The 144,179-nt window shown below is 40.7% G+C and overlaps 1 protein-coding gene across 3 annotated transcripts; it reads right to left on the bottom strand.

Annotated features, from left to right (window-relative positions):
- Positions 1-56,208: 56,208 nt before the first annotated feature.
- LOC126354247 (uncharacterized) lies at positions 56,209-140,429 on the bottom strand. 3 transcript variants are annotated; one of them, XM_050003753.1, is made up of 9 exons: positions 139,967-140,429; positions 116,444-120,108; positions 115,063-116,354; positions 97,305-97,583; positions 96,509-96,994; positions 84,879-85,036; positions 81,865-81,930; positions 59,850-59,889; positions 56,209-56,851 (listed from the first exon to the last, which is right to left on the bottom strand). In XM_050003753.1, the coding sequence occupies exons 1-6, from the start codon at positions 140,310-140,312 to the stop codon at positions 84,931-84,933; spliced, it is 6,174 nt and encodes a 2,057-aa protein (XP_049859710.1). In that variant the 5' UTR covers positions 140,313-140,429; the 3' UTR covers positions 56,209-56,851; positions 59,850-59,889; positions 81,865-81,930; positions 84,879-84,930. The 3 variants fall into 3 exon arrangements, with proteins under 3 accessions (XP_049859710.1, XP_049859711.1, XP_049859712.1); XM_050003754.1 differs by having other exon boundaries at positions 81,865-81,914; XM_050003755.1 differs by lacking the exon at positions 81,865-81,930.
- Between the last annotated feature and the right edge of the window lie 3,750 nt (positions 140,430-144,179).

Raw genomic sequence — 144,179 nt, 5'->3', positions numbered from 1 at the left:
GTGGGCAGAGAGAGTAGCCAGCAGTGGTGGATGTGGGGAGAGAGAGTAGCTAGCAATGCTGGATGTGGGGACACAGAGTAGCCAGCAGTGGTTGATGTGGGGACAAAGAGTAGCTAGCAGTGGTAGATGTAGGGACAGAGAGTAGCCAGCAGTGATGGACGTGGGGAGAGAGAGTAACCATCAGTGGTGGATGTGGGGAGATAGAGTTGACAGCAGTGGTGGATGTGGACAGGGAGAGTTGCCAGCAGTGGTGGATGTGGGGACAGACAGTAGCCAACAGTGGTGGATGTGGGGAGAGAGAGTAGCTAGCAGTGCTGGATGTGGGGACACAGAGTAGCCAGTAGTGGTTGATGTGGGCAGAAAGAGTAGCTAGCAGTGGTGGACGTGGGGAAAGAGAGTAGCCAGCAGTGGTGGATGTGGGGAAAGAGAGTAGCCATCAGTGGTGGATGTGGGGAGAGAGAGTAGCCAGCAGTGGTGGATGCAGGGAGAGGGAGTAACCATCAGTGGTGGATGTGGGGAGATAGAGTTGCCAGCAGTGGTGGATGTGGGCAATTTGAGTAGACAGCAGTGGTGGATGTGGGGACAGAGAGTAGCCAGCAGTGGTGTATGTGGAGAGAGAGAGTAACCATCAGTGGTGGATGTCAGCAGAGAGAGTAGCCAGCAGTGGTGGATGTGGGGAGAGAGTGTAGCCAGCAGTGGTGGATGTGGGGAGAGCGAGTAGCTAGCAGTGCTGGATGAGGGGACAGAGAGTAGCCAGCAGTGGTTGATGTGGGGAGAAAGAGTAGCCATCAGTGGTGGATGTTGGGACAGAGAGTAGCCAGCAGTGGTGGATGTGGGGAGAGAGAGTAACCATCAGTGGTGGATGTGGGGAGAGAGAGTAGCCAGCAGTGCTGGATGTGGGGACAGAGAGTAGCCAGCAGTGGTGGATGTGGGGAGAGGGAGTAGCTAGCAGTGGTGGATGTGGGGACAGAGAGTAGCCAGCAGTGGTGGATGTGATGAGAGAGAATAGCTAGAAGTGGTGGATGTGGGCAGAGTGAGTAGCCAGCAGTGGTGGATGTGGTGAGAGAGAGTAGCTAGCACTGGTGGATGTGGACAATTTGAGTGGACAGCAGTGGTAGATGTGGGGACAGAGAGTAGCCAGCAGTGGTGGGTGTGGTGAGAGAGAGTAGCCAGCAGTGGTGGATGTGGGGACAGAGAGTAGCCAGCAGTGGTGGATGTGGGGACAGACAGTAGCCAGCAGTGGTGGATGTGGTGAGAGAGAGTAGCTAGCAGTGGTGGATGTGTTGACATAGAGTAGCCAGCAGTGGTGGATGTGTGGAGAGAGAGTAGCTAGCAGTGGTGGATGTGGGGATAGAGAATAGCTAGCAATGGTGGATGTGGGGAGAGGGATTAGCTAGCAGCGGTGGATGTGGGGACAGAGAGTAGCCAGCAGTGGTGGATGTGGGGACAGAGAGTAGCCAGCAGTGGATCATGTGGGGAGAAAGAGTAGCTAGCAGTGGTGGATGTGGGCTCAGAGATTAGCCAGCAGTGGTGGTTGTGGGGAGAGAGAGTAACCATCAGTGGTGGATGTGGGCAGAGAGAGTAGCCAGCAGTGGTGGATGTGGGGAGAGAGAGTAGCCATTAGTGTTGGATGTATGGAGAGAGAGTAGCTAGCAGTGCTGGGTGTGGGGACAGACAGTAGCCAGCAGTATTTGCTGTGGGGAGAAAGAGTAGCTAGCAGTGGTGGATGTGTTGACATAGAGTAGCCAGCAGTGGTGGATGTGTGGAGAGAGAGTAGCTAGCAGTGGTGGATGTGGGGATAGAGAATAGCTAGCAATGGTGTATGTGGGGAGAGGGAGTAACCATCAGTGGTGGATGTGTGGAGATAGAGTTGCCAGCAGTGGTGGATGTGGGCAATTTGAGTAGTCAGCAGTGGTGGATGTGGGGACAGAGAGTAGCCAGCAGTGGTGAATGTGGAGAGAGAGAGTAACCATCAGTGGTGGATGTCAGCAGAGAGAGTAGCCAGCAGTGGTGGATGTGGGGAGAGAGTGTAGCCAGCAGTGGTGGATGTGGGGAGAGAGAGTAGCTAGCAGTGCTGGATGAGGGGACAGAGAGTAGCCAGCAGTGGTTGATGTAGGGAGATAGAGTAGCTAGCAGTGGTGGGTGTGGGGACAGAGAGTAGCCAGCAGTGGTGGATGTGGGGAGAGAGAGTAACCATCAGTGGTGGATGTGGGGAGAGAGAGTAGCTAGCAGTGCTGGATGTGGGGACAGAGAGTAGCCAGCAGTGGTGGATGTGGGGAGAGGGAGTAGCTAGCAGCGGTGATTGTGGGGACAGAGAGTAGCCAGCAGTGGTGGATGTGATGAGAGAGAATAGCTAGCAGTGGTGAATGTGGGCAGAGTGAGTAGCCAGCAGTGGTGGATGTGGTGAGAGAGAGTAGCTAGCACTGGTGGATGTGGGCCTTTTGAGTGGACAGCAGTGGTGGATGTGGGGACAGAGAGTAGCCAGCAGTGGTGGATGTGGTGAGAGAGAGTAGCCAGCAGTTGTGGATGTGGGGATAGAGAGTAACCAGCAGTGGTGGATGTGGTTAGAGAGAGTAGCTAGCAGTGGTGGATGTGGGGAGAGAGAGTAGCCAGCAGTGGTGGATGTGTTGACATAGAGTAGCCAGCAGTGGTGGATGTGGGGAGAGAGAGTAACCATCAGTGATGGATGTGGGCAGAGAGAGTAGCCAGAAGTGGTGGATGTAGGGAGAGAGAGTAGCTAGCAGTGCTGTATATGGGGACACAGAGTAGCCAGCAGTGGTTGATGTGGGGAGAAAGAGTAGCTAGCAGTGGTGAATGTCTGGAGATAGAGTTGACAGCAGTGGTGGATGTGGACAGAGAGAGTAGCCAGCAGTGGTGGATGTGGGGACAGACAGTAGCCAGCAGTGGTGGATGTGGTGAGAGAGAGTAGCTAGCAGTGGTGGATGTGTTGACATAGAGTAGCCAGCAGTGGTGGATGTGGGGAGAGAGAGTAGCTAGCAGTGGTGGATGTGGGGATAGAGAATAGCTAGCAATTGTGGATGTGGGGAGAGGGAGTAGCTAGCAGCGGTGGATGTGGGGACAGAGAGTAGCCAGCAGTGGTGGATGTGGTGAGAGAGAGTAGCCAGCAGTTGTGGATGTGGGGACAGAGAGTAACCAGCAGTGGTGGATGTGGTTAGAGAGAGTAGCTAGCAGTGGTGGATGTGGGGAGAGAGAGTAGCCAGCAGTGGTGGATGTGTTGACATAGAGTAGCCAGCAGTGGTGGATGTGGGGAGAGAGAGTAACCATCAGTGATGGATGTGGGCAGAGAGAGTAGCCAGAAGTGGTGGATGTAGGGAGAGAGAGTAGCTAGCAGTGCTGTATATGGGGACACAGAGTAGCCAGCAGTTGTTCATGTGGGGAGAAAGAGTAGCTAGCAGTGGTGGATATGGGGACAGAGAGTAGCCAGCAGTGGTGGATGTGGGGAGAGAGTAACCATCAGTGGTGGATGTGGGCAGAGAGAGTAGCCAGCAGTGGTGGATGTGGTGAAAGAGAGTAGCCATCAGTGGTGGATGTGGGGAGAGAGAGTAGCTAGCAGTGCTGGGTGTGGGGACAGACGGTAGCCAGCAGTATTTGATGTGGGGAGAAAGAGTAGCTAGCAGTGGTGGATGTGGGGACAGAGAGTAGACAGCAGTGGTGGATGTGGTTAGAGGGAGTAACCATCAGTGGTGGATGTGGGGAGATAGAGTTGCCAGCAGTGGTGGATGGGGGCAATTTGAGTAGACAGCAGTGGTGGATGTGGGGACAGAGAGTAGCCAGCAGTGGTGGATGTGGAGAGAGAGAGTAACCATCAGTGGTGGATGTCAGCAGAGAGAGTAGCCAGCAGTGGTGGATGTGGGGAGAGACTGTAGCCAGCAGTGGTGGATGTGGGGAGACAGAGTAGCTAGCAGTGCTGGATGAGGGGACAGAGAGTAGCCAGCAGTGGTTGATGTGGGGAGAAAGAGTAGCTAGCAGTGGTGGATGTGGGGACAGAGAGTAGCCAGCAGTGGTGGATGTGGGGAGAGAGAGTAACCATCAGTGGTGGATGTGGGGAGATAGAGTTGCCAGCAGTGGTGGATGTGGGCAATTTGAGTAGACAGCAGTGGTGGATGTGGGGAGAGAGAGTAGCTAGCAGTGCTGGATGTGGGGACAGAGAGTAGCCAGCAGTGGTGGATGTGGGGAGAGGGAGTAGCTAGCAGCGGTGGGTGTGGGGACAGAGAGTAGCCAGCAGTGGTGGATGTGATGAGAGAGAATAGCTAGCAGTGGTGGATATGGGCAGAGTGAGTAGCCAGCAGTGGTGGATGTGGGGATAGAGAATAGCTAGCAATGGTGGATGTGGGGAGAGGGAGTAGCTAGCAGTGGTGGATGTGGGGACAGAGAGTAGCCAGCAGTGGTGGATGTGGGGACAGTGAGTAGCCAGCAGTGGTTCATGTGGGGAGAAAGAATAGCAAGCAGTGGTGGATGTGGGGACAGAGAGTAGCCAGCAGTGGTGGATGTGGGGAGAGAGAGTAACCATCAGTGGTGGATGTGGGCAGAGAGAGTAGCCAGCAGTGGTGGATGTGGGGAGAGAGAGTAGCCATCAGTGGTGGATGTGGGGAGAGAGAGTAGCTAGCAGTGCTGGGTGTGGGGACACAGAGTAGCCAGCAGTATTTGATGTGGGGAGAAAGAGTAGCTAGCAGTGGTGGATGTGGGGACAGAGAGTAGCCAGCAGTGGTGGATGTGGGGAGAGGGAGTAACCATCAGTGGTGGATGTGGGGAGATAGAGTTGCCAGCAGTGGTGGATGTGGGCAATTTGAGTAGACAGCAGTGGTGGATGTGGGGACAGAGAGTAGCCAGCAGTGGTGGATGTGGAGAGAGAGAGTAACCATCAGTGGTGGATGTCAGCAGAGAGAGTAGCCAGCAGTGGTGGATGTGGGGAGAGAGTGTAGCCAGCAGTGGTGGATGTGGGGAGAGAGAGTAGCTAGCAGTGCTGGATGAGGGGACAGAGAGTAGCCAGCAGTGGTTGATGTGGGGAGAAAGAGTAGCTAGCAGTGGTGGATGTGGGGACAGAGAGTAGGCAGCAGTGGTAGATGTGGGGAGAGAGAGTAACCATCAGTGCTGGATGTGGGGAGAGAGAGTAGCTAGCAGTGCTGGATGTGGGGACAGAGAGTAGCCAGCAGTGGTGGATGTGGGGAGAGGGTGTAGCTAGCAGCGGTGGATGTGGGGACAGAGAGTAGCCAGCAGTGGTGGATGTGATGAGAGAGAATAGCTAGCAGTGGTGGATGTGGGGAGAGTGAGTAGCCAGCAGTGGTGGATGTGGTGAGAGAGAGTAGCTAGCACTGGTGGATGTGGGCAATTTGAGTGGACAGCAGTGGTGGATGTTGTGAGAGAGAGTAGCCAGCAGTTGTGGATGTGGGGACAGAGAGTAGCCAGCAGTGGTGGATGTGGTTAGAGAGAGTAGCTAGCAGTGGTGGATGTGGGGAGAGAGAGTAGCCAGCAGTGGTGGATGTGGGGAGAGAGAGTAGCTAGCAGTGGTTGATGTGTTGACATAGAGTAGCCAGCAGTGGTGGATGTGGGGAGAGAGAGTAACCATCAGTGGTGGATGTGTGCAGAGAGAGTAGCCAGCAGTGGTGGATGTAGGGAGAGAGAGTAGCTAGCAGTGCTGGATGTGGGGACACAGAGTAGCCAGCAGTGGTTGATGTGGGGAGAAAGAGTAGCTAGCAGTGGTGGATGTGGGGAGATAGAGTTGACAGCAGTTGTGGATGTGGACAGAGAGAGTAGCCAGCAGTGGTGGATGTGTTGACATAGAGTAGCCAGCAGTGGTGGATGTGGTTAGAGAGAGTAGCCAGCAGTGGTGGATGTGGGGAGAGAGAGTAGCTAGCAGTGGTGGATGTGTTGACATAGAGTAGCCAGCAGTGGTGGATGTGTGGAGAGAGAGTAGCTAGCAGTGGTGAATGTGGGGATAGAGAATAGCTAGCAATGGTGGATGTGGGGAGAGGGAGTAGCTAGCAGCGGTGGATGTGGGGACAGTGAGTAGCCAGCAGTGGTGGATGTGGGGACAGAGAGTAGCCAGCAGTGGTTCATGTGGGGAGAAAGAGTAGCTTGCAGTGGTGGATGTGGGGACAGAGAGTAGCCAGCAGTGGTGGATGTGGGGAGAGAGAGTAACCATCAGTGGTGGATGTGGGCAGAGAGAGTAGCCAGCAGTGGTGGATGTGGGGAGAGAGAGTAGCCAGCAGTAGTGGATGTGGGGAGAGAGAGTAGCTAGCAGTGCTGGGTGTGGGGACACACAGTAGCCAGCAGTATCTGATGTGGGGAGAAAGAGTAGCTAGCAGTGGTGCATGTGGGGACAGAGAGTAGCCAGCAGTAGTGGATGTGGGGAGAGGGAGTAACCATCAGTGGTGGATGTGGGGAGATAGAGTTGCCAGCAGTGGTGGGTGGGGGCAATTTGAGTAGACAGCAGTGGTGGATGTGGGGACAAAGAGTAGCCAGCAGTGGTGGATGTGGAGAGAGAGAATAACCATCAGTGGTGGATGTCAGCAGAGAGAGTAGCCAGCAGTGGTGGATGTGGGGAGAGAGTGTAGCCAGCAGTGGTGGATGTGGGGAGAGAGAGTAGCTAGCAGTGCTGGATGAGGGGACAGAGAGTAGCCAGCAGTGGTTGATGTGGGGAGAAAGAGTAGCTAGCAGTGGTGGATGTGGGGACAGAGAGTAGCCAGCAGTGGTGGATGTGGGGAGAGAGAGTAACCATCAGTGGTGGATGTGGGGAGATAGAGTTGCCAGCAGTGGTGGATGTGGGCAATTTGAGTAGACAGCAGTGGTGGATGTGGGGAGAGAGAGTAGCTAGCAGTGCTGGATGTGGGGACAGAGAGTAGCCAGCTGTGGTGGATGTGGGGAGAGGGAGTAGCTAGCAGCGGTGGATGTGGGGACAGAGAGTAGCCAGCAGTGGTGGATGTGATGAGAGAGAATAGCTAGCAGTGGTGGATGTGGGCAGAGTGAGTAGCCAGCAGTGGTGGATGTGGGCAGAGTGAGTAGCCAGCAGTGGTGGATGAGGGGAGAGAGAGTAGCTAGCAGTGCTGGATGTGGGGACAGAGAGTAGCTAGCAGTGGTGGATGTGGGGGGAGGGAGTAACTAGCAGGGGTGGATGTGGGACAGAGAGTAGCCAGCAGTGGTGGATGTGATGAGAGAGAATAGCTAGCAGTGGTGGATGTGGGCAGGGTGAGTAGCCAGCAGTGGTGGATGAGGGGAGAGAGAGTAGCTAGCAGTGCTGGATGTAGGGACAGAGAGTAGCTAGCAGTGGTGGATGTGGGGAGAGGGAGTAACTAGCAGGGGTGGATGTGGGGATAGAGAGTAGCCAGCAGTGGTGGATGTGGTGAGAGATTGTAGTTAGCAGTGGTGGATGTGTTGACAGAGAGTAGCCAGCAGTGGTGGATGTGGGGAGAGGGAGTAGCTAGCAGTGGTGGATGTGGGGACAGAGAATAGCTAGCAGTGGTGGATGTGGGGAGAGGGAGTAGCTAGCAGCAGTGGATGTGGGAACAGAGAGTAGCCAGCAGTGGTGGATGTGGGGACAGAGGGTAGCCAGCAGTGGTTCATGTGGGGAGAAAGTGTAGCTAGCAGTGGTGGATGTGGGGACAGAGAGTAGCCAGCAGTGGTGGATATGGGGAGAGAGAGTATCCATCAGTGGTAGATGTGGGCAGAGAGAGTAGCCAGCAGTGGAGGATGTGGGGAGAGAGAGTAGCCAGCAGTGGTGGATGTGGGGAGAGAGAGTAGCTAGCAGTGCTGGATGTGGGGACTGAGAGTAGCCAGCAGTGGTTAATGTGGGGAGAAAGAGTAGCCAGCAGTGGTGGATGTGGGGAGAGAGAGTAGCTAGCAGTGCTGGATGTGGGGAGAGAGAGTAGCTAGCAGTGGTGGATGTGGGGAGAGGGAGTAGCTAGTAGTGGTGGATGTGTTGACAGAGAGTAGCCAGCAGTGGTGGATGTGGGGAGAGGTAGTAGCTAGCAGTGGTGGATGTGTTGACAGAGAGTAGCCAGCAGTGGTGGATGTGGGGACAGAGAGTGCCAGCAGTGGTGGATGTGGGGACAGAGAGTGCCAGCAGTGGTGGATGTGGGGAGAGAGATGGCGGAGTTTTGAGAGTGGACGAACTGGGCGTGTGTCCATCAGAAAAACGAAACTTGTAAGACTGGATGCCATGACTTTTGAACACTATTAAGGTAAGGAACGACTTTTGAACAGTATTGAGGTAAATACCTCGTTTGTTCTCTATCAAAACATTTCATTTGCCCATCAGTAGTTAGTGCCTTCAGTAGTTAGAATCTTTTATTTAGCTGGCAGTATTAGCGGTCGCTGTATTGCAGTAGTTCGAGTAACGAAGATTTTTGTGAGGCAAGTGATTCATGAAAGGTATAGGTTGTTGTTTGTCAGGGCCATTCTTTTGTAGGGATTATGGAAAGCCAGATTGCGTTGCGCTAAAAATATTGTGTGTCAGTTTAGTGATGACCAGAATAAGTAAAGAGAGAACTGTCTGAGTACGTTGAGTTTTGCTCAGATGATTCAAAATCAAATAACGCAGAGGTTCACCAGCACAGTCATTCTTAATTTTTCAAAGGGGACGTTTCAATGTGACTACAAAAAACAAGAAGCGTCCGTGGTAAAAGTGGTCTGTTTTACTTACCTGGAGAGAGCATAACAGAGCAGGAACAGGATCATTAAGAAGAAGTGGGGAGAGGGGGTAAACCATATGGCAGTGGTGTACTCTATGACTAAAGAAGTTATAGTGAAACTAAAATGATAATAGTTACTAAACCCAGAGACTAGGAAGACACTGTCACGTTTAGGTACCTACCAGTAGAAGCATCTCCATTCAGTAGCTGCGCACACCTGCTAGTGCACCATCTGAAAATTTAAGTGATACAATTCGACGTCCAAGTAAACGAAAAGTGAAACAGTTGTTTTATAGTTTCACACGGAAAGTTCTTCCTATTTTTATTTATGTCATTGATTTCCTGTAGATACTGAGCAGGCCTCACACAGTTTAAACGTTTCTACCAGGTACGTGAAACGGACAGTTGCGAATCACAAAAAATAACATCAAATGTCATGTTTTATGCTAGTCCTTACACAAGTAAGTATTTCACATCCTTGGTAATAATGGCAGTAACCGTTCACTCACAGCCATCTAAGCGAAATATTAATAACCTCCCAACAACATGCAGCGGCAGTACTTCTACATATACTCAGGGGCAGTGGCAAGGGGCAAGGGCTATGGCGACTGTAGCCCCCCTCCCCCCTCTCAGTATTACACTGGATAAAACGACTTCAGAAATCAGCGAATATATTACTTCGATAGATTCAATGTTTCCTTTATAATTATGTAGCAATAGAGGTTGCAATGCATTTCAAATACATTTTAACACAAGAATAAGAGCGGCAAATAGCTTACTATCTAAAACAAATAAATATCATTTAACTTAAAATGGGCGTCGTATTATCTATTAACATACATTGGATGTATATAAGAGAAAGGAGAGGTGGAACTATGAAAATAAAAGACCTGAAACAACAGCACCTGAAGGTTTAAATAATGTGACAAGCAGTTTTTCTCAAATGTATGTTTTACTTCAAAGGTTTGGGACTATTTCTGTCATCATAAGCACTCCTGAACGAAGCTTCTCTGCTTTGTGACGAATCAAGACTTATTTGCGTTACAAAATGGGGTAGGTGAGACTCAATGGATTGGCACTTGCATATATCCACAAAGAAAAAGGTGTGGACATTGAAAATGTCATTGACATATTTAGTAAAAAGAAACAGAAACGAATAAGCATGACAAATTGGGCAGAAGACGGAAATATCCAGTGAATATTGTTAGAGAATTTTTTTATATGCATGACAAGTTCAAGTTTTTACATTCATGTCATCTCTGTATCCAGAAAATTAATGAAAACTTATATGTTGTAAGTTGAGCTTTTTATGGTTTACGTAATTTATAAAATCTCCCACGTTAAAATCAGTTTTTTTTTTAACCTGAACTCCAAAACAGTTACCATAAACCACTTCAGGCAACACCAAACTTTACCAAATTGTCGGTGGACGACCCCAATCTACATCCCCCACCCCCCTTACACCCCCTCCACTACTTGAACGACTTCTATAATCGGCGCTCCATACACTCAAGGAGCTTTATTCGGATTCGAGCACACACTACTCACAACCTGCGGAGGAGTTCACACAGTATTGCTTATCCAACATTGTTGTTGTGGTGGTCTTCAGTCCAGAGACTCGTTTGATGCGGCTCTCCATGCTACTTCATCTCCAAGTACCTACTGCAACCTACATCATTCTGAATCTGCTCAGTGTATTCATTTCTTGGTCTTCCTCTACGATTTTTACCCTCCACGCTGCCCTCCAATGCTAAATTGGTGAGCCCTTGATGCCTCAGAACGTGTCCCACCAACGGATCCCTTCTAGTCAAAGTGTGCCACAAATACCTCTTCCCCTCAATTCTGTTCAGTGCATACTCATTAGTTACGTGATCTACCCATCTAACCTTCAGCATTATTCTGTAGCACTTAATTTAGAAAGCTTCTATTCTCTTCTTATCTAAACTATATATCGTCCATGTTTCACTTCCATACATGACTACACTCCACACAAATTTCTCTTCTTCAGAAACGCTTTCCTTGCCATTGCCAATCTATTTTATATCCTCTCTACTTCGGCCATCGTCAGTCATTTTACTACCCAAATAGCAAAACTCATCTACTACTTTAAGTGTCTCATTTCCTAATGTAATTCCCTCAGCATCACCCGACTTAATTCGACTACATTCCATTATCCTCGTTATGCTTTTGTTGATGTTCACCTTATACCCTCCTTTCAAGACTCTATCCATTCCGTTCAACTGCTCTTCCAGGTCCTTTGCTGTCTCTGACAGAATTACAATGTCATCAGCAAACCTCAGAATTTTTATTTCTTCTCCATGGATTTTAATTCCTACTCAAAATTTTTCTTTTGTTTCCTTTACTGCTTGCTCAGTATCGGGGATAGGCTACAACCCTGACCCACTCCCTTACCAACCACTGCTTCCCTTTCATGCCCATCGACTCTTATAGCTGCTATCTGGTTTCTGTACAAATTGTAAATAGCTTATCATACCCTGTATTTAACACCTACCACTTTCAGAATCTGAAAGAGAGTATTCCAGTCAACATTGTCAAAAGCTTTCTCTAAGTCTACAAATGCTAGAAACATAGGTTTGCCTGACCTTAATCTATCTTCTAAGATAATTCGTAGGGTCAGTATTGCCTCACGTGTTCCGTCATTTCTACCGAATCCGACCTTCCCCAAGGTCGGCTTCTACCAGTTTTTCTATTAGTCTGTGAAGAGCTCGTGTCAGTATTTTGCAGCGGCTCCAGACTGTAGTGCCTAGAACCGCTCGGCCACTCCAGGCGGCCTTTCTTTGGGATTGGAATTATTATATTTTTCTTGAAGTCTGAGGGTATTTCACCTGTCTCATACATCTTGCATATCAGATGGTAGAGTTTTGTCAGGACTTTCTCCTCCAAGGCTATCAGTAGTTTCAATGGAATGTTCTCTACTCCCAGTGCCTTGTTTCGGCTTATGTATTTCAGTGCTCTGTCAAATTCTTCACTCAGTATCTTATCTCCCATTTTACCTTCATCTGCGTCCGCTTCCATTTCCACAATATTGCCCCCAAGTACATCGCCATTGTATAGACCCTCTATATACTCCTTTCCCTTCTTTGCTTAGAACTGGGTTTCCATCTAAGCTCTTGATATTCATGCAAGTAGTTCTCTTTTCCCCTAAGGTCTCTTTAATTTTCCCGTACGCAGTATCTATCTTACCCCTAGTGATATATACCACTACATCCTTACATTTATCCTCTAGGCATCCCTGCTTAGCCATTTTGCACTTCGTGTCGATCTCATTTTTGAGACGTTTGTATTTCTTTTTGCCCGCTTCATTTGCTGCGTTTTTGTATTTTCTCCTTTAATCAGTTAAATTAAATATCTCTTTCGTTACCGAAGGATTTCTGCTAGCCCTCGTCATTTATCCTACTTGATCCTCTGCTGCCTTCACTATTTCATCTCTCAACGCTACCAAGTCTTCTTTTACTGTATTTCTTTTTTCTGTTGCTGTCAGTCGTTCCCTAATGCTCTCTCTGAAACTCTCTGCATCTCCTTCAGTTCCCATCTTTTTGCAGTTTCTTCAGTTTTAATCTAGTAGTAGTGGTGGTAGTAGTAGCGTTATTCATCCGTAGATCTCTTTTTACAAGGATACAGAACATGTCTAAGCATTTACAAGTTTAGACCAATTTAAAGTAAGCTATTTCGTATACACATATATTTACAGACTTCTAGTTAGAGACAATCATGAGTGAGATGTTGAGCTCAGAAAGTGGAGGAGGTGTTAGTATTGTGCTATGCGTAGCTTGGGGGTAATTATTTCTAGAAACGAAAATAGAAGGAAACAACATAAAGTGAAGGTGTTATGTGGAATGTTGGATGTTTTATAATCATTATTATTATTATTTACTTGTATAACATTTTTTATCATACCCCTACTTGTTTTATCTAAGTAATCCTTCAGTGTATAAAATGTATTGCATAACAGGTGCTTTTAGCTGCCTTTTTTAATAAGTGTATTTTTGCAATTTCTTTCATCTCTTTTGGTAATTTATTGTACAGTTTTAATCCTTCGTAAAAAATGCTGTTTTGAGTTTTATGTTTATTTTTCTTGCTAAATGTAAGTTGAGTCTATCTCTTGTTGCATGGTCATGGACAGAGCTGTTTGTGCAGTAATTAGCAATGTTATTTTTGATGTGTACAACTGACTGGTAAATGTATTCACATGGAGCAGTTAAAATCCCCAGTGTCTTGAACAGAAGTTTACAATGAGCTCGACTTGTGTTTTTGGTTATTATGCATATGGCTCTTTTCCGGAGTTTGAAAACTGTTTTCATATTTTGTGCGTTTGTTACCAAAAAAAGAATCATAGCTAAGAACTGAGTGTACATATGAATAATATGTAACTAAAAGACACTGCATGTTACACAGTGATGATAGGGCATAACATGCTGATGACATTCTGTTTGCAAGTACCTTTGTGTGTTCACACCACTTCAGCTGAAAATCAATATTCATTCCTAGAAATTCTGCATTTGTTACACAGTCTACAGAGGTGCCATCTACATTTAATTTAACATTGTCATTTTTCCTCTTCAGAGTGAAATTCATTGCATTAGTTTTATTTGTGTTCAATGTTACTTTATTTTCCTTGAGAATTTCATCTGCTTTCTCGGCAAGGAGTTCTTTTGTTTTCTTAGTGACTATAATATTGCTGTCATCAGCGAAGAGGATTTTTGCATCATGAGTAACACTACCGCGAAAGCCATCGATGTATATCAGGAATCGTACATATTGTGGTCAGAGGGCACGTCTGCCCCTGGATGTGTCTTACAAGTTAAAACCTAGGTTCCTATATCTCTGTCTTACCATCATATAATCTATCTGAAACTTCTAGTGTCTCCAGGCCTCTCCCACATATACAACCTTCTTTCGTGATTCTTAAACCAAGTGTTCGCTTTGATTAAGTTAAGGTCTGTGCAAAATTCTACCAGCGGCTTCCTCTTTCGTTCCTTACCCCCATTCCTATTCACCTACTAATTTCCCTTCTCTTCCTTTTTCTACTATCGAATTCCAGTCCCCCATGACTTTCAAATATTATTCATTTGTGTGACCATAGTGTCTGTAGTTGCTTTATAATTCATGAGGGTGTTTTTGATCCGTCGTTGCAACTACAAAGGTGCGTGATTTTTTCACCAGACGCGTTTCGCTTTATTGAGGTAAAGCACCATCAGCAGCCTATAATTACCAACCTATTCTTAACGAACTGTTTTTCGGTCTAAAAAGCAAATCAAAATGTAAATAAACTTAATTACAGACCACTGATGATGCTTTACCTCAATAAAGCGAAACGCGTCTGGTGAAAAAATCACGCATTCTTGTAGTTGTAACGACGGATCAAAATATTAAATTTTCGTCTCCCTTCACTATCTGGATAATTTCTTTTATCCCATCATACAGTTTTTCAATATCTTCGTCACCTGCGGAACTAGTTGGCATATAAACTTGTGCTACTGTGGTAGGCGTGGGCATAGTGTCTACCTTGGCTACAATAATGCGTTCACTATGCTGTTTGTAGTAGCTGACTTGTTCTCCTATTTTTTATTCTTTATTAAACCTAATATTGCATTTCCCGTATTTGATTTTGTATTTATAACTCTGTATTCACCTGACCAGAAGGCTTGTTCCTCCTGCCACCGAACTTCACTAACTCCCACAATATATACCTTTAACTTATACATTTCCATTTTAAAATTTTCTGACCTATCTGCCTGATTAAGGGATCTGTCATTCCACGCTCCGATCCGTAGGATGCGAGTGTTCTTTCTCCTGATAACGACGTCCTCTTGAGTAGTCCCCGCCCGGAGATCCGAATGGGGGACTATTTTACCTGCGGAATATTTTACCCAAGAGGACGCCATCATCATTTAACCATACAGTAAAGTTGCACGCTCTTGGGAAAAATTACGGCTGTAGTTTACCCTTGCTTTCAACCGTTCGCAGTACCAGTACAGCAAGGCCGATTTGGTTAGTGTTACAAGGCCAGGTCAGTCAATCAGGCCGTTTTGGTTAGTGTTACAAGGCCAGATCAGTCAATCATACAGACTGTTGTCCCTGCAACTACTGAAAAGGCTGCTGCCCATCTTCAGGAACCACCCGTTTGTCTGGCCTCTCGACAGATACTCCTCCATTGTTGTTGCACCTACGGTATGGCTATCTGTATTGCTGAGGCACGCAAGCCTCCCCACCAACGGCAAGGTCCATGGTTCAGGGGGTGGGGAAGGGAGGGGGCTATTAAGTTATAGTCTGAAAATTCCCGTAGGTTAAAATGTTCATTCCTGTCAGTTGAAACTGTGTTCAAGTTCCGTTTATCGAATACTGGGTATGAGCAGTAGCTTTAAAATGTGCAGAATCAAATTATGTCTACGCTGTGGAGTTCGCTGGGTACAAGTAAAGCGTCTGTATTGAATGACGATATTTACTTACTGAAAATTACGTAGTTCTTAATAAGCGAAGGTTGTCACATGATATGGGTGTCATTGGATGAAGAAACTGCACATTAACAATACTATGTGACCATATCCTGAAACGTTATAGTACTTTGGTAATAAGCTGTTCCGAAAGGTTGGGCTAGTTGGGCTAGTTATATGGTAAAACTAATTAAGCCTGGGAAAAAATCTACATTACTGAAGTCAGAGGAAATTATTCTTTGTAGTGATTGAGGGTCTTTCCTTTACATTTTACGAATTAGCCCACAATGTTTTTATGTACAGTTGGCTGTCCGAAATTTTATAAGTACAATAACTTTTGAACTATTGCATTTCTGGTGAAATTATTGCAATAGTCAGATTGGCACGACCTAAATAACAACTTTTTGAAGTTGGTTTCAGTTATGAAAAGCTTATAAATTGTATAAAATGTGTTCACTATTGTAATATTAACATTAATATTTGAATAAGAATATTAGCAAAAAAAATATGCTTTAACTTATATACTAGGAGTGTAGATAAAGCAGGAAAGTGAGGGTCAATCCTGCTTTGTCACAACATGGTGCACGAAAATCACCAAAAAGAATATTAACATCATTCTCCCAGTTTTTTTGCAGGGCTTCCATGATTTCTTCTTCCCTTGGGTTCCATTCCCATTATAGTTTTCACCACTTGTTTTCATGCATTCTTTTGAGGCGTCTGTACGACAGTAGACATTTTGTTCCGGATTTTTTAGTTAAAGTTCTTTTCATATTTCTCTGATCCCAGAATTCTTTATATTTTCTTGAGATGCTACTACATTTCAAAGGCAAGGAATATTTCTTTGTCTCTTCTGTGCGTCTCCCACCCTTATGTCTCGTACTGCTGTTTTTCTTATTTTGGCACTTCATAATACTAAGTCTGTTTGCAATAAGATAATGGAGACAAAAGACAGAAAACAAAATACGTGGGCGAAAATGAAGGGAATCAGGAGAAAACAGACTGAATATGAAGATAATCGGAAGAAAACAGCCTAAAAGGGGCAAAGTCCAGTGTAACAGGATGGACCTGACGCAGTCAAAGAAACAGGGTAGCGGACCACCAATGGTACAGATAACAAAGGCAAATATTGAAGATCGTATAAGAATTGGGGAGATAATAAGAAAAAGGATAAACAGATTCTGATAAGAGAAGAAACCAGTTCTTAAATCTGAACTGCTGCAGAGGCCACAGAGAGAAGAAGATATGCATAGGTGATCGTATCCCCTGCATGACGAACTTATTCCTTTACATAATCAATATTTCGCTCTACAATGAAACCTGTGTAGTAACGAAACTTCATGAAAGTTTAAATACGTATACCGGAACTGGATTCGAACCCACACACTTATCTGTCGAAGGAAATGCTGTTTCCCAAGGAGTTACCCAAATACGTCACACTTCTCCGCTCGAAGCTTCAGTTTCTCTTTTCTTCCCACTTCCCAAACTTCACAACGCCTCTGCCGGCATCCTGGTCCAGTATTCTGTATGAATAATGGCACTAATAACGTCGTTGCCTACCTTTGGCGCTTCTGCTATCACTGTAAGAAACATCCACCGATTTTGATCTACCGCAGGTTCTGGAGAGACGCGTTCGGAGGACAGTGAAAAAGTGGCTGAGAGAAGAACGGTATGGCTTCAGCAGACGATCTCATATTAGCAGTGAGGCAGCTGCAGTAGCAATGCCGCGAGCATGGGAGAGAACTCCTGATCGTTGTCATGGATTTAGATAGAGCATACGACACTAAATACATAAATATTGCTTGAGGGCAAAAGGAAATGTAAGTTGTGTGAGTGGGAAGAGAGAGAAAGAAATTTGAAGGAACAGGTGAATTAGATGATGCAGCACAAATGAGGGAGGCGTCTCATTCCTTTGGCAGTTGTAGATGAAGTTGCTGTAGCCGACTGTCCACCACAAGCCCCAAATTTTGCAGCCAGTGCTCGAGCTGTGTCTGGGAATTCTCCCTCCCCTCGTAAACACTTCAAAGATTTTAGACACATTTTACATTGCTGTCCCCACAAGATTCACAACTCGCGCCAAATGAATTCCGAAGATAGGCTGCAACGCTGTGTTTTAGCTGTTTTAGCTGTTTTTTTTTTTTTTTTTTTTTTTTTTTTTTTTTTTTGACACACATGAGAATGGGTGACATGTCGCCGGCCAATACCCTTTGGATTGACAAAGCACATTTTGCTCTGCACGGTAACAAGAATGCACAGATCTGTCGCATATGGGATTCTACTCCATCACAAGTGTACAGGAACATCCGCTGCACTCACTTTATGTTGTTGTGTTGTATGTTTTCACAAGTTCCTTCATTCTTGGTCCATTTTTGTTTAAAGATACGACACTTTGCGGGACTGTTAGATGTGCAGTGACATCTGCACATCATAACGACTTCCCTGCGCAACAGATGATTCCAGCTTTGCAAGAACACTGCTGTGTGCAAACCACTATTTTGATTCAAGATGCAGCGACACCAAATGTCGCTTGCCGGGCGAAAGATATGCCTCAAGAAACTTTCGCTAACGACCGCACCATCTCCAGACAGTTTCAAGATGTATGACCTTCCAGATCCCCCTCCCTAAGTCCATGTGACATCTGGTTGTTAGGACTATGAGGGATGCATCCAGACTCTTCCTGGAGGACAACATATAACGACATATCGCTCTGATTACATCAGATATGCTGTGAGCAACTGTCGACCAGGAGGTGTTATGGACGCAGCATGTTGCCGAGTCGAGAGATGACACTGAATACATGTTGGAATTTGTGACCATACCCTAATAAAAGTGCCAGAACCACTGTTTTCATGTGTTTGATCGTTCCTCCCCTTTGCCTACAACCCCACAAATTTCTGCCTGCTTACCACATAATATTTTCCCCTGGAGGCAGAAAGAGTAACTATTATTTTTTAGCATATCCTGGGAGTGCACCAATTAATGAAGATACTTACGAAGTTGCAGCGTCCTTCAGCGTATACAGCCCGGAACACAGTCAATTTAATTATAGCCCTCAGTATATCCATAGACATTATAAACCAGCTGATAAACCGACTGTTGGACAGACATTTATTTATAGCTGTGCCCTAGACTTAATATGCGTGGAATTTATTTCTAACTTATAAATTTTCTTTGTATACATGTTTTGTAGTAGAATGATTGGGGACTCGAACGAAGAGCCTGTTTACTTCGCTAACGTGGGAGGGAGCCATGTTGAGCAAAAACCAACTGGCACTGAGACCCCATACCCACAATACGCAGCATCTGGTCTTATGCTTTGTTTATGGTCATGGCATAACATTATCTGACCGGGAGTTGTATACGTTTAAAGTGAAATGGGAATTTGTTAGGAATAAGAGGAATTAGGGGTATAAAAACTAGCTCCCCTGCGCCACTTCCGGCCAACATTTCGGCTTGTATGAAGTTACGTCGTAGAGAAATAACTTTAAGCCTCTGTGAATGAAGGGTTCTGAGGAGTGAGGTCATGCGTGACGCACTCATCAGTGTTCCACCGTGGCTGCCTTTGGGAAGGACTTTCCAAGGAGCAAGTTAAAGTCTGATGTTATTGAGCTGCAGTAGTCTAAGTCTTGCTTGCTGGATTTTTGAGGCTGTGTAGTCCTCAGCCCTTTTGCCATTCTGGTGTGTTCGAAAGACACATAGATTTTATAGGCAGTTTTATTCATAAAGAAAACGAAATAAAAATGTAATAAGTAGGCGACCTAATCACAAAGCGAACTCAATAAATTCGTCTTTCCTAGCAAAAAATATAAGTAACACCTATCAAAAGAGTGGGAAGCAATGTCGTTAGATTTTTAATAGACAAAACAAAATCCATATTTCCTAGCCAACCCACTCTTAGTTCGTATTTTTAAAGATAAGACTGCAGAGTTTAAGCCGGCCAGGGTGGCCGAGCGGTTCTAGGCGCTACAGTCTGGAACCGCGCGACCGCTACGGTCGCAGGTTCGAATCGTGCCTCGGGCATGGGTGTTTGTGATGTCCTTAGGTTAGTTATGTTTAAGTAGTTCTAAGTTCTAGGGAACTGATGACCTCAGAAGTTAAGTCCCATAGTGGTCAGAGTCATTTGAACCATTTTTTGCAGAGTTTAATTCTGTGACCGACATAAATACATCTGTCACTGAGTTAGAAAACACTAACAACGCCATCTCTTGATTCTTTGGTTTACTACAAAACTCACAGCGCTGTCTGTTGGTTCTTTGGTGTGCTATGCTGTGGTGAATAAACGTTCGAACTACGAGTACAAGGCTGAGCAGACAATTGTTGGTAAAATTTTAAATTACTCTATCTTTTTTTTTCGTCTTCCAATTCTGATAAGATAAAGCCTAGGCTTTGATACAAGCTACGCTCAAATGAGCTGTGGAAACCCTATTAGAATTCGTTTCATTTGATGATTTTAAGGAATCCGCCTCGATAGCGAATAAAAACCGGATGTTGACCTAGGTTTCGTCGCGGATAACCACGCCTTCTTCGAAACGCATTAAAACTACAAACGATGGTCCAACATTAATACAGAACTCCCAAAAGTGCAAAAGACTCGCATGAAATGTAAAATAAACGGTACGTGTGTACCACGTCAATAGCTGTACTTAGGTCAAACGTGAGAAGCGTGCTTCCTCATCCCAGCCAACGTTCGGTGGGCCGCGGGTTCTCAGGTAAACTTGTAGATTTAGTGTGTTCCGAAGAAGGCGTGGTTATCCGCGCCGAAACCTGGGTCAACATCCGGTTTTTATTCGCTATCGAGGAGGATTCTTTATAATCATTAAATTATTCACGACTGCTGACGCGCTGCAATGTTGAAAGTTCTCACATTCGTTTAATACTTTTGGACCTTAGCGTGTTCAAACGTAAACACAGACATATAAAGCGGTTTTAGATAAATCTTTAAATTGCTACATCTATTGTTTCCATGTTACGATTTTGATGAAATAAAGCCTACACGATGCCACAAGCTTCGCTCAAGTTACCTGCGGAAACCTCACGAAAATTCATCTAGTAGTTCTGGAGAAGCGTTTTCAAACAGACAGAGATGACAGGGGTTGGATTGTTTGGGGAAAGAGACCAGACAGCGAGGTCATCGGTCTCATCGGATTAGGGAAGGACGGGGAAGAAGTCGGCCGTGCCCTTTCAAAGGAACCATCCCGGCATTTGCCTGGAGCGATTTAAGGAAATCACGGAGAACGTCAATCAGGATGGCCGGACGAAGGATTGAGCAGTCGTCCTCACGAATGCGAGTCCAGTGTGCTAACCACTGCACCACTTCTCTTGGTCAGACATGACAGTTTTAGAGATTTATTGTTAGTGTACATTAAAGTCCCTCACTGTGTTTTGCTTTCGGTTTGTCAACGCTAATCTCAGGAACTACTGTAGAGATTTTCATACAGTTTTCACAAATAGATGGACTTATTCACGAGAAAGGTTTGTATATGTAATTTATTACCCCTCCGGCAGACATGTTGTCCGGCCATAAAGCTGGGGTAGGTCGTTAAGTCCTTACTAAGTCCGACAAGCCCCAGTAGATGAATCTTCTTCAGTTTACTTGTTAGTGTGTTCAATTCTGGAAATGCGTAACCATACGCCTGCACATGCACACATTTTTGGCGCATTTGGCCATTTGGAATCTGTTCATTTGCTGAACTTTTTAGACGAACTATGTATATTTGCCAGCAAAGATTTACTGAGTACCGCATCTGTAAAATGATTAGCCGAATAGTCGATTTAGATTCACGCCTGGTAACCTTCTTGTTCACTTTGATGGAGAGCTGTTGAAGAACCAACCGAGGTAGCTTTGATTTGATTTGACTTCTTTATTAATCCGTGGACAATTTACATTGTATGGATTTCGTCATTGAATAATAGACAATTTAACAGTTTAAATTTGTTTCTTACACAATAGTTGACAGTGAAATTTTCTTATAATCTAATTTACATTTTTCAGTCTTATATAATTACTATTTCTTCATATAGATTAACACAGAACTTTCGGATTTTAAGTAACCTTTTTTAATTCAAGTATTCCATTACTGTATAGTAACTTTTACTTTGTAATTGTTTTTTTTTTTTTGGAGGAGGAGGAGGAGGAGGAAATTGTCTCTATGTCTTTTATGTTTTGCGGTAATTTATTATATAATTTGATGGCATCGTACAGTAGACTCTGTTTCGTTGTTTCGTTTTAACTTTATTTTTTCTATCCAGATGCAAATTATTGCAGTTCCTAGTTTCGTAATCATGTACAGAACCATTGTCAACATAGTGTCCAATATTTTTTAAAATGTACATAACATTCTGAAAAATATATTTACATGGGACAGTTAAGATTTCCAGCATTTTAAAAAGTTGAAGGCAGTGAGCCATGCTGCCACTCTTGTCATTATACTGCTCTTTTCTGCAATTTGAATATAGCTTCGATATTTTTCCTGTTCACTCCCCAGAATATTATCCCATAACTAATAACAGAATGGATATACGCAAAGTATACTGATCTAATACATGAAATATCGCATGCTGAAGTAAGAACTCTCGGGACATAGCATGTTGTAGAGATTCTGTTACGAAGTATTTTTACATGGTCTTCCCACTTCAACTGACTATCAACTGGCATGCCAAGAAATTTTGTGCTTTCTACCCATTGTATGGTTTCATTACCTAACTTCAGGTTATTATAATATGGTTTTTTGTTTATATAAAACTTCGTAGCACTTGTTTTCGTAATATTTAGCGTGACTTTGTTGTTAGCTGCCTACGCATATACTTTTTACTGTTTCTTCAGCTTTCTCTCTTAGATCTACATGTGATGTGTCACTGATTTACACATTATAGTCATCTGCAAACAATATTCTATACCCATGCATTATATTTTGTGGGAAATCATTAATATAAATTAGAAATAGTACTGGACCTAGGACACTACCCTGTGGTACACCTATATTTATATGTTTGGGGTCAGAAATAAGTTTTTCAATACAGTTGGAGTTACATGATAAATGTGTTATTTCAGTCATCTGTATTCAATTTACTCGCTGTGACTGGAACTATTTTTTTACAATCCCCCTTATTCCCAGTTCATCTAGCTTAACCAAGAGTGTTTTGTGATCCACTGTGTTAAAAGCTTTGGTTGGATCGAGAAATATACCAGTTGTATAGTTTCCTTTATCGAGTGCTTCTAGGGTATATTTAGTGAGATATGCTGTTAATGCTTCTGTGCCTTTCCCTGTTCGGTGGTAACACACTGAACTCACATTCGTTAGGACGGCAGTTCAAATCTTCATCCAGTCATCCGAATTCAGCTTTTCCGTGTTTTCCTTAAATAGCTCAAGGCAAGTACTGGGACAGAACCTCTGAAAAGGACCCAGCTAATGTGCTTCCTCAGTCTGAACCAGGGCTCCGTCTCTGGGGACATCGACGATGACTTGACGTTGAGGTATAAGCTTCCTTCCTATTGTCCTTCTGTTGCCAGCGGCCCTAGCACAACTTCTTCGCAACTAGTCGCCGTAGTGACATGTTCCGGTAAGCAGTTCCCATGTTAATTAATTACAGTTATACTATTACAGCAGCAAATTAACACTTGACAGGCTGTGTGGTTCAAATGTGTCACTAGTCTTCGCCAGATGAGCATAGTTTTCCCAAGAAGATTCATTGATTTTCAATTTGCATGAAAATGCTGTGAGACTAAGTCAAAGTGGCCATCTGGATGCACCTTTAATAACTTTACTTATGTCTGCACCACACCTTTTATTTTTCATCAACCTTACGCGTTTCGACTTTCCATCATGTTCAGAGGCATTGGTATGTCAGTCATATAAAAACATTAGATACGTTTATTAAATTGTCGTGTGACTAGGGCCTCCCGTCGAGTAGGCCGTTCGATGGGTGCAAGTCTTTCGATTTGACGCCACTTTGGCGACTTGCGCGTCGATGGGGATGAAATGATAATAATTAGGACAACACAACACCCAATCCCTGAGCGGAGAAAATCTCCGACCCTGCCGGGAATCGAATCCGGTCCTTTAGGATTGATATTCTGCCGCGATGACCACTCAGCTACCAGGGGCGGACATTAGATACATTATAATCGTCCACATTCTCAAGCACGACCCAAGTGCAAACTCACAAAGCAATGCTTCTGAAAATGACGGAAAGTCAAAACGAGTAAGGTTGACGGAAATAAAAAGTGTGGCGAAGAAATAAGTAAAGTTATTAAAATTATTCATTTCCTGAGGTTCTGTGAGACTGAAGCGGAATGGAAGGCACCCCAACTATAATGAGTCACTTCAAAAGGGTATTTTATAATGAACACAACTTTTGAAATGCTCACCATTTCTCTTTAGTCAGTTGCAACCACTGGACGTGGTACGAATATGAACTGTTCTATTTGTGGTTAGTAACGGATTTCTTCACGACGGGAAAGCGTATTATAATAGTGACAACTTATCACAAATGTGGTGAATGTCGTGCAGAGACTGCAGAGTTACTTGCTGTGGTTGTCCCAGTTTCCGATTATGTTGCCTTGCTGGTGTGTGTCATGGTTGTTGAACCAACGTCATTCCTTTGCTCCGCTATATGCTTGAAGTTCATTTCTTTCGAAATATGCAACTGTAAAGTTTCTATCTCATTCTTAAGCCTATGAATTTCCTCCGTTATCGAACCGTATCGTTTGCCGTCGTCGTTCATTGCTTTTGCAGTTAATGTTCGACGTAGCTAACGAAAGGTTTAAAGTTCCTTCATTGGAAGTCACCAACTATGTAAGCAACTTGCCTACAACAAACAATTGCATAGCCGTCCGGTATAATGTGTTAACGAAAATATGTATGTATTCGCAAAAACTCACCATGAGAAGAAACTAAAAATACAACAGAGAAGTAACAAAAACTAGGAGACTCAGTCTTACGGCAAAGATAAAAAAACAACACATGACCAGAAAAAAAAACTCTTGCGCACTTTTCATATCACTTTGCACCAGACATGAAAAATATCACTGCCACAAATCTTTGGTTTCCTCTGTTTACGTCATATATTCTTGGCCCTTGTCAAGTTCAGTAAATTGGATTGAAATGAAATGATCGTGTAGCATTGCTGGCCAGGAAGCCCCATAAATGGGATTAACTTTAGTTTAATTAACTTTCCGTAAAGCAACTCTGAAAAAAATCACCTTTTCTCTCGTTATCTTTCTTTATCGCGTTCTTTCTCTTTACTAAAAGAATGAAAACTTTCTTTAGTACTTTCTCTGTACTACAAATGACGTACGCAGAACACAGTTTTAATTTTCACATAATTAAAGAATTTTATGTTTATTTTGGAAATCTCAATGGTCACAGTTTATAGTGCTTGGTTCAAGTGAAGTTTATAAGCGATTCCCCTTCTAATCGGAAAACAAACTTTAAAAAAAAGCCATGTCTCACAGCCACTTTGTATTCTACTTTAAATTCAGACCTCTTCAGGCGTTGACAATCGCGTACGCACTACACCTTGAAGTTACTAAATCAATTATAGCACTTGAATCGTAAAATATAATCACCTTTCGTCCCTTCTTTAAATGGTTCTTGATTGGACCTTTTTCTGTCTTGACTCTATCAAAAATTAGGAAGCTAGGCTGTTTCCAAACACAATCGCAATATATATGGTATAGTATATTAACGTACAATGACGGAAAGTTGCGCCGTCCTGACCTCAGAACTACAAGTCTCACCTCAGTAGGTGGTCATGGGGTTCTCAAGTGTTGTTCAAATACCTTAGAACACGCAATAATAATAATCCTAATTGGCCGATACTCGTATTCCTCTACATCCACTATTATATAAGCTGTGCCACCCTCTATGGTGCACGCGATCAATACTCCAAACTATCCAATATAGTGGATATTAAGGGATGAGTTCTCCAACATTCACCAAAGACAAGGAAGCTCCACAGCATCTAATAGCCAGTACGACCAACTATTCTTCAAAATTCATCAACAAATCTACCATATAATCGCGTACGGTATTTCTGTGTTCATTATTCACAGTGCGTAGCGTTATACGGACGCCCACCTAGCTATCTTCCGAATCTAAATTATCGTGCTCTTGTACAGCAATCATGTTGAGCTGCCATGCAGATACCAACACTTCTCAGCCCTAATCCAATCGAACAAACTCCCGACCTCAAGACTGGCTGCCGAATATTGAGCAAATTAATTTCAATTAGCTTTATCATTACTGATGATGAACGAGAATTCAGAATCAAACTATGACACATCAGTGTTCTGTTATACACCACTACGACCGACCGTTACCCGTCTGCGTCTTAACAGCGATTACCCACTCTTGCTTCCTCGAGGATCGAACTAAGAACCATTTCTCGAACAATCTTAGAACTGTGATTACCCCTTGTACATGTTAAGTTCATTCTTAGTGGCCTTCGGTAACGTTTCTGGTGGCCAGCTGCAATAGTAGTGGCGTCGCTGACTCGGGCTGCTGCCCACTCGCTCTGGTGATGGAGCATCTCTGACTGCGACATGGTTTTCGTCAGCTTTACCTCTCGGTCATTAGATACTATAACATGTCAAAGGAATACACATTAAAACAAAGCTTTTACGAGGTTTACAGATCCATTTTCTTGCCGAGTCTAAGTTGAATCGGCTCTATTACGTAATGTTAAACGAAAAATTCTAACAAAATTTTTTGGCGCATTACGCCCTCACCAGATGCATCCTCTGCTCCTATAACAGCTCGAGATATTACCTTATTTCCACTAGCAACCCCCTTCCCCATTCCTCGTTACCTACCCCCTACGTTCCACTCTCCCTCCCTCCCTCTCTCTCTCTCTCTCTCTCTCTCTCTCTCTCTTTCTCTCTGCCTCACTCTCATACACATACACCCTCGGATGTTGCCAAGGAAAGGACGAATCATGTCTTAATTCTACTGTGCAAATGCCTGCTCAGGTTTAATAAAGTGCTTATGAGATCCAGAATGTTCGACTATTAAACTAGATATGAGATTGCTTGATAACCCTGATTCAAAGATGATATTAAAAGGCTTCATGAACCAGAAGATGCACCAGGAATGAAATTAAATTTCCACGTAGCGTTTCTCTCTCTTTATATTCCGTCCGGGAGGAAGTCTGTTAAAATAGATAGCTGTGAAATTTAAATTAGTTGTAACGTTAGCAGCGGTACGTCACTACACATTTTTGGTCCTAAATTATCCAGTTATGGTCACACAGTTAATTGTTTCAGTCTACAAACGGAAAACGTTTTGATATCATAGACAAAAAACGTATTTATTCAGTCACTCAGATGTGTTTTTCAATACAGTTCACTTCTGAAATAGTGAATTTATAGCATATTTCTCTAAATCCTTTATATTTCAAATTAAAATGTTTGATTAAAGAAGAGATACTCATTAGTACATCCATTGCCTCTGACTCTTTAATGCCTTGTTTTCTTACCTTCTCCAGGATGTCTAGCTGCTTGCCTATTACCACAAGTTACTTACTACCAAAAGTTGTTGAAGTGAGTACATACATAAATATTGCTTACAGAACGCAGTGAACACGTTTCGACATTATTTTAAATATATACTAGCTCTCGAACAATCTTAGAACGGTGATTACCCCTTGTACATGTTAAGTTCATTCTTAGTGGCCTTCGGTAACGTTTCTGGTGGCCAGCTGCAATAGTTGTGGCGTCGCTGACTCGCGCTGCTGCCCACTCGCTCTGGTGATGGAGCATCTCTGACTGTGACCTGGTGTTCGTCAGCTTTTTCTCTCGCTCATTAGATACTATAACATGTCAAAGGAATACACACTGAAACAAAGCTTTTACAGAATTTACACATCCATCTTCTTGTCGAGACTAAGTTGAGTCACCCACAAATGCATATGTCACATAGTCACATATGTTTCACACATAACCATGCACACACACACACGCATACACACACACACACACACACACACACACACACACACACACACACACACACACACACACACACACACAGGCTGAGCATTAATAAAACCGTCCTGACGGGAAATGAGGGGAAAAAATAACCTATGAACTTATGTCTGGAAATGGACAGTGTATGTGCAAAGACAACAAATCGTACCGGAACACAGTACAGAGCTGCACGTCACAACAGGTGTTCAAAGTGGGCTCCATGGGATACAGTGCATGCGTTTACATACCGCATCACTGACTGCCACACTATTCCCCATGTTCCGGCCTCTCTGGACCTCCAAATCTGAAGTATGCACAGTCTGTCGCCACCCTGAACATTCGTCTTTCTGAAAGCACCCACGATCACACAAATGCGCAGTAAGGGCTCGAAATGTTGTGTGATGTAGTTGTTGTCAGTGAGGGTATTTGTTTTGTTCCAGTCGTGCTGCCTCTCGGCCGTTTCCATCCGCTTGGCCGTACACAAACATTTCTTTATTTATTTATTTATCGTATGATGATACAGAGCTTGGATCAAATACGTAATTTTAAGAATATACAGTGTAAGAAATGACAAGCAAAATAGATGTACAAAATCTAATGTTCAAAGTATTATGCTAGATTATATACACATTATACAAGTTCTTAGATTTCTAAGTCCAATCTGTTGATCCAGTTGAGCCTGTAATGGTTCTGTATTTACGTGACCATTACGGCACTCAACCCAAGATCTCGATACCAGTAATACTGTACTAGTTTTCTGCGAAGTAACAGACGTCTTTTTGTGACAATATTCACATTTGGTTTTATTAATGTACAGGTATTCCGATGTATCGATATATTACAGTGATATGGTTCTTGTGTGTATTCATTTCTGTGAGATTGTCATAATCTTTGACTTACTTGTAACCGTTTTGGCGCGAATGCGCACAGAGCAGTCTGTGTTCCACTTTGGCAGAAGTTAAGTTGTTATTTCGCTTTGTAAAACAACAGTCAAGTCTTGTGTTTGGTTAAAGTGTAAATTAAATGTATGAAGATTGATACAAAACTGTTTTCTTGATGATGTGGCAATTAAGAAGAAGTATATGTGAATTTACAAGAAGTTTAATAAAAATATGGATCATGAGCATCAAGTCAAAAATTATTTCTACCATACCATTGTTCAGATCTGGCATTGTTTGATCATTAAGAATTTCCTGAAAAACGCATTTGTTAGGTCTTCAAATATTGCTAAAATACAGATCTGGACCTTCCAGCAATCAAAGTGGAATCGCCCCAGAATCAACAAGATGAGCCATAACAACTTCGACGAAATCTACATGGGAAACCATTCAAGATAAGTGCCAAATTAATGACTTTTTTTTTCAGTGATCTCATTATTTCCATTCTGACGATACCATCCACAGTCAATAACTTTGTTGTTGCCCAATAAAGCGAACATATGCTGCGTTAGCAACATTATTAATCTGATTTCTAACCTACTTTGCAAGTGATGGTATTGTTAGAAGCCCTTCAGGTGACGCATGGTGGATGTCATTTATTAATCCCCCAAATGCTCGTTTCGGGCGTTCACCAACAATGAAATTAATTGTTTGCAGGGCAGCACCAACAATGAAATTAATTGTTTGCAGGGCAGCTCCACAGTCACAATCTGGAGATGTTGCCCAACCCCATCTGCGCTTTAGATATCCACAGTTCCCTTGTCCTGTTCGGTTGCGGTTGATAGTTCTCCACTGGCGTCTGGGGAGCGTGAAACCTGGAACTCGCATGGAAGGCTTTTCAACCAGATGACCGTTGAACACTGACGATTCTTCCCGCTGACTTCTCCATAATTCGTTGATGTTAAAGTCGGAGGCTTCAAGATATCATGCAGTTCGCCAAGGTGGTTTTCTTGACTTCAGGCGCTGATGTTCTGCTATTAATATATCGCTGTGTATGGGTAGCTGGGCGTTCTTCTGCATGTTTCTGCAGGTCTTCAGGAGAGCATCTGATCTTCGTAGAGCTGGAGGTTGGATTTTACTTAAAACTGGTAGCCATGCAGTTTGAGTGCTACGTATGCAGGCTGCGATAAGTCGCATTGTCTGGTTGAGTTGCGCATCTGTCTTGCTACAGTGAGCACTGTTCATCCAAGTTGAACAACAGTATTCAGCGAAAGAGTACGATAGTGCCAAAGCAGTTGATCTCAGGGTTTGAGCATTGCAACCCCAGGAGGTACCAGCAAGCTTCTGAGTGATATTATTACGGGTCTTCACTTTCGCGGCCACACAAACGTTATCTAGGCTTGTTTACAACATGAATTCCGGACCATTCTGCTGCTTACAGTACACTGCCTGCAACAGACAAGGAACACATGGCTTGTGGTCAGAGGAACTTTCACTCGTCAGTGTCATCCACTGTGGTAATGATTCGTTTCTAGACACATGTTCATAGAACCTTTTTCCCAATTTCATTCAGGAATCCGCCCCTGCAATTTGTCGGTTTTATTAATGTTCACATGTATACAGGGTGTTTGAGGAAGAAAGGTCAATATTTTACACAATGGTAGTATAAGTAATTCTGAACAAATAATGTTATACGAACGTAGGTCCGCAAATGCTTCGTTAAGGAGGTATGGGTATTGAAGGGAACTTTAATTCTGCAAAATTCATGTGCACAACGTGAACATATACACAATACAACTGGACCGTAACGTGATTTTCTTGAAAACAATGTTACAGAGAAGTACAGTTGCACATTTTGACATAATGTTTATTTGCTATGCATTTAGTACGTAATGCATTACAACATTCATGTTACACGTATTCAATCTTTTACAAACGGCTTTAACTCTTATCGTTAAGATGTTCACAGAACCGGTTCGAATATCCCACCATGAATGTCAATGCACTTTTGTGCTCTAGCGATAACATCTTGTGTTGCTTGTTCAATTGCCTGTGGTTAGTTCCTGATCAATTCAGCACCGTCCATAATGCGACGAAGCACTTCATCTCGTGTATTTACCTTCACTTCGTGCACCTCTGATTTCATCCAAACCCATAAACAGAAATCTAAATATGCAAGGTCAGGTGATCTTGGAGGCCAGTTAATAGCACCGCCACGGCCAATCAAGCGATTAGGATAGGTGCGGTTGAGATGGTCCCTCACGCGTAAGGTAACATGTGGAGGGGCACCGTCACGTTGAAAGTACATTCCAGTTCGCTTGACTAAAGGAACGTCTTCCAGTAGTTCCACGAATGAATTTTCCAAAAAATTCAGGTACTCCCGTCAATCGCTGATTAATAATAAATGGACCTATCAAAAGGTTACCGATCATGCCGCACCAAACATTTATGGCAAAACGAACTTGGAAATTGCTATGCAATGAAGCGTGTGTATTTTCCGGTGACCATCGATGATTATCGCGTGTGTTGTTTATTCCATGTCGTGAAAACTGGGCTTCATCAGTAAATAGTACGTATGGAAACAATTAACTATTCTCAATTACCCAGTGACAGAATTGAAGTCGTTGGGTATTTTCGCCAACGCGGAGATTTTGCACACCCTCTATGTGAAATAGATACAGGTATTCCGCATGTAATGTTTCCCATACACGTGTCTGTGAGACATTCATACGCAGGGGTATTCTTCGTATGCTCGTACCGGGACTTCGGTCAACACTTGCGATAATTTCTTCCTGTTCTGGCCAAGTTTGTTGACGTGCACGCTCGGACGAAAAATGTCTACTTGGAAGAAAGCCTGTTGCACGTAAAGTGATAAACTCTTTGGTAAACATCCTGCGATCAGATAATCGTCTAGTCGGAAAGCGTCTGAGGTAGAACCACCGTCGCAGAAGCCATAAACGTACACCATATCTGCGTATTCCTCATTACTGGCATTGCTAGCAGCGCTTGCACGAACACAGTTAAGGCCATACACTACACAGTTAGCCGTTCCTTCGCCGGTACACTACACAATGCGGCTTACATCGTCCAACCGCGCAAACAACAGGGGATTATACTACGTACGTCACATGACCATAATACGTGGTAGGTTGCATAGCGTTAACATGGCATATACCCGTGCATTGTTCGCAACAACAACAACAATAATAATAATCACGTTACGGTCCAGTTGTATTGCTATACGTTCACGTTGTGCACATCAGTTTTGCAGAATTAAAGTTCCCTTCAATACCTGTAACTCCCTAACGAAGCATTTGCGGACCTCTACATCTACATCTACGTGATTACTCGGCTATTCACAATAAAGTGCCTGGCAGAGGGTTCAATGAACCACCTTCATGCTGTCTCTCTACCGTTCCACTCTCGAACAGCACACGCTAAAAACCGGCATTTAAAATTTTCCGTGCGAGCCCTGATTTCTCTTATTTTATCGAGATGATCATCATCTCCCTATGTAGGTGGGTGCCAACAGAATTTTTTCGCAATCGGAGGAGAAAATTGGTGATTGAAATTTCAGGAGAACATCCCGTCGCAACGACAAACGCCTTTGTTTTAATGATTGCCATTCCAATTCACGTATCATGTCTGTGACACTATCCTCCCTATTTCGCGATAATACAAAACGATCTGCCCTTCTTTGTACTTTTTCGATGTCATCCGTCAGTCCTACCTTATGCGGATCCCACACCGTACAGCTGTACTCCAGAATAGGGCGGACAAGCGTAGTGTAAGCAGTCTCTTTGGTAGACCTGTTGCACTTTGTAAGTATTCTGCCAATGCATCGCAGTCTTTGGTTTGCTCTACCCACAATATTATCTATGTGATCGTTCCAATTTAGGTTATTTTTAATTGTAATCCCTAAGTATTTAGTTGAATTTACAGCCCTCAGATTTGTGTGACTTATCGAGTAAATCGTAGCTGATTTCTTTTAGTACTCATGTGAATAACTTCGCACTTTTCTTTGTTCAGGGTCAATTGTCACTTTTCGCACCATACAGATATCTCATCTAAATCATTTTGCAAGTCGTTTTGATCATCTTATTACTTTACAAGACGGTAAATGACAGCATCATCTGCAAACAATCTAAGACGGCTACTGAGATTGCCTCCTATGCCGTTAATATATAGATCAGGAACAATAGAGGGCCTATAACACTTCCTTGGGGAACGCCGGATGTTACTTCTGTTTTATTCGATGACTTTCCGTCTCTTACTACGAACTGTGACCTTTCTGACAGGAAATCACGAATCCAGTCGCACAACTGAGGCGATAGTCCGTAGGCACGCAGTTTGGTTAGAAGACGCTTGTGAGGAACGGTGTCGAAAGCCTTCTGAAAATCTAAAAATATGGAATCAATTTGACATCCCCTGACGATAGCACTTATTACTTTATGAGTATAAAGAGCTAGTTGTGTTTCACGAGAACGATATTTTCTGAATCCGTGCTGACTATATGTCAATAAATGGTTTTCTTCGAGGTACTTCATAATGCTCGAATACAGTATATCTTCTAAAACCCTACTGCAAATCGACGTTAGTGATATAGGCCTATAATTCAGCGGATTACTCCTACTTTCCTTTTTGGGTATTGGTGTGACTTGAGCAATTTTCCAGTCTTTAGGTACTTATCTTTCTGTGAGCGAGTGGTTGTATATAATTGCTAAATATGGAGCTATTTTATCAGCACACTCTGGGAGGAATCTGACTGGTATACAATCTGGACCGGAGGCCATGCCTTTATTAAGTGATTATGTTCCTATAACATTTTTTTTTCAGGATTACTTATACTATCGCTCTTTAAAATATTGACCTTTCCTCTCCAAACGCCCTGTATACATATGACATGTCCTTGTAAGTAAGGTTCATGTCGATCTTCAGATTCACCACCTCGCACTGTTGCAGCATGTTCCCATGTAGCCTTCTTGTTAATAATCAGTTTCCTTTTCTTCACAATGGTTTTCATTATATTCCTTTCATTCGAATCTGAAGACTGCAGTTGTACTCATAGGGGTGAGTGGCGGTAGTGACTGGACGGAGGGCCCTGTGGAGACACAGCTGACAATAAAGAAGCCTTCATTCAGTCTTTGTACACGCTTCATTGTGGTTCGATGAGGCAAAACACATCTCACTGTGTTGACGTTGGCCGTCACTGACATGCGGACTGCGGCTTCTGCGCTGGTGAGATGATGTTGCTGACAGCAGACCCATAGATTGAAAGGTGCCTTCTGTTTAGTTACGCATCGTTACCTTTTTGTATCTCTCTTCCTCTGTTTCCTTCTATCTATGCTAGAGCGTGCCGGACGTGTGTGTGGCCAAGTCGCCTCATTGACACTTGCTTGTCCACTTGATACACTGCTCAGAAAGATTGAATTTAAGGGGTCGGCCCGACGTTTAGTTAAATGATCTAATGATTATTATATTAATATTGCGCAACGGATAACGCAGGGGAGGGCTCGAACAACCAAGTGGGCAAGTCAGTAAAGGCCACAGTGTATCATGATCTATAAGGACACCACTTTGTTGGTAACATTGCTCTCTACACAGGACTGGGGTTTGTAATGATCATTAAATTCATGACATTGCTCTCGACACAGAACTGGGGTTTGTAATGACCACTAAATCCATGACATCAAGTTTGTAGAACATTTATTGTCTAGATCCCAGAAATTTTACAAACTTAATATGACATTTATTATCTATTTTCCCCAAAACTTTACAAATTTAATAATGGCAGCAAGCAAAGTCAAGTCAAATATCTTCTAGTTTTGTCTCGCACTCAAGGTGCTTAAACTAACAGGCATCTCGTTTCTACTTAAGCACTGGGAAAGAGGATGGGACTACGTTGCTGCCCTTGTGGTCTGTCTGCTGGGACAGTGATCGAAATTCACACCCAAGATTACTACTAGGACTGAATAACAAAAATTCTCTTTGGCGGAAAAATGGGGGAACAAAGGAGACACAAACATCTCCCATATTCACAAAAGAAAGCAAATTCTTAAAAAATAAAACACCCTGTGAAATACGGCACACGCAAATAATCAATTAACAGTACACATAAACATCCTCACCTTAACTAATTTCCAAGAACGAACTGGTTGCTCGCTGGTAGTGCAATTCGGCACCACGTGGGTGGTTGATACTAACAGCTAATTTCTTTGTACTCACTCCTCTGTTCGTTCTTGCTTTCCATACTATACAATCATTCACAAGCTCAACCCATTCTTTATCAAAGTAGTTAGGACTTGCTGATTGCAAATGGAGGTTAAAAAGGAACCGTGAACAAAATTTATGAGATGGCCTAGAAAAATTTTATGTCACACGCTTTGATCCTTACGTATGTCACACACGCATCTCCTACCAGGTTTCACACGGAATCGTCATCCAAATTACTCATCAGCCGTTACGACCACGTGTTAACTAGGCGGGGTGAGGTCCCAGGTTATTTTAACATTGCAAAAGAAATGCTGCTTCTAAAAGCGAAACTATACAATTTTTTAGAGCTATTGCTGCCCTCATGTGTTGAAGGCACCAAGTGATTGCAGCACTACAAAAGTATAACGCTTGCCCACATGCTCGCCTCTGAAAAAGAAACCCTAGCTGAAAACTTTAATTGTAAAGGCAAACTTTCTAAAAAAAAATGAATGAATGGCCATAACGACACGCTAACTATTTCAGTCCTGGAAAAGAGCGTATTAGTAACAGTGTAAAACATAATACCTCATCCCACGATGAAATTGGCGGCAAAGATGGAGATCGCCCTCGATTCCGTCCGCTCAGTTCAATCGCTACCCCAAGAGTGACCATCATGGCGGCCCTCAACGGCCGTTCCCTTACATGGAGGGGAGGGGGACCTGTTACCAACCCCGGACCACCCCCTGGCAAACAGGTGCATCATCGCTGTCTTTACTCCAGGCTTAGGTTGGCACTAACTGACCTACAGGCCTCTGCCTAGGCACTACCAGCAGACGAACTCTTAATACAAACCCCAAAATTAATCAGGGCAATGTAGTAGGATTAGGGAAAGGGAGTGCATTTATATAATTGTGAATTGAATTGAATTAACAGATAGTCCACCTCTTCACTCGAGATATCAGACTGTTTAAACTAAAAAAAATGTTGAAAGTATATTCAATATAATGCAACAAAAAAACTAATTGTAATGAGATGGAACAAACTGTTCCCTCTCAAGGTGGCGGTGGGCTCTGTAGGCGACAGCCGTGGCGGGCTACTTCTCCATCGGTGATGGTGCCTTGTATGGCTCTCGGCTCGACATGCAATCACTGCATTTGACACTGCACTCCGGTACGAGTTGGACGGTGGATAACGCAGTGGCACTGAGTCCAGGGAGAACTCACTGCTTGCGGCAGCAGGTGCAGTGGCAGGTTGGTAGTGGTGTGGCACCAAGTCCCATAAGGAACATAGTGCTGACGCCAGGGCAGCCTGGTCTCGAACCCATGGCTGTAGCTGGCGATGCCTTGTCGTCTCACTGTCCGGTGTGGCCTGGTGTCATGGCGGTACTGCTCGAGTCTGGAGACGAGAATGCTGCTGCCTCAAAATTCAGACACATTTATATCTCTCCGAGGTGTATTTGATTCACTAAAACTTGGCACCTAGTCACATCGCCCATAACAAGAGACTTATCCTGGTGTGGTGACATCGACCCATCTGCTGTGGTTATTACAGTTGCACAGTGATGTTACCTGATCAGTGTGGCTAACACATCTTATGATCCCCATGATATATCGTTGAATGTTTCACACTCTGACACTTGCTGATGGCCCAGCATTGAAATCTGCAGAAATTTGCGGAACGGTTGCACTTCTGTCGCGTTGAACGATTCTCTCCAGTCGTATTTGGTCCCATTCTTGCAGGATCTTTTTCCGGCTGCAGCGATGTCGGAGGTTTTATATTTTACCGGATACCTGATATTCATCGTACAGTCATGAAATGGTCGTATGTCAATACCAGTTTCTTTGGCGGTTCAGTGTCAATGTCCTGTGCTCTTTGCAAGAGCTCAGTTAGTAGCTGCGCACCCAAGTCTACATGTACCTGAAGCGCTTCCGTTGGAAATGCTGCAGTGGGTATCACAATCCGTTTTCCAGATAAAAATCAAATAAAAACAATCTGATGGTGTTGCTTTTTAGCACTTTATCCCGACCGCTGTTTTGCTCCAATTACAGAATCCTTTGTAAAACTTTTCGTTTTCCTTATGTCTAACCCAGTTATGTTTTCCCCTGCTTGTCTCCCTCTGTTATTGCCACTTTCCCCGTTGATGACGACTGCATTACGGTCACTGGATGTTAGGTACTGGAGCTCTTGCCACCTATTAATCTTAGCTGCTTCCATGCGGTTTGCTAAAGTGACATTCATGTTAGTGCCTACATCTGCTCAACCCTCGAATGTACTCGGCTGGCCTTTCTAGATTTAAACCCATGGGTTGTATTGCGTCCTCTAGTACCTTACCTCGTTCGTCAGTTTGCCTACAGAGCCACAGAGAGGATATTGCATTCTCATCTGTTCCCACAAGGAGACATGCACCTCGTCCATAGAGAGTTTCCGCACTGACTTTATCTACGTAAGATAGCATGGGATGAATACCACATGTATATACTTTCTATAATGCACTTTGGCTGCGCGTCGTTCGCTCGGTCTGTGACCATGTTCAGGTTACTCAGCTGTGACACCTTAATCACAGTGAATTTCCTACTTGTAGTGACAATGACAGACATTGCCTCAACGTAGCCAGTAATTGTTAACATATCCGCAGTTTATGTCAACACTCAGCTCGTCAATTAGTTTCTCATACTGCAATAATAGCCAGTTTACTTCAGGTAGCATTTATCTGTAGTACCTTTATCCTTTTATGTGTTTCAAGTGTGAACACAGCACTTCACAGCTGGCTGAGAAAAGGAACGCGTCCATGTGCTTCTACAAAATACACCTACGAATGCCAACTGTCGGATGGTTCACTTATTCTCGTAAACGTTTGCCGAAGATGGTCACATGACGGCAAATTATTTACTGTGAAAAGAATCAAGTCGTTTCCGGCGAGATCGTGTACCAGCACTCTCACCTGAAGATGGCGGCCAGGTGGACCGCTAAAATATTGTGTCAAGATGACGTTATGATCCGGCTGCATACCCGAGAAGAATATTATTGACTCGGAGATGCGGCTGAAGTAACCGTATTGTGACAGTTCGTTGTGTCACTGTGGTGCCAACTGCCGCCCAAATTGCTACTGCAGACGCAGTACAAGTCTTTCTGCGATATCACGGATGGAACATCCAGCTTAAACGACCTCGTTCAAACTGGGTGAGGTGTTGATAATAGCGTCTCCGTCGCCTTAAAAGCTTTCTTAACAGACAATAACTCGCTACGTTCAATCTCAAAGTTAACTACGCTCACGACCATTACAATTTGTATTAAAAGCAAACCCGATTTGCATCATCACGGTGGCGCTACCAAGTCCCACTCTTAAGTGATTGGCGCGAAATTTGAATAGATGTCATCTTTCAGATGGACAAACACGCCTACCAACATTCGTTTATGTCGCAAAATTTCTTCTTGGTGTTGCGATCTTTTTCCATTAGTGTACATACGAGGGCTATCCACAAGTACATTACGTTTTTGAATTAAAAATAAATAAAGTATTGGATTTTTTTATTTTTTACAGATGAAAGCCACACTTAAATACTACTTTTCTACATAGTTGCCATTTAAGTTAATGCACTTATCGTAGCGATGGACGAGCTTGGAAATTCCTTCGTCGTAAAATTCGGCCGCCTGCGCCTTCAACCACGTGGTTACCTCTTTTGGGACAGAAAAGGTGTGATTTTTGTGGATTTCCTGGAAAGAGGCACTACAATAAACTCTCAAAGGTATTGCCAAACTCTGCACAACCTCAGAAGAGCAATACAAAACAAGCGCAGGGGAAAGTTGGGCTCAAAGATCTTGCTGATTCACGACAACGCCCGGGCCCACACGGCAAATGCCACTCGTGAAGTTCTCGAATCTTTTAAGAGGGAGTTGTTTCCTCATCCTCCGTACAGTCCCGACCTGGCGCCGAGCGACCTCCACTTATTCTCAGCAATGAAGAAGTGGTTGGTTATGCAGCTTTTTGATGACGACGCACAGCTTCAAGAAGAGGTAACCACGTGGTTGAAGGCGCAGGCGGCCGAATTTTACGACGAAGAAATTTCCAAGCTCGTCCATCGTTACGATAAGTGCCTTAATTTAAATGGCAACTATGTAGAAAAGTAGTATTTAAGTGGGGCTTTCATCTGTATATAATAAAAAATTCCAATACTTTATTTATTTTTAATCCGAAAACGTAATGTACTTGTGGATAGCCCTCATACATGAAATAACTTTTATAAATATATAGCTAAAACAGATAGATTACTTGACCTTTCTGGGGAGTCAAGGTTGGCCATGGCAGAGTAAATGCAATCAGTGTTCTCCTGGCTGACGTAGTTTACGTAGGCATTTTGAAATAAATAAGACTTCGGTCTTCTTATATTCATAATCAACACATGACGGTAATGCGGAACTGCTAGAGAGGGAGTCGGTTTCCAAAATTAGTAGGACCCTAAGGCCATCTGTTCACTCATGAGTTGGGCCGGAAATATTATGCAACTTTCAGACAAGTTATAATGTAAGTGTTGAAGATCCTCACGAGAACCTAGGTGCTTAACTACAGGTAGTCAGCAAATAAATGTCAGATTTGATGAAAGTGCAGAGATATCGAGAGTTCTCTTCTTCGGTGGTCTTACAGGTCTCCATACAACTGCTGCGGGAGTGGATACCCGCTTTTTCTAAACACCTAACCAAGACAGCGTAATGTGCCGGAGAATTATCGTAAAACCGATGTGTAGAGGCATTACTGCTTTGACTAAATTCTCCGCACGCTTACTAGTCTTGAGTATCCCAGTATCATTTAGCTGAGTTCCGTACATTTATCTGGGTGAGCTTCTCAGGACAGTGAAGCGAATATTTTCATCGTGTGCAGATGTAACAAGAAACATCCGAAACCCAACCTGCTGCAAATTATTGTAGGCGTGTAGCGTTTAAATAATGTTTTCTCAGTTAACAATGGTTTTATCACGTATGCGAGGCTGTATCTTTGTATAGTTTCGTCCCTTCAGCAATTGAGGGAACTTTCCGTTCCCGTAAAACGTGCTCGTTGAAGGTAGAGTTAATGTCGTTGCGACGCTAGGAAGTGTAAGTGTGGCTTTTATGTCATGATCTGCTACCATCTCATTTTGTGTGATCCCAGGATGTCCCTTATGCACGAAGCAATTGCATGTGTTTTACATGTTTACGTTCGTACTACGTCCGTTGCATCGTGGAGAATTTTTGAGTTCCTTTTCTAATGTTCTACTAATTCTAAGACTCATGGAGAATCAGTGTTGATAAGATTGTGATTAGGTAGTTTAGCTACATACCTAAGGGCTTTTCTATTTGCAAGGACTTCCTCAGTAAATATCATGCTTCTAACGAGAACTTGAAGATACTACCCAATTGTGTATCCGACAGAAAAAAAAACAATGCCCTGAAAAACTTCCGCACACACTTCGTTGAAATTTTATTACTGAATGCGTTATTTGTTCACTAATTAAAATTCTGCTGTCCGTATGACACTATCCACTGATGCTCTGTTCGAGTTGCACAGCTGTCCATGACCTGCCTCTGCCGGACTTATTCTTTCTGTATCGGCTGCAATCTGCCAGTACCACAGAACAGACAGACTCTCTGTTCTGTGCCAGTACTGAGCTTTCGGCAGCAGTGTGTGCATCTACAGCCACAGTTCACCTCCGTTGTTCAAATGAAAGGCATTTAATGACGGAATGCGCAATTCATTTAGTTCAGGCTAACCCAGCACTTTAGGACACTAGTCATGCAGGTTACATGAGAAAAAGTTTAAGGAAGAAATATGGAAGAAAACAGAAGAGATATTGCATTATACATTTTGTGTCAGTTATTGCAAGTAGAACTTCAATCCACTCATCGACACACCAAAATCAGATGGCACTTTTAATTCCAGATATGACAAGCAGAAACTCAACGATAATCGCAATGGAAGATCAGGACATTGCAACGACAATTGCAAATGGTGACAAAGACAATGGCATCACAGGAATACAGTGTAACGGAATAGTGGACGAACCAGAGCAGCTGTTGCCACAGAATAAGAAAAAGGGGATCGTCAGTAACATGACACTGGAGAACATAAAAGCTAAGAACAGAGCTAAGAAAAACACACGCTTTACGTGCAAATGCCCTTAAACAAGAAAACTATACTTTCACCATTTTCCATGTTGTTTATCTTTCAAACAAACACACGTGAAAAGCCTGCCAGTTGTCAACGAAGAAAAAAGTGTTCCTGTTCGTATCTGAAACAGAAGAGGGAATAAGAGATGATTCAAAATGAATACACGCGTTTTAAGGCTTGGTACCATTTATTAAATTCATCTTATAATTATAAATAACATATCAATGAAAGAGCAACTCAAACAGATTTGTTGTATACCAGTGCGCAAAGGGAAGAGTATGGAACGACCAAGAATGAATGAGTAACATCTTGGACGAGTGAGAGTCTATCACGCGTAGTCCCAAAAAATCAGTTCGTCCTTGTCGTTCGCAGTTGTTACAAGCTCTACAGCCAACATACTACGGTTATGTGCCAGCTACGCATACGAAATTTTGCTGCATGAGATGAAGATATTCTGGATGGTGTCGTCTTCAGTGATGAATCGACATGTCACCTATATAGAAATGTGAACACACGTAATGTATGTTCCTGGAGGTAAGCAAATCCCCATAAGATGGTATAGTTCCAAAGAGACTCCTCTCGACTTTTTCGGTGAAGCAGCTGTACCTGGTGTACCTCAGCAGCAAAATGGTGCGCCGTCTCACTGGCATAACTTAGCACGGACTGGTTAAACGACGTTGTACCCGACCGCTGGAATGGCCGCACGGCGCTGGATGTGATCTTCATGTTCACACACGATCTGACCCCATGCGATTTTTGCCTTTTGGGGGTTCATAAAGGATGATGTGTTTATATCTCCGCTGCCAGGTGATCTATCTGACTTCAGAAACAGCACTGTTGCAACAATTACTATAGACATACTGATCAAGGTTAGGTAAAACTCGCCTGTCGATTCGATGTAGCCGTGCGGGGTTAGCCGAGCGGTCTCAGGCGCTGCAGTCATGGACTGTGCGGCTAGTGCAGCGGATGTTCGAGTCCTCTCTCTGGCATGGGTGTATGTATTTGTCCTTAGGATAATTTAGGTTAAGTAGTATGTAAGCTTAGGGACTGATGACCTTATCAGTTAAGTCCCATAAGATTTCACACACATTTGAACATGTTGACTCCATGTATGACGATAGAGCTCACTTTGAACACTTTTAAGAAAAACTGTTATAGTTGCTCTTTCATTTGATGTATTATTTATAATTGTAAGTTAAATGTAATAAATGCTACAAGGCCTTAAACCCGTATATTCATTATGAAACACCCTGTATTACGTAAATTAATGGTACCACATCAGTCATCAACATCGTCACCCTCATCCTCTTAATTGTAGCCCATTAAGAACAGATTCGACACTGCTTATGTGAATAATCCCTCTGCATCTACTCCACCTGCATGTATTTCCGAATGTTACTAACATGAATTTGTAAGACAGCGTCACATTCATGATTAAATTAGATGCGTACAGTTTCTTTGATTTCTTGAATTTATTGCAACTGCTTCACTTAATTATAATAAATACAGACATAAAAAAATGCTATTTTAATCACACACCTCAAACATATGGCTAATTTTCCTTTAGTAAGTATGGGCTCTCGCAAGTTACTTTGTTTTCCTTTATCAGCGAAGTCTTCCTCTTATCGGCGTGTGAATCTCTGACACGTCAGTTTAGTCGAAGGCTTTACTTGAATACTTGCTTGTTACTCGACAGAGATCTTTCATTACTCTTATATGCACATTTGAGTTCTGAATGAGACTCTAAATTTAACTGCATCGAGAGGTTTGCAGTGGACGCTGCAGGAGGTGCTAAGCTATAAGAGCGCTCTGTAGCGCAGCAGAATTGCAGGGGATAGGCAAATAATGTGAACACCTTTACTTACTTGGGAACTGTTTATTAATAAGGGATTCGACCCCCATTTAGCCGTAATACAGCTGCGATTCTTCTTCGACTACTGGCATATAAAGAGTGTCTCGAGTGGAATGTTATGCCCCTCTTCAATCAAATCCCCCTCTAACTCCTGTAGTGGCGAGGGTGGCGGATATCTGCTCCGGAGTGTGAATGGGTGCATTATCATCATGAAATATGGCATCATCGTTGGGGAACAACATTTGAATCATGAGGTGTGCACCTGAGGACGTAAAATGTTCACATAATCATTGGCTGTAATGATGGGACCAGCAGAATACCACGATACGGCTGCCCACACCATCACACTTCCACTTCCATGCTTAACCGTTGGAATCAAGCGATCAGGACTGTATGTAGGGTTCTTTCGGCGTTCTCCAGACGTAAACCCGGCCCGATGTTGGAAATAACGAAAACGTTGACTCGTCAGACCATACGTGTTTCCACTTATCAGCCGTCCAGGATTTATGTTCCTGACACCACGTTTTACGCTTCTTTGCGTTGGTTATCGTCACTAATAGTTTTGGTATAGCAGCTCGTCCATGAATATTCGCTTCATGGAGTTCTCGGCGTACAGTGTTGATAGATACGGGGTTTCGAAGATGGCTATTGACCTCAGCAGTCACTTGAGCCGTCGTTGTGTTGTGTTGTTTTGACACAATTTGTGTAATCGTTCGACGATCTCTATCATTTATTATTGATTTGCGCTCACTTTAACGTTTACGCGATGATGTCTTTCCATGTTTTGTATAGACTGTCATGATGCTGAAACAGTTGCTCTTGAAGCATTCAACGAGTTGGCTATCTTGGTTACTGATGCTCCAGCTAATCTGGCCCCCACTATATGCCCTCTTTGAAACTCTGTTAGGTCTTTCACTGCATGTCGACCTCGGCCTCTGAATGCAAATACTATATGTGCACTACTCGTAAACAACCTGCACTGGTGCCTAGTCCGTACTGAACACGCACAGTCCAGCGCGACGCGTGCCTTACCTGCGTTGTTGACCGTCAACTGTTCACACTGTTTAGCCTATCCCCTGTATCTCTGCAGGGAACCCGGAACACGCACTCTCCTCTGACAGTGTGCCACTCTTGTTGCGCAGTGGCCTTAGCGTTGGACGACGTGTCTAACTCACCTTCTGACGTCGCTGGGTACAGTCAAGCACCTGGTAACTTCAGTGAGTGAGAAAGCTCATGGAGCAGCACAGACAAACGAATACAACACCTGTTCTCAGAGACAGGAAACGAACTGACATGATTTACGTGCGTACTACTTGTCCTGCACTACTACAGTTCCGCCTCCGTAGCCGAAATCACTGACGCACGCCTGTGCAGTGGCGCTCGATTCTCAAGTAAGCCTGTTCGAATCCTGATGTTGGAGCAAATTTTCACTGCCGTATCTGGGCAGCAACAGGAGGAAAAGAAGTGACGGTTAAGTTTCTGACCGCCAGACCCAGTACGAACATCCTGCAATAAATTCCAGACCCCTTGGCAGTGTCTCGCGGAATGAGGGCATATGACACTGTTGACGATGGCCCGTCCTTCAGATGGGGGCTTCAAATTCGATGGCCCCATCGCTGCTATTCGAGAGCATTGGGTTGTGTGCCAGCATTGTTTTTCATTCCTTCCCTCTCTCACCACCATACAACAGAAACAAAACACCACACTATTCAAACACCCGCTGCTTTCACCTACGGTCAACATAAACACTTAAAGGCGCGACTTGCGTACACCACTTGGAAAGAGCCCACTGTGCGCGAAGAAGGAAAACCCTCTCCGGTTAGACGGCTTAAGCTACCCCTAGAGGTCTCGCAACCAGCAATGTTTTTTATGGTGCGTCTGTCACGAATGAATGCCAAGGGTGTACCATTATTCCCAAACATCATGTGAGCATCGGTTACAATTTTATACATTTGTTTACATACTTTCTGAAATGCGCTCTGTGAGTTTCCCCTTTAAGTACCGGTACTGTTGTACGCTAAAGAGCCAAAGAAACTGGTACACCTGCCTAATAATGTGTAGGGTCCCCGCGAGCACGCAGAAATGCAGCAAGACGACGTTGCATGGACTCGACTAATGTCTGAAGTAGTGCTGGAAGGAAGTGACAGTTCTAAGTCTAGGGGATTGATGACCTCAGATGTTAAGTCCCATAGTGCTCAGAGCCATTTGAACCATATTTGAATGAATGTATGCAATGAATTTTGTTTTTTGATGAACGGGAAACTCCAAAATATTTTTCTCATACCTTTTCATAGGTGTTCAGTATGCCCCCTTGAGATGTATGGCATACGTCGATGCGGTATTCAAATTGTTCCCACACTGCAGCGGGCATGTCTTGAGTTATAGCTTCCACAGCTGCTGATCTACATCTACACACAGACATACTCCGCAATCCACAATACCGTGCATGGCGGAGGGTACCTCGTGCCACAATTAGCATCGTCTCTCCCTGTTCCACTTCCAAACAGAACGAGGGAAAAATGACTGCCTATATGCCTCTGTACGAGCCCTAATCTCTCTTATCTTTGTGGTATTTTCGCGAAATATAAGTTGGCTGCAGTAAAAGTGTACTGCAGTCAGCCTCAAATGCTGGTTCTCTAAATTTCCTCAGTAGTGATTCACGAAAAGAACGCCGCCTTTCTTCTAGGGACTCCCACCCGAGTTCCTGAAGCATTTCCGTAACACTCGTGTGATGATCAAACCTACCAGTAACAAATCTAGCAGCCAGCCTCTGAATTGCTTCTATGTCCTCCCTCAATCCGACCTGATAGGGATCCCAGACGCTCCAGCAGTACTCAAGAATAGGTCGCATTAGTGTTTTATAAGCGGTCTCCTTTATAGATGAACCACATCTTCTCAAAATTCTACCAATGAACTGAAGACGACTGTCCGCCTTCCCCACAACTGCAATTACATAATTGTCCCACTTCATATGACTCGGCAATGTTACGCCCAAATATTTAATCGACCTGACTGTGTCAAGCTCTACACTACTAATGGAGTATTAAAACATTACGGGATTCTTTTTCCTATTCCATCTGCATTAATTTACAGTTACCTATATTTAGAGTTAGCTGCCATTCTTTACACCAGTCACAAATCCTGTCCAAGTCATCTTGTATCCTCCTACAGTCACTCAACGACGACACCTTCCCGTACACCACAGCATCATCAGCAAACAGCCGCACATTGCTATCCACCATATCCAACAGATCATTTATGTAGATAGAAAACAACAGTGGACCTACCACACTCCCCTGGGGCACTCCAGATGATACCCTCACCTTCAATAAACACTCACCATCGAGTACAACGTACTGGGTTCTATTACTTATGCGAGGTCTCAGTTCATTCATTTTTGTCGGTAATGGAGGAATGTAAACAGAGGCCGAAATGCGCGCGTTATTAGCTCACGCAGGCTGGCATGAGGGGGGAAGAACTATACTGACGTGAGGTCTGGAACATGACAAGGAATGAGAATTCAGAAAGCGGACGTAATTAGTTTGATACTTCACTTTAATCCATTAATTACGAAAATCGCTCTTGACGGTACTTGATTCACAATATTATCTGTTCAGAACACATTCTTAAAGTAATTATAGTAACTGAATATGGCGCCTTGCTAGGTCGTAGCAAATGACGTAGCTGAAGGCTATGCTAAACTGTCGTCTCTGCAATTGAGAGCGTCTGTAGACAGTGAACCATCGCTAGCAAAGTCGGCTCTACAACTGAGGCGAGTGCTAGGGAGTCTCTCTAGACTAGACCTGCCGTGTGGCGGTGCTCGGTCTGCAATCACTGATAGTGGCGACACGCGGATCCGACGTATACTAACGGACCGCGGCCGATTTAAGGCTACCACCTAGCAAGTGTGGTGTCTGGCGGTGACACCACAGAAATAATCACATACGGTCAGGTCCGGCGACCTTGCAGGGCTAAATCATATAGGGCTAAATCATTTGGTCAAGTGCGACCGATCCATCCATCGTCCAGTAATCCTTTGATTTAAAAACTCCGGTACATCCTCATCCTATTGCTAAATGACGTTCGAATCAGTCTCCAACTGTGGGAAAATAAAGTTCTCAAGCACATCGAGACATGTCTTCTTGTAACAGTGTTATCGGCAAATAAAAATGGACCATATACCTTTTCCCTTGAAACTGCACGAAACACATTACATATTGGAGAATCCCTCTCTATATAACTTCATGTTGTTGTTCTGTACCCCATATTCTCACATTATGACGGATCGCTTTTCCTTTTAAATGGAATTTTGCCTCGCCACTAAACACTAAGCGTGGAAGAAAATGTCAACCTCCATCTTGCCAAGAACGCAATTACAGAACTCCACACATTGTTGTTTGTCACATTCACGAAGAGCTTTCAGTAGCTGAATTTCGTATGGTTTCATGTGTAAACGTCGACGGAACACACGCCAGACAAACTTCGGGAGCATTCTGAGTTGTCGAGCTGCACGGTGAACGGATTCTGCGTACTAGTGAAACTATGCCCAGCGGAAACCATGTAAAACTCGAAAGTTTGTACTTTCCAACAGTATGTCGTTCAAATACATGTTTCAAACAACATAACCGTTATATTTTTAAGTTGGATTAATTTTTGTGCTGCACCCTGTATAATACTGTGCAATCATGTTGGACCATTATGAATAAAGTGCCAAATACGAGGAATAGATTACTAAGATTTTTAATTGATGTATACTGAGTGCCAGCTCTACCCTGTAACCCAACAGTTAGGCCCCAGCGTAGCATTTAAAACTTAATTATCAGCGAGAGGGTGGGCTGAATTTGGTGCAGACTCATAAAATTCCAACAAATCTCGTTCTTTACACATTTCTTTACACATCATGTTACCAATACTACTGCCGCGACACAGGCGCACCAAACCCATTCCACAATGTTCTTCGTCAGCAATTGAACTGGTACACACACAGGCACGCAAGTGCGCGCCCTGAGAGCGTTCTTACCCTTCCTCTTTTCCTCCCTCGAAGTAGTAGATTTTTGTCCACAATGTCAATGGTTTATAGCAATTTTGTCTCATCTGTTTATTCATACACCTAACAACTTAATACTGCTAGTTTTCTACAGTCTATTAAAGCGCTATTGTATGATTATATTCTGGGACTTTTTCAGGAGATTTATGGAGAGCTGAAGTATTTGGATGATGATCTATGTTACTCATGGATAGGTCCATAGCAGACACCCTTGCATCCAAGAAAGGTTCATAGTTCCATAACACTGTGCTATTTAAAATTGTGACTGACATTGCTGAACAGTAACGTAAATATTCATAGTATAAACCACTCTTATATTTTTATTGTAGTCTTTATAGAAGTAGTTGGAATACAATATATGTACGCATTTTTCAGGACAATTTTAGAGACATGTGTAAGTACTTTTTAACAGGAAAGTTAACATTATTCATGTTGATGTGTGTGCCTTTATAACTATCTCTTGGGCTTTACAAGAAAAACTACAATCTCTGACAAACTTGCCTCAACACTGTGCTGGAGTACACAAACTTCTAATTTTGATACTCTTAGTTACTGACTGTTCTGCAGCTCCTCTTTTGCACAATTAAAACTTGTAAATTGTTACATTACCCATAAAAACAGCGCAAGACAGTATTACAATTAGGATCTATATTTTACGGGATGGGGACTGTCACTCACACAGGTTTCCAAAAAAGCAAAAGCTAGTCTTTGATACTTTCGAATGGTTTTTTTATTGGTACTGTGTGCAATAATGAGTTAGCTGAAAATGAGTAATAATCCCTCTGATGGTTTTTAATTAGGCGCTCATACAAGTCTCCAATTATATTGCTAAGATAATTGCACTTGCTGATTATGCAGAATTAAGACAAATATTAGCTACAGTTTTGAAATTTCACTAAACTCCGAAAATCTTCTCTGTTCATGGTGTCATCACTAAAAATTTTCACGCAGATGCGGTTCCTACTTAATACAGCTGTATCCAAATGCTGTTACATCTATAGTAGAGTTGACAAAAGATCATCAGTGGCAGCACTGTTGTCAGCTTTCTACTTTGAAAACAGAAGTAGTCGATAGTTCTGACACCAATGAGGCATAAGCTTAAGACATGTGCAAAACTGCATTACGTGATTAGCTGAGAGGCTTGCACCAAGCCCACTGCCACTGTTGGGGATCTTTCACCAACTCTGCTGCAAATGCTTTTTCATGTGCTTGTTTCCATGGGTGTTCCCTGGATCTGAGCTAGAGGAGGGAGAGGGAGGAGGCAATGGCTCTGCTTCATCAAAGGTGGAGCAAGCAAAGCACAGTTTCTTACAAAATAAAATTCGAAACTAAAACTGTCTCCTGGGCAGGGACTCAAACCAGGAACCTTGCAATTTGCAGACAATGTTATTTACAATTCAGCTTTTTAACTGAAAACCTTTTATTTTGTTGAAATGTGAAGCAAAGATGAACCACTCTCAATTCACACATCCCTAACATTGATGCAAATATTAACCACTATCAATCAATACATCCTTCACATTACTTACATTCAGCAAGGAATGTTTTTTACAATATCAACCAACCTTAACTTTTTCTTGGAGAACATTCTCTGTGCTGTTTGAATTGGTTTTAGGTATACATCAGGGAAATTAAATGCCAGAATTGTGACAAGTGTCACAGGATATTGCATAAAAGTGAACATGTGATATTTATTTAATGATATGAATGATTTGTTCAAACTTGTCAATGTCAGATTTATATTACTGTTCAAATCTATTGTAGGCGAAAGTGATTTGTCCAAATTTTTGTTCACTAAACTGTATAAATAATAAAATTAGAATGTGACAACCAACACACATTTTCTTTGCCTTCATTTACAAAGTCCAACATTACACCGAACAATGCCTTTTTCTCTTGGTCGTCTTACATGTAGTCTCAAAACATTTTGCATCTTCATAATTTTACAAGATTTCTGCAACTGTCTTATTCCATCAGGTGATTGTGTTACTGGCTTCAATGTGAATTTGGCCATTTTCAGTTCTCCACCTGTCTCAAGAAATACTGAGTAATTTTACACTGATGATCCACATCTGGCTTCTAAAACATGATGCCATCCAATTGGTAAAAGCACTGTCTGCGCAAAAGTAATGACGTTCTGGCTTTGTATTTTGGCCCCCACACAATTTTTATCAACTGCCAGAAAGTTTCAAAACTGCAGGGTGAAATATCCATTCCGTAAGCTCAAAACTACTGTAAATGATACAAGAGGCCATCATATCATATCTCAAAGAGGAAGCCCCAACATTTGCCTCTGGATATGAACATGTATAAGAACTGTGGCCAAAGTTTGAAAGAATTGTTACCATGCTCTGAATACATATGTGTGTAGTAGTATAGTTCATTATAAGAGGGACCCTCATAGTATACAATCACAGTAAATAAACTTCCAAAGAAACAGTGCCTGCTGCATAATGGGCATGAAATAAAGCATAGTGTAGAGTGAGACAGAATGAAACATTCGTGACTGTCAATAGGCGAATGCATGAAATCCTTCAATTTCCATAACAATCTTAACAAAAGATCTGACAAAACCCAAATAGATTATGGTCTTAGTAAGAGCTATCAGTGGCACCAAAAATTGTGTCCAGACACTAATGGATGACATAGAAGCTGGTAGCAATGCATAAGCAGACGGGCTGTATTAAATTTTCAAATGTTCCTCTACTAAGAAAGATACAGAAGTACTGTCCCAGCTTACTTCTCACACCACTCCAAAGAGGAGTGATGCAGTTACTGCCAACAGCACTGAAGAATAGCCAAAATTAAATAAGGCTCCAGGGCCTGGTGGCATTCCTGTCAGATTCTACGCAGAAATTGCAGTTGAAATGGCTTCCACTTCAAGCATAATATGCTGTACATCCGTTGACCAAACAACTGTGCACATTGATTGGAAAATGGCACAGGTCACACTTTGCAGGAAGGATAACAGAGGTGAGCCACAGAACTATTTCCCAATAGCCTTGACATTCATTTGATGCAGATACTTAGAACATATTCTGAACTAAAATATTATGTTACCTCAAACAAAGTGACCTCCTCCATACCACCCCCCAAGGATTCCAAAAACACTGATTGTATAAAACCCAACTGGTACTTTTCTCACATTATCCTAAATGTATGGATTAACTAAAGAGGATGGATGCAGTATTTCTTGACTTCCAAAATGCATTTGACTCAGTATCTCACCAATGTTTTAACAAAATTATGATTATATAGGTTATCAAACAAGATTTGCGAGTATATTGGGGATTTCTTTAGTAGAAGTACATAGAATGTTATTTTGGATAGAGAGAGAACATAAGATGCACGTGCTGGGATCCTTGTTCACGTAGGCAGTCAATGTTAACACTATCTTCAGACTTTCTGAAGAGGATACAATCACTTCTAATGAAGTACTACCTGTAGAAAAGAAAACCTGCAGAAATATTTAGCTCTTGAAAGTGGTGCAAATACTGGCAGCTTTAATTAAATGTACATAAATGTAAATGCATGCAGTTCACAAGACAAAAACACCCAGTGATGCATGTCTGCATTATCACTGGTGCACAATAAGAATCAGTCAAATGCTACAAAGCCTGGATGTAGCTATTTGTGGAGATACGAAATAGAATGATCACATAGGCTCCATCACAGGTAAGACATTGGTAGGATTCTGGGAATATGCAATCTGCAAAGGACATTGCTTACAAATCACTTGTGCTTACTACTTCAGAAGATTGCTGAAGTGTCTGGATTATCATACCAACAGGACTAACAGGGAAAGTTGAATGTATATGATGAAGGGTGGCACAAATGGTCACAGGTTTGTTTAACTCGTGGAAATGCTGAAAAACCTGAATTGGCAGATGCTTTAAGACAAAGGTCAACTATCCCATGAAAGTGTATTTACAAAGTTTCAAGAACCAGTATTAAGTGAATAATCTAGAAATATTCATTGTACCCCTGCATATCACTGCCATAAGGACAATGGAGGCCATATTAGATTAAGTAAGCACGCAACAGATGTCATGCATTAATTCTTTCCATGCTCCTTAAGCAATTCAAACGGGAAGAAAACTTAACAAGTGGTACCTTGCTAAGTACACACTGCATTGTGCTTCACAATGGTTTGCAGAGTATGCCTATAATGGGAGGAAGATTCCAGGTGCTATGAATAGTAAACAGACAATGAGTTCACACACTCTGAAACACAGTTGTGTGTGGTGTTGTTTAACAATTAGTGTACGCACTTTGTTAATGTAGGTGGCTTGCCCTTTGGTGCAATAGGTCTTACTAGTATTGAGACTGCTGTATATAGGTAGAGAATGAAAGGATATGTCAAAGAGAAATGGTCACTGTAATCAAAACCACATGGCAAGAAAATATGTCACAAAGGACATAAGGTCTCACCCAAATGTGGAGATTTGGAATTCTGACAGAATGTAGAAACTGTTCTCCAGAGTGTGGGGGCAAAATTTTTGGTTGGTTAGACCTTATTTCAAGACCAAGTCCAGAAAATCATAAACTTGCTGAAGAAGTTGGTCTATGAATCCTAGTACAGGAAATAACTGAATAACAAGGGAGGCACAGGTTTTTAGAGGGATCAGCAAGTGCCTATACTCCTTACTGAAGTGACCCAGAAAATCTGACTGATCTCTGTTGGGTGAAACAATTACGTGCAGTGACAGCAGAAGGAAACGGAACTAAGATTAGGCTTTATCATCTTGTTAATGATCCCTCTAGTGACAGAGCAAATGCTCAGATATGACAGTATCAGTAATGTCTGTTCTAAGGAAAAATCCTGACACTGCACTTTTAACAATTAGGGAAGCTATGAAAAACTTAAATCTGTATAGATGGGAATGGATTTGAAACATACACCTCCCAGAAGTCAATTCATGGCATTAAGCAGATCACTTCATTCAATAGTGAAGCTAGACATGTCAATAGTGGTGTATATATGTTGTGTGTCTGCATTCAAGTAGATACATTTGGCCTGTAGGCTAATCCTGTAAGGGAAGGAACATTCCACAACTGCACAAAGGAAAATGCTGAAGTCTAAGAACTGCTGTTTATTAATTTATTTTAAAGAAAGTGATGCAAGTCCAAAATGGACCATGACAAATTAGTTTTAATTTTAGTATGTTTGTTGGACTGGTATTTTCCACAGAAGATCTATAAATATTAGTTGCCCACAGCAAGCACATAAACATTAATTTTATAAACTCAGACACCGTTTTTTGTTGCAATCTAATACTTGGCTGTAAATGTGTTTAGAGATCCCAAGAATTTTATTCATTCGTGTTTCCATCTGCTACTTTTTCCATTTATTCACATAGCAAATACACAACGCTTTATATTAAACTTTCACTACATGAGTGACTAAAGAAGTATAATTATTTTTGCGTGTGGGTACCCAACTTTACAGGAATGATGTTCAGACTGTGTGTTGCAGGTTTTCCATTGTGGTGTTTGTGTCACAATTTACTAAGGTACTGTAGGGTTGAAACACAGGAATTAGTGTGCATTACAGTTGCAGACAGTCAACATGTGTCTAGATAAGATGCACCAACTGTGTCAGAATCCTTGAATATTTCATGGCCCACCATTTGAAAAGTGCTGCAAACAATTGTGAATGGACTCTCCAATGCGGTTCCAGGCTGTCATGGATACAGGTGGTCTGTCACACAGAGCAAAGTTTGTAACCTGTAATGTAAACATGGTGCACAAATAACAAATGTTACCCTCACATGAAATGTGTTTCTATCAACGATTTATTTATTTTCTTCCACATGTCCTTACAAATGTTTCCACTAATTTTGTCTTGCAATCACTCATTTTTCATGGGAGCCTCTCAATTTCACCTCCTTGAACACAATTTACAAATAATTTTGCTGTCTTATATGAAAGAATGAAGTAAAATTCTTGTGTTGAAGCAAAAACATATATTTATAATCGAACAATATTATGAAAAGGAGACTAGCTGCTCACCTTATGGTGGAGGCACTCAGTTGCAGATATGCATAACACGAAGACTGTCACAAATAAGCTATTGGCCAACAAGGCCTTTGCCTGGATTTTCCAGGGTTTATTTATCTTCCTAAGTATTTTTTCTGTAGTTAAAACTGAATGTTTTACACTACCACTCATTGTGAACGCGTCAAATAATTGCAGTATTTGCATAACATCTATTTCTGTGTAGCTAATCTTTTGGATAACTCTTATGTAGTGGGCTATTATCATTGTGACTATAATCAGTAATATGTGGAAAAAATACCAAAATTTTATTATGACTATCATGGTAACATACGTTACCTGTAAATAACAAAAAGCACATCCCGGACATAAAACCTCTGATCCTTCAGGTGTACCAAATTTGGTTTTTACATTCACCAAAGTGAACATCAGACTGGAATTGCACAGTAGTTTCTCAAAACAGTTGCCTAATGTCATCAAATGTTACAGAAACTCACGTGTCATCATCTGCCTTCCTGTCACTTGTCAGCACCCTTCAGTGTCTCAACTGTTTCTTCCCTATCACAGCTGCCACTACTTCCAAAATTTCAAACAAAATTCCATAGTGGTGAGATACGGAAAATAGTTTTACTGCATTGTCAATACAGATTTGTATTCTTTCCTGTGCATATATACAATCATACCCGAACAAGCATTACATATGATACTTTACCGTATATCACAACATGTTTAATTTCAAATTCCAGAGCCAGCTGCTGTTTCATACAGCCAGTCAAGTTCCAGGTAATTTCATGTTTTGTCATTCCTCTACAGCCTTTGGCAATTATGTTATGAAAGCCTGGGTTCTCACATCCTAACTACACTGAAATTGCACAACAACAGATGATCTGAAATGGAAAAGCTGGGAGGAGTATCTTACACAACGCTTAATGTTCCTTTAACGATTGCTCATCTGTGAAATTACACAATACCTAGTCTCATACTCCTTTGATTCCCAGCACGCAGGCATAGTCATTGGCTTGAGACCTGAACATGATGCAGCAGAGTAGCTATGATAGTGAAAATTTAATTCTACATCCCATTAACATGAGGCAGATGATACACACATACTGCATAGAGCTTTGAAGCAGCAGCTCTTCTATTTACCATTCAAAACAACTGCAGTTTACCATGAAGAACAGAGACTCTCAGTTTAGAGTATCAGTACTATATTTCAGTTGGTATGCTCCAGTGAATAACAATATCAAATCACAGTTTGTCCATACTACAGTTTGTGAAATAAACCTAACTGTGTTTTAGTCCAAAATTCTACCACTGTTTCAAAACTGCTTACTGGAGAAGTCCTTTTAAGAATCAATTACTTTTATGACTGCTAATCAAGCCTCTTAATATTTATTATCCTTTGTGTTTGTATTCATATACAGCACTATTCTGCTTTTTCAGAGGCAAAATTAAAATTTAAAACTGTTGTGCTATGAGGTAAAGCTCAGACACTAGAGCAAAAATCTAAAATTCACTTTCAATTTCTGGATTGGTACATAAGTTACACAATTTGGTGTACATTGTCCCAGAAAGTACATTATATACTGCAATGGTGGTGAATTGAGAATAAGTGAATCCTGTACATTGTGAACAGAACACTTACGTAAAATCAATAACCAGTAACAAGCTGCTGCTGCACTCTAGTACTGTGGAGTAGCAATGGTGTGTAGCTAACCTTTTCCTGAAGATTGTTAACTTCCTGCTTAATGGTGTACACATAAGATGATGATTGTGTGATGCATCCTGCACAAAGAGGGCTACAGAATACTCTGCAGCATTGTCAATGTGCTCCCTATATATCCCATGCTTCATGCTCCAACCACTGGCTACCCTGGTAACTGGCAATGTTGCAGTTTGCACACACCGAGCCACTGTTTCTGCTTCCAACTATCCCCAGAAGTAGTTACATGCTCAGAAAATTATTGCTGTTGCTTCTGGACATAATACTTCTTATATATGCTTTATGCCGCCCATAATGAACACTAAAGTGGCTAAGTAACACCACCATACCTAAGCTAACACACAAACCAAAACTAAATGTTCTATCCGCACCCCAAACCGCACAGGCAGTTGCAGAAGAATGACACTAATGGCTGGATCATCACACGGTACGCTGTTCCTTGTCACTGCACACTGCCCCACAATCTGCTTTCTTGTGTGCACACCACTATAACAGTAATATTGTTATGTATAAATTAACTCCACGGATAATTTACTTGAAAACAGATAAGCAGCACATATAAGTTGTAAAATGTGAAATTTGTCCGCAATTTAAAACAACTGAAAATGAAAGCTGAAATAACTTGTCTCAAATGTCATGCATTTATAGACCTAGTTCCAATATAATTTAGAAAAAGCTCTGAATACAAAACTAATTTTTTAAAAAGCATATAAAAATAGTATAATGCACATCAGGACCAAGTGACCCTAGAAAAAGTCACAGAATGTTCTCTAATATGCAAGTATCAATAATGGTCCAATTTATGCAAATATCTTTGTAGTTACGGGCTATTCCTCACAGGAAAAACGAAGTCAGTGTGGGTTTGTTAGATGCTTCAATCTTGTTTGCCTGAATAGATACAGAAAGTACTGAAATGCTACATCACAATGTTTACTTCAAAATTAGTACTCCATTGCTCCTAAATACATCTTAATCACAACGCCACCTCACTTCGTGAGTAACAATCAAGCCAGAAGTTTAAGATTCATGGGCTCTGAACCTAAAAATCTTAGTATTTCCTGTTTATTGTAGTTTGCTCAATCTTTCATGAAATCTATGAATTTTTTCATATTCAAATGAAGGCCTTACTGGAAAAATGCTTTATTTGTGACAGTCTTTTTGTTGGGCCTATCTGCGACTCAGCATCTCCACTATATGGTGAGTAGCAATTCTTCTTTCATAATATTGTTACATTCCATTCTGGATTTTCCATTGTTTGATTGATGTATTAGGATGTAATATTCCCAAAGAAAGGAAAGAAAGAAACAAACAAAGGTTAACTTTAAAAGTCTCTATATTTATAAAAATCATCTTCAAAAGATACAGGTATTGAGTATATACATGTTTATACAAAATGAAAAAATAAATAATTATGCTTTACTTATCATAAACTTAATTTTGGCGGTCTAATAATTCACTTACGATTTGTCCTCTTGTTGCTGGATCTCTTATTTACTGCTTCTTGCATCTTACTGTTTTTTGTTCAGCAGGTAATGAAGTATTATTCGGCAGTATCTGTCATTTCCCTTTCTGACTGAACCTTACCAGATCCAACTTCTCCTTATTTCAAATGTCAGAAATTTTCGAAGTTCTAATTTGTTAATTTGATTCACACTAAACACACAATATGCACGGCCAAGTTGGACAATTTGATCCTCATTCTCATTGTTTATCAGACACACTTTATCTCATGTCCTTGTGTTTCATAAATAAATTTCATTCACAAAAAAAAGCCAATGAAAGAAGATTTATGAAATTGGTTTTCTTCAAGATTGTCTAAGTCAACTGCAAAAAAGGAGATATTCATATGCAGTTGTCAGTTCCAGTTTTTCTTCTAAATTGGTATCTTCTGATCCCAGCTGTAGATGGCAGTTTAATAAAGCCATCACACATCCAGCACAGCAACCACCGTCATTACTCTTGGGAAAACAAATCAACTTTTTAAAATGTTGTAGAATCTTTCCAAGACATCGGAACTTCCATACAATACTTTGTGTCCTAGCGATGGAGGTATTTAAACTTGTGAAGTTAACATATCAGCATAATGCGAACATTTCTATGTGCAAATAAACAAATATGTTGTACCAGATACATTGTCTATGAAAATATGTAAACCATGAAATACCACAAAGCACAGTACAGTTGTTCATCACCCAATGGAAATTGAAGGTACAAGTTACAGACAGTAAATATCATCTATTAAAATAAAATTAGTTTAGAAATTTGCACACAAGTTAAAAATACATCCCACATAAAGGTGCCTGAGTTAAGTGTTAACTATGATCTACAAGCAATCAAATAACTGGTGCATAAATCATGTAACCAAAATTAATACTATGCATTAGAGCCTACAACCTGTGGAAATCTCACAGAAGTTAGATATTTACAATTACATGCTGCATAAAGCTGTCATTATATGTGCACTGCATTTAATCACACCCTCTGCGGAAAAAATGGATTTTTTGATCAGTTATTATAAAAACCTAAACAATACTGTTAAAAACAGTTGAGTCTGTGCTTAAGTTTAGCTATGTGAGCACATAAAACAGTTCAACAGAACAATTTTGAATGAAGTGAGCAAACATAAAAATTATTTAAAAAAAAAAAAAAATACTACACTTCATAAATTACGTAGCAAATGAAAATTAATATGTGTCACAAGAAACAAAGAGCATATGCTTTTCTAATAATACAAAATGCAGAAACACACACACACACACACACACACACACACACACACACACACACACACACACACACAATTAACGCAGTCAAACAAAACTGACTGGATTCTATGTTGTGAAGTTACCTTATGAAGATCTCAATACAACACTAAAAAGGAAGGTAGTAATAAAAATACAACAGAAAAAGTAAAATATCCATCAACTCTTCATGTACTAAGAAGGAAGAGCTCTGTATGTCTTCTAAGATATGTAGGCCCAAAAAAGAGCAAACATATTGATGATAGGTTATGAAAACCTCGTAGCTCCATCTGTCTGTAAAAACTCTTAATTCCAGTAACCAGTAACTCCATAGTCAAAGTGAGATTTGAAAGTGCATGGATTTCTCTACTCTGTCAATAATTACACTTCTAGTGTACTGTTACACATGTAGCAACTTTCCTTATCACTTTACACGACTTTTTAAGAGATCGTTTTCGCTTCACCTGCAAAATTTAACAAAATGGAGTAATGAGGCTTTCACTGCCCATCACTGACATATGTTTTATCAGATCTGTTAGGTGATGTTAGATTTTTCAATTTGGGTGACAATAACAGAGCCTACAGAAAGATAAATGACACTTATCTTGCCCCAAGACAGCAAAGAATGTCAGAATGCCAGCAAAAACCAGTTTGTTAGAAAAAACAGGAGTTCTGACTCAGTGAGGATCATGCTAAATTTAAATGGCCAAGAACTGCAAAATAATATGGTCCAACAACAACAAAAATGTATAAAATGCAGTTGTGGAAATTCTTACCACAAGAAGGGACACATTAAGGGAGCATCTGCTACAACATACATACAAGTAATAGAGGATTGATGGAAAATTGTTGTGGTAGACAGATTATAAAATGCTAAGATAACAATGGATATTAGGCATAAGTACACACAAATTAAATAGTTGATGTATGTTAACAAATGATGGAGGGATGACATCACACAACGGAAATAGCTTTCAAAGGAAAAGTTACAAAGCAGTTAGAGTAGGAGATCAGGAAAAATTAAACACAATTTTTGAAGGACACACCTATTATTTATCATAAGCAACAGAAAACCTAAAGCGGAATGCAGGACAGGGTTAAAAACTTCTCTCAAACAGGAATCCACAGTATTGATCACATCCTCTTTCAAAATGCATATAATCACAATACATCAAACAAATTATGGTTATTAGCCAAGGAAATTGTTCATGCATCAACATATCAATCATGTTTCTTTTACTCTGGATGCACAGCTGCCACACCACCATTCTATGGGAAGCATTCGTCTTAAGTTATTGGGACACACATACTTATTTCAAGGCATTTTCAGTTTGGCGTGACCTTTTCCTTTTGTTTCTTAACGGGTGTGAAGCTATACATATATCATGTGCAATGTGTTCTATATTTGTGGCAAATTAAATTTATACCATACATGAATGTTTGCCCATATCCCATTTGTTTAAGTTAAAAAATCATCTTTAACAAAAGTAACAATCAAATCAAAACTATAAGCATGGATGTCGTGTGCAAACTAAAGTATAAAAGAGACATAATACATACCAATTTGGATGTAACAAAATGATAATCTGTACAACACTTGAATCGGAAGATCTATCTTATGATTTACTCAGAACAGAATTTTTAAAGGTGCATTAACAGAAATGGATCAACTTGAGATTGTTGGTTAATGACAAATGTAACATGGCACCACACTAAGAATGCGGGACAGCAAATGGATAGTTTAATATCTGACACTCAAGTGGAAAGCTAAATGCAATAACCAGGCACGATTTGCCTTCACCAGTCTGCACATATGATCCAGCAATAGTTTGCTCACATAAATCCTGAAATTTTCCAAGCCCTTTACCCTCCTGATTACCGTATTAGTACACATGACTTGCATGCAAAATACACTATCAGTGCAGGGAACTACTTACTGATGTTTCAGTCAGAACCAGAAAAACTGTTCTTGATTAATATGCCGCGAAAATCTCACTGTCTTTTTCTTATCAAGCAAAAAGAACATACTGGTTGGGAAAATTATTTTCCACTAATTATGTTGTTTCCTCTTTTCATATCATAATGAATAATGAGCATGCATAGCCGACAATAAGTTAAGCCAAGTTAATGACTACAAATTAAATATTCTCTAAAATCTCAGTAAACCGAGTGACTAAGTACTTTAATTAAATAGATAAATGACACTACAACTTACCAAAGGGAAACAGTGCTTTTCACCAGTTGAGGAACTGCATCTACAACAAAAAAATTCAACAGTTTTTGTGATTTAAAAATAGCTACAACCAAGGCAGCCCTATTCAGGTTTAAAAATAATAAGAGGCGATCAAAAAGTTTCTATTTGAGAGCTCTGCTGCACCTTATTTGCAATGTAGTGCAACTCCAACACAGGTGTATAAGCACTGACATGTGGTGAGAGATTTATATGGCATCTGTGTCTGACATGCATGCAGTAAATGCAGAAATGTGAACCATGACCACGTTATTACCAAATGCATCCAAGCAGGACCAATGCGCTGTTATTCTTTTCTTAACTATTTGAAAACAAACACCTGTAGACATCCATCTGAGACTGCAGAATGTGTATGGGCAGCATGTCTGTCGAAAGCCACAACTGTAGAATGGTACACCATAGGGTGTGGCGCGACAACACATCTCCCCATATCGCAAATGTCGTAATGCAGAAGTTACTCCAAAAAATCTTTAACGGTCAACAATTCCCGTCAGACAAGGATGTGCAGCAGGCAGTTACGGACTACTCCAGGCAGCAGGATATTGTGTTTTACCAAATGGTTACCTTCAAACAGCAGCATTGGTGGGAGGATTGCCTCAGGGCTCATAGTCATTTTGCATGACTGGCATACTGAATGGATTGTATGACCTTCAAACGGAACATTCTGATCGCCCATTATATTTATATTTGAGACAAATGTATTGAATAAGATTTGCATGCAAATAAGACTAACAAAATCAATCAATCAAATCTATAGCTTTTGGAATTTGACACACTTGAGGTGGGGAATGCACATATATGAACAGTAAGAAATGGGGAAAAGTTTAAGTGGTCAAGCAAAGAAAATGCCGCACTAAACTCTGGATCAGGAGACAGACAACATGCAGAAAATATATTAATAAAGCAAGAATGGTGCAAAAGTAAGGCTGACTTTACTTCACTGAAAAGGCATACACAAAAATATTTAGTGATAGACAGCCTTTATTAAGTTTGTTGCTGAAAAGTTGTGTGTCTATTTGCGTAGTTCACATACTTGTCGCTCATGGTGGTGCTGTTGTTCATCCCGGTATTACAGGTGTGGTATATCGCCACAGATTTTTCCTAGCATACCTTTGGTTATTTCCCATATTTCACAGGACATATAGTTCTTCAGATCATCCAGCTGTCAAAGTAAGGGGGGGGGGGGGGAGGGATGACTGTTGAAGTATGCATAAAACCCGTTTTCACACCACATTAAATCAAATAAAATTCATTTGTTTTGCAGCATCTTGAAAACCTCGAGTTATATATTCTTGATGTATCCCAACAAAAAGAAATTGTTCATTGTAAACTCAAGTAACTGTTGAAACCAGAGCTGCATCAGCGTGGGTAAAATTATTGCAGCCAAGACAGATCCAGTATTTTGCTACAGTGGCATCCAGGTGCTCATGGATGTTTATGTGAAAATGGGAGGAGCATCACCCTGTTGAAAGACATAATCAGGAAGAATTTCCTCTAGATAACACATTAGACACACAACATGTTCACTTCTGGTTAGCCCCTCATTTTCCACGATGACTGTTCTCTGATCCACATCTCAGTGTTAGGACAGTTGACATTTTTTGCAAAGGCAGAATGTTGCTGGATCATTGTAGATTAACCTTTCACAAAACTATACTACTGTAACAAATTTCAGACATCACCACAAAGAGTTTATCTTTATCAGCCAGTGTTAAATTCTGTGTATGCTGCAATCTGTATGGCTGCAGGATGTAACACACCAAAAGGTGGGATGTGATCTACCTAACTCATGACTAATTTTAATCATAAGTTTATCTGGACTTCTTATGTAGCCAGTTCAGATCGTCTCCCCTGCCTCATTCAACATCTGCTGGTAAGAAAGACATTTTACACGACATGCTTCCAAGTGGATTAGACTTCTGTATATAAAGTGATAATGCACTGCCTAGAAAGTGGAAATTTGTTAAAACTCTTCTGAAATGTATTTGCACCATTAAAATAACCAACATTTTTGCAAATTCCAATGAACACCTTTCCTTTTTCACATGGTCGTAACTTAGGAATCAGGAGCAATAGAACTTTAATTCAATCAATTGGGCGAGATGGCCATGGTGGTAGCAAGTATTTGAAATATTTGCCAGCTCCAACCACGGTGTTTTGTAACACTGATCATGTTCTTATACAAACAATCCATGAAGTTTTCAAGATTCTCACGTGAATGGAGCAAAATCTCTCAAAACATATTACGTGCATAATAATGAGATTAACATTAAGGATCATTGTAATTGACACTTAAAAATAACTTTTAAAAATAACAAAATCATTTACAGCACAAAGTATGTGAACCACAGTAAACAAACTTTTATCTTATAGACAACAAACTTATAAAGGTTGTCTATAATTGTGAACTCAATAATGTATTTCAATAAATACCAAATCAGTTTCACTTCTGCACTGTGTTTTATTAAAACCATGGAGAAACTAACAATTTTATGAAAATTCTGTATCAGGGACCAATAGTGAACAGAAACCCAAGATTCAAGTCCCAGAGCATCCAAGATAAGATGGCTATAACTGGTAAGACAAAGAAAGATAAGCTGAAAATTCTGAAGTAAGCATAGCGTTTAAATGGAAGTGAAAGTATGTGACTGAATTAATGGTATCACAAGGACACTGACTGCGAAGAGTCACAACAATAACCCTTACAGTGTTCTACACAAAGCTGATCTAACCACAATTTTACCTCAAATTTTATAGTCATCAAGTCAATATAAAATCGAAGAAAAACTTCTGGGTACACTGACAGGGGTGTTCTCATATGACTCCTTTCTGTTTATTGTTTTTGCCAGACACAGTTTCTGTCTGTGTGTGTGTGTGTGTGTGTGTGTGTGTGTGTGTGTGTGTGTGTGTGTGTGTGTGCGCATACGTATGCACATGCATGCCTCCATATAAAACAATTAGCAATGTGATAATTACTAATAGTTACTAAAAATCTTAATATTTACTAGTATGATCACACAAAGTTCATTATCTGAGAGGATATTATCAATATATTTCTAGTACTTTTGAAGGCTACTGATTTTATGATATACTATCTGTTTACAAACATGTTGCTATGGCTCTGTTTGTTAAATGGAAAAGAAAAAGAGGGAAAACACACGCTTCTTATATGAAAAGGAATTGGATTTATGTCCTAATTTCCTTCTCACCCTTGTCTGTCCACTTCGTATGTCCATTTCCTTCCACCCTTCTGTCTTCCCATTACGCATCTCCCTCTGACCTTGAGCTTTATTGTTATTGCAAATTTAGATTCTGTAGTAGTTCTTATCATATAATGGTAGGCCATATACACAACTTTCCTGTTTCCTAACAACATTGCACTATTCTTTATACATAAAAATTTGAAATAAATTCATAGAGTACTTTGGGATTTTGGACAACCATTCAGTCATCGTCAGGTGAGTGTTTCTCACTGGAGATTGCTACTTCACATTGCAAACTTTATATCAAAAATTAGCAGAGACACATGCACAAAGACTGCCACTACATAAGCGACCTCTGTCTAGTTCCGTGCCCTTTTGCTCCATCTATAGTGTGCAGGTGCATGCGTAATGGTGATACTACATGAGCACTGTGTCGGAATGCACACTTGCACCTGTAGTATTAGCATTACATAGTTCTTTTATGCCATACATGGACCAATATTCGAAGAGTGCGCTCAACAGCAAGGTTATCTGCACCCTTAAACTCATTAAAACAAACGTGGCTAAAACTCCGAATATTGTTCCACACTCATACACTCGAGGCGACCACAAAATGACTCACACATGTTCTTAAACAACAAAGAAAAGGTAAAATTAGCTCTCATCAGATTAAAACAAGTAAAACAAGAAAGGAGCTAAAAGAAAGGCGCAAAACTAAAAGAAAGGTGCAAAACTAAAAGAAAGGCTGACCACTTCCAAAAAACATGGATGAGCCAGTCACCCTGTTAATACATTAAAAACCATCTCCCTAAAATATTGGGAAAGATGTTGGGAAATTCAAGAAACTTTAAAACTCTAACCACATTTGCCTGAACATTACTTAAACTAGAGGGCAGATCTGACAGCAAATCCACAAGGGCCCGCTGGTCAGAAAATAAAACAACAGCCCAATAAAATGTGGCACACACTGGAGGAGGAACAGAAAACAGCAAAACCATCCACAAATAAAGAGCACTGTGTGGACTACTTACCATAGACATCATACTGTTGATGGCTATGGCAAAGGGGGTAACACTTTAAACACTCCCCTGAGGGACACCATTCTTCTTCTGAAGACGATTTGACAGTGTGTCATCAACTATGGTTCTAAAAAACTGCTGAGACAGGAAAGACTGTATGAAGATGAGGTGATGGCCACAAAAGCCCCACTGACGCAGTTGTGTGAGAATATAGTGTCTCCAAGTATTATCGTACGCCTTACTGATCTCCAAGAATATGCTGAAACAGTGATGTTTTCATAGGAAAGCCTGCTGAACAGACACCTCTAGCAGGGTCAGGCTGTCGACAATGGAGCAAACTCTACAGAATCCACACTGAGAATGGCTAATGAGTTGCCTTGTCTCTAACAAGGACCAGACAAAAGTTAACCATTTGCTCCAGGGTCTTTGCCACATATCTTGTTAAGGCTATACTCTGATAACTACTGGGACATGTGCAGCCCTTTCCTGGTTTGAGGATAGGAACCAAAATTGCCTCTCTCCATGAGCTGGGGAGTTGACCTGAATGCCATATTAAATTAAAACGTTTGAGGAGGATTTTCTATGACACTGCTAGCAAATGTCGATGCATGCAATACCGGATTTGATCGTGACTGGGTGCAGTGTCACGAGTCTCAGACAGTGCTGATTCCAGCTCCTACATGGAGAAAGGGCAGTTGTAAGACTCAAAATAGTGGGATCTGAAATCCAACTTGCCCCTCTCTACAGTCGCACCCAGATCTTGTCTGGCATTCACAGAAGTTTTCGCAAAATGCTCCGCCAGTCTCTAAGCAATGTCTCCAAATGTTCAGAATCTCTGTTTCAGCACTGCTGCTATAAGTAAATGACTGTTTACTGGAAATCCTCTAGATGGCTTCTCATCCTTTTATAGACCAAGTGGAACAACCAACAAGAGTCCAGGAACACTTGCCATGACTTTTTGCTCTTCTTAATTACAAGTCTAGCCTTGGCTCCAACAACTCTAACCTACAGAAATAGAACCCATCATAAAGTCCTTGAAATCAAAGCATTCTAGTTGTTATGATAACATATCAACAAAGTTAATAAAAGAGTGTTTATGCGAGCTTAGTCGTATCTTAAGTTATTTGTGTAATCAATCACTTGTCGTAGGAACATTCGCAGCTCTTCACATGGAAGGAGACAAAGAAATGCCATCAATTTACCAACCAATCTCACTTTTGCCAGCTTTTTCAAAAATCTTTGAAAACGTTATGTTCAAGCATCTACATAAGCACCTTAGTGAAAATAACACACTGTCAAAGTCACAGTTTGGGTTTCTTAAGGGTTCTGATATTGAGAGAGCTATTTACACTTACAGCGAAAATGTCCTAATTCATTGGACAACAAATTAGAGGCAACTGGCAAATTCTATGACCTGTCAAAGGCATTTGACTGTGTGAATCACAGCATTATTTTAAGTAAATTAAAATATTATGGCTTCACTGGTAGTGCTGCAAAGTGGTTTCAGAAAACAAAGGGTGTCATTATGTAACACTTCAGCAGTAGGCAATCAGACATCATCCAACTGGGAAGAAATTACATGTGGCATTCCCCAAGGTTCCATACCAGGTCCACTACTGCTTCTTGTATATATTAATGACCTGTCATCTGTTACATTACCAGATGCCAAGTTTGTCTTATTTGCAGATGATACAAACATTGCAATAAATAGTAAATCAAATATAAATTTTGAAAGGGCAGCTAATCAAATTTTTACTGACATTAATAAGTGGTTCATAGCCAATTCACTGTCATTAAACTTCGAAAAGACCCACTGTATGCAGTTCAGAACTTCCAAGAGTTTTCCTTCTGGTGTGTGTATGAAATATGATGACATGGAAATAGGAGAAGTTGAGAGTGTAAAATTCTTGGGATTACAACTTCATAATAAATTCAGTTGGGAGCAACATACTAAGGAACTGCTAAAGCACCTAAACAAGTCTGTGTTTGCAATGTGAATTATGTCAGACATAGGAGATATAAATATTAAAAATAACTGGCATATTTTGCTTGTTTTCATTCCATTATGTCATATGGTATCATTTTGGGGTAACTTCACAAACAGAGAAAAATGTTTTAGAGTAATGAGTAGTGTAAATCCAAGAACATCATGTCAAAACCTATTCAAAGAATCGGACATATTAACCAGAGCTTCTCAGTATATCAATTCCTTAATGAAGTTTGTTGTAAATAATACATCTCTTTTTCCTACTAACTGCTTAGTACACAGTATCAATACTAGGAATAAGAACAATATACATAAAGATTTAAAATCACTTTCTTTCCCAGAAAGGAGTCCAGTATTCAGAAACACACATTTTCAATAAGTTACCAGCAACCATTAAGAGTTTAGTTTCAGACAAGACACAATTTAAACATAATTTAAAAGAATTTTTGGTGGCCAACTCCTCCTATTCCATCCATGAGTTTCTCAACAAGTGCAGTAGACCATTTTAATGAAAATTTATTATACTTCAATTTTTGCAATACTTGGTTGCAACAGCTAAGTAACTACCTACTGTGTGAATGATGGATGTATGGAAAGCAGATTTAAGTCTTAAGTCTGTAAATAGTGGAAGTTTAATTTTAAATCTTGTACATAATCTGACTCTTCTTAACTGAGGATCACTGAAATGAATAATTTACTTTAATTTTTGACAATACTTGGTTGTAATAGCCAAGAAACTAGCAAATGTCTGAATGATGGATTTAATGAAAGCAGATGTAAGTATTAAACCTGTAAATATTAGAAGTTTAAATTTAATTCATGAACATAATTTTACTATTTACTGACTGAGGATCATTAAAATTAATGAAACTCAGGTTTTTCTAATTACAATTTTGTAATGTGTTTATCTGACATGTTCCACACCCAGGAGGATTCCCTCTTTTATGGGTCTATAGAATGAATAATTACTCTAATCTATGAGGTTGTCTGTTGCCGGATGGCATTTAAGCTACACACCTGTCCCAGATTGCTCCGTGGGACTCATCTTTCCACCAAGTACAGGTCGCTTCCTAAGATCTGAGGATTACGGGATTGATAGGTCAGTGGCATGATGAATCATTCGTGTGATGTGATCCACCCATTCCTGGTCGCTGTTGCAATGTTCAAACACAGCCAGCTGGCTGAACAGCATCCAGTTAGTCTTGCCAACCATCCGTTGTGGTGACTTCTCTTCAGGGAATGCTCCATCCAGTACGTGAATGCAGAGTGGGAAAGTCACCGGAATGAAGGTCACCAAAGAGAGTCCGCGAAGGCTGGGAAGCAGAAAGAGAGGTCAATGGCTGAGAATGACCCAGTAGCAGTACTGAAATGAGTACCCATGTTGAGGGTGCACAGCTCGTGAGACACCATGAGGCTCTCCAAAACCCAACCTGAGGGCAAGCAGAGGTCGAGCCCCACAAAACATTGGTGCTGAAATCTCCCAGAAGGAGAAATGGACATGGAGTTGTTCCACAAGATCTAAGTGAGCCTCAGAGTCGATTGCATCTTGTGGAGGGAGATACAGTGAGCAAATAGTGACCCTTAAACACACATGAACTTCAACAGTAACCCCTCCCCTGGCTCCGTCATCAGTCAGATCATCCATTCTATAGAACATACAGCCATGTAGCATAGGGGTGTCAGTATCTTTAAAATGTGTTTCTGGCAAACAGATGCCCAGAGCTTCCCCTTTGATGGCAGTTCCAGTTCCTCCGAGAATGGGAGCCATCTATCACGAAAGTTATACTTTCATCCTGACTTTCTGCCAGGCAAGGGAATCTACAATTGGTGGAGGGTCAGTCTTGGGGCAAGATGATTGCCCCAATCAGACAAGAAGCTCCATAGCATCCAAGGAAGATTTGAGAGAGATGTTAGATAGGATGACATTAACATCGTCAGATCATGTTTCTGTCTTTGTCAGTGGGTGATTCTTCGCCTTCAACTCTGATTTTTTTAGTCTGACATGATTTTGGAGCCACAATCTCTGAAGTGGCAGTGACAGTGGTAAGGGCACTGCTGGTCAGTGGACAAAACTTGATCTTTGAAGGGGTAGTAAGTTCCACAATATCAGCAACCATCGCCTTTTCTGAAGTTCCAGTGGGAGTAGCAGGCTTTGAAGGAACTGCAGCAGCATACGTGCATTGACAAATGCACGTGTTAGTGCTGCCACTAGCAACCTTGATTTGCATAGCAGCATTGGTTTAGTGGACTTACTGTTTGAGATAGAAGAAAAGGAGGCAGCGAAAGGGGGTAGCTGTGTGGACTTTTATAGCTTCTTAGCTTCACCATATGGGTGTCATTTTGATCTACTGGATTTTCCGTTCTTCGAGGTAAACTTTGTAGTACCTACTCCAGACATGATCCCCGGAGCAGTTGATACACTTTGGAAGAGAGGAACAACCAACTCTGTAGTGGACAATAAGGATGTGCATTTAGGTGTACAAAACCTGCCCTGAAATGCTGTGGGAGTTTGGTGCTCATTAACGTAAAAGAGAGTATGATCTGACAAGATCGCCATCCACCCGTTTCATAATGGTTTACATGTCGACAATACCTTCCTAGGACCACTCACTCGGTGAATCTCAACTAATCCCTCAAAGTCACAACACCTTTGCTGTAGTTCAGTTTCTATCACGTATTGTCTGAGGCACTGAGCTTTCTGAAGGTTTTTTTACTTGTTAGGAGATAGATGTTTCATCCAACAAACTCCCATTGCACAAGCACTTAAAAGATTTTAAGGTTCCAGCAATGCCTTCTAAGCCTTTCTGTATGTAAAATGGAGAAACTTTCTCGAAACTATCCTCTTCTCTTTGAACTATAATAGACACATTATGAGAAACACCATGCATTCTGTATTTATTGACAATCAGGAGGACTGGCTACACGAGCTCTCTTGTTAGGTAGGGTGTTGGTACCTTCCAGCAGCCCACCCTTTCCACTTGGAGGAGGAAAAGAAAATTTCGGAGGATCCATTTCGGTCCCACAAGCAGCTACAGAAATAAGGATCCACTCAGAGTCCCGCGTGCCTGAGTAAGTCTTACACAGCTGAGGGATGGCAGATTCCCAAGAGGTTGTCTGTTAATGACTGTTCCATCTCAACAGCCATGCAACTCATCAGAACACAGCACACTTTGAGATTCAGGTTTTTTTTTTTTTTTTTTTTGAGAGGTTTACTCCATACTCTTAATCTGGGTCATCAAGCCAAGATCCCCATTCCCTGACACACACAACATTTCACTGCCTGGTGCATGGTGGTCGCTGAAGCTTGGTTTGAGTTTACAATGACAGGACTGGCAGGGCTTACCAGTCCGCAGTTCAGGAACTCTGGGATCACCAAGCCTGTGCCGAGCAAATAAATTCTGAACAGCTGAGGACAGAACTTGGCAGATATCATTCGTGTAGCAACTGCCTTTGCGCATGCTCCTCCGTACCAATTTCTGGCAAAAAGTTAGTGATGCGAACCAGCAACCTCCAATGCAAAACAGTCCCCTCATGATGGCTGAATGGTTGTCAGCTGAAATATCATGGTAAGAAGTTGACTTAATTCTGCTTCAAGCCCGAATGTTGATGGAATTTACATTTTTATTTGCAGAGAGATTCTGAAATGAATTGCTTTTCCATTAAGCATTTCTACTTATTTGTTCATAGGTCTACATAACTCCTGCTGTTCCTCTCAGTATTCTGTTATTTTTTACACTGCATTGTTATATGAAACTGGGACGCATGAAGTTCTTGGCAGGAGTATCATCTAATAAAGAGTGAATATTACCACATGATTATATTAAAAACAAAGATTCCAAGACCTACCAAGCGGGAAAGCGCCGGTAGACAGGCACAATAAAACAAAACACACACACACACACACACACACACACACACACACACACACACACACACACACACACACACACACACAAAATTTCGAGCTTTCGCAACCGGCGGCTGCTTCGTCAGGAAAGAGGGAAGGAAAGGAAAGATGAAAGGATGTGGGTTTTAAGGGAGACAACCATCTCAGCTATTTCCAACAACTTTCGTTTTATTTCCATTCCCGTTTTTCCCACATAACCGATCATTTTTAGCAGCTTCCCATAGGTTTAAACGTTATTTCTTCTTCAAACAATTGTTAGCCTCATTTTCATAACCTGCCAGTACATAACCAGTCCTTTAAATACATTTACACGCATTTTTTTCAAAATTTTCCTGAATTTCCCCACCCTTTAACGTGTTTTGGAGACAACACAACTAGCTAACCTTTGCACCCATTGTTGTTCACCAACCTAAATTCAACCCCTTACCCTCTCCCTTAAAATCCACATCCTTTCATCTTTCCTTTCCTTCCCTCTTTCCTGAGAAAGCAGCCGCCGGTTGCGAAAGCTCGAAATTTTGTGTGTGTGTGTGTGTGTGTGTGTGTGTGTGTGTGTGTGTGTGTGATTTTATTGTGCCTGTCTACCGGCACTTTCCCGCTTGGTAAGTCTTGGAATATTTTGTTTTAATATATTTTTTCCCATGGGGAAGTTTCTTTCTATTTAATTTACCACATGATTAGTTTAATAAGTCATTCTTGCAAAATGCAGACAAATTATTTACAGAAGAATGGAGAAACTGGTAGAAGCTGATCTTCGGAAAGATATGTTTGGGTTATGGAGAAATGCAGGGACATGTGAGGGCTTGCTAACATTACAGCTACTGTTAGAAGATAGAATGAAAACAGACAAACCTATATTTATAACATTAGTGGATTTCTGAGGTTGGTTGGTTGGTTGGTTGGATTAAAAGAGGGGGTAAACGGACCAAACTACAAGGTCATCAGCCCTCATTCGAAACAAAACAATGCCCCAAGTGTAAGAATAAAATAAACAAGACTGACAACTCAAAACAGAATGAAAGGAAAAAATCACAACAACGATGAAGGGCAACAAAAATGTAAATGGACAAAAGGGGAGGACAGCACCACAGAAACACAAAAAACGGGATGAAGAGTTTAAAACAACAATGCAGATTACCATGGCTGGCTGACAATGAGAATAAAAAACGAGAAGCCAACCACTCTGCAACACATTGAAACCTCCACCATAGAAGCACTAAAACTGAGATCAAATGATGAAACCTACACTCACAAATAAAATGTGAAACTAAATTAGCACATGAGACATTATTTGGTACAATTAGCAGCAACGAGTCCAGTAATGTAAGATTTCGTCGCTGGGACAGTGCACCAGAATATGGGCCATGTCAGCCAGGCGCCGCACCGACACTCAGGCGGGTCTTCACGGCGCAGGAGGTAACTGTGGATACCCCAAGCATGGTCAATGCGGAGCCGACAGAGGACAACAGAGTCCCTGCAAGAGGCCCGCATGAAAGTCTTACACACATTTGTAGTCTCCTTAATGACATGCAGTTTGTTGTGTGTACTGTTATGCCATTCCATCTCCCAAAGCCAAATAACCCTACAGCTAAGTCAGAACACAGGCCAGGTTCAGAAATGCCCATCTCCAGAAGTGGTTTCCGCGTAGCCTGTTTCGCCAGCCTGTCAGCAAGTTTGTTGCCTGGGAGCCAACATGTCCTGAGGTCCACAAGAACACCACTGAATGACGAGACAGTGCAGGGAATAGATGGGCTCCTGGATGGACGCTACCAAAGGATGGCGAGGGTAGCACTGGTTGATAGCTTGTAGGCTGCTCAGTGAGTCAGTAACACAGACGATTCCCCAGGGCATGAACGGAAAAATTGAAGTGCACCAGAAATGGCTACCAGTTCTGCATTGAATACACTGCAGCCATTGGGCAAGGAATGCTGTTCAAAATGGCTTCTGTGGACGTAGGTGAAGGAAACATGACAATCAGCCATTACGTCATCGGTATAAACCACTTCTGAGCCCTGGAACACGTCAAGAAGAGAGAGGAAGTGACAGTCGAGACCAGCAGGAGTAACTGAGTCCTTAGGGTCATGCAAAAGGTCCAGCCGAATCTGTGGCCTAGGTGTACACCATGGAGGTGTATGCGGACAAATCTGGATGGGAGGCAGACAGAAGGGATCGTACGCGAACCGCAGTCGTTAGCCCTGACCTGGGCCTCCGATGCAGGAGATGAACTGCCGCGGGTGGAAATAGGAGACAGTAATTCGGATGCTCTAGGAGAACTACGAATATGTGCAATGTAACAGGCCAGAAGTTGTGCACGTCGGATCTGCAATGGAGGGACTTAGGGCTACACTACGTCACTGGTCGCCGGACTCATTCTAAAAGCTCCCGTCCCTAGGCAAATGCCACAGTGGTGGACTGGGTCAAGTAAATGGAATGCTGAGGGTACCACCAAACCATAAACACTCCCTTAGTCGAGGTGGGATTGAAGAAGGGCTCTGTAGAGCTACAGCAGATTAAAGCCACCTGCACCCTAGTTGCTGTTGCACAGGCAGCAGAGGATATTTAATTGCTGCCAGCACTTCCGCTTAAGATGACAAAGATGAGGAAGCCAAGTCAATCAGGCATCATCAATCAGTCTTAAGAATCGGTCTGTCTCCACTACAATTATTGGATTGTCATTAAGGTAAAGTTCTGGTTCTGGATGAACGGTACGACGCCAACAGAAGTGCATGACACACGACTTTGCGGCTCACAACTGGATGACTGCGCCTAGTGGATGGCTCACTAAAAGCACCGCTCAGCAACAACAGTGCTGGTGGAGCAGTACAAAATGCAAAAATCGTCTGCATACTGAGAAGATGAGGACAGCCTTACAGCTGCTAATAGACCATTAATAGCCACTAAAAATAGACACACACGCAATACATAGGTTTTCTTTGTGCAACAACACAGTAGAGAACTGTTAATGGTGTGCTTTCAGGTGTTCAGCCAAGTTTCTGATTTCATTTATCTGCACAATATTTTGATGACCAATCCAGTTGTGTTTTCCAGGTGATGTGTGCTATATTTTTACGCGTACCAATCAGAGGTCTCAATCTGGCTTTTACGCTCACTTGAATTGTATGGTGCATGCAGTTGTGTGAAAGTCCCACAGATATCAATGTGGACACTTTGCACATAGGCAGCAACTACATTAGACTTAGCAAAAACAGACATAATGTCTTATGGGACAACAGCAATCAGTGATTTTATAATGTTACTTAAAAACCGTCACATGTGACGTAGCATGTGAAAACTGCTGGATTTGGACGGGTTACTCCTGTAACTGAAATATCAGATCTGAAGATGGTTCTGAATGAACCGAAACCGGTCATATGAATAAAAATATTTGCAATCAATATGGTTTTTAAGTAACATTAGACTTAACTTTGAGCATTGCATGCTCAAATGTCCTGACTGCCCCTGCTGCGTAACTTATCTAGTTTTCTTGTAGTTGTGTACCTTCACGTCATCAACTAAGTTATTAATTTAATTTTTCTGCACAATATTTTGAAGAACGACCCACTTGGGTTCTTGAACGACCCACTTGGGTTCTTCAGGTTGTGCAAGTTGCCTACTCCTAACAAGACCTGACAGATCCAAAATACACAGCTGTATTATAATGTGCACTTAAGCAGAAAATAAATTTTGTAGCTAATGGTGATTAACGCAATTTAGGGTGCTTGCAACTCACTCAAGATTACTTTTTAAAATAAGTGAGGGTCGGGAAGGGAAGGGGCAACAACTACTGTTTACTCTTAAATATCTCTCATGTGCACATTTATATAATCACTGTTAAGTACTTACACAATATCACTGTGTTGTCACACAAAATGTAAAATGTTGTCTGCAACAACTTTCACAGGAACAACATATATTCAGTATGTACATCTATTTGCTATAATGAATTTTAACATGGACAATGTCTTTCATGCTGATCCACCTAAAAGACAAAAGTTTGTCCTCAATAATACTGATCACATACTTCCAAGTAGTTAAGACAGTGCAGGTAGGTACAAAAGTCAAAATTTTTCCTCTATAAATAAGATTTTCAGATGAATGTTTGACAATCTAATGCCACACCGGACCCTCTTGGGTCACTTCTAGAGCTGAGGTAAACAACGTGGCAAAACCACCTCCACAATGTCAAAAATAGCAAGCTAACCTAAAACAGCATTTGCCTTGTTCAGCTTATATTTATGTATAAATATTATGAGAGAAATTTGTTAATCTTTAACCGGCTATACAGAAACTATTAGTTACATGTAATTAATTTCAAAAAATCTTAAATCTACACCTCAGTATTACTTTTCTTCGCAAACTAACTTCCAGATTTATGGATTTAGCACACCTTTTAAGTGATTGATAAATGACCTCCACATAAAATACTGCTGCCTTTAGAGCCCGGCCACAGCAGCATCATAATTTTCTTCAACAAAGTCCACGTACTGAGTGTCACATTCATCCTACTGCCTAGACTTTACTCCAAGCACTTTCTGCTCCTTTCTACACACAAAAAACCATACTAGACCACAGTACTTTTGATTTCATTAAGGAACTTCTAGATGCTATCATGGTCTGGCTGCACTGTAAGGCGGTGGAATTTCAGGCACAGAGAACCAATCAACAAACAGAGAAATGGTTAAAGCTGGATGGAGATCATGTGAGAAAGTAATGCAAAAGTGTAGATGGATGGATTGATGGGCCTTGAAGGTACCAAACTGCATTATCATTGGTGCCTTAATCCTCCGTGTGTAAAGCCAGGAATCCCCACTGAGGAAGTACATACAAGACAAATTCCCAATGGACTCCACTGTATCTGACAATCAGAAAGCCACGTATACAAGCAAGTAGAAGGGGAAGAGCGGTAAAAGGCTAATAGGATAAAAGTGGAAAGTTTCCCTGCCCAGAAAGCAGCTGGAGGCCCCCAGTACATGTTATGTGGCCGGAGGACATCCTCTGCATTCAACCAATGCTTCCACACCCTCCATTACAACAAGAAAACAACTACACGGACAAGATAAAAATATCAGGAGAGAGACCAATGACGATGATTCTGTCGACCAACAATAGATATAAAAGAATAAGAAGACTTAAGAAGGTGTGAAGGGCGAGAGTCAGGCTGGACTACTGAGCAAGGGCAGCCATAGGGCCCCTTGGGTCAGAGCATGTGACGGGCACCTCTGAGATTCCTCCATCAGCTGACAAGGTTAATGTGCCATATGTCACAGACAGTAGTAAAAACCACTTTTGTGGTTAAACATAAAACCAAATCGGCTGCTTTGGCATCATCCGCTAGCACCAGAGATAGTGTGTCAGCAAGTTTAAGGTTTCACGGTAAGGTGGCCAAATTAGGGCAGTCCAGCAAGTGTGGGCCACCCAAGTGTGGCCAATGCAAATGCAAAAGTGAAGCAAAACGGGAAAAATGACACATAGCGTGGTGAATTTATGCTTAACAGTTTATCTGGAGAAACCAAGGCACAATAATTCACATTCCAAGCCTCCGACAACTGTCTCTGTAGATTTGACCGAAGACCCAGTTCCTGTACCTCCAATTTCAAATTCAACATCATGGTAGCCAACTTGGCTAGTCAGCGTGTTCATTTCTTGGGATCCCAGTAAGACAAGGGGTTCACACAAAGGTAGGTGACTGCACTGCATGATGGAGATCATGTGGAGAGCGCCTGGATAGTCACAACCAATGGGTGTCAAGGGTAGCACTTGTAGACAGCCTGAGAACTACTCAAGGATTCACTGTTGATTAAGAAAAATGTGTCAGTGCAAGAATGAAGGGCTGGAGCAATGGCCACCAATTCCGCAGTGAATGAACTGCATCCATTTGGCAGGGAGCATAGTTCGCTGCATCTTGCATGTGTTTAGGCAAAACCAATTCACTTGTTGATTTTAGAGTCATCAGTGTATAACCACATGTGAGCATGGAAATGTGTAAGGCCGTCCAGGAACAGGCGACGAAAAATCATATGGTCTACCGAGTCTTTCAGTTCAAAGGAGAGGTCAAGGCAGATTTGAGAACAGGGTAAACATCTCCCCTGACTAGAGGCCACAGTTGGGAAAGAGTGAGTTCAGAGCAGAGAATGCTTGTGAACAATGATCGTGACTCCGGACCTTGGCCTCTATTGTCAGAGGTAGATCTCCATACCAAGAAAAAGGACAGGGGAATAACAAATTTGTATTGCATAGCTAAGCAGTAGTTGCTGACGCCTGATCTGAAGGGTAGGTATGCCAGCCTCCACGAGTATGCTGCTCACAAGACTGGTCCGAAAGGTACCTCACACAAGTCGGAGCTCACAATGGTGTATTTGTTCTGGCATCCGCAATGCTGAAAGTGATGCTGAGCCATATGCCACACCCCATAATCAAGACACAAGCTCAGAGCTCTGTAGAGCCGCGAAAGCGTAGAGCAGTCTGCACACCAGCTGGCATTACCAGACAGTGAAGAGTATTAAATTGTGACCAGCATGTTTGCTTAAGTTGGTGAAGACGGGGACGCCATGTCAACTGGGCATTGAAGACCAATCCCAGAAGCCGTTATGACTTCCTTGGTCCTTGAGATAGAGTTCTGGTTGGGTATGGACAGTATGACAGTGACAGAAATGCATGACCCATTTCTTGGCAGTGGGAAACTGGAAGTCATGAGTGAGAGCCCAGGATTGCATCTCTCATATAGCACCCTGCAGCAAGTGTTGAGCAACACCCACAGTTGAGGAGCTATAGTAGATGCAAAAGTTGTCAGTATACAGGGACGGTGGCACTGTAGATCTCACAACTGCAGTTAGACCATTGTTAGCCAGTAGAAAAAGAAACAATACTGAGCCCTGTAGGACCATGTTCTCTTGTATATGGGGAGTCCTGTAAGAAGCACCAATTTGAACATGGAAAGAATAGTGAGACAAGAAGTTCCAGATAAAAATCAAAAGCTGGTCAAAGAGACCCCACTCATGGAGGGTTGCACAGATGTGGTGACACTGTGTGGTGTCTTAAACCCTATGCAAGTATAAGGAGACAGCTATAAGATGCTGACCTCGGGCAAAAGCTGATTGAATAATTGACTCCAGCAGACCAAATTGTTAGCAGTAGAATGACCATAGGACGAAGCCAAACTGTTCTGGCATAACCACAAGCGCCGGAACGAAGATGATGAACGCAAGAGAAGAGAAGGCAGTGACACGATGTTGGCCAATGGTGTGCTGATTAGGACCACACCATGACAGGAGCGGCCTCTACAAGAGAAGAATAGAAGAGCCGCTCCTGCCAGCCTCGGCTGCTCAGTATTCGGAGTATTGGGACAGTATCAGCACAGTTGTAGACCAGCACTCACAGAAAAGTTATTAGTGATCAATATCCTTTGCTTGTCTGGACAGTCTATAACAAAGAACTTTACTGTTTGCATTTTGCCCATCGATTGCGACACTTCTTATAAATACAAGTTAAGTATTATCAATCTGCTTTACTGAAATAATACTAATGTTATTTGCTTGAATTATTGTATAGCATTTTGAAAACACAGTATCCCTTAGGCACCCTATACATGACAAGTAGGCAGGACCCCACATAAACGATACTGAGACTCAAGGTACCAACACACCCGTTGGCTCACCAAACATTCAAGCAACTTGCACAGAACATTAGTGAGGCTAATTGGGCAATACCTGTGATTCTCAAGGAGGTGTTTAACTGGTTTCAGTACTGGGACGATCACACTTTCTCGCCCCTTGCTCCCTATACGATCAAAAATGACAAGGAAGTGACATTGGCAATCCACTGATGAGTGTTTGAGCATTTGGCTGTGGATGTGGTCTGGCCCTGGACCCCTGGCAGGGATAAGGGCTTGAGCACATCTCACACACACAGCCTCGAACATAATGAAAAGCAAAATGTTTGGCAATGGTTTCTGGATCAGTGTAGGCATCATCATTCATAATACCCATGGAGTACTGGTGTCCATATACATGTCAAATCTTCACACAAACCTGCAAAGGAGAGGTACATGGTCCAATGGTAACAACATAATGCTTGCACCATTCTCCAGCCCTGGAAATAGAGCCATTTAAAGACTACAAGGTGCTCCATGAACTAAAGTCATTTGTGGCACTGGAGAACCCACTTACAATCTAAAGGCCTCAGCGATCTTGCGGGTGCACCAATTTACTGTCTTCTGATGGGAGAATCTCAAGGAAGAGGGGACTGCTGAGTCACTTGCCATTAGAATGGCTGCAGTGCTGCTCTGGACAACCGCATCAGTACCTTCATGTGCCGGGGCACCGACAGCAATGGCAGTGGTGGAAGCATCCCAATCAGTTTTGGAGACCATCAATCCCACTGAAGTTTGTGGGGTCACCAGTATCCATGAGGCAAAGGTCGAATTCCGGGATCAAGTTTTCGACAGCTTTACCATGACCAGTGATCACAGTTCCACCCCACGAAGGATTGCAGACACTGAAGTCACCCAATATTAGGAAGCGTGGGGGGAGCTGAGACAACAGTGCGGAAGAAGTGTTCTGGGAAACTTTATCATCAGGAGGAAGGCACACGTTACAGATGGTAAACTCCAGAGATTCTTCACATGAACAGCTGCAACCTACAATGTCACGTTGAGTGCCACGTATTTGCAGTAGATAGAGTCCAAAATGTACGTGCAAACCACCTGATGCTCTTTCAGTGTCAGTGTAGTTCTTAAGAGAGCCCCGATAGCTGCGGAGGGCAAGCAAGTTTCCTGGAGGGAACTGTCTTGTGGGGGCATGAAGGGACCAAGGAGACAGTTGATGCCTCAGTGTCGGCTGCTGCCACTGGTTAAGATACACCGCCAATACACACTTGTTCTGAATAAAGGTGCATTGGGGATCTGGGACATAGGAGCCACCAGGAACGCTGCCTCTGATTCAGAGGCACAACATGCAGGATCTGGTGACACAGAGGCCATCAGAATCTCCCCCTTTTTCGAGGACTACTACTTGTCCTCAGATGATTTAGCCTTCTGCGAGGGCTTGTCTGCCTCGGATTCTGGGACAGAGGAGGAATGTGAAGTCCTATGACCTACACCCTGCAGTTCCTTCAGCCACCAGCCAGTATCCAGTTGCAGGTCAGCAGTGTTCTGGGAAGGGAGCATCCTGAGGGATCCCTTCCTCATCACGAGTCCCAGATGAGGGAGTTGCTTCTCTGGCTGGGGGGTTGGGGACTGACATCCCCTGTGGACAGGTAGTGGGCACTCCTACAGGGGGATGAGAGGCAAACACCCCCCCCCAACCACAAGGAGAGTGGATGTTGTCTGCTGGCCAGACATAGAAGACATGGAGGGCGAAGCCACTGTTACTAAAGTGGACAACATCATCGTAGCAGTAGCATATGTCATTGTCATAACATAATATGTAAGCTATCATATTTCTTATTGGCTTCTTGATATGTGAGGTAATCAAAGGACTTGCATTCCTGGATTTTCTTTTTGCATTTTAAACGGTGCAGTCTGGTGAACAAGGAGGAATGCTCCCCACAGCTGACTCAGAGGAGCATTCATGTGCCACTGTCAGCCACAATCCCTGTAGACTGTGTTGGAATTGCAATGCAAAGGTGGGTGCCCAAATCATATGCATTTGTAGCACCACATGGGAGGAGGAATATATGGCTTGACATCGCAGTGATACACCATCACTTTGACCACCTCAGGCAGCGAGTCACCTTCGAAGACCAAGATGCTGTCTCCATTATGCACGCTGTTGTCTTTTGCTCACCACTGGACACAACAGACAAAATGCACACCTCTTTGCTCCAAATTAGCACGCAACTCATCATCAATCTATAAAAGGACATATCCATGGAAAGTGAAACCCTGGTCCCATATGCAATGGGGGGTTATAGCGACAGGAATTTCATCCAGTTTGTTGCCTGTGTCTAAGTGGGAGAGCAATTGGTAGTTTGCAATGAGAATGGAACCACTTTTCATTTTTGAAATTGTTCCTACTTCTCCAAACCTCCCCTTTACATGTTCAATGAATTGAAAGGCTTTGTAGCCAAAAAGGAATCCCTTTCTGTCCTACAACAAACCAAGTAATCCTTTCTGTCCTACAACAAACCAAGTAATGGGGAGAGTATTTCTCATCTTGTCTCTTAGCCGTGCGGCAACCAGCACAAAAAGTTTAATTCGCTCATTGTGCAAATCTTCAGCCATGGTACCACCCACTCCAAACAGGAGCTCTCCCTATGAGCACCACCCAGCCACACCAACTGTTACCTGACCAATAAACTGTTGCCGGACCCCAGCCATGAGGGGCACATATTGCTTGGCTTGCATGGGGAGTTTCCAGGTCAGGCACCAACAGTGTGATCCCTGTGTGGTCAAGGGGGGCTACCACTGCGCAAGTACTTGATGAGACCACTCCCCACAATGTAACGGCTACAATGCTCAGTTTTGGAAGTGGAATATACGCCGCATTGGGCAACCTTCTCTGCGTGATCCGCACTTCTGTAAAAAAAAAAAAAAAAAAAGGTCTCAAGTCGAACCCAAAGAGGGGACCATAAAATTAATAATGAAAAGGTGTAGAAGCCTGGAAGGTAAGGAAACGAGTGCCCAAAACACAAACAATATCCAAGCACAATCGGCAGCAAAAATATCATTCAGTAGAAAGGCAGAGAGGGAAAACAAATAATAGAAAGATGGACCTGCAGCATGGAAAGGGACATAGTGCTGCATGGGCTGGTGGCCATGTACTTGCTTTAAAGATGTGAGTCCCCTGAGGGCAAAAGTGTAGATTTGAGATTTTCAAATAATTTTTTTCACCACTATTGGTATTTTAATTAATGCCCCTTGGAAATTTATTTCTGGACAGTCCTTGTATTCACTAATGAAAAATGTTAGTAAAGTATGTTTGTTAGGTTTGCCTATCTGTGTAGTTCACTCGGTACCACATTATCAGCTGTACATGTCCTGTGCATTTAGATTAAATTACGAAGGTACAGCATGCAGTGGAAAGAGTAAAGGTAATCACTCAGCACTCAGTCAACATACTGAATGGTCGACATTCAATTAAACATGAGTGAAACTGTCGCTAAGCTTTCAGACAACAGTATATATATTTGATTGTCAGCTTGGGGAAAGACATTGTCTCGTGGCTTTGCCTGTCAGCCATTCCACGTATCAATTAACACCAGTATTGTATATGAAGAAGGTAGTGAGGCCTCATTACAAAAGAGCCATCATGGCATTAGCCTTCAGCATTCATCACAATCCCTTAGGATTTGAAAGCAGGATAGGAAGACTGGAATGTTATCTTGTCTCCTCTTAATGTTTTATTGGAGACCCATCTCATTCATGTAGCACAGCTCTATGAATAGTAAAGTCTTCACCAATGGATAGAGTATTAAGAAACTTTAACAGATATTTATTTATTTCTTCATTTTATTTTTGTAGCCTAGTATCAGACTATCCAAAAGATGATGCCAAACTTATGATTCCCATTATAAAACAGGATACCAATCCCTATGATTTGTTTTAGAATGTAGTGGTGTGCAATTTATTTAACATCTAAACTTACTCATCAATCCCAATAAAAATAAATAAAAAATACTAACTGTACAATTCTCACAAACCTGAAAGAATAACCAATAATCGTAATTCACATTTGAGAATCATTCAGACAATGCAAAAACTGGTATTACCTATGCAGATTCCTCGTTATGTATATGAAGTAAGTCTACTGCTATGTATACTGATCTTTAGCACTCCTTCATAAGCTGGTTGACAAGCAAAGCATGCAATTATTGGATGGAATTCTTGGCAGGTGTATTTAATATATTAATAGACACATATATTACCGACCTTTCTCAGTCTCACAGGTATGGCTCCAATAATTGTACTATGGCAGCAATCTGAAATCATAATAAACTAACGCGGCAGTTTTTAATGTCACAATGCATTTGAACAAAGTCTTTGATACTGTAACAGACTAAGAGAAAAGTAACTTATTTTCATCAAAACGATGTAAAGTGAGTAAAAGTCATGAACATCTGCCATGTCTGGCACTCTGTGATAGATTTGCCCACCTAATGTAGCATGCACCATATTTCAAACTGACGAACTTTGTGAGTATACATGATATTTTTGGGCGCACACATTTTGCTGCTTCTATCAAAAATGACCACACCACCACCTCAAATGCAAATTCATACAACAGTTGAACATAAGTCCTAAACACAATATACAGTGGTGTTCCTTAGGTTTCACAAGAATGGTTCACAGAAGCTTTGTTGGCATTTTTGTAGTATGTGTGCTGAAAGAAGAGAAACAATCACTGGAAGCCGACTTCATGTTGTATCCCAATACTGATACATCAGTATGTAATATGAAATTTCAAATACTCTGGGGCAAGCAATGTGATCCCTTACCCTCTTCTCATAAAATTGTGAGATTAAAAAAGGCATGGCGAGCATACATGATGAAAAATGTCGTTCCAAACACGTTTTTGTTTTTACTGCTGTAAAATAAGAATATCAAACCAAAAAATAAATTCCAGTGAACTTAACTTGCATGGACTGACCGCTATTATTTTTAAATCTGTAACCAACATCAACATCAGTTTGTTGTGTGGGCACAACTTACAACATCATGTTAGAGGAAACACTTTCTATGCATCATGCTGTCAGCCGCAAGTAAATTCCCCGATTATGGATGTTTTCATTTTCACTCCATGATGATTCCAGAAGTATTTCAGTCCTCAATAAAAAATTATGTTGACAACTCTCTTAGCATAGCAATTCCTCGATAAGAACTGAAGATTTTCAGACACCTATGAAAAGAAAGATCAAGTGGGGAGGAGGAGGGGGCAGTGGCTAGGGGGTTGCAAGCAAAAAAGCTTTTTGTCGTCTATCTTGCCTCTACCAACTTGTAAGAGATCTTTATAAAAAAAAAAATCATTTTACAAACGTGTGTATCAACATTTGCTTCAATACAAATGCCCACAATTGTGCTTTGCTAATAAAAGGCACAGCCTTCAAATATTTTAGAGGATAGCTAGGAGAAGGCTGGGGGGTTCACACCTCACTTTTGGGTTTCAGCTATCACAATGTGCATCAAGATCTGTAGCTGTAGGTAATCTCATAATATACAAGCTTATGAGTTATTTATGTGTTTCTTTCTTATGAATCAATCATAACACATGTCTAAATAAACATTTATTGTATTACAAATTCTATTTTTCAGCAATTCTAGCAGAAAAGGTGCAACATTTTGATGTGGTGTTGATCCACCTTTGATGTAATTTCATTACTAATTTGCAATGTTCATTTTTACATACTGTGTGCATGGAACCTGCAGTCATTCCGAGAATAAGTGAGTCTCTTTCAAATCAATCACATAGCATACAGTTGTTACCAAATCACAATATACAGAGTACATTTTTTTTCAAAAATTCAATCTGTCCACATCCTTTGTTGTGCTAATCCCAACACCTGTCTGGGGTTAGAACCTTTCTTAAATATTTGAGTTAACAGAGGTGGGAGCCAACTCACAAACTGATCTCATTGCAATCTCTGATTATTTGATATGGATGATACTGTTTGTGTAAGGCACACACATGATCTTCAACTGTTCCAAAAAAAATTTAAGTGGTTCATAAAACCTCAAAAATATAAAACTTAGCTGACTTTCGTGTCCTTAAGTATTGCACATGATACACATAAGCTATCAATTATGTGGTGACAAAATTAAGTCTTCAAATTTCAAAGCATACAGCAAGTATTAATCATAACCACTGATGTGTGAAAGCATTGATCACTGATGAGTGGAAGATTCCTGGAATATGTAAGGCACTAGCAGCAGTTTCTATACTGGACATTAAAGCACTGAACACTTACTTCTACAATGTACTGACTTTTTTTACAGGTGCTTTTCACAATAACCAAATATGTTCAACAGGTGTTCAATGACTTCTGCTCACTTTATATTTTCTGATTACAGTACTTTTAACATTACAAGGGAAGACACAAATGAAAAAATAATGTTACACTACAAAAATTAGTTTAAAGTATTTTTCCCATCTTCCCACATGAAGAAATTATGTAACTGGATTTCACTATAATATATCATGTCTATGATACTTCAAAGAATGCCAATATTATACATGGGCTATGAAGGAGACAACAGTATGGCACGGTAGATGGTAATGTGGGTGTCTTTAGATCCAACAAGCCCAGAAGATCATATGCTACTACTAATAGAGCTTTAGTTTTTGTGTACAATCCAAGGATACTGACTGACCGAACCAAATGTATAAAATGGGCAAGTTTAGGACCTCTTTCCAAAATTCATTACATTTCATTTGAATTCAATTTCCAAAGTAATAAGTGCAGTGCAAAAACTAAATAGTAGTTGATACATTAGACAAATAATGTTTGAGTAACATGATACTTTTCTTCCTTTATGACTCACCGTGTATTTTATGGTTTCCAGATCATCTATGGACACTGTTTCTACTTCAATGTTATTAACTCCTATTACTAACTTGGAAATAAGTATCATCTGAAGTTTTAATAGCAGAGCAGAGGTTTCTATACTGGAGATTAAAGCACTGAACACTTACTTCTACAATGTACTGACTTTACAGGTGCTTTTTCACAACCACCAAACATGTTCAACAGGTTATTTTTAACTGATGGAAGAACTACTGAGAACAACTTCAAAACATTAAAATCAATGTATATAATTACTGTTTTCCATTCACAAGAGATCCAACATCCCACCAAAATCTTTGTAATACATAATATTACAAGCTACAAAAGCAGGTAATATGTATCTATGACAAAAATAAATAAAGTAACTGTGTACAGCCTACTTACAACTATTTACAGTATGAAAGACACAGGATGCATTTGTACAAAATGAAGGCAATCACAGAATAGCCCGCTGCTGATGTTGGTAAGGACACTCTTCATCATGACATGTTCCACTAAGCTCATATGGACATAGAACCACATTGGGATCCACACCCAAACCACTGTAAAAAGACACAAATTTTGTTACTTTATTTATTACTGCACAGAAACATTTCCACTATTATGAAAATAAAAGCAACCACCACTTCATAAATTATTATGATCAATATCCCTTTTTCAATCCTGAAGTAATGTAATGATTCTTTCCAAACTTTTAAGTGTGAATTAATTTCAATTTTACTAAACCAGGTATGTGAGTATCTGCTTTTAAGAGATTGAAATACATACAAAATTGAACGGTGACAAGAATCTATATGTAAAATTTCGAAGTACAAACCATCATATGAGAATAATCATACTCAAAAAAATTGAAGTAGTAATAGGAGGGGACCAGTTTGGATTTAGAAAGGGAAAAGGAACCAGAGGCACCATCAGCATGGTGAGGGTATTGTCGGAGAGTATCACTGAAGGGAAAATTAAGCAATGGTATGATAAGGGAGAAGAATAATTCAACTTTTGGATGACATGAAAGATGGAAAGAGATACAGCAGACTGAAGGAAGAAACTGAAGACAGGCGACACTGGCATCAGAAATTCTCCTTACGAAGACACAGACCCGTCACTAGGCAGAATACTACATAGTAACAATAATAATACTTTCTTGGGCAATAAGACATCCTGCATATTTAAGCTAAAGAAAGCTTCAAACCTGAGCATTTCTCCTATAGTGCATTGAGATTTGAAAACATTTCATGGTATTTTTAGTCAGTCTTCGAACCACATTAATCTTCTAATATGTCAGTAACTCACATGGGTCAATCCATTAAAGTCTCTCAATACCTTCCAACAAACTTATGTTTGTCTTTTGTAATTAAACTAGCAATTTCTAATGAATAATTTGTGTCAATGCCTCTCATCCATTCACAATCTCTAATGTGCAATACTTATGGTCAAAGTACAGATGTATAAATAATATTGAATTACATTCCGACAAGTAGAACAACAAAGCGGTATACAAAGGACTATGATCTTTGACAAAATAAAAGAATAGTTATTTAGATAAAGTGTAGAAGACATAGATGTATCATAACACATTTTAAGAAAAATTGTTTTGCATCTAGTCTCAGTCAGAGGCAAACAAAATAATTACTGCAGGTTTACAAGTCACACTACTAAACCATCAAATGTAGTGGCACTTTTGTTACATGCAAAATCTAGTTAAATATGGCTACGTAGGTTATGATGACCAATAAGTGACTCACCTCCACCACAACAAATAGAAATGGCAACTGCTATTTATCGTAACACATTACAATTGCTGTGTGCCACAAGTAGGAGATGTATTATTAAAAGATGTTCAGACGCCAGAATTCTTATACTCATCAACAATGAAGGGGTTATAATACAATGAAAAGCAAGTGAGGTTACTACCAGATTATCTACAACACTAACATCATGCACTTAATTTTGTTAATGATAATTTAATATCAGAACATACAGCCTCATGTTGAATACGATTTAAATGAACTGTTTAAGGAATTCTTGGGATCACAGACAGATATAGCTGCCTTGGGCTGTGGTCACAATGGCACCAACAACAGTGGATTCAACCGATGACAGATACTGGCCGAATACAGCTGTTCTTCACAAGTCAGTATGCCAGTGGGCGTTCAGAATACAGACAATATCATTGCCCTAATATCCAGACCACGGATGACAGACAGTGAAAGATCAGAAATTTTAGGCATAAATTAGAACCTGAAAAATAATTTGTCCAAGTGAGATGGTTGACTTACCTTAATGTTCAAAGTTAATTGATTTTTCTGGGTTGTGGTAGGTAGGCATTAGATGTCTATGCATTGTTACCACTTAGGGTCATGATTCTTTTGTATGAAGTGGCTTGCAAATGTGGTATGTGTTTTCACTTTTTAGAGCTTTAGGGACTTATTGTTGTGTTGTCTTCGTCTTCATCATCATCATCATCTCATCCCCATTAACATGCAAGTTGCCAAAGTGGCGTCAACTGAAAAGACTTGCACCAGGCAACCAGTCCACCTGACAGGACGCCCTAGCCACACAAAATTTCATTTCAATGCTTTAGGTGTTGAGAGTACCTTATAAAATTCGTGTCTCTCTTTCACACACATGCTGAATGACACTCACTGAATGTTAACTGACACGTCTGTTCTGCTGAATTTATTTGTAGCTGTGCAGAGTGTTTATAACCATGCTTTTTGATGTCACCGTTAATCATTTCAAGTGCATAATAGAACATTTCTCTCTTTATCTCATATTTGTAAAATTTGTGTTGTTCTTTCAATAGCTGAGGAAACAATCTACGGTATTTGCCAGAGTCTTTAATACAGACATAGCTCATTTGCAAGCATATTTTTAATAAAAAAAACCGCAATGCAGTACTCCCCAACAAGCACGGACACCACACCTGTTTTTATCTCTCTTATTGTCAATCCATAATGTTCCCCAGGTTTTCATTCCTGCCTTTCTACTACATGCCCATTTACAACTCCACTAGTATGGTCACAAAATTTTTGTGGCACTCTGCAGCGGCAGTTGCAACCATTTTGACTGTAGTGCACAATACCCATGTATCCATCCAAACTTTCCATCACATTTCAACATTATTTAAGACGCATATTACCATATTTTACATCCACGTCTATTCACTCCTGCTCCACAAATTGGTCTTTTCATTTGACATGAAGCAACTTATTTTCATGTGTACAATAATTGCAGACTAATATCCCCATGCAACAGAACCATTCTACAGCTGGAAGTATAATTTTCCCTTTGGACTCTAATCTTCCAAACCTTCAAATTGTTAGACACAACCATGTAGCCATCTAGCATTTTAACTTGCCCATTTTCCACACCTCTTCCACACCCTTACATAGAGTTTTTCCTTTTTCTATCTTCAAATACCAACCAGTGTTATTTCTAATTCATCTTATCACACCCTGGTGTCATTTATACTCCCCTGCAGTAGGGGGAGGGGAGGAGTGTTGGAGATGGGTGCTCCACCAACCCCACAGGCAGTCAATGGCACCAAAAAGCCCCACCTTATAGGGAAGAATACAAACCACATACAAGGGGAAAATTTAACACCAGGTCAGCCGAGCTGGTGTTGTCTGCCAGCACCACGAGGGGCATGTCAGGAAGATTAAGATGCCACCTCAATGCAGCCAAATTAGGGCAGTCTATGACTAAATGGGCCACCGTCAGACAAGCTCCGCATTAGCAGTGAGGGTGATCCTCACGTCTGACAATGTGGACATCGATCAGTCAAGTGCGGCCAATGCGGCGTCTACAGAGGTTGGTGGATTTCCTGCAAGAAGCACGCAGCGGAGACTGCCACACGGCTGTGGTCTTCTTAATTGATCTCAGTTGTTTTGGGAGGATCAGACCATTCCAAGTTATAGACTTCCAACAATCGATGGCATGTAAATGATCAAAGGTCCGGTTCTGCAACTCCCATTTCCAGAATCTGCATCCTGATGGCCATCTTGGCCTACCGGTCAGCTCATTCATTTCCCTAATGACCAGGAGTCCAAACAGAAATGACTGGTCACCCAGCTTGACAGAGGTCTGAGACACGATCCAGTGGGTGAGAAGAGTAGTGCTGGTCTATAGCCTGAAGGCTGCTAAGGGAATCACTACTACTCTTGCCAGTGCAAAAATGAACATTGCTAAAGACTAACTTAATGGCCATCAATTCAGCAATGAAGACACTGCAGCCATTTGGCAGAGTGGAGTTCACTACACTGTGAAAGTGTGTATGCAAAGCCTGTGTGTCCATCAACTGTTGAGCCATCAGTGGATGCCACTTCTGAACCCAGATACTTCTGAAGGACAGCCAATAACAGGCGGCAAAAAATCTTTTGAACCAAAAGAGACTTTGATGCAAATCCGAGGTTGGAGCACAACCCATGGGGGCAAACATGGTGTATCCCTGTCCAAAGGCAACAATGGAGGAAGTTGCAGTTCAGGATGGGCACACTTAGTATGTTCATCAATTGTAAATCCAATTCTGGACTGCCATTGTGGGTAGTGAATGCCCCTTCCAGGGAAAAGGACACGGTAGTTGGGATGCTCAGAGAAGCTACAAACACGTACTGTGTAATTCAGCAGCTGTTGTTGGCACCTGATACATAATGGAGGGCCTCCAATCTTGACTAGTAGGCTGTTCACAGCACTAGTTCATAAGTTTCTTGTCACAAATTGGACTCCACAATGATGAAAGGGGTCCAGTATCCACAATTCTGAGGGTGATGCTGAACCATATGCAAGACACCCATAATCAAGACTGGGCACAATCAGGGCTTTGTAGAGCTGCAAAATGATAGAGCGATCTGCACACCAGTTAGTGTTATTGAGGCAGCGAAGAGTATTGAGGTGTCGACAAAACTTTCACTAAAATTGGCGAAGGGGGGGAGAACCACATAAACCAGGAATCTAAGACTAGTCCCAGACTGTGGTGCATATCAACTACAAGGAGTAATTGATCATCTAGGTAAAGCTCTGGGTGTGAGTGGGCAATACGACAATGAAAGAAGTGCATGAAAAGTCTTGGCGGCTGAAAACCAAAAGCCATGGGTGAGAGCTGATGACTGCACATTTTGAATGGCACCCTGTAGGCGATGCTCAGCAACAAGCATACTAGAGGAACAATTATAAAATTAAAAATTGTTGGCATACAAGAAGGGTGACACTGAAGACTCACAGCCATCACTAGACCACTTACAGCCAAGAGTAAGAGGGGAACACTCAGTATAGAGCCCTGCAGGACCCTGTTCTCTTGGGTATGTGGAGGGTACTGAGTGAAGCACCCACTTTAACCTCGAACATTCGGTGCAACAGAAAGTTCTTGCAAAAATTGGGAGTGGACCCCAGAGAGCCCACTCGTGTAATTTGGTAAGGATGCGGTGATGCCATGTCATGTCATGTCATATCATATCATATCATAAGCCTTCTGTAGGTTGAAAAAGACAGCAATGAGGTCCTGATAACATGCGAAGACCCTCCACATGGTGGACTCCAGGAGAACCAAATTATCAGAAGCCTTTGCAAACACCGCCCAAGAGATGCAGCCAAAACGTCCCGACACTAAAGGAGCTAACACAACTGCTTGCTCACTATGCACTCGAGCAACTTACTGAGTAAGATGGTAAGGCTGACTGGGCAATAACTGCTCATCGAGGGATTCTTACCCGATTTCAGTAACAGAACTAACATGCTTTCTTGCAACTGAAATGGGAACCCACCAACATTGCAGATCCAATAAAAGAGGGCAAGGATGTGATGCTGACAATCCACTGAAGACGTTTCAGCAATTGGCCCTGGGACCACATCAAGGCAATGAGCTAGGGCACTGGAAGTTCCCATTCATTGAATGGAGCATTGTATGGCTCCAAGTGGAGGGCAGTAAACGTTAAGCACTTTCCCTGCCCACATTTTTTACGAGCCGAAAGGCAGGATAGTAGTTCTCAGATGCAGACGTGCAAGCGAAATGCTCAGCAAAATGTTCGACAACAGTGTCTAAATCAGTATAAATGGCATCATCTACAGAAATACTTGATACACCTGCAGGGAACTGGATCCCATACAGTCATCTAATCTTTGCCCATACCTGTGATGGAAAGGATGTAATCCAATGGTGGAAACGTACTGTTGCCAGGATTCTTGCTTTTATTGTTTTATAAGGTAGTGAATATAGGCACAGAGCTGTTTAAAGGCAGTGAGGTGCTCTAGTGAAGTGAGCCACTTATGGCACCGGAAAACCCGCCTGCAATCTCTAAAGGCCATAGCGATCTCTGGGGTCCACCAGAGTACCATCTTCCCACAGTGGATTCCGAGGAAGAAGGATTGGCTTTATTGCCTGCTAAAATAAGTCCTGTGTGTACCCACGTTGAAGTGTGGGGGCACCGGAGTTCAAGAGGCAAATATCAAATGGTGGCAGTAAAGTTTCAATGTCTTGCCAGCAATAATTGTTCTACCCCACAACGTGTTGCAGTCACCGAAGACTAGGAATGGTGGGAGGAGTTGAGAGAGTAATGCAGACAGAGCATTCTTGGATATGACATTATAGGGAGAGAGAGAAACATTACAGATGGCAAAATTCTGATGTGTCCGTAGCCGAACAGCCACAGCCTCCTGTGGAGTATCAAGAAGCATAAGATCACTGTTTATAGGGTCCAGCACATACATACAATCTCCACCCGATACCCTCTCATAGTCAGTGCAGTTCCTAAAATAACCTCGGTAGCAACAAATTGCAGGGGTCAGAATTGCTGGAGACCATGTTACCCGGACGGATATACAGAATGCAGAGTATGAGCCTAAAAGCTACTGTAGCTCTGGCAGGTGGTGGAAAAATCTGTTACAATTCCACTGGAGGACAAGACAGTCTGAATACTGTGGGCGCATGAAGGGACTGGAGGGGGGGGGGGGGGGGGGGTCATGTACTGCCACAACTTGTAATGTCAGAGGATACACTGACATAGATTCTGTGGCACATGGCCTGGAGAGATCTGATGCATCAGGGGCCACTGGGACCTGCACCTTGGTGACAGAAAGAGTACATGCAGAATCAAATGACATGGGGGCCACCAAAGTTTCCTTCATCTTAGAGGACTTCCTTTTGTCCATCTTGCCCTCCTTTCTCCTTAGAAGACGAGTACTGAAAAGGTTTCCTTGAATTTGTTTCAGGCACAGGAAAGGAACGAGAAGTCCGACATACAGCAACCTATGGTTCCTTCAGCCACCATGTGGCGTCTAGCTGTGGACCAGCAGGAACTAAATAAGCTGGATGAGGACAAGGAGCCACCAGCTGCAGGATGAGGACCCCTGTCCCCGCCAGGTGGAGCCAATGCTCCCAAATTGGATGCAGTGGAAGCACCAGGAGGGTCAAACTGACAGGGGGGGAGGGGGCGAATGTATCAACAGGTGGCTCTGAGGGCCCACTGTAAGAGGCATAGCAGAGGAAGGCACCATTGACAGAGAAGGTGTAGCTATAGTGTAAGACTTCACTGAAACTTCCTGCACGTCTCGCAGCAGTCCATACTGCAATAGGTGGTTATTCAGGCTTTTGACAGCTGTCCAAATTAATATGACTGGACAATGTAATTCTGAAGGCCCTCACAAACAACCTGTTACGGAATTTTTGATTCTGTGGTGGATGACAGTGTGGCCCCTTCATGTGTCAGTGTTAATACATAAGAACCCACATACACCTTCGAAATATGAAATACATAATGAACAATCTGCAGTCATTTTCCTCAATAAAAAACTAAGGTAGGAGGAGCTCTTCAAAATACAGAGGAAAAAGGGATTGGATTGATGGTGTTAATGGGACCAAATTGGTTGTCATCAAACTCTTGATACTGCGAACGAGCCAAAGAGTTTCCTCTAGAAGGAAAGGGTAATTAGCTGATTTAGTACTTAACAAATTCATCCAGGTTGATGAAACAGGTAGGAGGAATAGTGAAACAGCCATAGAAGAAATAATAAAATACTGTGACGTGAGGGAGGCAAAAGCTACTGCAAGCACTCTGAGGCTTGCCATGTAACAGGTGCCACCCTGTCCCCCTTTTTCCCCCAGATAACTGGAAAATGTTGTCAAGATGATCAAATCAACAAAATGGCCAGAAAAAGTACAAAGATACTCATAAGTTAAAAAATAGTAACACAAGCTTAAAAACTGAACATCAGTGACCAGGTAGGGTTGATCACCCCTCTGATACTGTACAACAACCAGTAAGACAACATCGACAATGGCTCAGAAGTATACGTTACATCCCCAGTGCCTTGCTGGACAACATACCTCAGCAAAGAGGTGTCAACTGCGATCTACATTGCAGGCACAGCCATTCAGCAAGGCAGACATTGACAGTCTCCTCCACAGTGTACAGCACATGGGGAAGCCTTTGATTGGTATCAGAGGAGGATGTGTCAATTGTCGGATGACATCATCCTGCTCTGCGAACCAATAAGAAAGCAGCTCAATGTCAGCCAATCACACCAAGTATGTGTATCCCTCTGCGTGCGATCACAATCGGCCCTGACAGGCCTCTGCAGCAGTCTTCAGTGAGCCTGCAGCTGGAGTTCAGTGAGTGTCACCATCGAAAATCTTTGGACACCTACCCTGAAGGTGGCTTATAACTTTCTTTGTATTTCTTTGTTACAACATTCAGTTGGTTGTGACACTACACTGGCACAGCTATACTGAAGTGATGAGCTACATGTTAGTTAGCCATGTCACAAAAGTACACAAACCGCACTGTAGGATAGAATGTAAGATGTTTTGGTAGTTTCAAGGATTGCCGGACAGCAAGGAAACTGAGATACTAACGACATATTTGCTATCAACAGGACACTGCAACTGCAACAAGGTGAGACAACTTCTCTAAAGATGAGTCAATGGAGCAATGTGGCACAAGCAACAAAAAAGTGACAATTTAACTTCTAGGCAAAATGATCTAAAGGAAGACTGCCACATGGCTGTTGTCCTTCTAATAACATAAAACTTACCGGCAGTGGCTTGCTCTACATTGCCAGGAGTTAGTTATACAGAGTCACCTCCTGCTCACAGGTTACAGTACCACTATTTCCAGGGAGTACCCCTTCAGTGACCACCTTGACGAAGTGTTATTGAACTTCAGTCACTATCAGAATTCACAACAATATGAATAGCTGCTAATCTTGCATGCCAGAGATAAGATAATGATTAATCAACATCAAAGGATGTAAATAGTGGTACTGATTTACAGCCAGCATGCTGGTTAAGGAATCATTACAAAGTACAAAACTCACATTACTGAGTAAATATATGGAATAGAGCTTAATTTCACTGTGGAAACACTGCACTCAATTTGCACTCATTCACAGCAAGAAGCACTGTTTGCTGCCACTAATCTCTGTGCACGGACTTGAGCAATTGAGCAACCAGTACAAATTATTTTTTAAAAGGACTACTAAGTGAGCATCAAAAGTCACTATCTTTGCAGAGCTGAGGTGTATCACATCCTTTGGATCAAGTTATGCTACAACCCAAACACAAAAAGAAAAAAAAATCAGAGCTTGCATTGTTCTATGCAGTATTGCAGCAGTAATCTGGGTAATAATATTGAATTTCTCATTTCACACATCTTTCAAGGAAATCAACTAAACATGCACAAAAAGCTTTTTGTACATGACATGTGATTGAAAGCTTTTTAATCTGCTGTAAGGACTCCAGTACAATATATGTATCTGCAGAAACAAACAAGCCATTCTCTATTAGTACTTACATTTTGTTCAGTGTGTGGTAGTCAGGAATAGAAATATGTTGGACTGTCCCTTAGAATGGGAAACAGCTCAGGAACAATGTATTCGTAATTACTATATGATTAATTTGAGTTTCATGTTGGAGGATTAATTTCTTTCTACAGAATGTAAGCAAATCATCATCAGTGCACAATAATAGATCTTTTGGGGAATCCTGTGAGGCAATCAGAGTTAAATGGGTAGACCAATCCCATTAACTTATTTCAAAGAAACTGAAGAGGTGCATCCACCAGTGTTTCTCCCCCCCCCCCCCCCCTTTCATCATCATCATCATCATCATCATCCTCCTCCTCCTCCTCCTCCTCCTCCTCCAGCACTGGTGGACAATGAAACAGAAATGTATCACATTTTGAGAAAGATGTTGGAGTGGCAGAAAATCTCACGTAACAAAGCTGTCCCAGTTGCTTACAGCCCTCCTCCTTACCCCCTCCCATCATGTTTTGTCCATCATAATGGAGCATTTACAAGCTAATGCAGGATAGTGACTACATTGTGTTCCTGGTTCTGTAATCTGTACTGAGTATAAGTGACATATACAAACTTTAATTAATGGAAAATCTCATATAAAGATGTGAAACAATTACTAACAAAGAGATAGAGGGGCTGGCCAGGACTTACCTCAGCTCAGTACAGCCGATAGAAACACAAAAAACAACCGAAAATTTAAGTTCCTAGCTTCCGGAATAAATGTTTCTTCATCAGGGAGGAGAGAGGGGAAAGAAAGGGAAGAAGGGCAAGTGGATTTAGTTACTCACAACCCAGGTTATGAAGCAACAGGGAAAGGAAAACAGGGAAGGTAGCAAGGATGGAGGCATGGTTGTCAGAGGGAAGCCAAAGATATTCTACTGTAGGTACTGTGCCAGCTTCAAACCAAAGAGGATGCATACAGAAGTAAAGAGGTGTATAATATAAAGATGTAGGATGAAAAGATGCATGAATGGCTAAAGAGGAAAGGGAAAGAGGAGAAGACTGAAAAGTAAATGGGAGTGAGGTTGTTTAACGTAGGTTCAGTCCAGGGGGATGGCAGGATGAAAGGATGTGCTGGAGTGCAAGTTCCCATCTCCGCAGGTCAGAGGGACTGGTGTTGGGTGGGAGAAGCCAAATGGCACATACGGTGTAGCAGGTTCCTAGGTCCCTAGAATTATGCTGGAGGGCATGCTCCGCTACTGGGTATTGGACATCTCCTAGGCGGACAGTTCGTCTGTGTCCGTTCATGCGCTCAGCCAGTTTAGTTGTTGTCATACCAATGTAAAAGGCTGTGCAGTGCAGGCATGTCAGCTGATAAATGACAAGCGTAGTTTCACACGTGGCCCTGCCTTGAATTGTGTATGTTTTACCAGTAGCGGGGCTTGAGTAGGTGGTTGTGGGGGGATGCATGGGGCAGGTTTTGCTGCGGGGTCAGTTACAGGGGTAGGAGCCACTGGGTAGAGAAGGTAGTCTGGGAATATTGTAGGGTTTAACAAGGATGTTACAGAGGTTAGGGGGACGACGAAAGGCAACTCTGGGTAGTGAGGGGAGAATTTTGTCAAGGGATGATCTTATTTCAGGGGTTGACTTGAGAAAGTCATATCCCTGGGGAGTAATTTATTGATGTATTCAAGGCCAGGATAATATTGGGTGACAAGGGGGATGCTTCTGTGTGGTCTGAGGGTAGGAATATTGTTGTTGGACGGGGAGGAATGTATTGCTCGGGAGATCTGTTTGTGGACAAGGTCTGCAGGATAGTTGCGTATGCATCCTCTTTGGCTTGAAGCTGGCACAGTACCTACAGTAGAATATCTTTGGCTTCCCTCTGACAACCATGCCTCCATCCTTGCTACCTTCCCTGTTTTCCTTTCCCTGTTGCTTCATAACCTGGGTTGTGACTAACTAAATCCACTTTCCCTTCTTCCCTTTCTTTCCCCTCTCTCCTCTCTGATGAAGGAACATTTATTCCAAAAGCTAGGAACTTAAATTTTCGGTTGTTTCTTGTGTTTCTATCGGCTGTACTGAGCTGAGGTAAGTACTGGCCAGCCCCTCTATCTCTTTGTTAATATACAAACTTTACTCCAATGTTGCATACACTTCGGAAAAATAGAGAAAAACTGACCAACATATGCCACAGCAGTTTTGTAAGCAAATTCTACAGTTGTTACTTGTTAACAGCCGAGCAGGTGCCAAAAATTGACTAGAATAATTATGTAGGATACACTCACCTGTCAGTCTTGATATGTTCCAAAGGGGAAACATATTTCTGCAACTTGCGTGGTGTGTGTAGCTTTGACTGAGAACTACAAACATCACTACTCTTACGTTTCACCCCAGTTGTCACTTCTTCCAATTCACTTTCGATGTAACATTTCTGAGTTTTTTTATCTGCACTATTTTCCATTGGTCTACTCTCAACACTTGCTTCAGTCCGTCCACTTTGATCTGCATTTCTGACTGGAGACCGCATGTCAATACCATTTACATCCTCTGAATCAGAACCTTTCACTTTTCCTGTCTTTAAGTCAGGAGAGTCAGACTGACTTTCATCAAAACTGATCTCACACATATCACTAGCTTCAACACCAGACAATGGCATTTCGGTAACTGAGGTTTCATCACCTGATTTTGCGCATTTGGAATTTAGCCTCTTAGCTTGGACAGACAGCTGCTTCACTTTCTCTACTAATAACTGGCTACATCCGGATGGAACCCTGTAAATATCAAATAGGATTATTTCAGGATTCATTTGTTGTACTTTCTGTATCTACACCAAGTAACTAAAAGAGATTTAAATGAATATGTACAGTAGCACCAAAACATTAACCAATACTTGGCACAATGGGCTGTCACAGGTTAACAAGAAGCGAGAGTGAACTTCCAACACTATCAGTAAATTTAATTTTTAAATAAAAAAAATTCTAACAGACTGCTTTGAACAGAAATACTTAGTACCATTAAAACGAAGAGCAGATGTAAACTTACAAAAATGTGAATGACATGCTTCATTCTTTATACACTTACTTGTAAGATCCTCCAACAGTTTTCTGCCCAAAACGGTGACATTCACGCACAAGAGAGTTATAATTATTAAATCTTTTATTTATACGCTGCCTAGCTTCTTTTGCATGGTTCCGCATTTCACTTAAAATTTTCTTCTGTCTCAACAGCCTTTCTTCTGCCATCTGCAGTTTAGCCCTTAGTTGCTCTATCTCATCTTCACAATCACTTTCCACTGTTTTCTCTTTTTCTATCTGCTGCAGCAAGTTTGATAGTTCACTCATATCGTCCAGTACTGCACACCTTTGACAAATCAGGAATTTAATTACAAGTATTGTTTTAAAACAATAAAAAGTACATTGTAATATAATTTTTTACTTGAAGTAAAAAAGAGTTAACAGTACTGAAACTTATAAGCGATGTCTATTAACCAGCATCAAACTATGTACAACTGGAGCAGGATTGACAGAGAGAAATCAAATATGATTCACTAATTCTCCAGCTATCAGAATTTCCAGGAGGGAATTAGAAAAAAGGGAAGGCAGCACAGCACAAAAAATGAAGCATGGTATACTTGTAACTGAGTGAATGAAACCACACTCTAAATCAGAATAGAAAGAACATGTAAACTTATAACCAACATATTTGGCAGAAACGTATCTTACAGACCAATTTTCAACAGCCACCATAGCTCTTTTCTGCTTTAGACATATTACGTGTGTGTGTGTGTGTGTGTGTGTGTGTGTGTGTGTGTGTGTGTGTGTGTTTTTGTCTTCCATTGATCGTGACCAGGCCAAATATCTCACTAAATAAGTGTCAAACGAAAAAACTAGACAGAACGAAACTTGTCTAGCTTCAAGAGGGAAACCAGATGGCACTATGGTTGGCCCACTAGATGGCGCTGACATAGGTCAAACTGCGTTTTTTTTTAAATAGGAACCCCCATTTTTTTTAATTACGTATTATGTAGTACATAAAGAAATATGAATGTTTTAGTTGGACCACTTTTTTGCTTTGTGAGACACGGCGCTGTAATAGTCACAAACATATGACTCACAATTTTAGACGAACATTTGGTAACAGGGAGGTTTTTTAAATTAAAAGACAGAACATTGGTACGTTTGAACATTTTATTTTGGTTATTCCAATGTGATACATGTCCCTTTGTGAACTTATCATTTCTGAGAACGCATTCTGTTAGGTGTGTGATTACCTGTAAATATCACACTAATGCAATAAATGCTCAAAATGATGTCTGTCAACCTCAATGCATTTGGCAATACGTGTAACAACATTCCTCTCAACAGCGAGTTCGCCTTCCGTAAAGTTTGCACATGCATTGACAATGCGCTGACGCATGTTGACAGGCGTTGTCGGTGGATCATGATAGCAAATATCCAACTTTCTCCACAAAAAGAAATCTGGGGACATCAGATCCGGTGAACATGCGGGCCATGGTATGGTGCTGCGACGACCAATCCACATGTTATGAAATATGCTGTTCCATACCGCTCATCCGCACGCGAGCTATCTGCCGCACATCCATCATGTTGGAAGTACATCGCCATTCTGTCATGCAGTGACACATGATGTAAAATCGGTAGAACATTACGTAGGAAATCAGCATACATCGCACCATTTAGATTGCCATCGATAAACTGGGGGCCAATTATCCTTCCTCCCATAACGCCGCACCATAGATTAACCCGCCAAGGTCGCTGATGTTCCACTTTTCAATCATCATGGGTTTTCCATTTTCCAATACTGCATATTATGCCGGTTTACATTATCGCTGTTGGTGAATGACGCTTTGTCACTAAATAGAATGCATGCAAAAAATCTGTCATTGTCCCGTAATTTCTCTTGTGCCCAGTGGCAGAACTGTACACAATGTTCAAAGTCGTCGCCATGCAATTCCTGGTGCATAGAAATATGGTACGGGTGCAATCAATGTTGACATAGCATTCTCAACACCGACGTTTTTGAGATTCCCGATTCTCGTGCAATTTGTCTGCTACTGATGTGCGGATTAGCCGCGACAGCAGCTAAAACACCTACTTGGGCATTATTTGTTGCAGGTCATGGTAGACGTTTCACATAGGGCTGATAACTTCCTCTTTCATTAAATAACTTAACTATCCGGCAAACAGTACGGATATTTGGATGACGTCGTCCAGGATATCAAGCAGCATACATAGCACACAACTGTTGGGCATTTTGATCACAATAGCCATATATCAACACAATATCGACCTACTCCGCAATTGGTAAATGCATCACAAAGCAAATACTGTCCGCACTGGCGGAATGTTACGTGGTACCACGTACTTATACGCTTGTGACTGTTATATCACCATCTGTCACAAAGCAAAAAAGTGGTCCAACTAAAACATTCATATTTCTGTATGTACTACATGAATATGTAGACCTATGGCAGCGCCATTTAGCTGACCAACCATAGCGCCATCTGGTTTCTCTCTCTCTCTCACACACACACACACACACACACACTCTCTCTCTCTCTCTCTCTCTCTCTCTCTCTCTCTCTCTTCTTGCTTCATCCGAGTTCTCTGCAAGATTTAAGTGGCAACTATGAAATGTAACCTTGAATCACACAGTAAAGAAACTAGTAAACACTTAAAATTACCGGAAAATTGTTTACAAATATGATGGCCAATAAATTTTGGAAAGTGAAGCCACAAGATCAGGAACTGAATATCTGAAGAACCAACATTAACATTTTACATAAATACTTTATATCTCCACATTGAAAATCAGTCCATTACTAAAATAACTTCAAAGTATGTCTTCCACATGAAAAGTGATGCTATCTGAACAGTTTTGGAGTAGTTTTGAAAATCTGCCTGTTTATGCTTTCTAGGCTGCTGATTATGATTTTCAAATTTTTCATCTTTGATATTAAAACATTCTTTTGAAAAGATCAGACACTTTCTATGTCAACTTGCTAGGATATCTTGAGTTTTTCGATACAATGCCTTACCAAATGTCACCACACAAATTCTGACAAAATTCTTCAGTCTTTTCCATTGCACACAACAAGCTGTGACGATTATTTCACATGGAACAACTTTGATGACTTCTTCCAATAGTGCCAATCACCCTGGAAATTCTGCCGGGTCTTTGATTTTATTATGAAGCCACAAAAATTCAGGCATGGAAGGAAGACCTTCTGAAGACAGGTAAATATTACAAAGATCTATAGGGGGGCAATTACAATTTTTGGGATGATACATTCACCTCCATTTTTTGAAGCATTGTGCACACCACAAAACTGAATGTAAGCTCTAAATTGCCATAAAGAAACTGGAAAGCATTGCCCACAAACTTTCAGAGACACACTGTGATGGTTGGTGTCAAAACAAAGCTTTAGTTTAAGTTAACAGAACTTCAATATGAAGTAACTTCCCTGAGGCATATTTTATACAATGAGGAAACTTCCTGCAATGGCGAAAGAAGTGAATTTAGCCTCTCCTCCTTAATACTGTGTTTTCTTCCATGTTATTGAACTGATGTTTCTGCTTCGGCGCAGCAGCCACAGCAGAAGTAGCAATGAAGGCAGAAGCATCAGGAACAAGCTATATGTATCCTTGCAGAAAATTGTCTGGTGGCAGGTACGATGTTTTAGTGAAGTCTGGAACCATATGCTTTTGAAGATTTCTCCTAACACCAACAACTCAATGTAAATCTGTAACCATCTTTTCAAGCAGGAACTGGCAAATTATTTGGATATGATGCTATTAGTATTTCACTTTCACACCTTATAGGAAGCTGCACTTTCACAGCTTCTTTTTTGCCAGACCAAATGTCACCTTCAATATTGTCCATCAGTTTCTCCAGAGAAAACTGACAATTCTGAGAATTTGTACGAGAAGGAAAAAAATATTTGCACTGATGGCTGAATTTCACTCCTGGAACAACCAGAAGTCGCAATGGTTGAGCAGAATGCTATTCCATGCCCACCTGCTGAAACTGGGAGAAGTAGATTGAGATCATCACTGGCCTTCTTAACTGATATTGGTATGTTTTCCTGCACTTTTTTCCTAACTCTGTACATAAAATTGTGTTTAGCTTTGTGAAGTCTGCTTTAATCATTCAGGAGCTGTGGTTGTGTCACTGACCCACACTAAAAGCAACTAGTTTTTATTCAAATCACCACCACCACCACCACCACCACCACCACCACCACCACCACCACCACATATGAATTCTCTGCCTGGTCTTGTCAAATCCTCTTTGTGAGAGTGACAGTAAACTTCTCACTGATACACTGTTTGATATTTTCACGAACTGTTAGTTAGATCTGACATCATAAGAAACAAAAAAAGTAATAAAATATAAAGTTCTTAAAATTAAAAAAATGCTTTTACATTATTTATTTATAATTGTCTAGATTGCCTACGTTATAAAACATTAAAATGCAATGACTAATTTCAGTTGACAAAGCAACCATCTTCAAATCTGAGAACAAGCAAAGAACAGGACATTCCATTAAGTTAAATTTTACAAACTAAACCTCAAACTCACAACAGTTTGAAAATGCAGAATGAATATAAGTAATGTTGTACCACATCTAGTATAAAAAAGTGTTTCTCAGCCTTTGACAAGTTACTCACTGTTAACAATGTGGTACATACATTTTCTAATTGTCTGGAATCTCATTAAGAAATTAAGTTTCTTTAATGCAGCTAGTTGCTTATTATTTTGTTGTATATGATTACAGTCACTGAAGATGTATAAAATACTAATCTCATTAAGCATGGTATATTTCATTTTGTATACAGGAGGAATGGTGAATATTCAGGGGTAGGACACAAATGATCCTTTGAAGAAAAATTCTAATAAACTTGAGCCCTAAAATGCATACCTTTAGAGCTATGAGTGCGACAACTTCAATATTGTGAAACAAATCTCATATTGCAAGCTCTTTGCTTTCCATATTTCTGGAGGCAGTAGTACCTACCAAAACAAGAAAACTGTCCAGCAAATATGGATACTACAATGCACACTTCAAGAGCTACGAGCACTTGTTCAGTGGAAGGTGGTGTTTCACAATAGCAAAGATGACCAAGTGCTTCTAGCTCTAGAGCATGCATTTTACAGCTAATGAATACTCTGTGTTTTTGCTTCTGATGAATGTTCTTGTCATATCCCTGAATTCTGACCAATCCTCCTGGGACACCCTGTATTATTGTTTTTGTATCATTGTCGTTTTTATCTTTGTAATAATTTTCACTATGTAACACTTGTTTTGCTTCTGTTGTTCCTATAGACTTTGAAATACTTCTTCCCCTTGCTGGTTTCTTCAGGTTTATTTTGGAAGTGTTACTCATACAGACACAGTACGTTCCGCCCATCATCTCTCTGATGTAATATAAATTTATACATAGTCTACAGTTGTCTGACTAGCACTTCTGTCTCTTCAGTAGCTCCCAACAATATACATGGTGGGTTTTCAATATCCTATATGCTGACATTTCACAAGTGGTACTTTTCTTTATTCATAACTTTCAAAACTATTTTAAGTTCAAGATTAGTTCGCCAAATTTAATTAGACTGCTACCCACTGTAATGATGATATGTTGAGTTGCAGACAGGCACAACAACAAGACTGCTACAAACCTGAGTTTTCTGCCAAAGCCTTCTTCACAAAGGAACACACACACGCGCCGACACACACACACACGCCGACACACACACACACACACACACACGCCGACACACACACACACACACACACACGCCGACACACACACACACACACACACACACACACACACACGCCGACACACACACACACACACACACACACACACACACGCCGACACACACACACACACACGCCGACACACACACACACACACGCCGACACACACACACACACACACACACACACACACGCCGACACACACACACACACACACACACACACACACACGCCGACACACACACACACACACGCCGACACACACACACACACACGCCGACACACACACACACACACACACACACGCCGACACACACACACACACACACACACACGCCGACACACACACACACACACACACACGCCGACACACACACACACACACACACACGCCGACACACACACACACACACACACACGCCGACACACACACACACACACACACACGCCGACACACACACACACACACACACACGCCGACACACACACACACACACACACACGCCGACACACACACACACACACACGCCGACACACACACACACACACACGCCGACACACACACACACACACGCCGACACACACACACACACACACACACACACACACACACACACACACACACACACCCAGTGTGATATTCCAATCTGGTATTTCCATTGTTTGACTGAGCCAATTTTATGTTCTTTCCTTGTTATTAGATCAGAAGATGGTTGCTTAGTCAACTGAAACGAGACATTGAATGTTTTATAATGTACACACTCAAAACAGTTTAAAAATCGAAAAGTTTTTAATTTTAACGAATTATTATTTATGTGATGACTTCCCTCCCCACTATTCCTTTCCAAACTACTTTTATAAAATGTGTATAAGCCTTTTTGGTTCACTTCTATCCATGTGCTTCCACTCTCCAATAAGTAAAACTCTCCAAACTCGTCAGTTTTTCCCTGCGGCATCCACAGAAGGAAAGCACAGGAGGGAGGTGGAGGAGCAAGAGGATGAGGAAAAGGACTAACAATTCCTTGTGGAAACAGTTGCAGCTAGTGGGGGACAATAGCACAAGAAAGATGATGGCATCAAAACAGCCACACTTTGAGATCTTGTGAAAATCTTTCAATAGAAAAGCTGAAGACGAAAGGAAGGGAAAGTAAGCAAGGAAGAATGCAAATAATAAAAGTAAATAAGACAGATAGCAAAAAGTGCTTACCAGCTCTCTATTTCTATGTATGTCTACTCCAAAACAATGTGCCATCACAGAAAATCATTTAGACTCAGAATTACAAGATAATTTACTCCACTCCTGCTTTATTTGGTACCAAATGATGTTATCTCAAAAATGCTTCTTTTTCAATCTATGAGCACAAAACCTGGAGGAAAGCGGCTTATTCCACATCTATCTTTCGTTTAAATTATTCAGGAAAATTTAAGATCATAAAGTTGAAATTCATAATCAACAAACATCTTCCCCAAAAAATTATATTTCACAGCTTCTTCAAAACTGTATCAAAAGCCTTTTCAGATCCTAATGCAATTCTACGTCTGGTAGTTATATGAAATGACTGATACCCTCAGCACATCAATGGAAACAGTGATGGAAGCAAGCTAATTTGCAGAGCTTAGGTCCCGTCTCCCTGGTCACAGGTTAGCTTGTTTGAGTGTTTATCATACAATATGCTGCCCTGATACAAATACCACATACAGCAAAAATCATTGAGGATGGGAGTTATTGGTTACTTGTGTCAGTCTGTCATAGCAATTAAATAATAAAGGAACTTACATTTCTTTCGAAGCCTTCTTCCCTCAAATTAAAGTGATGTGCATTGACTACTGTGCCACCTCAGATTGTAGACTTCTGAAATAGTCTTCATAATTCTTAAGAGCCCAGCAGCAAAGAGCTACAGAATTACTCCAAACACCCACAAAATTTATGATTTTTGGGAAATTTTCTGGATACCTTGGTGTATGGTCTCCAGTGGACAGTAAAAAGAGTTATAACTCAATTATGATACAGTCAGGCTGTCACCTCAACTACCTTTTTTCTGTGAAAATACCTTCACAACAGTAAAAATGCCTGTAGTAGAAGTTTCAAATTCTGTCAATCATTTTTATGTGGTGTGGAATGAGTCTTATACATTCAAAACTGCTAATTTGTAAACCTGGCTACAGGCTTTATCATCTACCTTTTTTAGTTCTGTTGTGAGCTGTTAATTCCTACCAATCACCTTTTACACATCACAAAATCAGAAATTCTTCTACGGAATAGAAGGAATTATCACAGAGAAACTTTTTCAGTTTGTTTTCAAATTTAATTTTGCTGTCTATCAGATGGTTTATATCACCAGCTAAGCGACCAAAAATTTTGGTGGCAGTATTGTGCATCCCATTTTGTGTCAAAGACAACCTTAACGTGGAGTAAAGAACGTAATTATTTTTTCCACATGTTGTAATTATGTACATCATGGTTCCTTTTGAGCAGCAGTTGACTGAGGGAAGAAATATACAGTGAAGCAGTAGTCAAAAGACACAAGACACCTGCATGATGATTGTAGGTCAGAACCACACTTTCTTGCAACATGTTTTTGAGCAATGAAGATTTTAAAGATGAGTTGGCCAAAACAATTGTTCCTTAAGACACTACAGAGTGAAAAAAGAGAACGTGTGAACTTGCTAATTTGTGTCACCCAAGATTTGTAATGTTTCAAAATGCAATGGTGGGTGACATTGTTTTTCAAGTTCCAAAATGTGTTTTTCTATTTAAATTCTCATCAAGGTGGACGCCTAAATTTTTTTTTGCACCCTAGTTGTCATTTTTCCTCCATGTGCTACAAAAACAATTTTTTGTAGTAACTTTAAATTTTAAGAACGGAATATATTATGATTTTTGAAAATTTTTTTTTTTTTTTAAATCTAAAGTGAAACCATTACAGAAAACTATTCAATAATACTTTCAGAAACATTGTTTACCACTTCTTCTATTGCTGTTATGAACATGGTGAAAATTATTAACTATATAAAAAAACATAATTCAGTCACAAACTATAGTGTGCACACACTTTATTCAACATGTAAACGTCATTACAGGTATTTAGATTTGGGTTATGACATGTCCAACATGCCTGCCGTCATTGGCGATGAAGTGGCGCAGACGAATAGCAAAATTCTGCATGGCCCGCTGATGTGTCTAAACATAAATGCTGTCGATGACCTCCTGAATGGTTGTTTTCAGCTCTGCAATGGTTTTGGGGTTATTGCTGTACACCTTGTCTTTCCTATAGCCCCACAAAAAGTAGTTCCATGTGTTCAGACCTGGAGAATATGGCAGCAAATCAAGGAGCATGAAAGTGGCCTCTGGGTACCCCAGAGCCAAAATACGGTCTCCTGAGTGCTCCTCCAGGACATCACACACATTCCCGCTTTGCTGGTGTCGAGCTTCGCCTTGCATGAACCATGTCCTATTGAAATCACGGTCACTTTGAATAATGGAGATGAAATCATCTACCAAAACCTTCACTGTGCCATTAAGGAATATCACATTGATAATTCCGTGACTAAACATTGCACATGACAGTCACTTGCAGCGGATGAAGATACTTCTTGATCACGAAATGTGGATTCTCAGATCGCCAATTTTGCTTGTTGACAAACCCATCCAAGTGGAAGTGGGCTTCATCACTAGACAAAACCATGCAGGCACATACTAATTCCCATCATATCACACGACCAACCAGCGCACTTTGAACACCCTAATACAATTGGTATAAAGTTGTGATAATTTTATTTCACACAGCTCAATAATTGTCACCAGTATGTATGTATATCATGCATGTACGTGTTTATTTATTGATTACAATACCAGTGTCACCAGTAAAATGAACCAATTCCGAGTTTTGTGTTACTGATGAAAGGTCATTTACATACAGGAGAAACAATAGTGGACAAAGACTGAGCCTTGTGAAATCCTGTACGTGATTTCTCCCAGTCAAAGAATTTCCCCTTCTTAATTGGTCAGATCATTAAATTTAGATGATATGACATCCATTGGTTAGCTACACCATTAATTCCATAAAACCTCAGTACAGCCAGGAGGATATTGATTTAAACAGTCAATAGCAGTAGATAGACACAGAAAATACCAGCTTGTGCTGTTTTGTTATTTAGCACTTTCAAATTTGTTGAGCGAGTGTGGAAATGGCATTCTTAGTTCAGAAACTCTTCTGAAATGGAAACTGTGATTTATGAAGGATATTATTGTTGCTAAGGTGGGGTACTATTCTAGAATACATCACCTCATAAATTTTGGTGTCGGCAGTGAAACAGGTCAGTAGTTATTGACATCTCTCCTAGTGCGGTTTAACAATGCGATATTTCAATCTCTCTGGAAAAATGGCCAGAATTAGTGATGGCTTATATATTTAAGAAAAGGCAGCACTTATTATTGGGGCTGTTGGAAACACAGTTGGGGCTGTTGGAAACTCTGTCAAATCCAAATGAGCTTTTATTTTAGACAGAACATATAATTTTCTTAATTTTAGAAGAAGTCGGTGAGACAGGCATATGATCGAATTTTATGAAAGTTGCTTCTTCAACATACCCCGGGTTTTTCCTCTTTAACTGTTTGTCCCTATATTTCCTACTACAGTTAAAAAATGTTATTAAACATGTTTGCTGCCTGTGAATCACCACTTGTAGCCCTCCCATTTAAATTAATAGTGATGTTTCCAGTTCTGTGTCTTTTTGTCCTCTCTTTCTTTTCTATAGTTCATGTACCCGTAAGTTTTTAGTCATAATTACTGATCTCTGACAATGTGCATGTTTCTTGATTTTTCAATAACTTTCCTTAGTACTTCTACATACTTTTTGTAGGGTGCTACGACTGTAGGACATTTACTCATTCTTGCCAATATATACAATTCTCTTTTCCTTTCACAAGAAACTAATCCCTCTAGTGATCCATGTTTTTTTTTTATGTGGCTGTTTAATGGCATTTCTGATAAGTGTATTTGCAAAACTATTCTCAAATGATATGAATTTATAATGTTATAGATTAAATTTTATATTGCCATTTGGTTTATCACAAATCTTATCCCAATTCATCTTTGCACACTATTCTTAAATACGTTCATCCTGAAATCAATTATTTTAGCCCATTTCCACTGAATAGTATCTATACTGCAAGGCACTTGTCATTTATCCTAACTGTGCATCATTGTCAGAGAAGACACTAGTTAGTAGGTATACAGTTATTTTCTTGTTATGAGCTTCATCAAAGAAAACACTATCAGTTAAGGTTCTACTGTCTTCATCCACAAATATTGGAAAGTTTATTAATACGCAATCACCAAATGTGCAACACAAAGGGCTGAACAATACAATAATACTGCCTGTCAACAAACTTGGAAGAGAAACTCAGTACTAAATGCAAGATTGAAGACGGCTGGTTAAGTGGAAATCATCAACAGCAAGTGCTGTGACTTAATGGAACAAGTTCATTTCCGAACAAAAAGTTGTCAACATTCATAGTGTTTTACACATATTTTCCATGTAACATAGATAAAAAGATAAATGACAGTAAGAAATCAAACCAAATGTAATTACCCTATGATGAGTCATGTATCATTTATAAAAATTAAAGTGCAATTCAAAACTATCCTGGTGATACAAATCAATGTCATTCAAAATGACATAAATTTGGCCAAAATGTAGCAACATTCTTCAGGGAACAATATAACTACATACACCTAATTCTGACCAGGCACAACTCAACTGGCAATATGTGTGTATTTGCTAGATTTAATTTATCTCAGGTAGTAATGGAAATGGTAAATACCAGGTGTACTGGTATTAAATGAGTGTTTTTTGTGAAAATGAAACACTAATTTTGAACTGAAAAGTAAAAACATTTTATTCAAAGTACCAACCATTGCTTTCTATACATTTGACCATCTTTCTGGCAGTTTGTGGGCAAAACTGCCAATAGAAATGTTCGTCTTTTGAAGCAAACCAATCAGACACCCAATTTTCGACTTCTTCGGGAATCGAAGTGTTCCTCAGCCAATGTGTGTCCCATTGATGAAAACAAATGGTAGTTGGAGCGCGCCAAGTCTGGTGAATACAGCGGGTGGGGTAGCAGCTCCCAGCCATGTGTTTTGATTGTATTCTGAACCAGTTTTGCTTTGTGTGCAGGTCCATTGTCGTGTAAAAAAATTATTTTGCCATGTCTTCTGGCCCATTCTAGTCTTTTTTCGATCAATGCATAGTTGAAATTGATCATTTGTCGTCTGTAGCGGTTGGTATTCACAGTTTCACCGGCTTTAGGTCATGATACGCCACACCTTTCTGATCCCACCGAACACAGAGCATTGTCTTCTTGCTGAATCGATCTGGTTTTGCAGTCGATGTTGATGGCTGTCCCGGATAAAACAATGATTTTTCCCATTTAGGATTCTTAAAATAAATCCATTTTTGATCGCCACTAACAATTCAATTCAAAATTGATTTGCTTTCATGTCTTTGAAGCAAAATTTAACAAAATGGCTCTGAGCACTATGGGACTTAACATCTGTGGTCATCAGTCCCCTAAAACTTAGAACTACTTAACCCTAACTAACCTAAGGACATCACACACATCCATGCCCGAGGCAGGATTCAAACCTGCGACCGTAGCAGCCGCACGGTTCCGGACTGAGTGCCTAGAACCGCTAGACCACCGCGGCCGGCGCAAAATTTAACAAATGGTTTTTCGGTTTGCCATCTGTCTTTCATGCAATTCATGTGGCACCCGTTTTCCACACTTTTGGATCTTTCCCATAGCTTTCAAACGGTCAAATTGATTGTTGTGCAACATTAAGCATTGCTGCCATTTGCTTCTGACTGAAAGTATCATCTTCATCCAATATTGCTTGCAATTCGGCGTCTTTTAAGTCTCTTGGTGGTCTTCCACGTTCTTCATTTCTTACATCAAAATCATTATTTCTGAACCATTGAAACCATCTTTTGCATGTTGCTTCTGATAGATCATGATCACCATATGCCTTGACAAGCATTCAATGCAACTCTGCAGCATTTTTTTTCAAATGAAAACATATGATGATGTTTGTTCCATGACTTGATGTATACTAGATATCTTTGGCAGATGTCATACCAAACAAAAAATGTTCCAAAATATTTGTTCAAAATTAACACATGATGATGAGGCAATGAATAATCAACATGTTGAAGAGATTATTCCAGCAGTCATTGAGGGAACAGGGTGCAACCAACTGCAGATTGTGGCACACTTTGGAACAAATTATGCTAGTTGTCTGGGCTCTGAGGTCATTCTTGGGTCATTATGGCAACTGGCAGAGAAGGTTGAGAAGACCAGCCTTGCGTATGGAGCTTTAACAAAGCTCACAATTTGCAGCATTTTCCACAGAACTGATTGTGGCCCTTTGGTTCTGAGTCCGGTGGAAGGACTGGACCAGAGACTTCGAAGGTTCTGTGACAAGCTAGGCTGTGACTTCTTGGGTTTGCGCAATAGGGTTGACAACTGTAGGGCCCCACTAAATAGGTTGGGTGTGCACTACACATCAGAGGCTGCTACTCAGGTAGCTGACTACGTGTAGGGTGCACACAAAGGTATTTTAGATTAGGCGACTCTCCATCCAATCCAGATAACGACAACTGAAGGAAACTCAGAAGTACCTGTGTACAATCAAAAGAAATTCCTCCCACAGGTGAAAGTATTAAAATCCTAATGGTAAGTGCAAAAGCATTCGCAACAAGGTGCACGAGTTTGAAGCACTCATGAAAAGCAGTGAAGCTCTCATAATACTAGGTACAGAAAGCTGACAAACCTGAAATTGATAGCAGTGAGATTTTTGGTGAAAATTTAAGTGTATATTGAAAGGACAGGCACATGAGAAATGGACGTGGTGCATTTGTCACAATGGATAAGAAACTCAAATCCACCAAGACAGAAACTGAAGCTGGATGTGGAACTCTTTGGCAAGACTCAGTATCAGGGGTGGGCATAAAATGATAAACAATTCTATCATCCACCAGACTCATCTGTTGTAACTGAAAACTCACTCGTATGTAAGTTCCCCAATCATATTGTAATAAAAAGTGGAGACTTTTGAACATCCAACAATTAACTGGAAAAATCAGCTTTGTTAGTGGTGGGCGTGATAAGCCATCCTGTGAAACTTTACTAAATGCCTTCTGTGAAAACTACCAAGAACAGGTAGTTAGAAAACTCACTTATTATGGAATATACTGGATCTAATGGCAACAAACAGGTATGATATCTCTGAGGATGTGTACATCAAATCAGATATCAATGACCATTACGTGTTTGTGGTAACAATGATTACCAAAGTACAAAGGACAATGAAAACAAGCAGAAAGTTATACATGTTCAGTAAATTAGAGGAAAAAATCAGTGGTGTCATATCTCAATGAGGAACTTGGCACTTTGAGCATAGGGCAGAAGCATGTAGAGGAACTCTGGCTCAAGTTTAAAAGAACTGTTGACAATGCATTTTATAGACATGTACCCCGTAGATCAGTTCATAATGGAAGGGTACCTCCATGGTATACAGTCACTTTAAAGAAACATCTACAGAAACTGAGATTACGGCATAACAGGTGTAAAACAAAATGTAGGATTATGGATAAGGAGATGCTGAATGGAACACGTTTGGCTGTCAAGAAAGCAATGCATGATGCCTTCAATACTACCACAACAAAATAGTATTAAATGACATTACACAAAATCCAAAGAAATTCTAGTCATTTGTGAAGGCTGTTAACAGCACCAAAGTAGCCCCTAGTGAATGAGACAGGAACTGAAATTGAGGATAAACCAAAAGCCATTTTCAAATTTTTCTTTATAACAGAAAACCTATGAGAATGGCCCTCAAAACCCAGGAGAACTGCCCCAATTTAATCCTCGTACTGCTGAAGAGATGAATGAAATAAGTGTGTGTGTCAGTGGTGTTGGGAAATAGCTGAAATCGTTAAAATTGAACAAAACTCCAGGCCCCCATGGAACCCGTCAGATTCTATACTAATTTGTGTCCCAGTTAGTCACTCTTCTAACTATAGTTCATCACAGATCCCTCAAACAAAAAAACTGCACCAAGTTCTTGAAAAAAGTCCCAGGTTGCACCCACCTACAAGAACGGTAGTAGAAGTGATACACAACACTACTATCCAACATCCTTGGCATCAATTTATTGTAGAATCTTACACTGAAGAGCCAATGAAACTGATACACCTCCCTAATATCATGTAGGGCCCCCACAAGCATGCAGAAGTGCCGCAACATGGCAGAGCATGGACTCAACTAATGTCTGAAGTAGTGCTGGAGGGTATTGATGCCATGAATATTACACGGCTGTCCATAAATCCCTAAGAGTATGATGAGGGGGAGATTTCTTCTGAAAATGACTGCAAGGCATACCACTTATGCTTCATAACATTCTGGGGAGTTTGGTGGCCAGTGAAAGTGTTGAACTCAGAAGAGTGTTCCTGGATCCACTCTGTAGCAATTCTGGACCTGTGGGGTGTTGCATTGTCCTGCTGGAATTGGCCAAGTCTGTCAGAATGCACAATGGACATGGAGAGACAGGTGATCAGACACGAAGCTTATGTATGCATCATCTATCAAGAGTCGTATCTAGACGTATCAGGGGTCTCATATCACTCCAACTGCACACACACCACACCATTACAGAGCCTCCACCAGCTTGAACAGTCCCCTACTGATATACAGGGTCCATGGATTCATGAGGCTGTCTCCATGCCCATACACATCTATCTGCTTGATAGAAGTTTAAACAAGACTCGTCCGACTGTGAAACATGTTTCCAGTCATCAACAGTCCAATGTTGGCACTGATGGGTCCAGTTGAGGAGTAAAGCAGTGTCGTGCAGTCATCAATGGTACACAAGTGGGCCTTCAGCTCTGAAAGCCCATGATTCACACGATGACACTTGTTGATAGCCCAGCATTAAAATCTCCAGTAATTTGCAGAAGTGATGTACTTTTGTCAGACTTAACGATTCTCTTCAATCATTGTTGGTCCCATGCTTCTAGGATCTATTTCCGGCCGCAGCAATGTTGGAGATTTGTACTGGATTCCTGATAAGTGGTGCTCTTGTGAAATGGTCATATGGGAAATCCCCACTTCATCGCTACCTCAGAGATACTGTGTCTCATCACTTGTGCGCTGCCGACTATAACACCACATTCAAACTCCCTTAAATCTTGATAACCCACCACTGTAACAGCAGTAACCAATCTAACAACTGCACCCGACATTCATTGTCTTATACAGGTGTTGCTGACCACAGTGCCGTACTCTGCCTGTTTACATGTCTCTGTATTTGAATATAGATGCCTATACCAGTTTCTTTGGCGCTTAATCGTAGAACATATTCTCATTTCAAACATAATGAGGTATCTTGAACAGAGTGACCTCCTCAATGCCAACCAACATGGGTTCCGAAAACATCAATCATGTGAATCCGAACTCACGCTTTTCTCACATGACATACTAAAAGCCGTGTATCAAGGCACCCAGGTAGATGAAGTGTTTATGGAGTACAGAAAAGCATTTGATTCAATACCTCAAGTACGATCATACGGGGTATCGAGAGAAACCTGTGACTGGATTGAGGATTTTTTGGTAGGAAAGACACAGTATGTTATCTCGGATGGAGGGTCACTGTTAGACGAAGTAACTTCTGATGTGTCCCAGAGAAGTGTGTTGGGACCCTCGTTGTTCATGTTGTATATTAATGACCTTGCAGACAATATTAACAGTAAAATCGGGCTTTTTGCAGATGATGCAGTTATCTATAGTGAACTACTATCTGAGAGAAGCTGCATAACTATTCAGTCACATCTGGTACGATTTCAAACTGGTGCAGAGATTTGCAAATTGCTCTTAATGCTCAGAAATGTAAAATTGTGCACTTCTCAAAATGAAACAATGTAGCACCATATGACTATAATGTCATCGAGTTTACTGTTGGATTCGGCCGACTCAAAAAATACCTGGGTGTGACACTTGCACGGATATGAAATGGAATGATCACATAGGTTCACTTTTGTCTAAAGCACGTGGTAGACATTGGTTTATTGGTAGAATACTTGGGAAGTGCAATCAGTCTACAAAAGAGATTGCTTACAAATCACTCTTGCAATCCATCCTAGAATATTGCCCAAGAGTGTGGGAACTGTACCAGAGAAGACAAACAGGGGATATTTAACGGATACAGAGAAGGGCAGCACAAATAGTCACAAGTTTGTATGATCCTTGAGACAGTGTCAGAGAGGTATTGAAAGAACTGCACTGGAAGACTCTTGAAGACAGGCATAAACCATCCCAAGAATGCCTATTGAAGTTTCAACAACAAGCTTTAAATGATTACTCTAGGGGTATACTACAACCCCCCTATGTATTGCTCACATAGGAATCGTCACTTAAGATTTGAATTAAAACGATCATTCTTCCCACGCTCCACACATGAATGGAACAAGAAGAAACCCTAATAACTGATACAACGAAATGTGCATTCTGCCATGCACCTCATGGTGGTTTGCAGACTATTGATGTTAACATGTGAGCATTTAAATTTATGGTATACCTGAACAACAGGTGCAGGCAATAAAAGTGCATAAATTACAATGAAGGCTGGAAGTTTTGAAAGTACTACATATAACACAAATTAAACTGACCATTTTTTTGTTTCAACTTCAATACATTTAGCCTTCTCTTTTTAAAATCTTTAATCTTCTATATTAAAATACCTTCAAGTTGTGAAATGTTTCAGTAGTAAGATTTCTCTCTTTTTAAGGATTTTTTTTTACAATACTGTCAAAGTAACCAGATATATGAAATAACTAAATGCAAGTGATGCTCTAACAGTTTTGAACACTTCTTAAAATTTTACCGATCATTTAGACAATGAAGCAATTTCAGGTTGCAGATGAAATTGTGGCATACACTTACTAAAGGAAATTACACCTGTAACATTTCTTTTTTTTTTAAGCAAATTCTTTGCTCACCTTTCCTTAAGAAGATTATTCTCCAGCTGCATCAGCTGAACATTGCTTCCCTTGTCGGGTTCTGTATTGGAATTTGATCCTTTTCCACACGACTGGTCCGAAGTACTTGAGGTTTCTGCAACACTTTTGTGTTTAACACACTCAGAATTCAAGAGACTGCCTGCATTAAATTTTCTCTGCTCCACAGAAATTTTATGCATAGGGCTAGAAACTTGTGTAGCTATGTTACCCATTTGTTTTTTGCTTTCTACCGTGCTTTTCCTTTTTCTATAATCTTGTAACTTTGCACGAACAGCGGCTTCCAACTGTCTTGCTTCAAGTACAGTTCTGTTAAGTGCACTTTTATCATCCTTACGCATTGGTTGATTTGCTTGAGAGGAAGTGCTCTCTAGCACATCCTTTGGCACTTTCTGCATCATTGGTTGTTGCTTAGCTGGAACTGCTGATGTGGATGCTGAGACACTGAAGATCTCAGGAGAAGATTTATCAGTCCCTTTCTGCACACCACTTAAAGTTTTAGCAGCACTACTTAAAAGTTCTTTGTTTCCACCATTGTGAGAATTTTTGCTTTCTATTAAATTCTTAGACGACTTCAGGAGATTACCTGCAGAAGGTAATTCAACATTCTTATTTTTCAATGTAAATGAGCTATGTTGCATATCTAGAATTTTAGAGTTGATGGAAAAGGTGTGCTCCATTTTTATGCTTTTAGGGCTATAGTTCATTGGAGGCTTTACAACTGGGGAAATGCTATTACTCCTGAGATCTGACTGCTCTATTACAGGAAGACTAGTACCTGTTCTCAAATTAGCATTTTGTGCATTTACTTTTATTCCTGAAGCTTCTACAATTCTAGTGCCACTGTCACTAATTTTTACATTTAATGAAAAATTTTTAAATTTATCAGCAATATTACGGTTAGGTGAACCTATTCTAGTGATTTCATTTGACGCAGTTCCTGCAACAGCCTTGATATTAGTTACACTTTGGCTTGTCTTCATTAATGTAGTATTCACCTGCTTTGAGACTGTACCTATTGTGCCGTGACCTTGGGTTACCACAGTTGGAAAAACCTTTGACATCATTAAACTTTTGATTCCAGGAGTAACATTCTTTCGTATTAATTTGTGAGTTGATTTCTTCACAGTCATAGTTTCCCCTTTTACTTCAGTACTGGAAAGCTGGAGTGAAGGCTTTGCAATAGTATTTTGGAGTTGCCTTTGCTTCAAAGCTAACTGCTCCTTCAAACGTCTATATTCTTCTTGTCGTGATGATGGAAGAAATTTAACAGCCTGTGAATAAAAAACACAACAAAAAAGATTTAGTGTAATTTCAAGGAAAATAAATACTTTTTATCAAAGCCATTTTAAATTTTACTTACCAAAGGAGTTGCAGTCAATGGGCTGTCCCTTATGGTAACAGTCCTGTCTTTTCGTTGCAAACCTGGTACCAGAGAATTATCTGCCACTGTATGAATTTGTATTGGAGTGTTTGTTGTTGCAACACATTTCACTTCTCCAATTCCACGTGCCTCTGCCTCTGATCTAGCCTGCTTCAGCAGTATGTCAAGACTCTCTTGAAACTCTTTAGCGGCAGGAACTACTTCAGTACCCAACGTACTACAAGTGAGCGGCCCCTCAACATGTAACAATGCAGTGGGTTCTGAGTTTTGACTGTCTTCCTTGTAGCCGGAAACAGGAAATATTTCTGAGGACTGAGCAGAGTTCTGTAATTTAGTATTTGCATGTTCACTAATATGAACAACCCTATGTTCTCCACTGCCCACAGTTAGTTTGCCTCCATCATCTTCACCACTGTCTGTGTCCTCATCGAGGCGTATAACAAATCGTTCCACAGCTTTTCCTCCATCAAAAGGGATTATCTTTCTCTTGGTACTATTGCCCTTACTTTCTGTCATGGCAACAGTTACTTGCAATGAACCATTATTTGTTTGAGATCTCCGAACTGGTTTTCTGTAACTTACAAGCTCTTTCTGCTTTTTAAATCTATCTGAAGATCCTTGTTCCTGTCGATGACTGAGAGAGCTATATTTTCTCCTAGTAAATGCCGGTTTCAGACTGCGCTTGAAGGCCCCTCTTGTCCTCAGTGTAGAATTATGTACAGACTTAGCCACACTCTTCTCACGCTTCACAGATGGTAACTTTTTTGGAATTACTATTGCACTTTGTCTCGAAACAGGCTTCTGTGACTGGCTTTCACTGCCAACTTCTTTTTGCTTTGCTGCTCTAGACTTCTCGCACATACTTTCCAATAATTTAGTACGTAAAAGCTCTTCATTTTCATCTATACTGTCAACATGTCCCACCTCATCAAGCACTGTTAGGCAAATCCTCTCAGGATACTCTGGTTCTGGGGAGGAAGTGGGGCCTACTTCATCCAAAACTATCATGGATGATAAATCCATTGGATCACCTTCACTTGTGTTATCTGATCTGACATCATTTAATCCAGACTCCTCATCATGGTCCGCATCTGGCTTGGTGTGCACATCCACCTCAGTCACTTCCATCGTACCAAAAGGACGTTTCTGGAAGTTTACACTATCTGCCATCTCATTGTTTCCACCAACATCTACGGCTTGCTCTGCAATGTGAGGAGAAACTGGACCATCCTTCCGAGGATTTTCATCACCTATTTTCTCACTGACTTCCAGAACCATTGTCACTGGAGTCAGGTTGCAGGAATTTGCAGGTGAATGGCAGTTACTTTTGTCAGGCATGTCTGGGCCTTCAACAGAAACACTTTTCAGATTGATTTCACAATTGCTGCTTTCAAGATTGGATTCCCTTACACTCAAAGTACTCGAGTTCTCTTGATTCAAAACATTGTATGAAACAGGATTACACTCACGTTTTTCTGAAGTGGAGATATCCCCTGTTTCCCGTGAAGCATCTCTGACATAATCATCTTCCACCTGAAAATCTGTCAATACATCAGCACTTGAATTCGTTGATTCTTCACCTGGAGGTGGTGGTGGAGGAGGGACTGCAGAAGGTGGAGGAGGTGGTGGAGGTGGGGGTGGCAATGTTGGGGGTAGAGGAGGAACTGATGGTGGTGGTGGAGGGGGTGGAGGTGGGGGTGGTGGGGGTAAAGATAAAAGAGCACCTTCAGAGAAAGTCGTTGGGTATAAGGAAGCACCTCCAATACTGTAATGCCCTTGTTCTGGGAATCTGTAGCCAGGGAATTGTTGTGACCATTGCAATTGATTCAAATGAACAGCTTGTTCATTTTGAAGCATTAGCATATCTGGGGCATCCTCCAGTGTCACAGACTCACAAACTGCAGGGGCAGGGCATACTGCCAAGTATCCCGTGCCTGGTGCTGTTAAACAGCTTCCATTGGATACAGGAGCTTCTGCGACACTATTTTTGCAGGTGACAAGCATATTTCTTTCACTTTTCCCTTCATCATCACTGTTGGATACATCCATATCAACAAGGGCTGTAGTTTCATCTGGCTCCTGCATTTTCTTCATGGTGCTTGTATTGAAATCAGGAGGTGGGTCTGGTGGAAGAGGAGGCAAATCTGACAAAATTTGGTGAGACAATTCTGAATTTTTGTTTGGCAATGTTTCAGGATAAAGTTCTGGTGAATTTAATGGACTTAATAGATCTGGAGACTTACTGTTTGGTGAAGTAGCTTTCCTCTGTTTAATTCTCAAGCCATGCTGCTTTCTAGCCATATGTTTCTTTAAATAAGCAGATCTCAGTGCCTCTAACCTCAATTGCAGGACTTCATCTTCTTCTCTTTTCGATCTGTCTTCTACACAACGCTGATCCTTATTTTTGCTGGAATGCAATGCTTCTAATCTTAATAGTATCAGATCTTCATCTTCAGGTAACAGATCCTGTGAAGCATTAACTTCATCTGTTGTGTCACGCTGTTCACTTCTTTGCTGTTGCTGCTGTTCACTCTCTTCCTGTTCTGCATTTTCTGCCACATGCAAGTGTTGTTCATTCTGCACACTATCTTTTTCATGAGAGCTCCCCATCACTCCATCATTGTCACTGGCTTTTGAAACTACTTCAAGTGCAGTCCCTTCTTGGTGTAAGTTCTGGTTCCCCTCCACATATTTATTCTGGTGAGCAGCCATTTCTCCCTGCACACATTCAACCTGATGTGAAGACACTTCCTCTTGTAAAGCTTCTTTCTGACACACGTTCCCTTGCTCTGACAAGCCCTCTTCCTGATGTCGACTACCCTCTTCCTCCACAAGTGTTTCCAATTGTAGCTGTCTCACTTCCTGTACATTCCCTCCAGTATCTTCAGAATTCGTACAATCCTGGCTGTTCTCTTGTGCAATGCCCCCTTGCATCGTTAAAGTGTCACATAATGGCAACTCCTCACATCTTTCCTGACTGGATACAACTCTATTCAGTTCTTGGGTTTTATCAGTATCATTAATAGATACTTGTGCCTCTTGAACCTCATCATCACTGTCATCCAAAGTGATGACTTCAGGTACTTTCTTTTCTACCTCAATGATTTCAATTTCTGGTGATTCACGATTTGCCGAGGAACTTCCTTCACCAGAGCATTCCTGAGCATCAACATTCTCTTTAGATACTTTTTCAATTCCCTCTTCAAACTCTACACCTGGACTGTTGTCATTGGTGGATCCTCCTCCATGAGTAGCATCAACACTGTACTTGGCAGCCATCATTGCAAGTATCCGCTTCCTCAGTGCACTTTCCACACACGATTCTTCTCCAAGGTTCCCACTTCCAGTGGAATTACATGTGTTAGTTTCTGATGTAGTCTGCAAATTGTTTGGCTTGTCTGACGTCACGTGCTTCTTCGAATGAGTTTTCTTGGATTTCTTGTCACCATGTTCTTTACTTTTTTTACTATCAATAGTACTACTTTTTCGTCGCATATCTTCTTGATCTGATACAGGATCTGAAGTTGTCTGGCATTTCGAGTCAGCTAACTGATGTAGAGAGTGTCTATGCTTTTTCCGAGATGGCCATCTTCTTGCTAACTCAGTTCTTGCATGATGCCTGTTTTCCTTTTCTTGGGCATTACCTGGAAATTAGGAAAGATGTTCTTGCAAAAGGTACTAAAACTAGTTCTTAAACAACAAAATGCCGAGACACACTTCTGATATGTACATACAAAAAGAATTAGCTAAGCACAAAATAAATTAAAATCTCTTGATATACAGGTTTTTAACAAGTAGAATTTCTATGTAAACATATGACATGTGCATTTTAGAGCAAGGAGAAGAAGATTAACAGTCTGTCAAAAATACAATTAGAGAAAGCACAAGGTGTGTTTAGCCGAAACCAATCAAATGAATATCTGTGGACTCTTATCAGCTATGATCTTTGTATGTCTTTGCTTTTATGTACTATTGTCTCTGCTCAGTCTCCATATGTCTACCTGCCAGCATATATTTGCCACTGTGTTATTTCTCACACCATGCGAAGTCGTCCAATAAGGAGTACAGTAATACGTTTACTAGTGTTTCCAATACAAGTAGTTTACCAGCATAATCCACATACAAAGAACTCTCAACAGATAACGGGCCAAGTTCAGAATACAACTATTAAAAACTAGAATTATCATGTTTTTAAAACGTACCAACGAAATATTTGGTTAATGTGTGAAACTATGGATGTTTGGCTTTTGTAATCAAAAATGTGATACAATGACAAGCAAAGTAAATAAAGGGATAGAAAATGGTCACAACCTACATGGAACTGATATTGTGAGTAATGGATGAACTGGTTCATCATCATTAGCATAATAACCAGAAAAATAATCTGCTATGATTATGGCCACTGAACATTCAGGAATTCCTATTACAACAGATACAATTAAAATGAAGTTTCTTGACATGGAAGTGCCTTTGGAGTGTAGTTTGCAACATAAACAAAAGTATTTTCACCTAAATGGGTCTTATGTGTCATCATTTAGAAATAACACATTTTAAAAGTGCCTCAAACAGTGAGATTAATGACACTGTACAAAACAGAACCTCAGATATCTTCATTGCAGGGATTTTATCCAGGTCTTTTGATGGAAGTGCATGGTATGTTGATTTGGGCATAAAATTGTGGCAGCAAATTAAACAAATTCCAGTGCTGATTTAACAAAAGTTGTAGGAAAGACTTGCTATAATTATGTTGCTATTATTATGTTGTCCAACTGAAAGCAAATGTGTTGTCTGAGGAGGCTGACTGAACAAGGAAACTCAGTTGAATTTCTTAGTGATCATCTTTATATTTTTTAAAAGAATCTAGAATCAGGTGCAACTGTCGGTTTTAGTAATGGTGTTTATAAGCTGAACACTTAAAGTAGTAATTTTTTTGGAATGGTTCCTGCATCTTGTTGGCATACAAAACTGATCACTCAGTTGTAATCAAAGACTAGGTTATTTAAATGCACAGAATCTTACAAAAATGAAAGATGGTGCTGCTGCTGGAATGGTGTATGAAGACGTTAACATCCATATTAGTATGCAGAACTGTGTGGTATGAACTGAAGGCAAGCGAACAAAAGTGCCTTTTCCACACAAAGGAAAAAAAGCTCCATTAAGTTATGCATGCAAATCTCTGTGGACCAATGGAAGTTATGTCATTAGGCATTGCAAATTATTTTCTCATTTTGAAGATGATTGCAACTGAATGGGATTTGTGTGTTCCTTAAAGACAAAGGATGGCACTTGTGAAAACTTCAATAACTTTAGAAAGTGGTTGAAAACCACCCGGATTTACAAAAGCAGAATGCATACTATTTATGGTCAAATTGATAAAATGTTTTGTTGTAGAGCCTGTTAATAGTGCAGTAAATTTGTGCAAGAGGCCAGTAGATTCAAGATTAGGGAATAATATTTTATTCCTTATGAACTGTGGACAGGAAAGGAACTAAACATTAGGCATCTCAGGATAACTGGAGGCAAGGTCACACTGCAGAGAGCAAAATAAGAAAAAGGTAAAAAATTATCTTAGTGGGTACAGCAACACTAAAAAAGGCTATAGGATTTACGATCCTGAAGAAAATAATGTAACGATAAGCAGAGATGTGATGACTGGAAAACAGAAATGAAGAAAATTGAAATACAGAATCATGAAGGAATCACGAGTTCAGTTGGGTAAGATGAGGAAATGATGCTTCAGAAGAAAGTGAGTCAGAGGAAGAAACTGATCAAATACTTGTTCCAGAAGAAGAAATGAAGAAGATTACAAAATCAAAAAAGCAGTTCAAATGAAACAAGTGATATAATATGAGATTTATTGTTGTGCTATCTTAGCCAGCTGCTACCACAAAGGGGGCAATCACTCCGCGAATACTGCTTACCACTAAGAGATTCCACTGTTCCTGTCAGCAACCAGTGACACTGGCTGTTGCCACACCACCACTGGCCACACGAGTGCTACACCCCCTGAGCTAGACACTCCAGATCACCTGGATAAGAGGCAACCCGCTTGAAGCTCTAGTCAGTTCTTGGCCAGTTGTCGAGTAGCTCCAGTTGTAGTGCACTTGCTACTTCCTCTATGAAAGCGGCACATTCTTTTTATTTCTGCCTCAGAACCCAATCGCCATCCTGCCAGGGGAAGACTATTTTTGGCGACAAGAGTATGTAATCAAAGAGTAAATGATGTTCTGAGCTGTTTGGATTACAAACAGTATAGGCTACAACCTTGTTTTTGAAACATAGAATAAAGGTTTGCTTACTATCATAGCTTTTTATGTTACTGATTCTTTTACTTCATGAACTGACATGTGAGACTGAATTCTTGAAACATAAGTTTGGAATCGAAAGTAAAGAATTTAAGAATAGCTAAAAACTGTTTGGAGATGGAAATAAAATATGACAAGATTAATGAAATGTTGTCTAAGTCATGAGAAGAACACTGAGCAGCTGGAAAGACTCAATAAGACATATTGTAAAACTGTAGAAGCTCCTACTGAAACTAAATAAGATTTTCTAAGGAAAAGAAAATAAGGTTGATAATGTTCCTTATCAAGCCCTAACAGGTAGTTTAATGTATGTCTCTACTTATAAGACCAGATATTTCTTTCAGTGTGAGCTATTTTAGTCAATTTCTAATTCATAGCTTTAACAAGCATCGGCATTGTGCTAAGAGAATTCTGAGATATTTGAAGAAGACTGAGGATTACTGTCTGTAGTTTACAAACCGAGATTTAGTACTAGTGGTTTTGCATATGCAGTTTAAGCAAATTGTTCCTTGGACAGAGAAACATATACTGGTTTTATTTTTAAGATGCATGGTTCTGTAGTTTCATGACAAAGTGCTAAGCAGAAGACTGTTGCATTTTCTAGCAAAGGTGCTGAGTACCTGGTTCTTTCTGATACTTGTCGTGATGTCATTTATTTAAGAAATTTATTACATTAACTGATAGGCTATGGCAAGTGGCTATTTTGTGATAATCAGACTCCATTAAACTTCTCTGGAACTTCAAATCATAAAATACTGAAACATTTTGATATTAGACATCACTAATTGAAGGAAGTTCTGTGTAACAAAGTTGTAAGGATAGTGCTTACTAAGAAGTGATAATGATGAAAGGATTAAGAAAAAAATTATGAATTTAAGAACTGTATGAGTCATGCTGTTTTTAAGAGAATTATTTTAATGACGAAGTGGGGATGTTGAGTTTAGTATAAAGCACTCAAACGAAAATGTGGAATGTTGTGAGCCACAATCATTGCCTGTCTTTGCTTTTATGTACCTGTGTCTTTGCTCGCTCACAGGATGTGCCTACTTCATTGTCTACTTGCCAGTGTGTATCTACTATTGTCTCAAGTCTTGCCGTGTACCACCTGATGTTTAATAAAGTGTACAGCAGTATGTTTACTGGTGATCTCAATACAAGTAGTTTGCCATCAGTATCCATGTGTGTAGGACTCAACAATCTGTCTATATATGAGGAAGGAACTATTCTGTCATGTACCTAAGCGAATGCAAGTGCCTTAATCACACCACTACTTCACTCAGTTCCTTAAGAGATAATACAGAAGGAAATTACTGCACTGAAACTACTTTTAAGGCTCTGATCAGATAACATGTTGGCTGTCAATTTTGCCTGCAGTTTGTAACCAATTAACGCAGTCAAGTACGTTAAAGTTTTCCCCCATTCAAATCACTTCCCAGGTAGATTTAAATATTCTCTGCTAACACAAGGAAGAGAAAGTAATTAGTTGACAGGTAATGGCAAAAATTATTACATGTTCTCTACAAACAGTAAATTAAATGCATAACAAGCGTCTGTTGCCAGAATGAAATTCTCACTCTGCAGTGGAGTGTTCATTGATATGAAACTTCCTGCCACATTAAAACTGTTTGCCAGACAAAGACTCAAACTCAAGACATTTGTCTTTTTCTGGGAAATCTTCCACCAACTGAACTAACCAAGCACAACTCACAGCTTGGCTTTACATGCTTTAGTTCTGCCAATACCCCATCTCCCACCTTCCAAATTTCCTGGCACAGGTAAACCTGGGAGGACAGGCTGTGAGTCGTCTTTGGGTAACTGAGTTATAAGTCGCCCTTGGGCAATTCAGTTGGTAGAGTACTCGCGCGCAAATGGCAAAGGTACTAAGTTCAAGTCTTGATGAAGCAACCAATTTTAATCTGCCAGAAAGGTTTCATGTTCCATCAATTTCAATAATAAAAATAATAACTTAAGAATCTCATAGTGCAGCTTCACATGAAACTGACCAATTTCCCTTCTTGAGTGAAAACCAGACACAAGATACAAATAAAAAATTCCAGCTAATGGGTCCTTCTGACTTGATTGTCTAGATCATGGTGTGTTGATACACAAGACCCAGGAAGCAGGGGAAAACCACGCAGTTGGTCTCATTCTTATTTATGTAGTAAGACTTAGTCATTTTACAACATAATAGGCAATAAATTTAAGGTATGACTGCCACACTAAAACTTGTGGAGGGGGAAGGGGGGCTGGTAAAAGGAGGAAATTTCTTGGGGGTATTGTACCAGTATAAATCATACACTGAACTGCAGTAATAAAATATACTGCTTCTGCTGTGTATCAAGCAACAAATACACAGAAAATTCTGCAAGAGGCCACCGCCACACAGGTACAACCATTTGGCTTGTGTGTGTCAGCTCCGAGCAGCTGCCTCCAGCTGGTACTCACAAACACAGACATCTTTCAACTTCCACACCACTTTCTTCTTGTTGCAACTCATTGTGACATACTTATGCCTATTTTTCTCCTATGATAACTACAGAACCAAACTGGTTTTCAATTTCAAAATTTAACTGTGCATTACAAAGGATTGGACAGCATGGCAGTAAAATTCTTACACAATAGCTGCAACACACATTGAATAAGCTGCCTTCAAGTTTTATACCACTGTCATATTGTGTAAATTTTGGTGAAGTTCACAGCAGTCTACCTGGCATGTTTTGGAAAGGATCCATGATGGAGACAACTTTGTTATATCTTTTTACTGTGAAATACTATTAATGTACTACTTTAATGAACTAACATTAAAAGTATAGTATATTGTGTGTTTTCTAAGCTTGTGATTCATGTGAAACATTATTATACTGATGAAAACTAGTATAAATGTGTTGCTACTGTCCATGGTGGCTAGTGCACTGCTGGGTTCTTTTGAAGTGAGAAAACCAGCAGTCCCAACAGCATAGGGGTCATGTACAACAATCCAACAGCAGTGAGAGGTGGGTCTCTCTGCCACAGGTTCCCTTACCTGATAAGGACTTCTTTACACAGGATCCCATACTTTAGACATTTCTTTCACTGTTAGAGGCCAAAGTTAGGCAAGGCCTCTTTCAGGATCCTAAGCTTATGTTTCCTTCAATGTACTTTAATTTTTTTTACACATTTCATTAATTTGCCATAGAATGTCTTGAGGAGAACTACATACACCACTGGCCATTAACAACACTGTGGACGTTGGAATAACTGTAATATGTGCTGATTCAGAACCCAGTACCTCTCACTCCTTGACCGCCAGCAATATTAAAGCTTTTTTCTGCTCAGTGGATGTCTCTGAGTTTCCAATTCACCACTCCTTTACATAAATGCGTGTAGCATTTTGTCCTGGCTGGAGATCCAATGTCAATAAATCTCTTTCACTATTCTCTCTAATTATCGCCAGAAAATATAAGTTATCACTTTAAATGCTGTTGTTGTTGTTGTTGTTGTTGCTGTTGTTGTTCTGGTCTTCAGTCCTGAGACTGGTTTGATGCAGCTCTCCATGCTACTCTATCTTGTGCAAGCTGCTTCATCTCCCAGTACCTACTGCAACCTACATCCTTCTGAATCTGCTTAGTGTATTCATCTCTAGGTCTCCCTCTACGATTGTTACCCTCCACGCTGCCCTCCAATACTAAATTGTTGATCCCTCGATGTCTCAGAACATGTCCTAACAACCGATCCCTTCTTCTAGTCAAGTTGTGCCAAAAGATCCTCTTCTCCCCAATTCTATTCAATACCTCCTTGTTAGTTATGTGATCTACCCATCTAATCTTCAGCATTCTTCTGTAGCACCACATTTTGAAAGCTTCTATTCTCTTCTTGTCTAAGCTATTTATCATCCACGTTTCCCTTCCATACATGGCTACACTCCATACAAATACTTTCAGAAACAACTTCCTGACACTTAAATCAATACTCTGTGTTAACAAATTTCTCTTCTTAAGAAACGCTTTCCGTGCCATTGCCAGTCTACATTTTATATCCTCTCTACTTCGACCAACATCAGTTATTTTGCTCCCCAAATAGCAGAACTCCTTTACTACTTTAAGTGTCATTTCCTAATCTAACTCCCTCAGCATCAGCCTACTTAATTAGACTACATTCCATTATCCTCTTTTGCTTTGGTTGATGTTCATCTTATATCCTCCTTTCGAGACACTGTCCATTCTGTTCAACTGCTCTTCCAAGTCCTTTGCTGTCTGACAGAATTACAATGTCATCGGCGAACCTCAAAGTTTTTATGTCTTCTCCACTGATTTTGATACCCACTCCAAATTTTTCTTTTGTTTCCTTTACTGCTTGCTCAATATACAGATTGAATAACATCGAGGAGAGGCTACAACCCTGTCTCACTCCCTCCCCAACCACTGCTTCCCTTACGCGCTCCTCGACTCTTGTAACTGCCATCTGGTTTCTGCACAAACTGTAAATAGCCTTTCGCATTCTGTATTTTACCCCTGACACCTTCAGAATTTGAATGAGTATTCTAATCAACATTGTCAAAAGCTTTCTCTAAGTCTACAAATGCTAGAAACGTAGGCTTGCCTTTCCTTAATCTATTTTCTAAGATAAGTTGTAGGGTCAGTATTGCCTCACGTGTTCCTACATTTCTACGGAATCCAAACTGACCTTCCCCGAGGTTGGCTTATCAGTTTTTCCATTCGTCTGTAAAGACTTCACATTAGTATTTTGCATCTGTGACTTATTAAACTGATAGTTCGGTGATTTTCACATCTGTCAACACCTGCTTTCTTTGGGATTGGGATTATTATATTCTTTTTGAAGTCTGAGGGTATTTCGCCTGTCTCGTACATCTTGCTCACCAGATGGTAGAGTTTCGTCAGGACCGGCTCTCCCAAGGTTGTCAGTAGTTTTAATGGAATGTTGTCTACTCCGGGACCTTGTTTCGACTCAGGTCTTTCAGTGCTCTGTCATACTCTTCACGCAGTATCGTATCTCCCATTTCATCTTCATCTACATCCTCTTCCATTTCCATAATTTTGTCCTCAAGTACATCGCCCTTGTATAGACCCTCTATATACTCCTTCCACCTTTCTGCTTTCCCTTCTTTGCTTTGAACTGAGTTTCCATTTGAGCTCTTGATATTCATACAAGTGGTTCTCTTTTCTCCAAAGGTCTGTTTAATTTTCCTGTAGGCAGTATCTATCTTACCCCTAGTGAGATGAGCCTCTACATCCTTACATTTGTCCTCTAGCCATCCCTGCTTAGCCATTTTGCACTTCCTGTCGATATTTTTGAGACGTTTGTATTCCTTTTTGCCTGCTTCATTTACTGCATTTTTATATTTTCTCCTTTCACCAATTAAATTCAATATTTCTTCTGTTACCCAAGGGTTTCTACTAGCCCTCGTCTTTTTACCGATTTGATCCTCTGCTGCCTTCACTACTTCATCCCTCAAAGCTACCCATTCTTCTTCTACCATATTTCTTTCCCCCATTCCTGTCAATTGTTCCCTTATGCTCTCCCCGAAACTCTGTACAACCGCTGGTTCTTTCAGTTTATCCAGGTCCCATCTCCTTTAATTCCCACCTTTTTGCAGTTTCTTCAGTTTTAACCTACAGTTCATAACCAATAGATTGTGGTCAGAGTACACATCTGCCCCTGGAAATGTCTTACAATTTAAAACTTGGTTCCTAAATCTCCGTTTTACCATATATGATCTATCTGATAGCTTTTAGTGTCTCCAGGGTTCTTTCATGTATACAACCTTCTTTCATGATTCTTAAACCAAGTATTAGCTATGATTAAGTTATGCTCTGTGCAAAATTCTACCAGGCGGCTGCTTCTTTCATTTCTTAGCCCCAATCCATATTCACATATTATGTTTCCTTCTCTCCCTTTTCATACTGACGAATTCCAGCCAAACATGACCGTTAAATTTTCGTCTCCCTTCACTACCTGAATAATTTCTTTTCTCTCATCTTACATTTCATCAATTTCTTCGTCGTCTGCAGCACTAGTTGGCATATAAACTTGTACTACTGTAGTAGGCATGGGCTTCGTGTCTATCTTGACCACAATAATGTGTTCACTATGCTGTTTGTAGTAGCTTATCCGTACTCCTATTTTTTATTCATTTTTAATCCTACTCCTGCATTACCCCTATTTGATTTTGTATTTATAACTCTGTATTCACCTGACCAAAAGTGTTGTTCCTTCTGCCACCGAACTTCACTAATTCCCACTATATCTAACTTTAACTTATGCATTTCCCTTTTTAAATTTTCTAACCTACCTGCCCGATTAAGGGATCTGACATTCCACGCTCCGATCCGTAGAACGCCTGTTTTGTTTCTCCTGATAACGACGTCCTCCTGAGTAGTCCCCGCCCAGAGATCCGAATGGGGGACTATTTTACCTCCGGAATATTTTACACAAGACGACGCAATCATTTAATCATACAGTAAAGCTGCATGCCCTCGGGAAAAATTATGGCTGTTGTTTCCCCTTGCTTTCAGCCATTCACAGTAGCAGAACAGCAAGGCCAATTTGGTTAGTGTTACAAGGCCAGATCAGTCTTTCATCTAGACTGTTGCCCCTGAAAAGGCTGCTGCTCCTCTTCAGGAACCACACATTTGTCTGGCCTCCCAACAGATACCCCTCCGTTGTGGTAGCACCTACAGTATGGCTATCTGTATCGTTGAGGCACGCAAGCCGCCTCATCAACGGCAAGGTCCATGGTTCATGGGGGGGTGGGGTGGGGGGGGGGGGGGGGAGGGGGGCGGGTTGAAGTGTTGCTGATCTGAATTATTGTTTCATCAACCGGGGGAAAAAAAAATTCCAATTCCCCTACATTACACACATTTCATTTCATTCAAATTCTTTGGTGCTGATGAAAGCTAATTTAATGCCATTAATGCTCTCAGCACCACCTGCAAATAGAAAGGACCTCCAGCCAGGACAATATGCTGCACGCATTTATAAAAAAGAAGGATGGACTGGAATTGTCTGAGACTTCTGTTGAACAGAAGGATGCTTTAATAAGGGTGAAGCACTCACATGGACAAGCAAATTCTTTTTATTGACCATCATCAAAGAGTGACAAGTACTGGGTTCCAGAACAGCTCATTATCGTAGTTATTACATCACCCTCAGTCATATTGCTTTCCTCATAATATTCTACATTAAATTAATGAAACCTGTAGAATAAATCAAGTAGCTTGAGGGAGACAAACAGATTATTCTAAGACAGACCTCTTCTAGCTTTAGCCTCAGAAAAAAAAACCTTATCAGGACTGGGAACCTGTGGCTGCTTGATCATCCCATGTTACACCACCTATTTTCAGAACATTTTGCTGCTCGACCATCACAGACATTGTTGAAGTTTTATGTGAACCTTCAGGCATGTACCCAATGAACATTGGAAAAGTTTTAACATTCATTGAAGAAATGCTTGCCGAGATGCGATTTTGTTCAGAACAAGCATAAATTTCTCTTAACTTTGAGCTGTTCTATCTCTGACAAAATATTGACAGACGTGAAAGTTGCCCATCTTGTACAACTTAAAGCGTCCTCTTAAGAATAATAAAAAGAGTTTTACTAAACCCATTTAGACACTACTTAAGACAAAATTGCCCAAAAAAAATAGGCATCCGAAAAAATTTCGAAGATTGGTTTCTTACATCTCAGGGACTACAGGTATGATGAACGTGAAACTTTGCATGTAGTAGCCTAACAACACGAGGTTCTAAAACATGTTTCATTTATGTACCACTTTCCAATGCTGACAAAATTATGCGCAAAATTGACGATTTTAAAGAAAAATTAAAAATGCAGTGTTTTCAATCTGTTTTTGCAGACAACTTTAGCTACAAAATTCTCCAAACAGGGCTCGTCACAAATACCATGACTTTAACCATAAAAAAGTTCGATTATCCAAGGCGGGCTACATAATTTGAGTCAAAGTTGGCCGCGAAACCGCGGTACGGAAAAAAAATTAAATTTCAGGTTCTTTTATCTCTGAGCAAGTCGCAAGCTGAACGTGAACCTCAGCACGCAATAGGTCGGTAGCACAAGGACGTGGAATACTAAATTTCATTCAATTATTTTCCAATGCTCTAAAAATGCACCGAAAAGAAGATTTTTGCGAAAAAATGCAAATTGAATGTATTCGACACTTCTTTTACAAATACCGTTTTCCCTTACAAGTTTCAAAACCAGTCTCATTCTAAACAACGCGTTTAAAGTGGCCCACGGTCAATGGGTTAAATTTCCAACATATGCTAACAATGTTGAACAAATTGTTGCAAATCGCGCAGCAAATAATGAAAAGAAGTACGTAAATGATACTTTATTTTGGAAAACCTTGTATTTCAAGTTGTTGTCCAAAGGTTCATGTATTTCCATGCCCGTAATCAACGAGATATAAGAAGACAAAGTTAAGATATTATTTGCTGCGCAATTTTTCCGGCTACTTTGCAACAATTATACAACATTGTTGGTGTATGATGGAAATTAAACCCACTGTCCTTGGGCCACTTAAATTACGTTGTTCCGAATGAAACTGGTTTTTAATAGAAAACAGTGTTTTCATTTTTTCACAAAAATCATCTGTTCGACGAATCTGTAGATAATTGGAAACCAACAGTTGAATGAAATTTTGTATTGCACACCCTTGTGCTATAGACCTATTGCATGTTATAGTTCACATTAAAGGTGCACTTACGTGATTTTATAGAACTTCGTTTCATGCAAAATCTGGTCGAAGACACAGCATTTTGAACATATTTACAAAATTTTCAATTTTGCGCTTATTCAGTATTGCAAAGTGTTAAACAAATGAAACGTTATGTTCTAGAACTTTGTGTTGGTAGGTTACAACACATAAATTTTCATTTTCGTCATGCCTGTAGTCCCTCCCACATTGATTGCTCGATTGATCCATCTTTAAGCATTTTTCATGCAATTGATGTCATTTTACATACATTTCATAATTACAAAATAAGTCATACATTTTTAACATTCTGAATGAGTACATGTGTTTTATAATGAACATGTTTAGTAGTCATTAAACATAAATGTGTCGCGCAGAATGACAAAAGGAGATACTGTATGTGTAATACAATACACATGCTAAGAAAAAACATTAACAAATATAAATGAGACAGGCTTAATACATGTTAACCATTGGTGAAAATGCATTATGTAATTAAAACACAACAGCATGGTACAATAACATTTTCAGGAGAACTTATGTAATAGGGTGGTCATGTCATACAGCAAGTTTTAATAGATTAGACCATTTTTATTACATACTTTAAATTCTTCTATTGTATAAAATGCTTTTGTCCAAGCCCTTTTTGTAATATTTTTGAAGACATTCAGTGATACACTGCATGCTGTAGGTGGTAGCATGTTAAATAATTGTATCCCTGTTTATGTGTAACTGTTTTGGGTTTTTTAAGCCTGGTAACTGGGATGTCCATCATCTGCCTTTGGCACGTGTGTAATGACTATGTACAGACTCGCGCCGTTTATAACTTTCTTGGCTTTCCTTTATGTGCACCAAGCAACTGAGAATAAACAGTGATGTAAGTGTCAGTATCTTTAACTCTTTGAAATAGAGTCTACATGATACATGGTTTCTCACTCCAGCAATACACCTAATGGCCCTTTTCTGCCAAAGAAAAATTCTTTTTGCCCCAGAGGCGTTGCCCCATAACAGTACTGCATACATGAGGTGGCTATGAAAAAAGGCATAATAGGCATTTAGCAGTGGCTCGTCCATCACACAAGTCCTGAGCTTAGTTAGCAGATAGGTGAATCGGGATAACTTTTTGCATACATAATACGTGTGAGTGTCCCAGGTTAATTTTGGGTCCAGATGAATGCCAAGAAGCTTAACTGAGGAACTACAGTTGTCATTGTTACATAGGCTGAATAGAATGTTTACAGTTTTAGAGTGGTTAATTTGTAATTCATTTGCTCTGAACCATACACTGGATATTCTGAGTTGTTCTGCACTTTTGCGCTCGAGTATATCCAAGGCCCTATCTACTGAAAGAAAGGTGGTGTCATCTGCATATAGTATGGACTTAAAAGGCATCCTATTGGACAAATCATTTACATAAATTATGAAAAGCAAGGGTCCAAGCACGGACCCTTGTGGCACACCTCGTGTTACACCCAGTGTGTGGGCTTTTTTCCTGTTAAAATGTACTATTTGTTTTCTCACTCAGATAAGACCTAATCAGAGATAGTACTCTGCGTTCAAAACCATACAAGCAGAGCTTATTTAATAGAATTCTGTGGTTGACAGAATCGAAAGCTTTACTTAGATCTACAAGTGTGGCATTTACAGAAAGTTTGGATTCAAATGTAGACAAAGTTAAAGGAATAATATTTTCCACGGCCTTCACAGTTGATAACATAGGCCTGAATCCAAAGTGAGAATCACTGAGGAGGTTGTTGGCCAATAGATGCTTATGGATTTGGAGTTGCATACAATGCTATATTACTTTCGATAGAATGGGTATAAGAGAAATTGGTCGATAATTACTTGGACATGACTTGTCTCCTTTTTTGTGTAGTGGTGTGACCACTGTCATTTTTAAACATGTTGGGAAACAACCACTAGTAAACATCCAATTTACAAATACACAGAGTGGAGATGCTATTATATCTCTTTTTTTTAATTACAAAATTAGAAAGACCATAAATGTCTTCTGCTCTTGAACTTCTTAACTTTGCAACTGATCTCATGATATCACTTAACTGGACCTCTTTCCATTCACATGTAAGAGAAATGTGTTCCAAATGTTGTAGGAAAGATACAAGTTCCTTTAGGTCCTGTTGACATTTATTATTTGACTCAGCTGCAGCAGAGGAACTTATGTCACAAGCATTAACGAAATAGGCATTGAATTCATCTGGTGTGATATTCACATTACAGTCATCACTTTTACAGTTCTTACTTCTCCCCAGTTCAGTCTTTACAACATTCCATGCAGCTTTACATTTGTTGTCAGAATTATCAATGTAATTGTCATATGCCTCACACTTTGCTAACCTGTTTTCTGATCTGTATTTACTCTTTAACTTAATGTAACTAGTTTTGTCTGCATCATGATTTTTATATTTATCATAATAAATCATAACCAATGCTCTAAGCCTCAGAGTGGGTGTGAACCACTTGGGTGTATAGTAATGTTTTCTGGTTGTTGCCGTATTTCTTTTCAGAACTTTTGGACAACAGGCCTTAAAAATGTCTGCGAGTATACTGAAAAAAAACTGTAAATGCATCCTCGACAGTTTCACTATCAAGTAGGATGTCATTCCATCTAACCATGTGCAACTGTGTGTTGTAGTTGTCAATATTTTGATCTTACAATAGCCTGATATGCTTTGCTTTGGGGCAGTTAGATATAGGTTTACTGATTTTTAATTTCAACCATATTCCCTCATGGTCTGAAAGAAAATAAGTATCGAACAACCCTAGCTTATACAGATCTTTTTCAACATTGGTGATAACATTATCAAGACAGGATAACTGCTTTGTCGGATTGTTATTAATGCAATATAGATCATGTGATCTCAACATATTCTATAGATAAAGCTTCTTAGATGTCTTTAGCCTCATATCAATGTTTATGTCTCCAAATATCAATTTGGAGACATATTTATTATCTAGAGTATGGTGTACTGACACTATTATGAGTTTTAGTGTTGGAAGTAGCATTGTAGAAGCTTCAAGCACATTTTCCATACAGCATCCAGCAATGTTAAAGACACTATATTGCAAACCAACCACTGAAATTTTATCGGATGTCTATTATTTCGGGCGATTTTGCTAAAATATTCTGGCATTACTGTCCAAACACTTCCCGAGAGCTCGAAATCACCAGAAATTCACACTCAATCTGTGCAAAGTTTCACCTCCTGATAAACAAGTGACTATATCTCACCCAGTGTTGCTTCGACAAAAGTTCAGCTCCACCAATGTTCACTAAGGACATACGCAAATTTTCACCTAAAACTTCAACGAAATCCTTTGTCGCCGAGCTGGGCGTCCCTAGTGAGTAGACAGGGAAATGACCCTGCTCTTTTACAGCTATTGGGCGTGACCCCTATGCCGGTGGGGATGCTGGATTTTGTTCCCCTTTAAAGAATCCATATGTGGACAAGCCACAATGTAGAACAGAAACACATTTATATTATTTTTGCATCTATACAATAATGCTTCACATAAACTGCAAGATATGGAAACAAAATATGCTATACTTTAAACAGGAATGAAATTATTAGACCAATGGTATCGCACATTGCACAGAAAAAAAAAAAAAACCATAGTTCTCTAGAACATGAATCCTTTCCAAAAATGTCATGCGGACTACTGTGAACTTCATCAAAATTTAAACAATGTGACTGTGGTCTAAAACTGTTCTGTAGTTATTATGGCAGAAAAACAAGTGTAAGTATGTCACAAGTTGTGAGACAACCCCCACCCCCAACTTTTTAGTTGTTTTTCCTTGTTATCAGTGCTTTTGATATCTTCCCCAGAGAGTACTAAACAATTGTAGAATGTAACAAAATATGTCGGGTTTAATTTGAGTTCCAGTAGAATACGGGCATATCTTCAATGTACCTCCTGATTTTATTTGGGCTTCATATGCTCACATTGCAAAACCAAATCCAGTTACTTAGATGGTTTAGAACATGTTATTTCTAATGAAAACAGTCTAAAAGACCCAGAAGAAGACTTCCTTTAAAAAGGACTAGAAATACCTATTTTTTTGCACGTTTACAAAAATCATCTATTTTCCCCTCAATCTTTCGGAAAGTAAGGGAATGAAATTTTATATTTTAAGACCTTGTCCTTACTGGCAAAATTTCAGACGAATCCTGCAATTATTTCCATAAAGAAAAATGATAAACTTCATTATTTTCCAAGCATCTACCTTTTTTTTGGCAGACTGCTTCAAATTATCTATATGAAAATTGCCCAAGAAATATTTCTTTATTATTTCACACAAGAGTGCAAAAAGTTGTACAAGATGCCTAGTTTTGTGTCTTATGAAAATAGTGCCAGAAGCATGTCTCAAAGGTGACAAAAACTCAAGAGGTGCACTTTTGATAGCTGCACTATAGGGTAAAACAAATGACTGTCTCTGCAAGTATTGTACTGGCAATAGTAAAACTTTAACAAAATCTATTATGGTCACGCAAAAACCTAATAATAAACATGCAAAACAAGAGGACATACAGAAAACTGTTGCAGGAATCAAAGAGAGCCCAAAATGGAAAGACCATACAGAACTCAAACAATAAAAGCAGAGCCATTTGGAGTACAGTAAAACAAGAAACTGGTAACTCAAAATCAAAGCAGGTGAACATAAAAATTAGAAATAAAGGTAGTTTAACAGATAATTATAAGGGCCTGGCAAACTTTATAAACAACTACTTTAGTAATATAGCAACTAATCTGCAAGAAAAGCTTCCTAAAACACAACACACAATGGCAAAGCATTATGTATCGCTCACAATGCTACTGCTACCCACGAATGAAGAGGAAATCAGTAGCATTGTACATAAATTCAAGAGTAAATCATCCACAGGTTTAGATGAAGTTCTAATGTCTGTACTAAAACACTGCATTAGCAGCATAAAAGAACCCTTAGCAGACATTATAAATGAGTCATTCTCATCAGATTGCTTCCCTATTTATCTAAAGCATGCAAAAATTCTTCCCATACACAAAAAAGGTGATACAGATAATATAGAGAATTACAGACCAGTTTCACTGCTGTCATCCTTTTTCAAAAATAATGGAAACTATTATGAAACACAGATTTATGGAATACTTAAATAAATACCAACTCCTATGGAAAGAACAGTTCAGTTTCAGGACTAGAAAGGGAACAGAAGCAGTTATAAAAAAATTACAAGAGTTGTTCTTAAAAGCCTTAGATAAAAGAGGGCAAGTAACAGGCATTTTCCTAGATCCAAATCCATGAAATACTACTAGGTAAACTTGAAGCACTAGGAATCAGGGGGGTTGTAAATAAATGGTTTACATCTTACCTTGCAGACAGAGGGCAGAGGGTGGAGATTTCTCAAATTTCAAATACCTCAAATTATTTGGTGAAACATCTTTCAGATGAAGAATATTTGAACATTGGAGTAGCTCAAAGGAGTGTGTTACGCGAAGTATTACGTCTTATTTATATTAATGACTTCCCACAGTGGGTAATGCAAGGTGAAGCAGTGTTATTTGCTGACGACAGCAATATAATAATTACAGACCGGTCACCAGAAAATGTTAAATGTAAAAGCCAAAAAGGCACTTACGGCAGTTCGCAACTAGTTAAACAACAACAAAGTAACAAAATAACTCTTGGGTGAACAGCCTGGTATGAGTGTGCATAGGACACAATATAGATAATCGACCACACTGCCATCATCAGGTGCCCTGATGTATTGACCGGCGGTGTGCTGGCGCCCTGTATATATAGGACAATCTCCCTCCCACTACTCTCTCAAGCAACTCCTACGAGTCGGTGCGGTCCGCACCCCATGCGCGGTCCAGGTACATGGCCCCGGCCCACCACCGGTCAGTACATCAGCGCACCTGACGATGGTAACGTGGTGGATTGCTGAAATACTGTGTCCTATGCACACTCATACCAGGCTGTTCACCCGAGATTTATTTTGTCATAAAATATGCCTGGAGAAAGTGCAGAATCACAACAAAGTAACCTTTAATGTGAAAAAGACTAATAACAAACTTTTATATAAAGAAAAAACCGAATATGACAAAACTTAAAGATCAAAATTAAACCATAGTCTGTAGCCAGCACAAAATTTTTAGGTATGTATGTTGATCAACAATTAAAACGTGATGAACATATTAGGATGCTTGGGAAAAAATTACCACAGCATGCTATGCCTTATGAATATTAGTCACTGTGTGCAATACTTCATGCCAGAGAATGACTTACTTTGCACACACACATTCTATAATAAATTACAGTATAACATTCTGGGGTGCAAATGCCCAAAATATGAAATGTGTGTTCAGATTGCAAAAATGAGCTATCAGAATAATTAGCAAGAGTCACAAAAGAGCACACTGCAGTGAGCTATTTAAAAAAATGGGGTACTCTGACAATCCCAAGTGAATATATCTTGCAAACTACAGTTTTTATTCACAAAAATATTGAGCAATATTTAGCAAACAGCTGCATACATGATTACCAAACCAGAAACAGCAATTGCTTGTACCTAGACTGACTGAATCAAACTAAAACTCAAACCACTATGTTTTACCAAGGTGTCAAGATATACTATAAATTGCCAAAAGAAATCAAAAACATAAAGTAACTAAATTTAAAGCATTCCTTAAAGAATATTTACTAAAAAAAAGTTTTTACTCGATTAGAGAATTCATGCAGCATAAAATTGGCATAAATAAATAATCAGATTAATCTATTAGAAAGTGGACATTCTAGATTGTAATTTACCCATATACGCATTAGAGGAGTCTTGTGATCTATTTCTTCTGACTGAAGCAGGTTCTTCTGCATTATGTAACTCAATGATAAATTGTGTGTGTAATATACATAGCTTATGTGATTAAATAATGAACAAATGTATGTATAATGACGACATCCATACAAAGAAATTTGTTTACGGATGAATAAATAAATAAAATTAACAGAATTTATGCTGCATTATTGTTTGATTTCAGTTACAATAACTTTGTAATTGATGTCTTGGTGACCTGAGTAGTAAGGCGAGATATGTCAGTCAGTCACAGCTGTTTCTCAGCACCACATGCTAACTGTTGCCTGATCTCTGACAGTTGGTAGCACTTTTTTTCTTGGTGTGCACACAACATTGAGCATACGACTTGTGTACAAACCGGCACCTGTTCCACACCACTGGCCCCTATCAAGCACAAAGTTAAAATATAATACTGTTATCCACTTGATATCCACTGATGGATAAAGACCTCTCTCCATACTACTTCATGTAATACAATATTCAGCTAGCTGTATCCTTGTTGCCTCTGAACATTTTCTAGTGTCACATGCACTCCTTACATTACACTGTCAAAGGGGAGGTCAAGTGTTCTGATCTCTATTTGCTTGGGCGACATTATTATATTACACAACAGGACAATGCCAACAACGAATATTAGTCAGGGGGAGGGAGGGAGAGATTTACAATGGCCAACTACCACATTCCCAATTGTGCAGTTTGAGTGTGACAATTTACTAGTTACCTCTGGAACAGAAACTTGACTTTCTGTCAACAAAAATTAAATCCAATTGTGATTTACAGTAGTGTATGTGTATGGTATCTAATTTTTCCCATTAATGTGAAACACACTGTGCACTTCCCAGTTTTCAACAATAAAATACATCGCGCACTTTCCCAGTTTTCAACAATAAATCTTTCAGTCCGTTTCTTTCAAAACCAAAACACAATATGAATATCGGTTTCAATAAACTCATCAGCACAATACTGATATTTCAGAGGAGCACTAGACTAATATTATTCACAAAGATTTAATATGCTTTAAACATGGAAAACCCTTCATATCTTTAATGATCTGCCTTTTTTAATACACAGATGACAAGATTATGTTCCCAGTATTCGCAAACCCTACCAATGCAGCCTGCTAGGCTGCAGTAATACAAAATAAAAGCCACAGATACACAGTGAATGAGAATTACACTCTACAAGAAACTAAATTCCCGCATCAAACGAACTACCAAAATTATTCACGTTAGTATAAAAAAGAAATGGGTTCATATATACATTGTGTCCAACGGATGTATACGTTAAATGAAATTCCTGACTGCAGTTAAATAATCCAAACCACGTCAAGAAAACTGGTATTAACTGATAAAGTACTAAACAAGTAACGTATACGAGGCACACTAATTGCATGTCGATACCTGTAAATACGTCAGCAGCAAACTACTTACACTGAAAACAAAGGACTGTAAATAATGAAAGAGCGGATATAAGTACTTATAACACTAACGTGAATTCGCATTCGTTTGCCTTAACTTCAAAATTCTTGGACCCTTTATAGTGAAACTATACGGTCGTGATCTCAGTATTAGCTAACTGCTACCGAGGAGCAAACATGTTTACTACATACTGTCCACATGTAACATTTACAATCATCACTCACAATGTGTTCTAGTTGGATCTCCTTTTCCCCATGGCCTCAGGTAAGGCGAAGTAACTATCTCATGTCTTGCAAAATTTGTTCTGTCATGCGCGCTGTTCCTTCTTCCTCTGCATTCCCTTACAAATCCCCCGACTTCACGAGACGTAAATTGCCACTGTCTACGAGGAACAAAGTCAGAAGTGCCCGGATAATACTTTTTCAGCAATGGCACAATCGTAGATAAATTTTGATCTTCTACAGACTTCAATTCTTCTTGTGGTTCATCATCACAAATTTCGCCTTCCTCTGGTTCATCTTGACTTCCTTTAGTCATATCCGTTAAACGCTTCTCAATGCCGTCTGCCATTTATCTTCCTAGATCAATGGATAATGCTGACACAAATACTTACAAAACAACAAATTTCAACTAAAACCATTCACTACATTTCTTCACACTCAGATATCACAAAGACACAACTATCATTTGAAGCAAAGATTCTAGAAGAGAATTCTGTCAAAGATAGTCGAAGACACTATTTGCACTGTACATGCAAAACGATTGCACTTTTCGTTGTATTACATGCTTTTGCATCGTGATACAGTTGTAATTGATTTATCAAACGTTCTCTACATAAGTATTTTACATATCATATACCTCCATCTTTTTGCTATACCAACCTCCTTTTAAGTTTGATAGTTGATACGACTAGACGTTGGTTGATACCAACTTTTTATTCTGACCTCCGATTTATAACTTCCAAACATGATAGTGTTAGCTGGCAATTTATTTGGGAATAAATATGCAACCAGCCTCTTTATTATTTTTTGAAAAGGTTTATTGTACTATTACTAGTTTGCGATCCATTGCAGGCTCATCATCAGAAGCAGGTGTGTACAAGAACGTGGACGAAATGCAGCCAGGCGCTGTGGTAACGGTGAGTGCACCCCGTCCATGGCAAATCAAAACAGCATCTAGCTGCACTTGGTACACGATATAACGTTTCTCTTAACATCACCATCTGATGATGACCCCACAGTGGCTCGAAAACTAGTTAGTGGTGCAATAAATCGCATCAGAAAAGCGACTGGTTGCAATTTACGAGTATACTCAGATAAATTGCCAATTTAAAGGGCAGTTACGGCTTGTCATTCATATAGGACATAACGAAATCACAGTTTCAAACCTAGGATTGATTGCGTTGGTGCATCGATACTGTTCAAAGAACTAAAAAAATATCAAATTTTAACATTCTTTCAGATTTATTATTGAAGCCGAATTTGATATGTCCACAAACCTGAGTTTCATTGTATAAGAGTGATGGGAGGGGAATGACCATACAGCTACTTTATATTTTTATATACAGTCTGCTTTTAGAGCGTTATATCTCCATGTTCAAGGCAAATAAGTCATTCAGTGGTATAAAAATTAAGCCGCAGAGAGACCTTAGTCATCCTATTTGGTTATTGACACCTGAATTACTAAAATTGTCAAAAGAGTTGGCTATATACGCCCTTCAAAAATAACATACATAACATATACACCATTAAAAATATGCAATACTGAGGGTCAATTCTAGGTTTCTGTATGTTCAGAAGTTTGGAATTGGCAAACTACACCTATACTCGGCAAACCACTGTGAGGGGCATGGTGGATGGTCAGTATTTCATCCTTTTATATTCTGTTCTTGAAACATCATTTGTCATTTTTCATACAGCAATGCTACGTCTTATTACTGTCATTAGTGCAGTGATCTGACCTTACATATGTACAAGACTTGTACAACTTTGGATTTTTGCACCGATAACCTCGTTTATGGGCGCCCATAAGATACTTTCAAATTGCTCACACTGGGAATGAACCATAATGTTCTGAAACTAGTCCATAAAATAAACTTATTTATTACTATAGCTGCAAGGTTTTTTCTTCCATTAGATGAATTCTTTTAGTGCTCAAACTCCAGATATGAATCTCAGACAGAAACTAAATCATTGAGAAAGCATTATATTGTATTTTATTGATCCACTAAATCACAACATTGTACAATTTGTACATCCGATGTTGGACAAGTCAGCTACATATATTCACAATTTAGTGTTTTAAATGATGGATTCTACAAAATTACAAGAACATAACAGACATTACATTACATGTATACTTTCATTAATTAGGTGTATGCAGCCTTTTTTACTATAAAATGAAATAATGTGTGGTAGAATGAAAAATGATGGGAGCATGTTGCAAACAATACAGAGAAATGCCTTACGGACACCAAGAAATCATGTACATGGCACATAACTCGTCAACCATTAGTACACATTTATTAATGGATTAATTAACATTTTCCAGAAAAATAGTTAGCTGTGGAACACTTTACTTGAACAGCCCCTGCATTTTTGTTGCTTTAACTTCAACTGGTATCAGTAAGTTTATTGTACATCCATATCCAATATGCAGAAACGTTTTTGGTTATGAGTTGTTCTGCACTCAGTCACAACTGGGATAGCCTGTTGCTTGGGATCATAACTACAAATGTGTCCATTTAAAGTCAGTGAGCTGTCTTTTTTTTTTTAAGGTAGCTCTTAATAAGTGGTTCACTCACTAACACTGAGATTATCTGTCATCTAGCGATATTGGTTGGGATCCCTGTTCCAGTGAATCATCTCCTTACTATTTGTTGAGAGACATACAAAATAAATGGCAGAAAAATGTTCCCATCCAGAATGTTCACACCAGATGTCACAATATATTTACGCACTTTACTGTTGTCAATGGTGAAGCCACAAATGCTGACACCATTATCAAGGGCTGTAAGATTTTCACTGACCATCGTTTACTCGATTTGATATCAGAGAGCATAATACTTGCACAGATCATGTAAATTTCCTTGTAAAAGTGACCAAAAAAATTGTTTAATGCACTTTTGAGTCTTTGTACGTCTCTGGCATTCTTCATAAAGGCAAAACGAATATGTAAAAATTTCGGAACACCTCTGGCACAGAAGCGGAAATCTTTCCTCAAATATGTCATTGTGAAGTTTCGTTTTCTTTTGAGATGTGTTAGAATAGATAACATTCACACAAGACAGGAACATAAAAGAAAATGATGATTTGGCCCTTATTGTGATGTTATGGAGGGATTCACAAAAGAACTGTAGATGACATTATACAACAGACGAATGCCTTACAGTGGTTGAGATGTATCTTTTTAGGGGCTGTTGTTCTGTAAGAGGACAGGGAAGGAAGTCAGCCGTGCCCTTTCAAAGGAACCATCCCAGCATTTGCCTAGAGCGATTTAGGGAAATCACGGGAAACCTAAATCAGGATGACCGGATGTGGGATTGAACCGTCGTCCTCCCGAATGCGAGTCCAATGTGCTAGCCACTGCGCCACCTCCCTCGGTTCAGTACAGAATGATAACCATGTGATTCTTTAGCTTCTCCAGGCGTATTTGTTGATCGAACAGTCCACAGGTGTATTGTCGCTTCATAGTGTCCAACAGGCAAAATATTTTGGCGAAAAAACATGTTAACAACGTGATGTGGGCAGACGAACTGATCTCATGAGGGTGCATGGCCAACGAATATCCATTGCCCCTGCGAACCGCTCCGTCCACGATACGCGTCCGCGGCCGAACATTTGCAGAAAGTCTTCTTAATTAAGCTAAGAGTTGCTTCCTGAGCCTTGCTAAGAATATAGCCACAATCTCGTCTGATAAGATCGTCCCTCTCTAATGACACTATCCCAGTATTTGGAAGCTTATGCCAAGATCCTGGTACGTTCATACTCCATCTCATGATTCTTGGACCAACAGTACTCTGACATATTGGGACACATCAGTCGAGTGTGCCTCTCGTGTTCTCGGCAACGATCGTCAACAGAGCGCACTGCCTGTCCAATATGTCTTCCACCAATGACATGGATTCTGGTATATGTCAGTCTTCCACAAACCGAGATCATCTTTGATGCTTCACAGTAACGTTCGTGTTTTATTGGGTGGGCAAAAGACCGTTTTTACTCGATGCTTCTTCAATATGCGGCCGAGTTTTCCCGATAGTGCGCCAGAGTATGGTATAAAGGGAGTGGCTGCCTCTTCCTTCATGGCTTCTTCCATCTCCACAGGCTGTACTGTAATGGTGGGGCGGATAGCGCGCCTAATCTGCCATTCTAGGTACCCGTTTTTTCAGACAGTTCTAAGGTGTTCCAGCTACTGGTGTACACAGTCTGCGCCTGTAAT

This window comes from Schistocerca gregaria, chromosome 3, assembly GCF_023897955.1.
Source record: "Schistocerca gregaria isolate iqSchGreg1 chromosome 3, iqSchGreg1.2, whole genome shotgun sequence".
In the NCBI taxonomy this organism is placed as follows: Eukaryota; Metazoa; Arthropoda; class Insecta; order Orthoptera; family Acrididae; genus Schistocerca; species Schistocerca gregaria.
Note: the sequence above shows the minus strand (reverse complement) of the source record. Positions and strands in the feature narration are given on the sequence as shown.

Excerpts from the sequence above, each read along its gene's own strand:
- LOC126354247 (XM_050003753.1), bottom strand. The coding sequence starts at position 140,312 with ATGGCAGACGGCATTGAGAAGCGTTTAACGGATATGACTAAAGGAAGT. Across the intron at positions 96,995-97,304 it reads ACTGTTGGAGGATCTTACAA|GGTTCCATCCGGATGTAGCC; the intron begins GTAAGTGTATAA and ends TGATATTTACAG. Across the intron at positions 85,037-96,508 it reads GAACATATCAAGACTGACAG|TGGTTTGGGTGTGGATCCCA; the intron begins GTGAGTGTATCC and ends GTCTTTTTACAG.